General features: G+C 37.0%; 2 protein-coding genes and 2 pseudogenes across 11 annotated transcripts; 2 read left to right on the top strand and 2 right to left on the bottom strand.

Annotated features, from left to right (window-relative positions):
- Nucleotides 1-10,153: 10,153 nt before the first annotated feature.
- CENPQ (centromere protein Q) lies at nucleotides 10,154-48,848 on the bottom strand. 7 transcript variants are annotated; one of them, XM_077162024.1, is made up of 11 exons: nucleotides 48,710-48,847; nucleotides 48,339-48,461; nucleotides 47,354-47,443; nucleotides 46,838-46,980; nucleotides 44,724-44,778; nucleotides 43,578-43,698; nucleotides 42,831-42,899; nucleotides 28,412-28,541; nucleotides 23,212-23,331; nucleotides 11,301-11,378; nucleotides 10,154-10,358 (listed from the first exon to the last, which is right to left on the bottom strand). In XM_077162024.1, exons 4-11 carry the CDS (start codon nucleotides 46,937-46,939, stop codon nucleotides 10,227-10,229), a joined length of 807 nt encoding a protein of 268 aa, XP_077018139.1. In that variant the 5' UTR covers nucleotides 46,940-46,980; nucleotides 47,354-47,443; nucleotides 48,339-48,461; nucleotides 48,710-48,847; the 3' UTR covers nucleotides 10,154-10,226. The 7 variants fall into 7 exon arrangements, with proteins under 7 accessions (XP_077018139.1, XP_077018141.1, XP_077018142.1 ...); XM_077162026.1 differs by having other exon boundaries at nucleotides 48,606-48,712; XM_077162027.1 differs by having other exon boundaries at nucleotides 48,339-48,496; nucleotides 48,606-48,710.
- A 10-nt stretch (nucleotides 48,849-48,858) lies between these two features.
- Nucleotides 48,859-86,992, top strand: MMUT (methylmalonyl-CoA mutase). 4 transcript variants are annotated; one of them, XM_077162021.1, is made up of 14 exons: nucleotides 48,859-49,050; nucleotides 50,032-50,072; nucleotides 52,062-52,489; nucleotides 53,514-53,881; nucleotides 57,710-57,867; nucleotides 59,798-59,969; nucleotides 64,872-65,120; nucleotides 65,857-65,968; nucleotides 67,067-67,182; nucleotides 70,821-70,936; nucleotides 76,593-76,724; nucleotides 77,960-78,107; nucleotides 83,116-83,283; nucleotides 86,612-86,992. In XM_077162021.1, exons 3-14 carry the CDS (start codon nucleotides 52,102-52,104, stop codon nucleotides 86,738-86,740), a joined length of 2,256 nt encoding a protein of 751 aa, XP_077018136.1. In that variant the 5' UTR covers nucleotides 48,859-49,050; nucleotides 50,032-50,072; nucleotides 52,062-52,101; the 3' UTR covers nucleotides 86,741-86,992. The 4 variants fall into 4 exon arrangements, with proteins under 4 accessions (XP_077018136.1, XP_077018135.1, XP_077018134.1 ...); XM_077162020.1 differs by lacking the exon at nucleotides 50,032-50,072 and adding an exon at nucleotides 49,567-49,646; XM_077162019.1 differs by lacking the exon at nucleotides 50,032-50,072.
- A 7,425-nt stretch (nucleotides 86,993-94,417) lies between these two features.
- LOC143682672 (L-lactate dehydrogenase A chain pseudogene) lies at nucleotides 94,418-95,112 on the bottom strand (annotated as a pseudogene).
- Nucleotides 95,113-110,864: 15,752 nt separating this feature from the next.
- LOC143683272 (structural maintenance of chromosomes protein 6 pseudogene) lies at nucleotides 110,865-114,181 on the top strand (annotated as a pseudogene).
- Nucleotides 114,182-119,111: the final 4,930 nt, after the last annotated feature.

Raw genomic sequence — 119,111 nt, 5'->3', positions numbered from 1 at the left:
ACAAAAAAAACCCAGACAAACAAACAAACAAAAAACTATAGCTCAGATGCAGCTTCATTCAGTGTTTTAACATAATTACATTACAATTAGGTAGTATTGTGCTGTCCATTTTTGAGTTTTTGTATTCAGTCTTGTTGCACAGTATGTATCCCTTCAGCTCCAATTACCCATTATCTTACCCTGTTTCTAACTCCTGATGGTCTCTGTTACCAATGACATATTCCAAGTTTATTCACTAATGTCGGTTCACATCAGTGGGACCATACAGTATTTGTCCTTTAGTTTTTGGCTAGTCTCACTCAGCATAATGTTCTCTAGGTCCATCCATGTTATTACATGCTTCATAAGTTTATTCTGTCTTAAAGCTGCATAATATTCCATCGTATGTATATACCACAGTTTATTTAGCCACTTGTCTGTTGATGGACATTTTGGCTGTTTCCATCTCTTTGCAATTGTAAATAATGCTGCTATAAACATTGGTGTGCAAATGTCTGTTTGTGTCTTTGCCCTTAAGTCCTTTGAGTAGATACCTAGCAATGGTATTGCTGGGTCGTATGGCAATTCTATATTCAGTTTTTTGAGGAACCGCCAAACTGCCTTCCACAGTGGTTGCACCATTTGACATTCCCACCAACAGTGGATAAGTGTGCCTCTTTCTCCACATCCTCTCCAGCACTTGTCATTTTTTGTTTTGTTGATAATGGCCATTCTGGTGGGTGTGAGATGATATCTCATTGTGGTTTTGATTTGCATTTCTGTAATGGCCAGGGACATTGAGCATCTCTTCATGTGCCTTTTGGCCATTTGTATTTCCTCTTCTGAGAGGTGTCTGTTCAAGTCTTTTTCCCATTTTGTAATTGGGTTGGCTGTCTTTTTGTTGTTGAGTTGAACAATCTCTTTATAAATTCCGGATACTAGACCTTTATCTGATATGTCGTTTCCAAATATTGTCTCCCATTGTGTCGGCTGTCTTTCTACTTTCTTGATGAAGTTCTTTGATGCACAAAAGTGTTTAATTTTGAGGAGCTCCCATTTAATACTTTCTTTCTTCAGAGCTCTTGCTTTAGGTTTAAGGTCCATAAAACTGCCTCCAATTGTAAGTTTTATAAGATATCTCCCTACATTTTCCTCTAACTGTTTTATGGTCTTAGACCTAATGTTTAGATCTTTGATCCATTTTGAGTTAACTTTTGTATAGGGTGTGAGATACGGGTCTTCTTTCATTCTTTTGCATATGGATATCCAGCTCTCTAGGCACCATCTATTGAAGAGACTGTTCTGTCCCAGGTGAGTTGGCTTGACTGCCTTATCAAAGATCAAATGTCCATAGATGAGAGGGTCTATATCTGAGCACTCTATTCGATTCCATTGGTTGATATATGTATCTTTATGCCAGTACCATGCTGTTTTGACCACTGTGGCTTCATAATATGCCTTAAAGTCCAGCAGTGTGAGACCTCCAGCTTTGTTTTTTTTCCTCAAGATACTTTTAGCAATTCGGGGCACCCTGCCCTTCCAGATAAATTTGCTTATTGGTTTTTCTATTTCTGAAAAATAAGTTGTTGGGATTTTGATTGGTATTGCGTTGAATCTGTAGATCAATTTAGGTAGAATTGACATCTTAACTATATTTAGTCTTCCAATCCATGAACACAGTATGCCCTTCCATCTATTTAGGTCTTCTGTGATTTCTTTTAACAGTTTTTTGTAGTTTTCTTTGTGTAGGTCTTTTGTCTCTTTAGTTAAATTTATTCCTAGGTATTTTATTCTTTTAGTTGCAATTGTAAATGGAATTCGTTTCTTGATTTCCCCCTCAGCTTGTTCATTGCTAGTGTATAGAAACACTACAGATTTCTGAATGTTGATCTTATAACCTGCTACTTTGCTGTACTCATTTATTAGCTCTAGTAGTTTTGTTGTGGATTTTTCTGGGTTTTCAATGTATAGTATCATATCATCTGCAAACAGTGATAGTTTTACTTCTTCCTTTCCAATTTTGATGCCTTGTATTTCTTTTTCTTGTCTAATTGCTCTGGCTAGAACCTCCAACACGATGTTGAATAATAGTGGTGATAATGGACATCTTTGTCTTGTTCCTGATCTTAGGGGGAAAGTTTTCAATTTTTCCCCATTGAGGATGATATTAGCTGTGGGTTTTTCATATATTCCCCCTATCATTTTAAGAAAGTTCCCTTGTATTCCTATCCTTTGAAATGTTTTCAACAGGAAAGGATGTTGAATCTTGTCAAATGCCTTCTCTGCATCAATTGAGATGATCATGTGATTTTTCTGCTTTGATTTGTTGATATGGTGTATTACATTAATTGATTTTCTTATGTTGAACCATCCTTGCATACCTGAGATGAATCCTACTTGGTCATGATGTATAATTCTTTTAATGTGTTGCTGGATTTGATTTGCTAGAATTTTGTTGAGGATTTTTTGCATCTATGTTCATTAGAGAGATTGGTCTGTAGTTTTCTTTTTTTGCAATATCTTTGCCTGGTTTTGGTATGAGGGTGATGCTGGCTTCATAGAATGAATTAGGTAGCTTTCCCTCCACTTCGATTTTTTTGAAGAGTTTGAGCAGAGTTGGTACTAATTCTTTCTGGAATGTTTGGTAGAATTCACATGTGAAGCCGTTTGGTCCTGGATTTTTCTTTTTGGGAAGCTTTTGAATGACTGATTCAATTTCTTTACTTGTGATTGGTTGGTTGAGGTCATCTATTTCTCCTTGAGTCAAAGTTGGTTGTTCATGCCTTTCTAGGAACTTGTCCATTTCATCTACATTGTTGTATTTATTAGCATAAAGTTGTTCATAGTATCCTGTTATTACCTCCTTTATTTCTGTGAGGTCAGTGGTTATGTCTCCTCTTCCATTTCTGATCTTATTTATTTGCATCCTCTCTCTTCTTCTTTTTGTCAATCTTGCTAAGGGCCCATCAATCTTATTGATTTTCTCATAGAACCAACTTCTGGTCTTATTGATTTTCTCTATTGTTTTCATGTTCTCAATTTCATTTATTTCTGCTCTAATCTTTGTTATTTCTTTCCTTTTGCTTGCTTTGGAGTTACTTTGCTGTTCTTTCTCCAGTTCTTCCAAGTGGACAGTTGATTCCCGAAGTTTTGCCCTTTCTTCTTTTCTGATATAGGCATTTAGGGCAATAAGTTTTCCTCTTAGCACTGCCTTTGCTGCGTCCCATAGGTTTTGGTATGTTGTGTTTTCATTTTCATTCGCCTCGATATATCTACTAGTTTCTCTTGTAATTTCTTCCTTGGCCCACTGGTTGTTTACGAGTGTGTTGCTGAGCCTCCACGTATTTGTGAATTTTCTAGCACTCTGCCTATTATTGATTTCCAACTTCATTCCTTTATGATCCAAGAAAGTGTTGTGCATGATCTCAATCTTTTAAAATTTGTTGAGACTTGCTTTGTGTCCCAGCATATGGTCTATCTTTGAGAATGATCCATGAGCACTTGAGAAAAAGGTGTATTCTGCTGTTGTGGGATGTAATGTCCTATAAATGTCTGTTAAGTCTAGCTCATTTATTGTAATATTCAAATCTCTGTTTCTTTATTGATCCTCTGTCTAGATGTTCTGTCCATTGATGAGAGTGGGGAATTGAAGTCTCCAACTATTATGGTAGATGTGTCTATTTCCCTTTTCAGTAATTGCAGTGTATTCCTCATGTATTTTGGGGCATTCTGATTCAGTGCATAAATATTTATGATTGTTATGTCTTCTTGTTGAATTGTTCCTTTTATTAGTAGATAGTATCCTTCTTTGCCTCTTTTAACTGTTTTACATTTGAAGTCTAATTTGTTGGATATTAGTATAGCTACTCCTGCTCTTTTCTGGTTGTTATTTGCATGAAATATCTTTTCCCAACCTTTCACTTTCAACCTATGTTTATCTTTGGGTCTAAGATGTGTTTCCTGTAGACAACATATAGTAGGATCCTGTTTTTTAATCCATTCTGCCAGTCTATGTCTTTTGATTGGGGAATTCAGTCCATTAATATTTAGTGTTATTACTGTTTGTGTAATACTTTCCTCTACCATTTTGCCTTTTGCATTATATATATCATATCTGATTTTCCTTCTTTCTACACTCTTCTCCATACCTCTCTCTTCTGTCTTTTCTTATCTGACTCTAGTGCTCCCTTTAGTATTTCTTGCAGAGCTGGTCTCTTGGTCACAAATTCTCTCAGTGGCTTTTTGTCTGAGAATGTTTTAATTTCTCCCATGTTTTTGAAGGACAATTTTGCTGGATATAGAAGTCTTGGTTGGCTTTTAGTAATTTAAATATATCATCCCACTGTCTTCTAGCTTCCATGGTTTCTGCTGAGAAATCTACACATAGTCTTATTGGGTTTCCCTTGTATGTGATGGATTGTTTTTCTCTTGCTGCTTTCAAGATCCTCTCTTTCGCTTTGACCTCTGACATTCTAACTAGTAAGTGTCTTGGAGAATGCCTATTTGGATCTCTTCTCTTTGGGGTGCACAGCACTCCTTAGATCTGTAATTTTAGGTCTTTCATAAGAGTTGGGAAATTTTCAGTGATAATTTCTTCCATTAGTTTTTCTCCTCCTTTTCCCTTCTCTTCTCCTTCTGGGACACCCACAACACGTATATTTGTGCCCTTCACATTATCATTCAATTCCCTGAGCCCCTACTCAAATTTTTCCATTCTTTTCCCTATAGTTTCTGTTTCTTTTTAGATTTCAGATGTTCCATCCTCCAGTTCACTAATTCTAACCTCTGTCTCTTGAAATCTACCATTGTAGGTTTCCATTGTTTTTTTCATCTCTTCTACTGTATCTTTCATTCCCATAAGTTTTGTGATTTGTTTTTTCCGACTTTCCATTTCTTCTTTTTGTTCATCCCTTGCCTTTATTGATTTGGTTTTTGAAGAGGTTTTCTATTTCTGTTCGTATATTCAGAATTATTTGTCTCAGCTCCTGTATCTCATTTGAGCTATTGGTTTGTTCCTTTGACTGGGCCATATCTTCAATTTTCCTGGTGTGATTTGTTATTTTTTGCTGATGTCAGGGCATTTAATCAGATTTCCCTGAGTGTGGGACCCAGCAGATTGAAAGACTTTCCTGTGAAGTCTCTGGGCTCTGTTTTTCTTATCCTGCCCAGTATGTAGTGCTCGTCTGTCTGCGGGTTCTACCAGCAAAAGATGTTGTGGCTTCTTTAACTTTGGAAGACTCTCGCTGCTGGGTGTGTGGTGGAGACAGAGGAAAGGTTGTAGGTTGGTTTCAATGGCTTCAAATTGTGAAGTCCTGGGATCTGAATTCCTTGAGAGAGGGATTCCACCTGAGTTGCATTTCACCCCTCCCGCGGGGAAGGTTCAGGTGGTAGAGAGCCCTGAAAGCAGCCTGTTTCTGTGTTCGGGCAGCTGCAACCTGTGTAATCCCAGCGCTGAACCTAGAGGCAACCAAGCCTCTGTAGAAACAGCCGCAGAAGTCTCTGTTTCGCCCCCTTTCCTCTTTTCAGTTATCCCAATAGGCGACTTCTGCCTTGATCAGTTTCGCCTGAGCTGAGGGCCTATTTTTAGTAGTCAGAAGTTGTTCATTAATGCCACTATTGGTGTTAGGTTGGACTCAGTCTCTACTACTGTTGGACACTCTTTCCTTTCCCTTCAGGAAGTCGCCTGTGGGGGAGGGGTGTCGGCCACCGTGGCTTGGGGAACCGCTGATCCGAGGCTCCCAGCCAGCCCGGGAAGCCGTGTGTGTGGGAGGGGTGCCGGTCACAGGCCGCCACGGCTTGGGGAACCGCTGATCCGAGGCTCCAAGTCGGCCCGGGAAGCCGCCCGTGAGGGAGGGGCGCCAGCCGCCAGCTGCCGCAGCTTGGGGAACTCACCTCTCTGAGTCTCTCAGCCGGACTGGGAAGGAGGGAAGAAGGGGCGCCGGCTGCCAGCCGCTGTGGCCCGGGGACGTGCGTGCCGCTCGGGGACCTCACCGCAGCGGAGTCTCGTAGCTGGTCCAGCCAGTCCAGACTGGGGTACACTGTGTGTCTGGTCTCTGTCATGGCTCCGGGAGCTGTTCTGTACTGTTTCTAGTTATTTAGTAGTTGTTCTGGAGGAGGAACTAAGACGCGCGCACCTTACTAAGCTGCCATCTTCTCTGTAAGCCGACCCCTTTTTCAACTTTTTAAACAGTTCTTGTTTGGGGTAGTGTCTAATTCATAGCTTCAGAGCTCTAACTCGAGTCTTAGGCATCACATAAATACCCATAGTTTCTGGGAATGACCAGGTTATATACAAACAGCTCAGTATCTCAGAATTTAGAAATACCAGTGACTGAATATATGTGACTGCTGTAAGAGCTTACAATCTAGGATCCTTTACAATAGCCCCAACCTGATAAACCTATGCTCTTGACTTCAGTTCACTGAGTTTTTATATTATAGTTCATCCATATGAGTGAGGCACGATAATATTTGTCTTTTTGTTCCTGACATTTCATTCAACATACAGTCCTTAAAGTTCATTCACCTAGTTGCATTCCTCACGACTTCATTCCTTCCTGTGGCTGCTCAGTAGTCTATTGCATGTATACACCACAGTTTTCCCTTCCTTTCTCAGTCACTGTACCCTTAGGCCACCTCCATTCATTGTGAATCTTGAACACTGTTGCCATAAACACCAGTGTGCAAATGTCCATTCCTGTCCCCACTCAGTTCCTCCAGGTATATACTGAGCAACAGTGTTGCAGGATAATATGGAAACCCCACTCCTAGCCTGTGGAACCACCATACTGCCTTCCAAGGGCTTGCACTTTTCAGTATCTCTGCCAACAGTGAATAGGTACATTACTTTCTCCATGTTTACTCTAGCACTTGTTTCTTTCTTTTTTTATTTGGCATGGGCAGGCTCTGGGAGTCGAACCTGGGTGTCCGGCATGACAGGCAAGAATTGTGCCATTGAGCCATCACTGCACTGCCCCTTTATGTTCATTTTTAAACAATTTTGCTTGCATATCATACAATCCAACCTAAGTTAATAAACATGCTTCACCACCATAATCTACATGAAGACATTTTACTTTCTTCCATAAAGAATGCATACCCCTCCCCTATGCCTCCCGCCTGTTGACATTTAGTTTTGGCATAATGCCTTTGTTACATTCAGTGGAAGTGTAATACAGTGTTACTGCTGACTATAGATCTTAGCTTGCATTGATTGTACTTTTTCCTGTATACCATCCATTTTCAACACCTTGCAATGTTGACATTCATTTGTTATCCCTCATATCAAAACAATTTTTTATTTGTACATTTATTCACCATCATTGTCCACTCTAGGCATTCCTAAGTTATATTGTCTCAGACTTTATCCTTTATCTTTTCTTCTGGTTTCACACATGCCCCCTGCCCTTCTCCCTCAATCATACTCACATTCAACTTCATGATGAAAAGCAAACTCACCAGGAATAACATGAGACGAGGAGCTCAGGCAAAGGCTTTATTTTAGGGAGAAACAGAGCCGCCCGGGCAGCGTTTTAAGAGAGAAATGGCCATCCCCAGGTGGCAGGGGATAAGGTTTTTATGGCTTAAGGTTGGGTGGGGATTTTATGGCAAGGGTTAGGTAAGTCTATTGTCTAGCTTTCAGGATTAGGTTGGGGGGTTGGGGGCAAGAGTTAGGTAAGGTTCTATTACCTAGTTTTCAGAATTAGGGGGTTAGGTTAGGAGTCAGTGCTTCACTGGTAAAATTAAAATTTAACTGCTGCCTGAAGCATGCAGGGTTGTAATTGTCTTCTGCTGGAGGGTGGAGGTTAAGTAAGGGGGATTATTATAAGAGAGCAGTTGCTAAAGTGTGAAAAGGTGCAGGCCAGGGTGGGAGAGCTGTTTGAAATATTTGCCAGGTCACGTCATGGGGGGAAGCGGTCCTGTTCTCCAGGCTTAACACATTGAGTGTACTTATATTGGTGTGCTACAATCAGGTAGTATTGTGCTAACCATTTCTGAATTTTTACAATCAGTCTTGTTGCACAATCTGTATCCCTTCAGTGGCAAATGTCCAATCTCTACCCTATTATTACCTAATAATCTGTGTTCTTAACTCCAATGCTCCAAGTTCACTCATTAATGTTAGTTCATATTAGTGAGGCCACACAGTATTTTTCCTTTCATTTCTGGCTAATTTCACTCAGCATAATGTCCTCAAAGTTAATCCACGTTCATGGCTTTATTCTGTCTTACAGCTGCATAATATTCCATTGTATGTATACACTAGCTTGTTTAGCCACTTGTCCATTGATGGACATTTGGGCTGTTTCCATTTCCTGGCAATTGTAAATAATGCTGCTATAAACATCAGTGTGCAAATACCCGCTTGTGTCCTTGCCTTCAGTTCCTCTGAATATACACCCAGGAATATGGATCACAAGGCAATTTATACTTAGCTTCCTGAGGAACCACCAAACTGCCTTCCAGAGTGGTTATACCATTTTACATTCCCACCAACAGTGGATAAGTGAGGTTCTTTCTTCACATCCTCTGCAGCACTTGAGAGTTTTTTTTTTTTTTGACAATGGACATCCTAGCTGGTGTCAAAGATATCTCCTTGTGGTTTTGATTTGTATTTCCCTAATAGCCCATGAAGTTGAGCATCTTTTCATATGCCTTTTAGCCGTTTGTATTTCCTCTTCTGAGAAGTATCTGTTCATGTTTTGCCCATTTTATAATTAGGTTGTCTTTCTGTTTTTGAGTGGAAGAATCTCTTTATTTACTTTGGATCTGAAATCATCTGAAATGTGGTTTCCAAATATTGTCTCCCATTGTGTAGGCAGCCTTTTTACTTTCCTGACAAAGTTCTTTGATGCACAAAAGTGTTAAATTTTGAGGTGATCCCATTTATCTATTTCTTTTTTCAATGCTCGTGCTTTAGGTGTAAAGTCTAGGAAACTACCTCCTATTGCAAGGTTTGTAAGATATTTTCCCTACATTTTCTTCTAAAAGTTTTATGATCTTATCTCAAACGTCCAGGTCTTTGATTCACTTTGAGTTAATTTTTGTATAGGGTGTGAGATATGGATCCTCTTTCTTTCATGGTTCTTCAAACCATACACAATGTTGTCGTTTTTCTTTCTTTCTTTCTTTTGCTACATTATAGATTTGCTTTTCTGAAGACTTTCTTTCTCTCCCAAACCCTTTCCCATTATTTCCTAAAAGGACATTGCTTTCATCCTTTACTGATCCACCACATGGCCTGTGGTCTCTTTTGTGGCAATGAGCACTAAACACAACTTGCTTAGCTCAGGTGTGTTTCTATTTCTAGTGGTTTTTGCCTGGCGGGTATTGAAAGAATTATGTCATTTTCTAAATTAACTGACAAAATATTCTAGGTTAGACAGAAAAATAATGAAATGTAGTAATTTTATTTTACAAATAGATAAAAGTAACTCAGGCAATAGACTATAATTGGTTAGAATTAGTTTTTTTTTATATAGTTGAGTGATAATTTAGTTACACATATACAGATGCTTATCACAATGAGGAAAACATGGTTTAGAAAGAAGGGTTTTTTGCTTGATATTTGTTTAAAGGGGTCACTAAAGAGAATAAGCTTGCTTAGGAATTCCTTTTTAATAGTTTTCTGAAATAAAAGCATCCTTTGATCACAATGGAAAGTAAATTCAACATATATTCACTAATGCAATAAAAAAAATACAACGTTGATGCTACCATCACAGTGAAAGGCACCTCTCAAATATCAACTACTACAAAAAGATTAGGGAGTTCTGAAGAATATTAAAGGCATTTGGGGATTTCTCAACATCTAGATGACCAGACAACAAACTGTAAGATATCAGGTAAATGATACTAGTGAGAGCAAACTAGGTACCAGATATCATGCAAAGACTTTACGTATATTAACTCATAGTTTCACACCTTATCTACACTAAGCAATAAATGACTTTCAGTCAGCCATTATTAACTAACAGATTGTGGCAGTTCTTCTTTTCTGGTTCCAGGGAAATAACCAGAGATGCAGCAGTATAATAGATGTGATTTACCAGGCTTGCCAGTTGCTAAACTCCAGGACTACACAAGATGCTTATGGTATATCTGCACAGGCTAATTTTAAAGTGCATGTAATTAAGGGACAGTAATTCCCACAGAAGCCTGAGTCTCTGAAATATCATTTGCAGGGTAACAGTTTAATAAATTCATAAAGTTTAAATTAATATGAAACAATCTCATATAAAAACTTGTTAAGAGGCATCCAGTCGCTTATAGGCTTCTTCAATGAAAGTTAGTACGTCCTTCATCTGGGATGAATTATGAAGAACATCCAAGTCCTTCAGAAGAGCATTCTGGTTTGGAATTAGCATCAAAATTTCCTTCTGTGGGTAAAACAGTATAATTTATTTTTAAGCTTTTATTATGGAGAATGTAAAATGCATATAAATTAAGAGAGAATATAAAAAATCTCATGCACCCACCACTCAATTTCAATAATTATAAACTCATGACAAATCTTCTTTCAAATCTAATTTACCATACTTTCCCTCCATGCATTCCCACTTTTCTCACTCCTGGTGGATCACAGATAGGAAAATTTTAAACTATTTTTTGAGAAAACATGAACAGTTTCCACCACTATGACATTTATACTATATATCTATTGGGATCTTTTGAAGACAGATAATTATCAGTGTAGAGTCTATTATTATAAGACACAGTGCCATTTTATAAAATTATAAAGATTTATATACCATTGTTAGAATAAACAAAAGCAATTGTCAAAATTTACTTCCAGAAATGTATCCTACAGTTGCTACTACACAAAAGTATAGAGGGCAGGCCACAGTGGCTTGGCAGGCAAAACCTCTGCCTGCCATGGAGGAGACCGGGGTTCAATTCCCAGTGCCTGCCCATGCAAAAAAAAAAAGGTATAAAGATATATGTACAAGAGTATGCCCAGCAGAACTATCTGTAATACCAAAAATTATTTATCATCAGTAATTCACAAAAATTCACAAATTATATTATAGTATATTCATACAATGGAATATTATATAGCTACTAACAAGGACGTAACAGATCTACATAAATTGACAAGGAAGGTTGTTCACAATACACTGGTAAATGAGAAAAGGAATAAGGATATTATACAATATTTTTATAGAGAGACAATGTACACTTTTTTTTTTTCCCTTTTGCATGGGCAGGTACTGGGAATCGAACCTGGGTCTACGGCATGGCAGGTGAGAACTCTGCCTGCTGAGCCACATGCCCCACCCAGTATACTTTTGATATAGTTAATACAGTAAATGGGTACTTACCTGAAGTACTGGTGCTTTGAGACTGTTCTGAGAAAGTTCTGGAAGAGAGAGTACTTCACTACTATCCATCTGAAACATCTAAATCAGAAAAAGAAAGATATAGATTATTTTAAAAAGCTAATTTTATAATTTCATCAAGTTCAACAGTTGTTTTGGTAGGATTTATGCATTAAATATTATATTCAGAATTTAGCAGTACATTTAACTTTTATTTTTTTATTAAAGAAGTTGTGAGTGTACAGAAAAACCATGCAAAATACAGGGTCCTCATACCACCCTATTAACAACTTGCATTTGTGTTACATTTGTTATAATTGATGAAAGCATATTTTTATAATTATATGATTAACTATAGCCCATGGTTTACTTTGGGTTCACTGTGTTGCACCACCCCATGGATTTCTTTTTATTATTTTTATTCTTTTAACATGTACAATGTAGAATTTTCCCTGTTAACCACATTCAAATTTATAATTTGGCGCTGTTAATTATGGTCACACTGTTGAGCTACCACCACCACTACTTGTTAACAAAACTTTTCCATGATCCAGATAGAAATACTGTACAAGTTAAGCATTAACTTCCTATTTCCACTCCTACTTCATCCCCTAGCAACCTAGAGTCTAGATTCTGACTCTATGAATTTGCATACTCTATTTCATATTAGTGAGATCACACAAGATTTGTCCTACTGGGTATGGCTTATGTCATTCAACATGACTTCAAGGTTCCCCCATATTTTCACACATATCAAAACTTCATTCCTTCCTAAGGCTTATTAATATTCCACTGTACATATACATATATACACATTTTATTTATCTATCAGTTGATTAACACTTGGGTTGCCTCCATCATTTGGAAATTGTAAATAATGCTACTATGAACATTGGTGGGTGGTCTGTTCAAGCCCCTGCTTTCAATTTTTTTTTTAACATGGGCAGGCACTGGGAATCGAACCCGGGTCCTTGGGCATGGCAGGCAAGCACTCTTACCTGCTGAGCCACCGTGGCCCGCCCTGCTTTCAATTTTTTTGGGTATATACCAAGAGATGGGATTGCTTGGTCACATGTTAATTCTATATTTAACTTTGCACAGTGGCTGCATCACTTTACATTCCCATCAGCAATAAACGAGTGTTCATATTTTTCTAAATCCTCTTTGTTCTAGTTTCCCTGGGTGCTCAAGCAAATACCAAGAAATGGGTCAGGTTAAACAATGGGAATTTAATGGCTCATAGTTTCAAGGTTAGGAATAAAGTCCAAATCAAGGTGGTGATGCTTTTTCCCCAAAGACTATGGAAATTCTGGGGCTAGCTGTTGGCAATCCTTGGTCCTTAGCTTGTCACATGGTGTTCTAGTTTGCTAGCTGCGACAATGCAATATACCAGAAACAGAATGGCTTTTAAAATGGGAAATTGAATAAGATGCTAGTTTATAGTTCTAAGGCCGAGAAAGTGTCCCAAATAAAGCGAGTCTATAGAAATGTCCAATCCAAGGCATCCAGGGAGATATACCTTGGTTCAAGAAAGACGATGAAGTTCAGGGTTTCTCTTTCAAGTGAGATGGCACATGGCAAACAGAGTCAGGGTTTCTCTCTCATCTGGAAAGGCAGGTGGTGAACATGGCATCATCTGAGGAAAAGCCAGCTTTTTCTCCTGGCTTCCTGTTTCATGAAGCTCCCCAGGAGGCATTTTCCCTCTTCATCTCCAAAGGTCACTTGCTGGTGGACTCTGCTTCTCGTGGCTGCATTATTCTGCTCTCTTAGAATCTTCCTCTTTCTCCAAAACGTTTCTTCATTTTATAGGATTCGAGTAAAGTAATTAAGACCCACTTAGAATGGGAGGAGACACATCTCCACCTAATCCAGCTCAACAACCATTTTTTTTTATTAAAGAAAAAAAAAGAAATTAACCAAACATTTAGAAATCATTCCATTCTACATATGCAATCACTAATTCTTAACATCATCACATAGATGCATGATCATCTCTTCTTAGTACATTTACATCGATTTAGGAAAAGAGCTAGCAAAACAACAGAAAAAGATATAGAATGTTAATGTAGAGAAAAAAATAAAAATAATAATAGTAAAAAAAAAAGGAAAAAGAAAAAAAAAGACAAATAAACAGACAGACAAAAAAAAAACAAAACCTATAGCTCAGATGCAGCTTCATTCAGTGTTTTAACATGATTACTTTACAATTAGGTATTATTGTGTTGTGCATTTTTGAGTTTTTGTATCTAGTCCTGTTGCACAGTCTGTATCCCTTCAGCTCCAATTACCCATTATCTTACCCTGTTTCTAACTCCTGATGGTCTCTGTTACCAATGACATATTCCAAGTTTATTCACTAATGTCGGTTCACATCAGTGGGACCATACAGTATTTGTCCTTTAGTTTTTGGCTAGTCTCACTCAGCATAATGTTCTCTAGGTCCATGCATGTTATTACATGCTTCATAAGTTTCTTCTGTCTTAAGGCTGCATAATATTCCATCGTATGTATATACCACAGTTTGTTTAGGCACTCATCTGTTGATGGACATTTTGGCTGTTTCCATCTCTTGGCAATTGTAAATAACGCTGCTATAAACACTGGTGTGCAAATGTCCGTTTGTGTCTTTGCCCTTAAGTCTTTGAGTGGATACCTAGCAATGGTATTGCTGGGTCGTATGGCAATTCTATCTTCAGCTTTTTGAGGAACTGCCAAACTGCCTTCCACAGTGGTTGCACCATTTGACATTCCCACCAACAGTGGATAAGTGTGCCTCTTTCTCCGCATCCTCTCCAGCACTTGTCATTTTCTGTTTTGTTGATAATGGCCATTCTGGTGGGTGTGAGATGATATCTCATTGTGGTTTTGATTTGCATTTCTCTAATGGCCAGGGACATTGAGCATCTCTTCTGTGCCTTTTGGCCATTTGTATTTCCTCTTCTGAGAGGTGTCTGTTCAAGTTTTTTTCCCATTTTGTAACTGGATTGGCTGTCTTTTTGTTGTTGAGTTGGACAATCTCTTTATAAATTCTGGATACTAGATCTTTATCTGATATGTCATTTCCAAATATTGTCTCCCATTGTGTAGGCTGTCTTTCTACTTTCTTGATGAAGTTCTTTGATGCACAAAAGTGTTTAATTTTGAGGAGCTCCCATTTCTTTCTTTCTTTCTTCAGAGCTCTTGCTTTAGGTTTAAGGTCCATAAAACCGCCTCTAACTGTAAGTTTCATAAGATATCTCCCTAGATTTCCCTCTAAATGTGTTATGGTCTTAGACCTAATGTTTAGATCTTTGATCCATTTTGAGTTAACTTTTGTATAGGGTGTGAGATACGGGTCTTCTTTCATTCTTTTGCATATGGATATCCAGTTCTCTAGGCACCATTTATTGAAGAGACTGTTCTGTCCCAGGTGAGTTGGCTTGACTGCCTTATCAAAGATCAAATGTCCATAGATGAGAGGGTCTATATCTGAGCACTCTATTCAATTCCATTGGTCGATATATCTATCTTTATGCCAATACCATGCTGTTTTGACCACTGTGGCTTCATAATATGCCTTAAAGTCCAGCAGCGCGAGACCTCCAGCTTCGTTTTTTTTCCTCAAGATATTTTTACCAATTTGGGGCACCCTGCCCTTCCAGATAAATTTGCTTATTGGTTTTTCTATTTCTGAAAAATAAGCTGTTGGGATTTTGATTGGTATTGCATTGAATTTGTAAATCAATTTAGGTAGGATTGATATCTTAACTATATTCAGTCTTCCAATCCATGAACACGGTATGCCCTTCCATCTATTTAGGTCTTCTGTGATTTCTTTTAACAGTGTTTTGTAGTTTTCTTTGTGTAGGTCTTTTGTCTCTTTAGTTAAATTTATTCCTAGGTATTTTATTCTTTTAGTTGCAATTGTAAATGGAATTCGTCTCTTGATTTCCCCCTCAGCTTGTTCATTACTAATGTATAGAAATGCTACAGATTTTTGAATGTTGATCTTGTAACCTGCTACTTTGCTGTACTCATTTATTAGCTCTAGTAGTTTTGTTGTGGATTTTTCCGGGTTTTCGACGTATAGTATCATATCATCTGCAAACAGTGATAGTTTTACTTCTTCCTTTCCAATTTTGATGCCTTGTATTTCTTTTTCTTGTCTAATTGCTCTGGCTAGAACCTCCAACACGATGTTGAATAATAGTGGTGATAATGGACATCCTTATCTTGTTCCTGATCTTAGGGGGAAAGTTTTCAATTTTTCCCCATTGAGGATGATATTAACTGTGGGTTTTTCATATATTCCCCCTATCATTTTAAGGAAGTTCCCTTGTATTCCTATCCTTCGAAGTGTTTTCAACAGGAAAGGATGTTGAATCTTGTCAAATGCCTTCTCTGCATCAATTGAGATGATCATGTGATTTTTCTGCTTTGATTTGTTGATATGGTGTATTACATTAATTGATTTTATGTTGAACCATCCTTGTATACCTGGGATGAATCCTACTTGGTCATGATGTATAATTCTTTTAATGTGTTGTTGGATACGATTTGCTAGAATTTTATTGAGGATTTTTGCATCTATATTCATTAGAGATATTGGTCTGTAGTTTTCTGTTTTTGTAATATCTTTGCCTGGTTTTGGTATGAGGGTGATGTTGGCATCATAGAATGAATTAGGTAGTTTTCCCTCCACTTCAATTTTTTTGAAGAGTTTGAGCAGAGTTGGTACTAATTCTTTCTGGAATGTTTGATAGAATTCACATGTGAAGCCGTCTGGTCCTGGATTTTTCTTTTTGGAAGCTTTTGAATGACTAATTCAATTTCTTTACATGTGATTGGTTGTTGAGGTCATCTATTTCTTCTTGAGTCAAAGTTGGTTGTTCATGTCTTTCCAGGAACCCGTCCATTTCATCTAAATTGTTGTATTTATTAGCATAAAGTTGTTCATAGTATCCTGTTATTACCTCCTTTATTTCTGTGAGGTCAGCAGTTATGTCTCCTCTTCCATTTCTGATCTTATTTATTTGCATCCTCTCTCTTCTTCTTTTTGTCAATCTTGCTAAGGGCCCATCAATCTTATTGATTTTCTCAGAGAACCAACTTCTGGTCTTACTGATTTTCTCTATTGTTTTCATGTTTTCAATTTCATTTATTTCTGCTCTAATCTTTGTTATTTCTTTCCTTTTGCTTGCTTTGGGATTAGTTTGCTGTTCTTTCTCCAGTTCTTCCAAGTGGACAGTTAATTCCTGCATTTTTGCCTTTTCTTCTTTTCTGATATAGGCATATAGGGCAATAAATTTCCCTCTTAGCACTGCCCTTGCTGCGTCCCATAAGTTTTGATATGTTGTGTTTTCATTTTCATTCGCCTCGAGGTATTTACTAATTTCTCTTGCAATTTCTTCTTTGACCCACTCGTTGTTTAAGAGTGTGTTGTTGAGCCTCCACATATTTGTGAATTTTCTGGCACTCCGCCTATTATTGATTTCCAACTTCATTCCTTTATGATCCAAGAAGGTGTTGTGTATGATTTCAATCTTTTTAAATTTGTTAAGACTTGCTTTGTGACCCAGCATATGGTCTATCTTTGAGAATGATCCATGAGCACTTGAGAAAAAGGTGTATTCTGCTGTTGTGGGATGTAATGTCCTATAAATGTCTGTTAAGTCTAGCTCATTTATAGTAATATTCAGATTCTCTATTTCTTTATTGATCCTCTGTCTGGATGTTCTGTCCATTGATGAGAGTGGGGAATTGAAGTCTCCAACTATTATGGTAGATGTGTCTATTTCCCTTTTCAGTCTTTGCAGTGTATTCCTCACGTAATTAGGGGCATTCCGGTTCGGTGCATAAATATTTATGATTGTTATGTCTTCTTGTTGAATTGTTCCTTTTATTACTAGATAGTATCCTTCTTTGCCTCTTTTAACTGTTTTACATTTGAAGTCTAATTTGTTGGATATTAGTATAGCTACTCCTGCTCTTTTCTGGTTGTTATTTGCATGAAATATCTTTTTCGCAACCTTTCACTTTCAACCTATGTTTATCTTTGGGTCTAAGATGTGTTTCCTGTAGACAGCATATAGAAGGATCCTGTTTTTTAATCCATTCTGCCAGTCTATGTCTTTTGATTGGGGAATTCAGTCCATTGACATTTAGTGTTATTACTGTTTGGATAATATTTTCCTCTACCATTTTGCCTTTTGTATTATATACATCATATCTGATTTTCCTTCTTTCTACACTCTTCTCCATACCTCTCTCTTCTGTCTTTTCTTATCTGACTCTAGTGCTCCCTTTAGTATTTCTTGCAGAGCTGGTCTCTTGGTCACAAATTCTCTCAGTGACTTTTTGTCTGAGAATGTTTTAATTTCTCCCTCATTTTTGAAGGACAATTTTGCTGGATATAGAAGTCTTGGTTGGCAGTTTTTCTCTTTTAGTAATTAAAATATATCATCCCACTGTCCTCTAGCTTCCATGGTTTCTGCTGAGAAATCTACACATAGTCTTATTGGGTTTCCCTTTATGTGATGGATTGTTTTTCTCTTGCTGCTTTCAAGATCCTCTCTTTCTCTTTGACCTCTGACATTCTAACTAGTAAGTGTCTTGGAGAACACCTATTTGGGTCTATTCTCTTTGGAGTGCGCTGCACTCCTTGGATCTGTAATTTTAGGTCTTTCATAAGAGTTGGGAAGTTTTCAGTGATAATTTCTTCCATTAATTTTTCTCCTCCTTTTCCCTTCTCTTCTCCTTCTGGACACCCACAACACGTATATTTGTGCGCTGCATATTGTCCTTCAGTTCCCTGATCCCCTGTTCAAATTTTTCCATTCTTTTCCCTATAGTTTCTGTTTCTTTTTGGAATTCAGATGTTCCATCCTCCAAATCACTAATTCTATCTTGTCTCTTTAAATCTATCATTGTAAGTATCCATTGTTTTTTCCATCTTTTCTACTTTATCCTTCACTTCCATAAGTTCTGTGATTTGTTTTTTCAGTTTTTCTATTTCTTCTTTTTGTTCAGCCCATGTCTTCTTCATGTCCTCCCTCAGTTTATCGATTTTGTTTTTGAACAGGTTTTCCATTTCTGTTCGTATATTCAGCCTTAGTTGTCTCAGCTCCTGTATCTCATTTGAACTATTGGTTTGTTCCTTTGACTGGGCCATATTTTCAATTTTCTGAGTGTGATCCGTTATCTTCTGCTGGCGTGTGGGCATTTAGTCAGATTTCCATGGGTGTTGGACCCAAGAGGTTGAAAGATTTTTCTGTGAAATCTCTGGGTTCTGTTTTTCTTATCCTGCCCCATAGGTGTCGCTCGTGGCACTCATTTGTCTGCGGGTCCCACCAGTAAAAGGTGCTGTGGGTCCTTTAACTTTGGAAAACTTTCGCCGTGGGGGAGGTTCACCAGCCGAAGCAGCTTGGAAGAGTGCCAGTCGGCCCGGGGATCCAAACGCGGGTACGGTCGCCGGCCGCTGCAGCCTGGGAGAGCGCCCGTCCGAATCTCCTAGCCGGCCCGGGGCGCCAAGCGTGGCGGGAGGGCGCCAACTGCCGCGGCCCGGGAGAGTGCACCGTTCCCAGCTGGACCGGGAGGCCACGTGTTTGGAAGGGACCCCGTCACCATTCTCCACAGCCTGGGGATCTCTGATTCAATTCTCCCAGTTGGTCCGGGGGGCCGTGCGTGGGGGGGCGCCAGCCGCCGCAGCTTGAGGGGACCGCCTGTCCAATTCTCCCAGCTCGCCTGGGAGGGAGGAAGGGAGGGACTCCGGCCACTTGCCACCCCGGCCTGGGGAAGCCCACGCCTCTCGGCGATCTCACCGGAGCGGGTTCTCCCAGCCAGTCAGCTGTTCCAGAATGGGGTACGCTGTCTTCTTGATCTCTGTCGTGGCTCCGGGAGCTATTCTGTATCATTTCTACTCCTCTAGTAGCTGTTCTGGAGGAGGAACTAAGACCCGCGTGTCTTACTAAGCCGCCATCTTCTCCAGAAGTCCAAGAACCATTCTTGATCAAGTCACATCTCCAGGGAGATGATCTAATTAAAGTTTCAAACACCAAATATGGATTAGAAGAAACAGCTGCCTTTATAAAACGGGATCAGGATTAAAATATGGCTTTTCTAGGGTAATATACATCCTTCAAACCAGCACAAATGGCAAAGCACATGGAGGCATTTCCTGGTCTTTCTCTTCTTTCTGGGTTCCACTGATGTTCAGCCTCTTGCTGCTCCCTCTTTGGCTTTCTCTTTCTCTGTAGGAATTTCAATCCACTTATAAAGGACTCTGATAATAGGACTAAAACCCATCCCAGTTGGGCTGGGCCACACCTTTACTGAAGTAATGTCTTCAAAAGGTCCTACTCACAATGGGTTCACACCCACAGTCATGGATTAAGTCTGAGAACATGTTTTTCTGGGGTATATAAACTTCCACACAATGCTGAACAATAGTTGGTGATTGCAGGCATCCTTATCTTGTTTTTGATCTCATAGGGAAAGCTTTCAGTCTTTCACCATTAAGTATGATGTTTGGTCTGGATTTCTCATATATGTCCTTTATCATGTTGGCAAAGTTACCTTTTATTCCTCACTTTTTAAGTATTTTCTGTCAACAAGGTGTGCTGGATTTTGTCAAATGCCTTTCCTGCATCAACTAACATGATCATGTGGTTACTTTTCCTCATTTTCTTAATATGGTTCATTACATTTATTAATTTTCTCATGTTGAATCATACTTGCAAAGCTGAGATAAAACCCACTTGATCATGGTGTATAATTTTTTTATACACCTATTTTTTTTATACAGCTACTGGATTTGGTTTGCTCATAGTTTGAGGATTTTTGCATTTATATTCATAAGAGACATTGGAATTTTCTTTTCTTGTGGTATCATTGTCTGGCTTTGGTATGAGGGTGATGGTTGTCTCATACAATGAATATGGAAGGGTTTCATCCGCTTTAATTTTTTGGAAGAGTATGAACAGGAGTGGTGTTAATTCTTCTTAGATTGTTTGGTAATAATCACCTGTGAAGCCATCTGGTCCTGGGCCTTTTCTTTATGGGAGGTTATTACTGTTTCATTTTTTTTTTAGCAGTTTTTTTGTTTGTTGAGATCTAGTTCTTTTTGAGTCAGTGTAAATAGTTTGTTTCTAGGAATTGGTCCATTCCATCTATGGTTATCTAACTTGCTGGCATACATTTGTTCATAGTTACCTTCTTACAGTTCTTTTTGCTTCAGTGAGATTGGTAGTAATGTTCCCCTGTATTTCTGATTTTAATTATTTGTCTTCTCTCTTATTTTCTCCATTAGTCTAGCTAAAGGTTTGTCAATTTTATTGCTCTTTTCAAAGCAGTAACTTTTGGTTTTGTTGGTTCTCTCTATTGTTTCTTTATTCTCTTTCATTTATACCCACAAAAAATCTTTATTTCCTTTCTTCTGCTTGCTGTGGATTTAGTTTGTGCTGCTTTTTTTAGTTCTTCCAGTTTTGAGGTTAGGTTTCTGATTTGAAATCTTTCTTCTTTTTTAATCTAAACATTCAGAGCTATAAATTTCCCTACCAGCACTGGTTTTGTTGCATCCCGTAAGATTTCTCTTTTAACCCATGGATTGTTCAAAAGTACACTGTTTTAATTTCTCCATATTTAAAAATTTTCTTTTCCTCCCTCTATCATTGATTTCTAACTTCATTCTGTTGTGGAGAATATTCATGGTATGATTTCAATATTTTTGAACTTATTGATAATAATTTTGTGACCAAACATATGTTCTATCCTGGAGAATCATCCATGTGCACTTAAGAATGCGATTCTGCTGTGTGAAGTATTCTATGTATGTCTGTTAGGTCTTGATGGTTTAGAGTACTATTCAAATCCACCGTTTCCTTATTGAGCTTCTCCCTAGATGTGGTTTCCATTATTGAAGTGGTACATTAAAGTCTCCTATTAATGTAGAACTGCCTATTTCTCCCTTTATGCCTGTCAATATTTGCTTCATATATTTTGGGGCTCTGCTATCAGGGGTAAATATATATCTATAATTGTTACATTTTCTTGATGAATTGACCCCTCTGTCAGTATGACTGTTTTTGTACCTCCTAACAGTTTTTGACTTAAAGGCAATTTTATCTGCCATTAGTATAGTCACCCCAGCTCTCTTTTGGTTACTACTTAGGTATATTTTCACTTTCAACATACTTATGGTTTTGAATTTCAGATGAGTCTCTTGTAAGCAGCCTAGAGTTGGGTCATGCTGTTTCATTTATTCTACTAATCTGTCTTTTGACTACAGCATTTAATCCTTTCACATTTAAAGCCACTAGAGATAACAACAGACCCTCTTCTGGCCATTTGGCTACTTAGTCTTTGTAAGTCTTACACATTTTTTGTTCCTAAATTCTTCTGCTAATGCCTACTTTCATATTTATTTGGTTATTGGGTACTGTATCATTTTGAGTCCTTGCTCATTTCTTTCTGGATATATTTTTTGTATATTTTCTTTGTGGTTATCAAGAGGTTAAAATTCAACATCCTATATATGTATGTGTGTGTGTGCATATATATATATATATATATATATATATATAACAATCATATTTGATTAGATACTAACTTGACTTGAATAGCATACACATACACTGTGTCTACACCCCGCATCCCTCCACCATTTTTTTGTAATTGCTACAAATTAAATCTTTGCATATTGTACATCCAAAATCCATAATTATCATTACATTTTATGCATTTGCACTTAAGCACCTGTAAGAAGTAGAATTATATACCAAAATATATAATACTATATATAAATACTATATATAAATACTTGACAATTATATACCAAAATATATAATACTATATATAAATACTATATATAAATACTTGGCATTTATAATTACCTAAATGATTATCTTTACCAGAGATTCTTTACTTCTTTATGCCACTTTGAACAACTGTATAGTGTCCTTTCTTTTCATTTTAAACTCCCTTTAGCATACTAGCAATACGTTTTTTTTCTCCCTCATGCAAAAACATTTATTTATTTATTTTTTTGGCATGGGCAGGCTCTGGGAACCAAACCCGGGAAAAATGTTTTTTAATTTGTACATTCAATCACCATCATTGTACACTCTAGGCATTCCTAAATTATACCACCTCAGTCTTTATCCTCCATTTTTCCTATTGGTTTCATATGTACCCCCAGCTCTTCCCCCATCATACTCACATTAAGCTTCATTCAATGAACTTGTATTATTGTGCTACATTCAGGTAGTAATGTGCTATCCATTTCTGAATTTTCACAATCAGTCCTGTTGCACAATCTGTATTCCTTCAGCACCAACTGCCCAATCTATACTCTATTTCTATCTCCTGATAACCTGTGTTCTTAACTTCAATTCTGCAAGTTTAGTCATTAAGTTAGTTCATATTAGTGAGACCATACAGTATTTGTCCTTTTGTTTCTGGCTAATCTCATTCATTTGTCCTAAAGGTCCATTCACATTGTTACATGTTTCATGGCTTTATTCTGTCTTACAGCTGCATAATATTCCATTGTATGTGTATATCACAGCTTGTTTAACCACTCATCCATTGATGGACATTTGGGCTGTTTCCATCTTTCAGCAATTGTAAATAATCTTGCTATAAACAATGGCGTGCAAACGTCCATTTTTGTTCTTGCCCTCATGTCCTTTGAATACCTAGCAATGGTATTGCCAGATCATATGGCAATTCTATACTTAGCCTCTTGAGGCACCGCCAAACTGCCTTCCAGAGTGGTTATACCATTTTACATTCCTGCCAAAAGTGGATAAATGTGCCTCTTTCTCTACATCCTCTCCAGTACTTGTTGTTTTCTGTTTTTTTGATAATGGACATTCTAGTGGGTGTCAGAAGTATCTCATTATGCTTTTGTTTCAGCAATACATTTTTAAACAATTACCTGTTTTACCTTCTCCTCCTCTTCTTCCAATTCATTAGTCAGAATGTGAAGTTTGCTTTTGAGGCTTTGAATGTTCTCGGTCATTGACTCTGCGGTTGCCACTATTTTATCTATTTCTTCCTGAGTCAGAAAGAGAAAATAAAAATTTTAAATTAAATACTTCTAACCCTAAGGGCTATAATAAAATATACATATTTAAAAATGCTTTTCACATTATACAATTCTAGAAGATACCAATGAAGTTTCTTGTTCTTCCTTTAAAAAACAGATTTCCCAGGAAGCCAATTTCCCAATATAATAATGTATTTTAAAGAACATAGTTTCCCAGAACAATGATATAAACTCTATGTACACAAACATTTCTTAAAAAATTCACCAAAGCTGGTAGTCTTAGAGATCCTGAATGCTCTTATTGTGAATCTATCAGGGCCCAGAGATTCATTACAGAAAATGGAGCAGCCTTCCTTAAACTGTATATAACAGCTCATAGCAGAGAAACACTTGACTTTAATTTTTTTTTCCATTTATTTAGGAACATTTCAGAATCTGCTATTTTCATTTATCAGGATCACTGCTGGACATTAGGGCAGGATATATTAGTAAAAAAAGTGACAGTTTGCCCCACTAAAGCCATATATAAATGATAGGAAAAGACAACGAAAAAAAATAAGTGCATGAAATGAATATGGAGCAAAGAAGGATGGGCTAATACTTGGTCAATTATAGAATTAACCAGTTTCAGAAAGGCGTTAAGTACTATGGTGCTTTCAGATTCAAAGTTATCATTGTTTTTAGAGATCAGGAAACAAGTGAATAAGTCATACAGAAGAAATAACTCTTAAATACTGTCTCAGCAATGTTAATGACGTTATGTCAATCTCTAAATACTGCAAGCAGAATTGCTGCTGGCAACTACAGTAATCTTCTTCAAGAAATATAATATGGCTTCTAGAGATTCTTAAAAAAAAAAGTGCACATGGGTTGTCAGTCCATGGAATGTTTTTCTATCAGTGCAAGAGCTGTGACTGTTATATTTTTAAAGGATTTTTGAAGACCAAAACAAAGAGTATGTAACAGAGACCACTTGTGGCTTATAAAGCCTAAAATATTGTCTGGTCCTTTATAGGAAAAATTTGCTGATTCTTGTATTCCTAAGACTTTGTGACTGCGAATTCTTCACTAGAATGCAAATTTCATGAAAACAGACATTTTTAGATTCTATTGTGGAAAATTTTAAACACATGCACAATTAGAAAAATGGTATGATGAACCTTCACACACTTGTCATTTGCGTCCGTTTGAAAGGATTATGTGACCTAGAAAAGTCAAATTTTAATTCTGATCCAATCTTATGGGAGCTACCTTCTTTAATCCCTATTCAATAATGTATGCTGGAATCTTTTGATTAGATTATCTCCATGGAGCCGCGACTCACCCAATTGTGGGTATTTGCCTTGAATTAGAGGGAGATGTGACTCCACCTATTCCAGGTGGGTCTTGATTGGTTCACTGGAATCCTTTAAAAAAGAAAGCATTTTGAAAAAGCATGAGAAAGAAGAGAGCAATGAAGAGCGCCCATGCAGCAAGAGACTTTTGGAGATGAAGAAGGAATATGCTCTTGGGGGAACTTCATGAAAGAAGCCTGGAGAGAAAGTTAGCAGACATCACCATGTTCACTATGTATCTTTCCAAGTTGAGAGAGAAACCCTGAATTTCACAAGTCTTTCTTGAGTGAAGATAACTTCTTGTTGGGGCCTTAATTTGGACATTTTTAATAGACTTGCTTAAATTGGGACATTTTCTCAGCGTTAGAACTATAAATTTCAACTTAATAAATTCCCCCTTCTAAAAGCTGTTGTTTCTGGTATATTACATTTTGGCAGCTAGCAAACCAGAACATCAACTAATTTCAATGATCAACTTAAGACCATCTTGTATAATTTTTATCTCCACCCATCCTACTTCCCTGTATTATTTTGAAGCACATCTTGGACATCCATAGATACCATTTTTTCCATAAATATTTCTGAATATAAACTCTAAAGGACTTGAAAAAATATATATGACCACAATATCATTATCATACTTTAAAGTCCTTAGTATCCAATATAGTTACTGTTCATATTTCCAACATTCCGATAAACTGGAATATTGTTTTAATGGTTTGTGTAAATCAAATTCCACACTGGCTGTGCCTACTAGATCTGTCTGTAAAGTCTTTTTTCATCTACAGGTTTCCGCTTCAACTGCTTTTGTTTCTTGCAACTTATTTGTGGAAGAAAAGAATTCATTTGTTCTGTAAAACACCCCAGCCTGAATTTTGCAGACTGTATCCCCTGGTGAAGTTTATCCTGTTCCTCAGTTGTGCATTTCCTGTGAACTGGTTGTTGGATTTAGAGAGCACTGTTCAATGGAAATATAATGTAAATCACAGGTATTCATTTCCTTTGGTTGCTGCACAAATGACCACAAACTTGGAGACTTAAAGGTACAAACTTTATTCCCTCATAGTTTTGGAGGGCAGAATTCAGAAATCAAAGTAAGGGCAGAGCCATGCTCCCTCTGAAAGCCCTAGGTGGGGGGATCTTTCTGGCTTTTTCTAATGGCTGTTGGCATCCCTTGTGGCTACATCACTCCAATTGCTACTTGTCTTCAATGGCCTTTTTCTCTTTGTCTTTTCTTCTTCTGTTTCTTATAAGGACACCTCTCACTGGATTAATGGTCCACTATGAACAATACAGGATAATCTTACCTTGAGATCCTAAATAATAAGGTCACACTCACAGGTGTTGGGGGTTAGTACTTAGACTTACCTTTTTTGGGGGCAACTCAGCTAACCTGCTACAGAGGGAATGAATAACAATACTGGAAAGAAAAGTTAAATGTTAACAAGGATAACTATATTAATTTATGCTTTTTTCATATCTTCTATCATTTTCCAAATTTCATTCAAGTCATGTGAGAGTGGCTCAGTGGCAGAATTCTCACCTGCCATGTTGGAGATCGGGGTTTGATTCCTGGTGCCTGTTCATGATAAAAAAAAAAAAAACTACACTTCATCAATCCCAATGCCAACTTCCTAGTATCTCTCAGAGACTTTGTTTTTAAACTTACTGCCTTTTTCCTAGCATGACCATTGAGTGAGAGCTCAATGTGCTTGTTGCTGAAGGAAAAAAATTGTTGCTGATAGCTGATACAGGTCTTGAAAAGTCATTGCCAGAAACAACTCTAGGCTGCACTGGAAAAAATCAGTGGTTCTGGGTAAGGGACAAAGGAGAAAACTAATACATGTATAATATAGTCTATAAATTGCTACTTCAAATATCCTCTTATGGCAATGAAGAATCATCCTACCAGGAATGCCGACAGCGTTTACACCAAGAAACTGACTGCCAAGTAAACCACGGACTGTTTTTTTTTTTCTCATGGGCAGGCACCAGGAATCAAACACCTATCCCTCCAACTTTATTCTCTATCCTGTGGGACGACTGGAATGAATTCTTTGTGAATTCTGAATTATTAAAAATCCTCAGGGATACACTCCTTGCATAAACTACTACTATGCTTGTGCTGGTTTGAAAGGAAGTGTGCCCCCTAAGAAAAGCCATGTTTTAATATAAGTCCCATTTCATAAGGTAGAATAATCCCTATTCAATACTGTAGATTTGAAACTGTAATGAGATCATTTCCCTAGGTGATGTGATTTAGTCAAGAATGGTTGTTTAACTGGATTAGGGGATGACATGTCTCCACCCATTTGAGTGGGTCTTGATTGGTTTATTGGAGTCCTATAAAAGAGGGAATATTTTGGAGATTCAGAGAGATTCAGAGAGAGCAGAGAATGCTGCAGCACCATGAAGCAGAGAGTCCACCAGCCAGCGACCTTTGGAGATAAAGAAGGAAAACGCCTCCCGGGGAGCTTCATGAAACAGGAAGCCAGGAGACAAAGCTAGCAGATGACACCGTATTCGCCATGTGCCCTTCCAGCCGAGACAGAAGCCCTGACTGTGTTCGCCATGTGCCATCTCACTTGAGAGAGAGACCCTGAACTTCATCGGCCTTCTTGAACCAAGGTATCTTTCCCTAGATGCCTTTGATTGGACATTTCTATAGACTTGTTTTAACTGGGACATTTTCTCGCCCTTAGAACTGTAAACTAGCAACTCATTAAATTCCCCCCTTTTAAAAGCCATTCCATTTCTGGTATATTGCATTCTGACAGCTAGCAAACTAGAACAATGCTCTACTGTGTGTACCACATCTACAAACTACCTCAAATGTATAAGGGTCCAATCTATTTTAGTTTTTATAATTATTTAATAAGCCCCTGGAGGTTGCTTTTTCAATTGTTGAGATATACACTAATTAAAAGCCTGAAGTTAACCATGACAGCCAATGTTATATGCCATTATCTTCTATAGGATGTAATACAGCTAAATGATTTAGAATTAGGCTTAAGCTGTGTCTTTACTACAACTTTAAGTAGTTTGTCTAAGGCTACATAGCTAGAAAAAATACCAATATATCTCTTTTTCACATATGCAAAATGATAATTTAGTATAGACCTCTTTAAGGTGTTGTGAGAATTAAGGGATGTAACTGAAAAGTTCTTTGAACAGGGTCTGGAACATAGGACTAAATGTAGGTTAGCTATAGAGATAATAGCAACAATAACAATTAAGATTGTGTTATTCCTGTCAACAGAGTACCATATAGAGGACCGTAAAAATAAGAAACTTTGAAGTTCTATAGTACTTATTGATGGCTTCCCCTAATTCAGTTATCAAAAATATTAAAAGTTCAGTTACAGGCGGGCCACGGTGGCTGAGCAGGCAAGAACACTTGTCTGCCATGCCAGAGGACCCAGGTTCGATTCCTGGTGCCTGCCCATGTAAAAAAAAAAAAAGGAAAAAAAGTTCAGTTAAAGTAATCAGTCTGATATAGAAAAGAACTTTGACTTAATCACTAACATATTAGAAATAATATCCTCAACTTTGGAGGCTGTTCTGCTAAAGTTAGTGTTTTGACAAAAAAAGAAAAAGAATTTAATGAATAAAATCTGGTTCAAGATTCAGTTACTTGTTACTAGAAAAATATCATGATAATTTTATGATTATCTTCATAATCATATGAAGATTATGGGTGGTATCTTCTCTCTCCCTAACTCTCTCATTATATACTTCCTGTTCAAATTTCATACCTGCAATATTGCCAGACCTTCCTCATTAGCACTGTGCTGTGCCCTTTCCATTTTCAGCAGACTTGACACATTAGTTAAATTTTTCTGGTTTTTGGGAGGCACTTCCAGTGTTTCACACAGTTGTAGCAATCTTAAGGATAAAGTAAAAACATGATTATTTATTTCTGAGTACCATTAGTATTTATAGCTTTCGTTTGAAAAGATGTTCTCATCTTTTTTCTGCCTTCTTAAACCTAAGAACTAAACACTTTTCTGTTAACAAGGGCTAACTATGGGAGCAAGACTCAATAAAAGCCCTAACAAATAACTATTTAACTTTTCAATTTATTCAGTTTTACTTCAAATCATGGGGCACTTACTAAACAATTAAAAGAAAATTTTCTATTTTACATATTTGACAACTAATCTGCTTTATTTACAAACATTTTGAACTGAAAATTTCCTTACGTCTTAAAAAAGGCTTCCTAGAATATTACATACACTAGTCTATAATTTATTGTGAATTGTTGGGTGACAGATAGAGCACTAGCCTAGAAGTCTCAGTTTTGACTTAGAACTTGTGAACCCAGATTCTAAATCTCAGTTGTTTTAGAAAATGCAACCAATAAAAGGGAACTTCACTATCAGTTACTCTAAGTTAATCATATCAAAGAAAACTATAGGGTTTAAGGCAAACAAATGACTAAAATTAAAGTCTGTGATTCTAAGGTAATAATAGTATCAATGATATTCAATACTAAATTTAAAAAATTTTCCTTCAAATTTGGGTTCATTAGACCATTAGTAGAAACTAACCTTTTGTTTTTTTTTTTACTGTGAAAAATAACACATAAAAAAAGCAATAAATTTCCAAGAGGCACACTATAACAATTAGTTGTAAAACAGATTTCAGAGTTTCATATGGGTTACAATTCCACAATTTTAGGTTTTCTCTTCTAGCTACTCCAAGACACTGGAGACTAAAAGAAATATCATTATAATGATTCAGCAGCCACTCATTTGTTAAGTTCTATCACGACTCTGTTATAACTCCACCTTCTCCTTTAATCTTTTTCCCAATCTTTAGGGGCATTTGGTTTAAGTTCATTTTAATGTTTTCATGTTGGAAAGAACTGCTCATAATATGGGATAGATGGACAGAACTAGTTAATGTTCTTGGAGAGGCTGGCCCCTCTGGGTTTCAGGACTTACCTGGCCTAGGAATCCATCTGGAGGTTATAGTTTTCTGGAAAGTAATCATAGTAATCATAGTGCATGGAACCTTTGTAGAATCTCAGATAAAGCCCTAGGTGTTCCTTAAGGTTGGCAGGAATGGTTTTGGTTGGGGTTTGAAAAAACACAAAAAAAACAGTATCTAGCTGAAGCTTGTTAAGAGTAGCCTCCAGGGTAGACTTGCAACTTTATTTGAACTCTCTCAGCCACTGATAGCTTATTTGTTACAATTCTTTCCCCCTTTTTGTTTAGGAAGACATTATTGATTCCACTGTGCCAAGGCCAAGTTTATTCCTAGGAGTCATATCCCACATTATCAGGGAGACTTTTACCCCTGGATGTCATGTCCCACGTAGGGGTGAAGGTAATGATTTCTTTTCAGAGTTGGGCTTAGAGAGAAAAAAGCCACATATGAGCAACAAAAGAAGTCCTCTGGAAGTAACTCGTAGGCATAACTATCGATAGGCTAAGCTTTTCTACTACACAAATAAGCTTCACAAGAGTAAGTCCTGTGAGTGAAAAATGGGAGGAGGAGCCAAGATGGTGGCTTAGTGAGACGTGGGGTTTGGTTTGTCTTCCAGAGCAGCTAGTAAATAGCCAGGAACAGTATAGAACAAGGGCTGGGGCCACATCAGTGACTGGATACACAGTGTACCCCATTCTGGACAAGCTGGACCGACTGAAAGCCCACCCAGAACTGTGAGTTCCCCAAGCCATGGTGGCTGGTGCCCCTCCCCCACAGGCTGCTTCCCAGAGGGGAAAGGAGAGAGACTTTACTAGCAGCAAGGACTGAGCGCAACCAAGCTCCAATTGTGGAACAGACTAACAAACTCTGACTATTAAAATAGGCCACCAGCTCAAATGAACCTCGAGTAAAAGCTGAGGTTGCTGGCTTTTGCCCTGGTGCAGAGGGGGCAGGGCAGATGGAAAAAGAAAAAAAAAAAATGTGAAAGGAAACCCTGAAGGAAAGGAGGGGGCACACTGGACCTGGAAATACACAGAGCAACATATCAACTTAAGTTCTTGACTGGCAAACCCAAGGAATGGGGGTCCTGCTCTGAAAAGGATTTTTTTTTTCTTTTATTTTCTGTGGCTGTGTTTCTACAGCTTGACTGCTCTTTGGATTCAGCTGCAGGGCTTCTCAGGCTCCAATTGTTCCAGGCATGGACAGAACTAAGCTTGTTTGAGAGTCTGTCTGAAGGTTGTGCCTTCCCCACGAGAGGGGTGGGGCCCAGCTCGGGTGGAATCCCTCCTTCAAGGAATTCAGACACCAAGGTCTGGAAAACTGAAGTGATTAAAGCCAGCCTACAATCTCTCCTCTGTCTCAATCACGCCCCCAGCAGGGAGAGTCTACGGAAGTTATAAGTACCATATCACCTTATGCTGGTGGGACCCGCAGGCAGACAAGTGCCACATACTGGGCAGGATAGGAAATACGCAGAGTCCAGAGACTTCATAGGAAACTTTCAACTTGCTGGGTCTCACCCTCAGGGAAAACTGACATAGGTGACTCTTTCCTCCTGAGGAGAGGCCAGTTTGGGCTGGGAAAATCTGACTGGGGACTATAATACCTAAGTAGACCCTCCAAATTAAAAAAAAAAAAAAAAGGCACCATACAGGCCGGGCAAGAAACAGGAAAACAAGAACTGAAAAATTCTGATCTGTTAAACAAAACCTAATCTAGAGGTCTAGAATAAACTGAACTGAATGTCAGAGAAAAGACAGACAATAAAGTCATCCAGCAAGACAATCCTAGGTAAAAAAAGTGAAAACAATCTCTAAAATAAGTAAATTGAGGAAATTAAATAACTAGACACCAGCAAAAAAAATAACGAATCATACTAGGAAAATTGAAGATCTGGCCCAGTCAAAGGAACAAACCAACAATCCTAATGAGATACAGGAGTTGAAATAATTAATCAGAATGTTTGAACAGACATTAAAAACCTCATCAAAAATCAAATCAATGAGGGAAGATATAAAGAAGGCAAAGAATGAACAAAAAAGAAGAAACTGAAAGTCTGAAAAAACAAATCACAGAACTTATGGGAATGAAAGGCACAGCAGAACAGATGGAAAAAACAATGGAAACCTAAAATGCTAGATTTCAAAAGGTAGAAGACAGGATTAGTGAACTGGAGGATGGGTCATCTGAAATCTGACAAGCAAGGGAAAAGAATGGAAAAATATGACAGGGACTTGCGGAATTGAAAATATGACCAGGGATTCGCGGAATTGAAACCAACATGAAGTGCACGAATCTATGTGTTATGGGTGTCCCAGAAGGAGAAGAGAAGGGAGAAGGAGGAGAAAACCTAATGGAGGAAATTACCACTGAAAATTTCCCAACTCTTACGAAAGCCTTAAAATTACAGATCCAAGAAGTGCAGTGAACCCAAAACAGAAGAGATCCGAATAGATATACTCCAAGACACTTATGAATCAGAAAGTCAGATGTCAAAGACAGAGAGAATCTTGAAAACAGCAAGAGAAAAACAATCCATCACGTACAAGGGAAGCTCAATAAGACCACATGATTTTCTCAGCAGAAACCATGCAGGCGAGAAGACAGTGGTATGATATATTTAAGATACTAAAAGAGTAAAACTATCAACCAAGAATTCTACATCCAGCAAAACTGTCTTTCAGGAAAGAGGGGGAAGTTAAAACATTTTTAGACAAAAGATCACTGAGAGAATTTGTGACAAAGAGACAGGCTCTGCAATACTAAAGGGAGCATTAGAGACAATAGGAAAAGACAGGAGAGAGAGGTGTGGAGAAGAGTACAGAAATGAAGACTATTACTAAAGGTAAAAAGAAGAAAAATTAGATATACAAAATCCAAAAGGCAAAATGGTAGAAGAAAGTACTACTCTTACAGTAATAACACTAAATGTTAATGGATTAAACTCCCCAATCAAAAGACATCGACTGGTAGAATGGATTAAAAAACAGGACCCATCTATATGCTGTCTACAGGAAACACATCTTAGACCCAAGGATAAACATAGATTGAAAGTGAAAAGTTGGGAAAAGTTATTTCATGCAAACAACTATCAGAAAAGAGCAGGAGTACTATACTAATATCCAACAAATTAGACTTCAAATGTAAAACAACTAAAAGAGGAAAAGAAGGACACTACGTATTAATAAAAAGAACAATTCAACAAGAAGACATAACAATCATAAATATTTATACACTGAACCAGAGTGCTCCAAAATATATGAGGCAAACAGTGAAAAGAGAAATAGACACATCTACAATAATAGTTGGAGACTTTAATTCCCTACTCTCATCAATGGACAGAACATCCAGACAGAGAATCAATAAAGAAACAGAGAATTTGAATAATACAACAAATGAGTTAGACTTGACAGACATTTATAGACCATTATATCCCACAATAGCAGGATAAACCTTTTTCTCAAGTGCTCATGGATCATTCTCAAGGAGAGACTATATGCTGGGTCACAAAGCAAGTCTCAATAAATTTAAAAATATTGAAATCATACAAAACACTTTCTCAGATCATAAAGGAATGAAGTTGGAAATCAATAATAGGCAGAGGGTCAGAAAATTCACAACATAGTCTTAAACAACCAATGTGTCAAGGAAGAAATTACTAGAGAAATCATAAATATCCGGATGCAAATGCAAATGAAAACACAACATATCAAAATTTATGGAATGCAGCAAAGGCAGTGCTAAGAGGGAAATTTATTGCCCTAAATGCCTATATCGAAAAAAGAAGAAAGAGCAAAAATCGAGGAGTTAACTGTCCATTTGGAAGAACTAGAAAAAGAACAGCAAACTAATCCCAAAGGAAGCAAAAGAAATAATGAGGATTAGAGCAGAAAAAAATGAAACTGAGAACATGAAAACAAGTGAATCAACAAAATCAGAAGTTGGTTCTATCAGAAAATCAATAAGATTGATTGAAATCAATAAGATTGATGAGCCCTTAGTGAGGCTGACAAAAAGAAGAGAGAGGCTACAAATAAATAAAATCAGAAATGGAAGAGGAGACATAACTACTGACCCCACAGACGTAAAGGAGGTAATGAGAGGATACTCTGAACAACTTTATGGTGATAAACTAGACAACGTAGGTGAAACAGACTACTTCCTATAAAGGCATGAACAACCAACATTGACTCGAGAAGAAATAGAGGACCTCAACAAACCAATCACAAGAAACTGAATCAGTCATTAAGAAGCTCCCCAAAAAGCAAAATCCAGGACCAGATGGCTTCCCATGTGAATTCTAACAAACATTCAAGGAAGAATTAGTACCAATCCTGCTCAAACTCTTCAAAAAAATTCAAGAAGAGGGAAGGCTACCTAACTCATTCTATGAAGCCAACATTACCTTCATACCAAAGCCAGACAAAGATATTACAAGAAAAGAAAACTACAGACCAATCTCTCTAATGAATATAGATGCAAAAATCCTCAACAAAATTCTTGCAGAATCCAGCACCACATTAAAAGAATTATACAGTATGACTAAGTAGGATTCATCCCAGGTATGCAAGGATGGTTCAACATAAGAAAATCAATTAATGGAATACACTATATCAACAAATCAAAGCAGAAAAACCACATGATCATCTCGATTCATGCAGAAAAGGCACTTGAGGAAATTCAACATCCTTTCCTGCTGAAAACACTTCAAAGGATAGGAAAAGAAGGGAATTTCTTCAACATGATAAAGGGAATATATGAAAAACCCACAGCTAACATCATCCTCAATCGGGAAAAATTGAAAACTTTACCCCTAAGATCAGGAACAAGACAAGGATGTCCACTATCACCACTGGTATTTAACATTGTGTTGGAAGTTCTAGCCAGAGTAATTAGACAAGTAAAAGAAATATAAGGCATCAAACTGGAAAGGAAGAAGTAAAACTCTCACTGTTTGCAGATGATATGATACTATGTTGAAAAATTTGAAAAATCCACAGAAAAACTACTAGACCTAATAAATGAGTACAGCAAAGTGGCAGGTTACAAGATCAACACTCAAAAATCTATAGTGTCTCTATACACTAGTAATGAACAATCCGAGGGGGGAATCAAGAAAAAAAATTCCATTTACACTTGTAATCAAAAGAATAAAATATTTAGGAATAAATTTTAACCAAGGATTCAAAAGACCTATAAAAGAAAACTAAGAAAACTACAAAAAACTGCTAAATCACAGAAGACCTAAATAAATGGAGGGGCATACTGTGTTCATGGATTGGAAGACTAAATATAGTGAAGATGTCAATTCTACTGAAATTTATTTACAGATTCAATGCAATACAAATTAAAATCCCAAAAACTTACTTTGCAGAAATAGAAAGACCAATAACCAAATTTATCTGGAAGGGCAGGGTGCCCCGAACAGCTAAAATATTCTGAGAAAGAAAAATGAAGTTGGAGGTCTCACACTGCTTGACTTTAACGCATATTATGAAGCTACAGTGTTCAAAACAGCAAGGTACTGGCATAAAGATAGATATAGTGACCAATGGAATTGGATAGATTGTTTAGATGTAGACCCTCTCATATATGGACAACTGATTTTTGATAAGGTAGTCAAGGCAACTCACCTGGGACAGAATAGTCTTCTTCAATAAACGGTGCCTAGAGAACTGAATATCCACATGCAAAACAATGAAAGAGGATCCATATTTCAAACCCTATGCAAAAATTAAGTCAAAATGGATCAAAGACCTAAATATTAAATCTAAGACCATAAAACTGTTAGAAGAAAATGTAGGGAAATATCTTATAAATCTTATATAATAGGAAGCAGTTTCCTAGATCTTACACCCAAAGCACGAGCATTGAAGAAATAAATAAATAAATGGGAACGCCTCAAAATTAAAGAACTTTGTCAAGAAAGTAAAAAGACAGCCTACACAATGGGAGACAATATTTGGAAACAATATATCAGATAAAGGTCTAGAATCCAGAATATATAAAGAGATTGTTCAATTCAACAACAAAAAGAAAGACAACTCAATTACAAAATGGGCAAAAGACTTGAACAGACACTTCTCAGAAGAGGAAATACAAATGGACAAAAGGCACATGAAGAGATGCTCCACTTCCCTGGCTTTTAGGGAAATGCAAATCAAAACCACAATGAGATATCATCTCATACCTACCAGCATGGCCATTATCAATAAAATAGAAAACGACAAGTACTGGAGAGGATGTGGAGAAAGAGGCACACTTATCCACTATTGGTGGGAATGTCAAATGGTACAACTGCTGTGGAAGGCAGTTTGGCTGTTCCTCAGGAAGCTAAGAATAGAATTGCCATACGATCTGGCAACACCATTGCTAGGTATCTACTCAGAGGACATGAGGATGAAGGCACAAACGGACATTTGCACACCAATGTTTACAGCGGTCCAAATGTCCATCAACAGATGAGTGGCTAAACAAGCTGTGGTATATACATATGATGGAATATTATGCAGTTGTGAGAGAGAATAAAGTTATGAAGTATGTAACAATATGGATGGACAGTGAGGTCATTATGCTGAGTGAGATTAGCCAGAAACAAAAGGACAAATTCTGTATGCTCTCACTGACATGAACTAACATTGGTGAATGAATTTGGAGAATTTCAGTTAAGAACAGAGACTATCAGGAGATAGACATAAGGTAGATATTGGGTAATTGGAGCTGAAGGGATGCAGATTGTGCAACAGGACTGATTGTAAAAATTCAGAAATGGATAGCACAATACTACCTAACTGTAATACAATAATGTTAGTACACTGAATGAAGCTGAATGTGAGAATGATAGAAGAAGGAGGGCTGGGGGCACAAATGAAATCAGAAGGAAAGACAAATGATAAAGACTGAGGTGGTATAATCTAGGAATGTATAGACTGCAGAATGATAGTGATAAATGTAGAAATTAAAAAGTACCATTGTGTAATTAATATTTTAAAATTTCAACTTATGTGTGAGACTAAAGTAAAAAATGTTTATTTGGTACAAAATTTGTATTTTGAGTAGTGTATTTCCTAATATAATTTATGTAGATAGCTTGGTTGAACACCATAAGTACATGGAACCTTGGGTAGGACATGAGATTTTGTTGGTTCGTCCACAATGATGCTCTGTGGAATCCCAGAGTGATTTGATCAGTGAGTGGAAAAGTATTTGCAAAGTCCCCTTTGGGGAATGGTGAGAATGGGGGAAAATTCAACCTCCCCCAGCTGAATTCTTGATATTCTCACAAGCAGTGTGGACAACCAAAGCTATAGGCTGAGCCCCCAGTCTTGGGGTTTGTTCATATGAAACTTAACCCCACAAAGGATAGGCCAAGCCTACTTAAAATTAGGCGTAAGAGTCACCACCAAGAGAGCCTTTTTGTTGCTCAGATGTGGCCTCTCTCTCCAGCCAACACAACAAGCAAACTTGTTGGCAGAGAGATTCCAAACAGAGTTGAGAGGTTATCCTGGAGGTTATTCTTATGCATTACATAATATTACTTTGTTATTCAAGATGTAATGGAGAGGCTGGAGGGAACTGCCTGAAAATGTAGAGCTGTGTTCCAGGAGTCATGTTTCTTGAGGATGATTGTATAATGATATAGCTTTCATAATGTGACTGTGTGATTGTGAAAACCTTATGTGTGACGTTCCTTTTATCTACCTTGTCAATAGAGGAGTAGAACATATGGCATAAAAATAAATAATAAGGGGAACAAATGTTTAAAAAAAAAGGTGCCATTGCTTAAGGAAGAACAAAGGAACGTCAATATGGTATCATGTTGAAAATACATGGTCATTTATATTTTAAAACTTTTACTTGCGTGTAAGACTAAAGCAAAAAACGTTTATTTGGTACAAAATTTACAATTTGACTAGTGCAGTTCCTAATATAACTTATGTGGACAGCTTAATTGAACACCATAAGTACATGGAACCTTGGGTAGGGAATAGGATTTTGTAGATTTTGTCCAGAGTGATGCCCAGATAAATCCCAGTGATTTGAACAGTGAAAAAAAAAGTATTTGCAAAGTTCCCTTGGGGGAATGGTGAGAAATGGGGAAAATTCAACTTCCCCAAGTGGAGAATTCTTGATATTCTCACAAGCAGTGAGGACAACCAAAGCGAGAGGCTGAGCCTCTAATCTTGGGGTTTGTTCATACCAAGCTTAAACCCACAAAGGATAGGCCTACTTAAAATGAGGCCTAAGAGCCACCCCCAAAAGAACTCTTCAGTTGCTCAGATGTGGCCTCTCTCTCTCAGCCAACATGACAAGCAAACTCACTGCCCTCCCCTCTCTACGTGGGACGTGACCCCCAGGGGTGTGGACCTTCCTGGCAACGTGGGATAAAAATCCTAGAATGAGCTGGGACTCAGCACCAAGGGATTGAGAAAACCTAGACCAAAAGGGGGAAGAGAGAAATGAGACAAAATAAAGTGTCAATGGGTGAGAGATTTCAAACAGAGTTGAGAGGTTATCTTAAAGGTTATTCTTCTGTATTATATAGATATTACCTTTTTAGTTAAGGTATATTGAAGAGGTTGGAGGGAAGTGCCTGAAAATGTAGAGCTGTGTTCCAGTAGCCATGTTTCTTGAAGATGACAGTGTAAATGATACGCTTTTACAATGTGACTATGTGATTGTGAAAACCTTGTGTCTGTTGCTCTTTTATCTATGGTATGGACAAATGAGAAAAACGTAGGGATTAAAAGTAAATAAACAATAGGAGGAACAAATGTTAAATTTAGTAGACTGAAATGCTAGTGATCAATGGAAGGGAGTGATAAGGGGTATAGAAAAAAACAGGGGAAGCAAAGGCTAAAATATATTGGGTAGATGGCAATACTAGCAATCAATGAGAGGGAGAGGTAAGGAGTATGGTATGTATGAGTTTTTTTTCTTCTTATTTCTTTTCCTGAATTGATGCAAATGTTCTAAGAAATGATGATGGTGATGAATATACAACTATGTGATGATATTGTGAGTTACTGATTATATACCAAGAATGGAATGATCATATAGTAAGAATGTTCATTTTTGCATGTTCTTATGTTTAAAAAAACAAAAAAAAAATTTTTTTAAATTCAGTGAAAAACAAAAAAGAAGAAGTCTTGTGATCAAGCACTTGGCCTACTGACTTGTAGTCCCTAATATCTGAGACAGTATCAGGGATTTCTGCAGTTGTAAAGTTTAATAGTTCCATATTTTTTCTCCCATTCCTCAAGGGACTTTGCCAATACTTTTTACTTATCTGCTCAACATACTCTACGATGTATCTGGGCATTATATTAAGCTATACAGAATTACACACTTTGATTCCCATTCTGGCCTCCTGTGTTTAGGTTCTTTAAATGAACTATTCAGACAGGTTGAGTCAGAGTATATGTGTGGTAGTTAGATTCAGTTGTCAACTTGACCAGGTGAGCGTACCTAGTTTTGTTGCTACGGACATGAGCCAATGGTACATGAACCTCATCTGTTGCTGATTTACATCTGCAGTCGACTAGGAGGCGTGCCTGCTGCAATGAAGGACGTTTGACTTAATTGGCTGATGTTTAAATGAGAGACCGCAATGTAGCACAGCCAAGCAGCTCAGCATTCCTCATCTCAGCACTTGCAGCTCAGCCCAGGCCTTTGCAGATGCAGAAAGAAGTCATCCCAGGGAAAGTTACTGGAACCCAGGGGCCTGGAGAGAAGACCAGCAGAGACCATCCTGTGCCTTCCACATAAGAAGGAACCTCAGTGGAAAGTTAGCTGCCTTTCTTCTGAAGAACTAACAAAATAAATCCCCTTTTATTAAAAGCCAATCTGTCTCGGGTGTGTTGCATTCTGACAGCTAGCAAACTAGAACAATATGCTACAAAAAATTTAGGTTCTGGACAAAATAAACCTCTTTTCCTTTGGTCTCAGAGAGTAGGTGAAGTTTTAAAATAGACAATGTCCTCCTTACCCCTGTATTCTGATTTACCTTAGTCCCGATCCGATCAGCTTCATTCTCATCTAACTGAAGCCAGATATCTCTTTCAATTTCCTTATCAGTTGTATGTGGAAATGCTGACCTTCAGAACTGCAGAACCTTCCTCTGAATCTTAGGTATCATATAGGTACCCAAAGTTCCAGGGAAATACCAGGTGATATAGCACAGCCTCTCAAAATCTAGAAATAACAATTACTGCTCTGAACTAAATGTGACTGCTATAAGAACTTACAACCTAGGCCCCAATTTTCTTAAGTATTTTCTAAATGAGACCAAACAATATTTGCTCTTTTGTTTCTGGCTTATTTTGCATCAAATAATGTTCAGTAGGTTCATTCACAACACTGCATGCCTCAATACATCATTCCTTTCTGAAACCACAGAATATCTGATCATATGTATACACCACAGTTCACCATTCTAGTTCTCAGTCAGTGTATCCTTCAGCCATCTCCCTCAATTGGGCATCATGTATAATGTCCAAAGTCAACAAACAATGTCTCACATTATCCTCATTTAATGGTGTAATGATCAACGCTCTCAATTTTAGACAATTTTCATTGCTCCTAAGAGAAAAATACCTGATATACACACCTTTACCAAATGGAAGGTTCAAACCTTCCCTCAACCCTTGTCCCTTCCCTTCCATTATCTACCCCTTGCATTGCTGTGTTATTGTTGATGTCTTCTTGTTAAACCCAGCCCATAGCATGCAATAGGTATTTTCCCCTGAAACTAACCTTTTAAAAATAGCTTTCAAAGATTCTGCAAGGAAGAAATCAAGAAGAAAAAACTAATTTGGTTGCTTATACCTGATAACAGCAGCTTTAGATTCTAAAAAGTTCTATTAAAATTTACAGCTAATATTAACAATAGCAGAACTAAAGATTTCGTTTTCTGCAATCTTATTCAGTATTTTAATTTTTATAAAAAGAAAAAGTAGGCAAAACAAACCTCACAAATCACAATTCTCATCAAACCATTAATATAAACTTCATTTATCCAGAGTCATCATTAGGTTCACATTTAAGCATGAATAATCTAAGTCTTCCTAAGACGGGCAACTTTCGACTTAACTAAAATAAGTAATGATACTATTTATGAAAAGTTCCTTCTAAAGTAAATGAGTTCTGTTGAAGGGTCATTTCCTGTTTCAAATTGCTAAATAGTGGCTAGAGTTCTAGGAACCTTATAAAATCTTACTCAGAATGTAACCTGAATAATCCTACTGTACCAACAGCACCTAATCACCATTTATAACGTTGTTTCCATAGGGCAGATTTTCTCAAGGCATATTCCTCCAGAAACTATAGTAGGAAACAATTTTATCTGCATAGCCACCTTACTACCCTCCTGTTTATTCATGCAGATAGGCATATGATTAAATGTAAAACAATCATAGTAGCTCTTGCCACAAAATCAATTCTAGGATAAGTGTATCATCTGAGATGGGCCAATCAGAGTTCGTATCTTAGAATTTTTCTAACTGAAGCTGAGGGCATGAACATTTTCTTTTTTCCTCTTTCTTCACAAGATTGAAAAGATATAAATGTGGAACTGCCTATAATTACAGCTCTAAGCTAGTGAGGACAACTGATTTAAAAGAATAAAGCCAACATACAGACAGAAGTAGAGATGAGATCACTATATGAAAAAGAGATCCATGGTAAAAATCAATTTGAGATATGCTAGGCAAAATGAAATAGATTATTTACTGTAGGGCATTTAATATGTTAATGTACCCAAATATAACTCACTATGGGACATTTTTATTAATGGAGTATCTTTAAGAACAAGTGTTTCAAATGTATTTTTAGAAGTGCTGCTACAAAAATATGTTTACAATTAGGATCAATTTGCTAATGCTATACTCTGCTATCTCAGTAAAAGGGAAATTATCTATGGCATTGTTTCTTCAAGAACTAAAGAAAACTAGTTGGGAAAGTAAACAGGAGGATTCAACAGGCAGTCCTTAAAATAGATATCTCCATGGCTACATGTTAAGGAGACTGCCTACATACCTACATACTGCCTACATACCTACATACCTACATACTGGTAAAATTTACTATTTTCTTGATGACCTTGGGTGATCATTGTGAACAGCTGTTATATACTATAATACTCTCATCATACACTAAACATGACTGTTTGTCCTATATTAAAAGGACCTTAAATAGCTCTCTTTCTATGTTTGTATTAGTGTATTTATTAGATGTTAAAACCTCCTTTATTAATATCAGGGGTTGTTATTTCTTTAAATACTTTACAGCCTGTTTCTAAGTCTTTCTTCAATCTTTCTCAACAATCACTCACCCTTAACCAAATCTATTCCACCCTTTCTATTCTATGCATTGAAAATTTTGTTTAAGGAAACAATAAACAGAATATTTCTGAAAACTCAAGGGACTTCCCAAGAATAAAGTACTAGGTCATACAGTCATAGGCAAATCTCAAACTGAGATGCACAACATTCTTTTATAAAAAGAGAAAGTTGTATATTTATTAGAGAGACTTTATCACTCAAGATCATTTGGTAGTGGTGTTATTTTTTTCTTTTGGGAAGTGCATGGACCAGGAATTGGGTCTCCCGAATGGCAGGTGAGAATTCTACCAGTGAACTATCCTTGCACACCCACTTTTTAAAACACTTGAAAAGAAACTTCCATTTGATATTTTCCATAAGATAAGAGTAATAATATCTTAGAAAATTATTATTGTTGCTTGTGCAAATAATGTAATGCAATGTGAAATGACAGAAAAGCACCAAAACACATTGTATATTACATAGGTAATAGTGGTGACTTGTTAACTTCAAACTGTTCAAAATAAAGTTAAAGAGAATTAAAGCTGGTCAAGTATTTTTCAAATCCTGATATAGAAGAGTTAACAGTACAAGTAGGTGTTTTGTAATTTTCAAATTCTTTACAAATACTCTGAAACTTACTTCAGAAATGCACACAGGAACAGCTTAGAGTAGAACACATATACTCAAATTGTTCACCTTCTTTTAAAAAACAACATGAAAAAAATTGTTATAGGGTGGTGTGATGGTGGTTCAGTGGCAGAATTCTTGCCTGTCATGCCAGAGACCTGGGTTCAATTCCTGGTGTACGCCCATGAAAAAAAAAAATGATATTTTACAAATGTCAGTTTTGGCAACATAAGAACAGGTTAAATTTCTAAAAATTGTATTTTAACCAGTTTCAATTGCATAATTATATTACCTTTTCTTCAGACAGTTGAGATGATATTGGATTTGTTTGTTTTCTTTAACACTGTTACTCAAAATTGTTCTAGAAAAGGGGAAACAAAAAAGGATTGAATAAACATTAGTTTGAATCATAAACAGTATAATCTGTGTACTTTCTCTGATTTCCCTCACATGCCTCTTTCCTTACTAGCCAGGCAAAATCATCAATTTTCTTTTTAAGTTAAATACATTTTTAAAAGCAGTATAATAAAAGCTTTCACATATCATATCATAGTTATTACATGTATGACTCTTTTGGCAGATTTCAGTTTCTTCATGGAAAAATACTGTCTCCTTTTCTTTGTATTCCCTCTAGCATGGAGTTTCCATATAAACTGCCAGCTTAAACTCAGCTTCTTCCTAAAGCAAATTGAACTTTTACAGATAATAGAAGATTGGAACAGACTCAATTTGTAATTTACTGACAGAACACCAAGTTTCTCAAATGAATAAATTTTGTTTTTTGCTGAAATCTAATGCCATCATAAGACATTTTTTTTTTTTTTTTTACATGGGCAGGCACTGGGAATCAAGCTCGGGTCCTCCGGCATGGCAGGCAAACATTCTTGCCTGCTGAGCCACCTGGCCCGCCCCATCATAAGACATTTAATTATCTTATTAAATGCTCTAGTACCTTAAAATAAATAATACTTACAGAAATAATGCTTATAGGAAACACATCAGTAGAAACTAAAAGTGAAACAGAAAAACTTATACTCACATTATTACTGATTCCATCATAGATTGTAAATACTCTCTGCTACTCCTTGAAAGAGGTTGCCAGGTTTTTCTCTTGTTGGATGTTATCTTTATCTGTTTCAGATTAGTATGCTTTGTTTTTCCTGTCATGGTGATAGAAGCAACTCTGATCAACTTAAAAAGTGATTCAAGTATAAATTTATCTAAAGAAGCTTAAGGAATTATAAGCATCAAAATAGCATAGTTCTATAAACTGTTATATTTCCTTTTTATTACATAGCCAACATTCCAAGTATTGAATATGAATATGCTGTCCTTTGTTCACGTAAATACTATGGACTGATAATGCAGATACAAACCCAAAACAAATAATTCTACATGAAGAACCAAGCTACAATGATTAGGAATCATCAAACAATTTTGTTCTAGAAGGTAACGTGAATTCCTGAAAAAGTATCATTGAGAATACTAGAAAACTATTTCTACCATGTATTGGATGGCAATTGAAATAAAACAGACTAACCAAAGCACAAATACTGTGTTGTTGCTACTGTTGTATTATAAGGGAGACTTTGTTAAACAAAATAGATATATTATCAGTAATGTGAAGATTAGTCTTGGTGAGAAGATAGAATAAATTAGTTATAATTAAAGATATTCAAATCATTACAAAAGAAAATATAATGTGTACTTTGAAAGTATAAAACAAGAGAACCTAACCTAGTCTTGGATAAGGAAGGATAGAAAATCCTTCCATGAAGAAGTGATGTTTAAGAACTATTTCCAAATAATTTACTCTAACAAATTCAGATAGTAAGTACAACTAATCTATACAGTGGTGGCAGAATAGAAAACATTATTTGTCTTGGACCAGAAATCATTAGGTATGTCTTTTTATCACAATAGTTCAGATTGTGAGACAGTTTTATTTACTGTAGTTCCTGTCAACTTAGTGGCATAGAAATCTCTCACAGTATTTTGCTAGAGTAGTCAGTAAAATTTCAATTGACCAGAATAAGTAATTCAACACTAACAATTTTTGCTGCAAAAATGTTAGTGGAGCTCTTTATTACCATCTTTTGCTATTGTACAACTCATAAAATGTTGAGAATTTTTTCATGAATATACACAGTTTGAGAAACATTGCAGGTTGAAGACAGAAAAATACCTTCAGAAGAGAGATGATTTGGGTATTTTTTAATTTTTTCCATTGTGTCTCTAACCTAGAGGGAAAAAACAAAAGGACACACAAAGATTAAGCATCAGATAAAAAATATTTCTTTTCCAATAGCTTTGTCAAGCCTGTTGAAGGGTATTCACACATCTTCTCATTAGACAGAAAAAAAAGTAAATTGCCACTTCTACAGTAGATGGTATGTGTTTATCATATAAATATACACTAAAGCAATTCCTGGCAATACTGATGAAGTATAATAAAATTTTATAGTGTCAAAGAATGCTTCAAGTAAATCATTATTTACTTTGCCTGTGAAAGTAGTATTATATACTTTATGTGCAAAACAAGTATAGGCATTACCTTATAATAAGCAGGGTAAAACACAGAAAAAAGGTTTTGACTTCATTTTTCTTTTTCAAGAGGGAAAATTTTTTTTTCATGACAAAGATTGATTTTATACATGTCACAAAATACTAAAAGAAAACCACATCACTAGTCAGCTAACAATTGCACAAAAATAACAATAAAGAAATCCAAACTCTTCGCTATTAACACCACAAAATGATCTTATAATTGTTAACCACTGGAGATAGGGAGAGTATCATTCCAGCCCCATTTGTCCTGCGGAGTTATAATAATGATTGCTTAAGGGTTTAACTGCTGTATACGGACTTCATATGCTATTTTTTGTATTTTTGAATTGTGAAAAATAAAATATATACAAAAAATCAATAAATTTCAAAGCACACTGCAACAATTAGTTGTAGAACAGATTTCAGAGTTTGGTATGGGTAATAATTCCACAATTTTAGGTTTTTCCTTCTAGCTGCTCTAAGACACTGGAGACTAAAAGAAATATTGATGATTCAGTAGTTATACTCATCTGTTAAATCCTATCTTCTTTGTCATAACTCTACCTTCTCCTACGATCTTTCTCCCAATCTTTAGCAGTATTTGAGCTAAGCTCATTCTAACATTTTCATGTTGGAAAGGGCTGTTGATAATATGGGATAGGTGAATGGAGTTAGTTGATGTTCTGAAGAGGGTGGCTCCTTTGGGTTTCAGAACTTATCAGGCCTATGAACCCATCTGGAGGTTGTAGGTTTCTGGAAAGTAATCACAGTGGATGGAACCTTTATAGAATCTAAGATAAAGCCTAGGTGTTCTTTAAGATTGGCAGGAATGATTTTGGTTGGGGTTTGGGAAATCATGATAAGTAGCAATATCTAGCTGAAGCCTGCTTAACAGTAGTCTCCAGAGTAGCCGCCTGACTCTATTTGAACTCTCTCAGCCACTGATACTTTATTTGTTACAACACTTTTTCTTTTTTTGGTCAGGAAGACATTATTGATTCTACTGTGCCAGGGCCAAGCTCATCCCTGGGAGTCATATCCCACATTGTCAGGGAGACTTTCACTCCTGGACATCATGTTCCATGTAGAGGGGAGGGTAATTTCACTTGCAGAGTTGGGCTTGAGAGAGGCCACATCTGAGCAATAAAAGAGGTCCTTTGGAAGTAACATTAAGTATAACATTACCTTCTCTGCTACATAAATGAGCTTCACAAGAGCAAACCTCAGGGATTGACCTGGGAATCCCTAATGTTTGAGACAGTATTACGGGTTTCCCCAGTGGTAGTTTAATAGTTTCATATTTTTTCTCCCCTCAAAAGGGAAAAAAATTATAGTAGAAATAAGCTTATTTCTCCCAAACTATTTTTTCCCTATGTTAATAATAACCTCCTTCACTAATAGATGGATTTTTCTGTCTGCTAGCATCGGAATGCTGTAAAAATTTGTACATTTTATTCCTAGCCTTCCCACTTAAATACCTTAGCAGTGTGCCATGAATTCCTTCTACCCAAACAATGTGATGGTCAAAGCTTATTTTTAAAAATTTAAATAAACCAAAATTTTATTTGAGAGCTTTACAAATTATGGTGCAAAAACTCCCACACAATGGTATGAATTACTATAATTTTTGTTAAAATTAAAAATAGCTTTTATTTTTCAAGTTTTCTAGCAACTGTCCCTCTGATCCTTAGTCTTCAGACACCCCTCTTTACTTCTAATGAACTCTAAATGTAAACTTTGTAATTTTATTACCTCTTTCTCTGATAACTCCATTTCTTCATCGTCAATTTTTCTTTTCGGATTTCTTTTTAACTTTTGAGATTTTTTCTTGGACACATTTGCTTTGTCAGGCATCCTGATATAAGTGGGAACAATTAAAATCGTGCTTCAAAAATCTGTAGAGATGAAAAGGACATGGAACCTTGCAGAATATTTTATTAAAAAGACTACCTGTAAATGCACCAAATTCAGTTTTAATATAAAATTTATAATAAATGGTCTGGAATAGTACTGTGCTTTAAAAATTTTTATATACATATTTTAAACAAATAACTTAGGTTCTCATTTGAGTAAAGCCAATTATTAAAGTTCAGTTTCACACTTAAGGATTTCTTCTATCTGTATGACTAATTATAAGCATTACAAAAAACTGGCCTTGACTTTTGTCTTTTTAAATTTGATTTTTTTATTAATTCATTTTTTACTGTATTTTTACAATATCAATTGTGACTGAAAAGAAAAAAACAGCAACAACAACTGGGTACTTACCACAGTCTGAGAAGTGCTGATTCTACTTACATCTACGTGAGGCAGTATACGTTAGTGCAAGATTTCTCAACCTTGGCACAATTTCTCAACCTAGTACAAGATAGGATAAAAATCTTTGTTGTGAAGGGCTGTTCTGTGCATTTTAGGATGTTTAGTAACATTCCTAGTTTCATTCAATAGAAGATAGTAACCTCCACCCCCAGTCTGAGAAATAAAATGTCTCCTGAGACTGTCAAATGTCCCCTAAGGGCAAAATCGCCTCCAGTAGATAACCCCTATAGTGTGACTGTGCTTCAGACTAAGCCAAGGATGAGAACAAATTCCCAGCTTCAAATCCTGGCTCTGCTACTTACAGCCTTGGGCAAGAAAACTAACTCAGTTTTCCCATCTGTAAAATGGCATAATAATACTACCAACATTAAAGGCTTTTGTGAAGCTAAAACGATTTAGTACATAATGTATAAAATTCTTAGAACAGTGCTTGGAACATAGCAAGAACTCAATAAATAAAAGCTATCACTTCATTTGTTTATCGGGCTAGATGAAATGTATACAAAAACGACTAGAAATTTTTGCCCTGGTCATAGACACACAGCAAGACAGACATGAAAACGGGTACTACACACAATTATACACAATTTGATAAATGCTATGAGACAGATGCATGAATATCTCAGGTTGGTTTGTGTGTTATATAGTATATCCACCATACTCTCTCTCTCTCTCTCTCTACATATATAGTATTCAAAGGAAAAGTAAAATTTGAATTACGTTTTAAAATATTTTGTCAAAAGGAAGGGGAATGACATAGTCAAGAGAAAAGAGCAAGCCCAATAGCAGGACAGCTTGAAAGAAGCTGATGTGTTGAGAGACAAGAAAAAGTTCAGCAAGGCTCCTCCAGTGCGTGAGCGAAGTGGACAAAAATAAGGCTAGAAAGGTAATGTACAGCCAGACTATACGGTACGATAAAGAATTTGTCTTTCACCTTGTAGGAAACAGGCAAGTATCCTCGGTTGTTTGTCGTTTTCCCTAACGGCTTGCTGAAAGTCGCTGAAGTCAAATATCTCAATCTAAATACAAATCTCTAAGCATTTCGCCCCATTACTGGCTGCAGGAGAGTTTAAAGAAGAAGAATGAGGATAACTGGGGTAGTGAAGGAAGACGAAGGAAGAAGGTTAATTATGTGTGACGTTACTCCCTCCTCGCACCCCGAAGGCACAGCTGGTCGGATTTTCCTCCTCTTGGAAATCACCTCATAATCCTCAAGTATATAACCGCAGAGTTTGATCTCAACGTAATGGCCTCCAAAACCATCCCCAACCTGCACCTGGTGGGTTAAGCACTTTTACAACTCACCACTAACTCCTGAGGGTGTAACAGTCAGAGAAATTAGCGCCCAAACAATCGAAAGCCATGAAACCCGGAAGTGGTTGTGCAGAAAGCGGAAACGCCTGACGCCGGAGGCGGGACATGTGGCTATACTTTTTTGACGTCATTAGGAGCGCGCGGGCGAGAGCGCAATTATATTGTTCAGGTGGAGGGTGGTGTCAGCCTATGCCTTCTGATTCGCTCGTGGTCTGGCGCTTGTGCTTTCGCAGTGGGGTTCGAGTTCCGTCGGGGCGGAGTGATCCAAAATCGAGTCGCCTGTACAGTCCACTCGCCCTTGCATTTAGCAGAGGTCCAAGACAGGCAGTCCAGTGAGTAGAACTCTGTACAGTGGGGCACGTCACTCTTTCTCTTCCTTTTATCAGTATTATTTGAGCCTCTGCCCTTTTCCTCACCCCTAGCGTTCTCGTCAGCCTTCCTTCTGAGACCGGATCCCACTCTTCATTACCTTCAACTTGAGTTTAAATTCTCGCCCAGACCCACTCTCGGACTTTGGTCGAGAGCCTCGGGAGTTTTATTTTTGCTACTGTTGAATTTAATTTGCACGTCCTGTGTTGCCATGCCTAGCCCAAATTGGCTAAACACCGGAGGTGTCTAGCTTTTCTTGAAGTATTTTTGTGGAACCATATGCAAACAGTCCCATCTTGACAGGTATTTGGCTGAGAACTGTAGGTGTTTTCTGTTGGGGATACTTAAGGGGTGGAGAAGAGAAGGGGCTTCATCATTGTTCTTTAGCACATCCTACCCATCAGTAATTTATTATATTTGTTTTGTATGTTGCTTATTTGAATACTTATATTCCTCTCTTGATGGATCTGAAAAACCAGAAGTCCTGTTGCCACCAGTTGTGGTTTTATCTAAAAATGATGTCTATTTCCAGTCTTACCTATTTGCCGTGTGATTTTCAGTAAGTCACTCTTATAAAGGGCTCTTTCCTATCATTTGTTCAGATTTAGAAAAGCTCAATGAGTATTTTGTGTGAAATGGATGTGACATTTCCTGTCTGCAATCTAGTTTTCAAGTTGTAACTTCATTATTTTTCTCACTCATCTTTTAAGCTAGTAAATATAGTTTATGATTTGGCTTGTATATAGATGACAAAGACCCCATCGAACCAGTAGAAAAAATTATGATAGTTTAAAAAATATAATGGCAGTTGTTTTTGTTGTATTTCCTTTATATATATGGCGGGTTCATATTTTCATTATTTTTCCATATGAGTATCTCTTTTTTGCAGCAACATTTGTTGAATTTTTGTTTGTTTGTTTTTGCTTATTTGTTTTTTTGGAAAGTGCATGGACAGGGATTCGAATCTGGGTCTTCCACATGGCAGGCGAGAATTCTACCACTGAACTGTCCTTGCACCCCTGTATTTCTTTTTATACTTTGTTGTATGCACTTTTTACCTAGTTGAACATTTTTAGTTTACAATTTTGTGTCCTATTCTTTCACTTAACGCTTTTTGAGCCTTTCTCCCTTTTTAAATACTATCCATAACATATTTAAAATTTTTGTTTATGTGTAATACACTTACAAATAAGTACATATATCACAAGTGTGCAGTTTGATGAATTTTCACAAATTGCTTGCATTTGTGTAATCAGCATTCAGATGAAAACCATCACCCCAGAAGCCCCCTTCGTCTTTCCCCTCCAGAACTAGCCATCATAAATAGCCACTCTTCCAACTTCTAAAATTGAAGATTAATTTTTCCTATTTCTTAAACATTTTAGTAGCCACCTAATATACTAGCAATTGTATATGCTATAATCTGCGTATTCACTTTCATGCCGCTAGATGTTTATGATGTTTCTAATTATTTTCTTTTATAAATCTATAGAGAGCATTTTATTATTACAGTAACCCAGGAATAATGTTACTGAGTTGAATGGCATAAACATCTCTGAAACTCTTCATATATATTGCAATTTGCTTTCCTAAGTAGTTAAAACAGTTTATACTTCCACCATCGTTTGTATCTTTTGTATCACAGCATCTTAGATATTGGGTATTTTCTTTTATGCTTCACTAAATTCATAGAAGAGAAGTGGTATGGAAAACAGTTTCAACACACTTTGCTTGTTACCTTGTCCAATATAAAACAAATGGTATGATAATTATAAATAAATTTGCATCTAATGTTCCTTTAAAACCCAAGGTTCTTTATTTTGAGGCTGTATGCCTCTGATAAGTATTTAGTAATTCAGGTGAACAGTTTACTGCTTTGCTGTGTGAGGTTTTGATCAGACCACTTTATTTCTATGGACCTCAATTGCTATATCTGTAAAATGATGAAATTGTATTTGGTCACCTAGTATACAAGTCTTTGTGCTAATTATCAGGGATATATGGCTCTAATGTTGGAACTGAGTATAGGCTAGTTGAGAAGGCATATATATATCATATAAATATGACTTTATATGTGTAGTGTATAATGTAAATTTATATAAACTATATAAATATGATTTTATATGCATATTTTATAATGTAATTTTATGTGATATATTTATGCTATGTAAATATAAAAATAGGTTACTCTAGCATGTTGTAGAATGGGGAGTGATAGTTATATAAAAATAGAAATGGTTCTGTGGATTACTAAAGAGGCCATTTATCCCAATTTGTAGGTTTAGCTGGGAAGATTGCAAGGATTTTGGAACCAGGTTGCCTAGATTCAAATGCTGGCCTCTCCTACATATTGGAGATGATTCCTGTACTAAATTAGCTAAAGAAAGTTCTAGCTAGACAAAACAACAAGAATAAACCCACAGAATTTTGGCACATACAAGAAACTTGGCACATACAAGAAACTGTAGGTTATCTAGTATTTCTAGACCATAACGTGTAGTGGACAAAGGCAGAAATGAGTCTGAGAGGTAAGCACAGACTGGGTTATGGAGGTTTTGAATTCCTTTTTGTCTTGTTTACCACTTTTTCTCCAGCAGAGCATGGTGCCTTTCATAGATATTCAATAAAAAAATTAAGAGGCTATACTTTACCCTCTACATGTTACAGAGCCTTTGACAAATTTTAAGGAGGGGAGTATATGACATGTTCTGAATGGCATGGTAACAATGTGGAGAATGAATTTAAGGGGTGTAACACTATCATCATAAGGCCAGCTAAGATGAAGAGGATTAGAATAGAATAGTGATAGTAGATATGGAGAGGAGGGGCCAAAATTATAAAATATCGTATGTGGGAAGAAGAGAAGGAAAAAGATGGAATCAGACTGATAGACCCTTCTCCTTTTCTTTTCTCTTCTCAAAGGACCCCATTTTTTCTCCTTCTAAGTGTATATACACTGTGTTTGTTTTTCTAGGTGAATTTTTGTTCCTGTTAAGTGTTTTCCATGTTCCAGCATGTTGAGGGCAAAGACTTGGCTCTTTTCGCTTTCACCCTATCACCTGAAGGAGCAGCTAAAAGAACTGCCATGCCGCAGGCTAGTATGGCAGCGACTTCTACACCAGCAACCACCCCTTCATCCAGAATGGGCTGCTCTGGCTAAAAAGCAGCTGAAAGGCAAAAACCCAGAAGAACTAATATGGCACACCCCAGAAGGAATCTCCATAAAGCCCTTGTATTCCAGTAGGGATACCAAAGACTTACCTGAAGAACTTCCAGGAGTGAAGCCATTCACACGTGGACCATATCCCACCATGTACACCTTTAGGCCCTGGACCATCCGCCAGTATGCTGGTTTTAGTACTGTGGAAGAGAGCAATAAGTTCTATAAGGACAATATTAAGGGTGAGATTTTAATGTGAGACGTAGTGTTTAGTGCATGCCCCTTAATCTTGGCTGATTTAAAGGAGGCTAGTTATAGTTACTTTTTGTGAAGATAATATCCACTGTATAATTTTCAGTAGCTAAGACTTGACAAAAAAGAGGATGCTTTTCAATTTTGTTTTTGAAAACATTTGTTTTCAAAATTGATATAAAAAAGATAGGAGACCCAGAATAAATTGTTACATTCTTGAAAGTAAATAACTGTTTTATAAGCACATTGTATAAAAGGAATCAAGTGAGGTAAAGTTGCATGAAGAAAAAGAGACATTGGCTTTTCCTTTGAAAATCTTTTAAATAAAATTGTCATGATGTTAATTAGAGGTGAAAGTGGTTTAAATGATGCTCAAAGAAGGTATGAGGTTACATATATATTCAGTGCAGTCTGGCATTCAATCTTTGAAAATGATATTAATTACTATTTCTTCTTTCTTATTTATAATGCCTGAGGGCTAAACTTGAGGTTCTGCTAATTTGCATTGCCTACGGGAGGTTGAACTTATATTTAATTTACAATATTTTAGTTATTTCAAAATTTTGTGTAGGTTTCATAATTTTGTTTCTTGCTGTGTTTGGGGAGCCAAGACATCTTGTTATGACCATGTTAGGTAAAAGAACAAAAATAAGTGAATATTGTAAGATAACTATGTTTATTTTCTATAAACAGCCAGATGTTTTCGTGAGTTTTAGGAATATTTCCATAAATACTGTCAAGATAAAAAAGGAAGATATTTTTTGTTTTCTTCCTTCCATTCTTTCTAGTGTGTTCTGGAACTCAATTTGTATTTTAGAATGTTGGATATGGCTCCTTCTGTTAGAAAGTGAGGCATCTTTAAATTTGTTCTGACATACATGATCATAAAAATTATATTGGTTTAAAAAAGTGTACTATGATGAGATCAATCAATACTTTTAGTTGTGTAAAACAAATCGGTTTACTGTGATGACAAACTCTTTAATCCTACATTATTTTTCTTTGAATATTTAGCTGGCCAACAAGGATTATCAGTTGCTTTTGATCTGGCAACCCATCGTGGCTATGATTCAGACAACCCCCGAGTTCGTGGTGATGTCGGAATGGCTGGAGTTGCTATTGACACTGTGGAAGATACCAAAATTCTTTTTGATGGAATTCCTTTAGAAAAAATGTCAGTTTCCATGACCATGAATGGAGCAGTTATTCCAGTTCTTGCAACTTTCATAGTAACTGGTGAAGAGCAAGGTGTACCCAAAGAGAAGCTCACTGGTACAATCCAAAATGATATACTAAAGGAGTTCATGGTCAGAAATACTTATATTTTTCCACCAGAACCATCCATGAGAATTATTGCTGACATCTTCCAATACACAGCAAAGGTATCCTCTGTGGTTATTAGAGGTTCTGCTGTACTGTTTTGAATGTTGTAATCTTTACAAGATACTATAACCTAATTTGAATTTAGTAGGTGGGTCTGAATAATAGTATAAACTCAGGATTGTTTGTTTTTGTTTGTTTTATTATTTTTTAATGTACTACTTTTATGGTCTACCATTACCCATAGGAATCTGGACAATGGACATTCCCATATTTCTCTGTATTTTTAAGTTGGTGTTGTCTTATAATTGTTGGGATGGCAGAAGTCTCCTAATTAATATGCTATCTCCAGAATTCAGACCCAGTTCTGTAGTAGACACATGGAGGTCAGAATATTTTTTTTTTATTTGTTCTAAAGACTATTGGAGATGAACACTATCTGTAACTGCAGGGGCTCCCTGATATTTCATCCCTGAATTAGATTTAGCTTCCCTGATCAGAGTGATGGGAAAAGAAACTGAGTGTTCTTTAGTGACAGCTCTCCCTTCACAGGGAAACTCAAGGTTTCCTCATTTTCGTCTGAGCAATTTGTATCTTTCCCCCATTTTTTACATTCTGTTTCTTGCTGACAATGCTCTCCTCCTTCCCTCCCTTAAAGTTAGACCACTATTTCATGACAGATTAAATCTCTCCTCCATCAAACTTTTAAGATTTCTTTCACCTCTTGTGTTGATTGTCTTAAGTATTGCCTACACTGATTATTTGATATTTAGCCTTTGAACTTTGCGATTTTATTTCTTTTCATAGATTTATTCCATCTCCTCACCTCAAATAAATTGTAATCTCTAATAGGTAGTACATATTTTTATCAACATTACTTTTGTATTTCAGGAACACTTACATAGGAGGATTGCACTTAGTAGTGTCTGACTGAAAAAGAAACCCCCAAAATCAAAATAAAAAACAAATCAAAATCTCTTTCATCTAAAAGAAATTGGAAGGAAACTCTAAAGGGCTTGCTTCTGTGGCAGCTCTTTAGTAATCAGGGGACCAGGCTCCTTTTATCTTGCTTCTACATAATTGTTAGTGGGCTGTCTCAGGTTAAGAAGACGTGGTGGATATAAGGGGAAGGAGGATAGTCCCAGCTCCTCTGGTTTAAGGTGTACTTCTAGAAGGAAAACAGAACTGCTTCTTTCTCAGTGGCCACACACAATAGTAAGGGAAGATTGGAAATGTAGTCCTATTGTGCACTGGCATCCTGAATTTGGTTCCTACTTTTAGGAAATAGTGAATAGCAATCTGCTGCTATGTACTCAGGCATTTCACCTTGTGAAAGATCCTAATTTCATCCAGAAGATCAAAATTGCTTTACAGATTCCTTCTTATAAATGATGAAAATGCCAGTTTCACATACTATTCAAATAATATTTTATATAGAAGTACTTTATGAGGTGTAAAGAATTTCAGTTGAACTCTGTAGAGAAGCGCTTTTTTGTTTTCTTGCTTCCTATTTGTGAACTCCAGACATACTCAAGTGGTTTCCCAATTCCATATGATTCAAACTTTTGTCATAGAACATTGTTCAAGAGCTTTTGGTTAGATAATCTACATACTACATTAAAAAAAGCTAAAAATTTTTTGAGTACTTACTATAGATACAAAGCATTATATATTAAGTGGCTTAAATGAATCATTTCACATAATTCTACAACTATTCCATGAGGAAGGTACTATTATCTCTATTTCATGGTTTAGGAAGCCAAGCAATAGTAATGTTAAGTAGCTTACCTATGGGACATAGCTAGCTCTGATTCCAGTGCTCAGCTTCGTAACCATCACATTGAGTTCTGTTAACTTAGTTGTAATTATTTTGATGTTTGGTTAACTTTTTTTTTTTTAACTTTTTTTATGGCATAGCATAACATATATACAAAGCAAAGAAATACAGAAGCCATAGTTTTCAAAGCACTTTTCAGCAAGTGATTACAGAACAGATCTCATATCTGATTCCCTCATATTTTTTCTTCTAGCTGCTCCATAATATAGGAGGCTAGAGGGCTTAAATATTTTTTTATCATCATAATTGACTTTTTCCTTTTTTGTGTGCAAAATAACATATACAAAAAAGCTATGAATTTCAAAACACAGCACCACAATTAGTTGTAGACATATTTCAGAGTTTGACATGAGTTACAATTCCACAATTTTAGGTTTTACTTCTATGCTTTAAAATTGGACACTAAAAGAGATATCAATTTAATGATTCAGCATTCATATTTTTTTATTTTTATTAATAAAACCAATCAAATACAATATGAACATTTTTTTAAATCACATAGTTGTATATTCATCATCATGACCATTTCTTAGAACGTTTGTATCAATTCAGAAAAAGAAATAAAAAGAAAACAAAAAAATTCACACATACCATACCCCTTACCCTTCCCTTTCATTGATTACTAGCATTTCAATCTACTAAATTTATTTTAACATTTGTTCCCCCTATTATTTGTTTATTTTTAATCCATATGTTTTACTCATCTGTTGATAAGGTAGATAAAAGGAGCATCGGACACAAGGTTGTCACAATCACAGTCACATTGTGAAAGCTTATTCATTATACAGTCATCTTCAAGAAACATGGGCTAATGGAACATAGCTCTGCATTTTCAGGCAGTTCCCTCCAGCCTCTCCATTACGTCTTAACTAAACAGGTGATATCTATTTAATGCATCAGGATAACCTCTTGACTCTGCTTGAAATCTCTCAGCCATTGACACTTTATTTTGTCTCATTTACTCTTTCCCCTTTTGGTTGAGAAGGCTTTCTCAATCCCTTGATGCTGAGTTCCAGCTCGTTCTAGGATTTCTGTCCCATGTTGCCAGGAAGGTCCACACCCCTGGGAGTCATGTCCCACATAGAGAGGGGGAGGGCAGTGAGTTTTCTTGTCATGTTGGCTGAGAGAGAGAGGCCACATCTGAGCAACAGAAGAGGTTCTCTTGGGGGTGACTCTTAGGCCTAATTTTAAGTAGACTTAGTCTATCCTCTGCAGGGTTGAGTTTCCTATGAACAAACCCCAAGGTTGGAGGCTTGGCCTATTGCTTTGGTTGTCCCCACTGCTTGTGAGAATATCAAAAGTGGGGAAGTTTTTTAAATCCTATCTTCATTTTTTAAATCCTATATTCTCTGTATGACTCTACCATCATCTTTGCATCTTTGATGTTTCCATCCCTCTCTGTAGTGATGTTTGGGCTTTGGCCATTCTAAGTTTTTTATTTATTTATTTATTTTGTTTATTAAACATGCTAACATACAAACACAAGATATTTGGTTAACTCTTGGAAAGAATTATGACTCTCCACAAAAGTGAAGTCCTTTTTTTTTTTTTTTTTTCTTGGGCAGGCACTGGGACGCGAACCCAGGTCCCCAACTCTCCAACATGTCAGGCAAGAACTCTACCTGCTGAGTCACTGTGGCCCACACTGATCCTTGGTTTTTAAACCATGCATTTTCCTCTGTTTTTGTACATGCAACATTTATCTTTAGCAATGAAACCAAAGATAAGAGGTCATGATAATGAGATCAAAGTCATTGGTTTGGAATTAAAGATGTCTTTGTTCAGTTCTCAGGCCAGACTACACTCCTAACTTCAGCCAGCTAATTTCAGAGTTAACACTTTCAGTCCTAAAGGATGATTATTGCAAATTCTTTTCCACTAGAAAAACAAAAACAGGTACAATCTTGTTGGTGGGTCACTGAATGGCCATTTAAATTGGAATGTAAACTACTTAGCATTTCTGAGTTGAACATTTAAAAATAATATTTGATTTTAGAAATGGTTTTAATAGAACCTTTTAATATTCTTACTCACTTTTTTTTTTTATATATAGCACATGCCAAAGTTTAATTCCATTTCAATTAGTGGGTACCATATGCAGGAAGCAGGGGCTGATGCCATTCTAGAACTGGCCTATACTATAGCAGATGGATTGGAATACTGTAGAACTGGACTTCAAGCTGGCCTGACAATTGACGAATTTGCGCCAAGGTAAGTATATTAAATCAGATGTTGTCTCAACATTAAGAAAATGAAATAGGGATGTTTTATGAATATAAATCTAAATATATTGATAAAATATATTGGTAAATGTAAATGATATACTAGATTCTTTTACTTTTAATCTGAGTGATAATGAGAAACTAAGTCAATGTAGAATTACATTTGGCCCTACTCCTTGATGAATTAGAGAAATCTTGTCTTCAGCTATTCAGAGAACACGACTTGCACATTTTTTACAAATTATATTAAAATGCAAATATAATGTTTAAGACAGATTTAATTTTCTTTACTTTTTTTCCCCTTTAGTATGGAACTTGTCCATTATGTTTTATTATTATTTTTTATTTCAGTTACACCTCTTTAATGACAGTGTTTTGGAATGCACAATGCTATTAAAAACATTTTGCTTTAAAACAGCTTATTAGTAAAGTTGCATGAAAAATATGGAAAAAGTTAAATGAGGTTTATAAAATGTTTAGATTTGGGGCCAAAAATCAATTAATGGGGGCGCGCCATGGCAGCTCAGAGTTCTCTCCTGCCATGCCAGAGACCCAGGTTCAATTCCCGGTGCCTGCCCATGGAAAAAAAATCAATTAATGGTTAAATCAAAATTGGCAATCATTTATGCTTCTGTTCTGGGCTAAGCACAAGCCTATACTGGGAATACAGCATGAAAAACATGTCCTCTACCCTCAGAGAGTTCGTAGACTAGTGAATGCCAGGGATTGTTGCACACATATTAAGATAGTGGTTCACAAAGTATGGTCCAGGGACTCCTTGGGGTCCCTTGGATTCTTGGTGGGGTTTGTGAGGTCGAAACTATTTTCACTATTATATTAAGACATTATTTGCCTTTTTCACTCTCATTCTGTCAAAGATGTATGCAACACAAACTATATGATGCATGATATTGCAATATGTTGAATTCAGCGGTAGATATGAGGGTCCAGCTGTCTTCTCTTAAACCAAACATTAAAGAGATTTGCAAAAATGTAAAAAAGTGCCTCTTTTCTTCCCATTTTTTTAGAAAATATAATTGTTTTTCATAGAGCATGTTTCTTATACTAGCATGTAGTGGTTTTTTTGTGATTTTTTTAGATGAACTAATAATATATTGATAGATATAATCTATATAAATAAAAGTTCTTTGGGGTCTTCAGTAATTTTGAAAAAGAGGTCATGAGTCCTAAATGTTAGAAAACCTCTGTTTTAAGAATTTCTCCCAAGTGTATATCAAGGATTTTTGTTAAGATTCAGTTTTTATACTTTAAGATTCAACTTGTTTTATGTGAGGAATCAGAACCTTAATGCCCGTAGAGACAGGCGAGTGACCTAAACATGTTAGTCAGCTATAAGATATAAGGTAAAAGAAATAGTGGGACCAGGTACAAAATGGATAAATATATGCCTAGACTAAATGCACTGTCATTCTCAAAAAAAACTTCCTTGATTTCCAAACGAAGCAAGTTTGTGGTGTTTATTTTCTTCATGGGTGACTCTGTCTTAGATATTGGGTCTTACTAAACTATATTTTACAAAGTGAATCATTTTTTTTTTTTTAACATGGTCAGGCACCGGGAATCGAACCCAGGTCCTCGGGCATAGCAGGCAAGCATTCTTACCTGCTGAGCCACCGTGGCCCACCCTCATTTTTTAATTACAGAAACAAGAGTAGTTCCTAAAGAAAACCAATTGCAAAGTCAATAATTCTTAGCAGAGGCAAATAATCACAGCTATTTCTTCTGCATGCATAAAATTATACTTTCATTTGTTGAGTTTAAAGTTGAAGTAGATGTGTATTGATTTTAATTCAAATTAAGTTGTTTGAAATTAAAATCTGGGTATTGATTTTCTTGTGATAACCATTTGTTTCATTTTCCAGTTTATATCAAATTTTGGACTTATGTTAATATTTTAGGTTGTCTTTCTTCTGGGGAATTGGGATGAATTTTTATATGGAAATAGCAAAGATGAGAGCTGGGAGAAGACTCTGGGCTCATTTAGTAGAGCAAATGTTTCAGCCTAAAAGCTCTAAATCTCTTCTTCTGAGAGCACATTGTCAGACATCAGGATGGTCACTTACTGAACAGGTAGGTATGTAATTTGAAGTAGAGAATTTTAGTAAAGTAATTTTTTTCTGAGAAGCATGGTAGTCAGAAGATAGATTTAAGAATTTAAGAATGTCTTCAAATATTTGAAAATCATATGCAACTTAAGCATAATGCATATTTATATTATTGTATTTACATATCCTATAATAACATCAGAATTTAAAAAGAAAAACATTTTTCCACAATTTTATTTGTAGCTATCATTTTACTTATTTATGATCTCTCCCAATTTTTCTCAAAATATAAACATCATTTCTCATAGTTGTAAGCATGGGAAAATTTTATATTTTGTTTTTTCAAATAAAATATCACTTTTTTCATTTTGCTACGTAACTTTCATCATTTCCGGGTTTTTTGTAGGATATGGTATCAGATTAATGTAATAATTTAATTATTTTCCTTTATCAGACTTTTATTAAGCATTTACTGTGCTAGGTACTTTAAATATGGAATTTCAGTTAGGTTTTATCTGAATATTTGGCTTTAAATAAGAGAACTCCCAAGTAGATTTGACAAATAAGAGCCGATTATTATGCTTTTTTTAAAATCATTTAATATAAATTTGAGATAGGTTGATTCTGGCATTGTTTCAATGATATACTGATATCAACTGAAGTCACTGCTCTGCTTTTCACATTGGTTACAAGATAGATACCACAGCTGCTGCCATCAGGTTCAAAGCAGGAAGATGGGGGGAGATGTGACACCAGCTGTACCTTTTCATTTTACCAGAAAAAGTAAAGGTTTCTCAGAGCTCCCATTTCATTAGATGGCCACCTTAACTACCAGGGAGACTGGGAAAGTGAGTACCTCAGTGAAAGCTAGGCACATTGCCACTCCAAATGTAATCAGTGTTCTGTTAGGAAGGAAATGGGAGAAATGAGTATTGGGTAGTATATTTTTTGCAAATAAATTTGATATACATGTATCCAGAAATCTAACACTTTAGCTATTATAACATATCTTATTATAATTTAGAGATTTTTATTTGTAGAACAAATTAGTTAAAAGTAATTAAAACTTTGAAGTGATTCATGAGATAGGTTTGTCTTAATGTAATTATATTAATAATCACTAACATTTGGGAAATTTACAAGTATTATACTCATTATCGTATGTGATTCTCATGACTAACGTAAAGTTAATCTGTTTGTGTATTACTGTTCTCCGTGTCTAAAGGAAAGGAGCAAGTCAGAATACTTTGCTTGCCTAAAGTCATGTAGATGTGCTCTAGATTATAATATGTTTTGTTTGTTTGTTGTTTCTTAATTTTTAATTTTGAAATACTTTCAAACCTACAGAACAGTTATAAAGATAATATAAACTACATACAGAGAACTCCAGCACACCCCTACTGCACAGATGCTCTAATCCATCAAGCTTAACATTTTGCCACATTTGCCATATCATTCTGTCTATCCATCTGTCTGTCTATTTATCAATCCATTTTCTGAACACTTGAGTGGAGGTTATATATATTATGTTTCTTGAACACTTAATATTGCCATATACATTTCCTCAGAACAAAAATACTTATGTAACCACCTTAAGTGCAGTTATCAAGTTCAAAAAATTTAACATTGATATAAAGCTTGCAGTCTATATGTCTTTTTTTCATGTTCCCAGTAAAATCCTTTTGAGCCTTTTCTCCTTCTTGTTAGATTCTATCCAGGACCATACATTGCTTTTATATTCTATAGAATGCATAAGAATAACCTCCAGGAAAACCTCCTGACTCTGTTTGAAATCAGCAACTGAAACTTTATTTTTCTTCTTTTTTTTGGCATGGGAATCGAACTTGGGTTTCCAGCTTGCAGGTGAGAATTCTTGCCACTGAGCCATCGTTGCACCACCCCTGAAACTTTATTTTGTCTCATTTCTTTCTTCCCCCTTTTGGCCAAGAAGGCTTTATCATTCCCGTGATGCTAGGTCTCAGCTCATCCGAGGAATTCTGTTTCATATTGCTAGTGAGATTTACACCCCTGGGAGTCATGTTCCACATAGAGGAGAGGGCAGTGAGTTCACCTGCCGAGTGGTCTGCCTCATTACTGAAAGACAGTTTTTCCTGATGTAGAATTCTTGGTTGGAAATATTTTTCTTTTACTATATAAATGTGCCTTGTCCCTTCCTTCTTTCCTCCATAGTTTCCAGTGAGAAATCAACGCTTATTTTTAGGAAGTCTCCCTTGCATGCGACATGTTGCTTCTTTCTGTGGCTTGCAGAATTCTCTCTTTAACTTTGGAATTCAGTACTGTGATTATAATATGCTGTAGCCTGAGTCTAGTTGTGCTTATTCTTCATAAGAGTTGGGAAATTTTCAGTGATAATTTCTTCCATTAGTTTTTCTCCTCCTTTTCCCTTCTCTTCTCCTTCTGGGACACCCAAAGCACATTTATTTGTGCACTTCATATTATCATTCAATTCCCTGAGTCCCTGCTCATATTTTTCCATTTTTTTCCCTATAGTCTCTGTTTCTTGTCGGATTTCAGATGTTTCGTCCTCCAGTTCACTAATCCTAACCTCTGTCTCTTGAAATCTACCATTGTAGGTTTCCATTGTTTTTTTCATCTCTTCTACTGTGCCTTTCATTCCCATAAATTCTGTGATTTGTTTTTTCAGACTTTTGATTTCTTCTTTTTGTTCATTCCTTGCCTTCTTCATATCCTCCCTCAATTCGTTGACTTGGTTTTTGATGAGGTTTTCCATGTCTGTTCATATATTCTGAATTAATTGTTTCAGCTCTTGTATCTCATTTGAACTATTGGTTTCTTCCTTTGACTGGGCCATATCTTCAGTTTTCCTGGTGTGATTTATTATTTTTTGCTGGTGTCTAGACATTTAATTATCTTAATTAGTTTATTCTGGAGATTGCTTTCACTTCTCTTACCTAGGTTTTTCTTGCTGGATGACTTTGTTGTCTATCTGTTCTTTGACCTTCAGTTCAGCTTTTTCTGGACCTCTAGCTTAGGTTTTGTTTAACAGAGGAGAATTTTTCAGTTCTTGTTTTCTTGTTTCTTGCCCTGCTTGTATGGTGCCTTTTCCCTCCCCACCCTTAGGAGGGCCTTTGTAGGTATTATAGACTCTAGCCGGGTTTTCCTGGACTAAACTGGTCTCCTATCAGGGGGAAGGAGTCACCTGCGTCAGTTTTCCCTGAGGGTGAGACCCAGCAGGTTAAAAGACTTTACTGTGAAGTCTCTGGGCTGTGTTTTTCTTATCCTGCCCAGTATGTGGTGCTTGTCTGCCTGCAGGTCCCACCAGCAAAAGATGTTGTAGCACCTTTAATTTTGGAAGACCCTCCCTGCTGGGGGCATGGGGGAGATAGAGGAGAGAGTGTAGGCTGGTTTTAATGGCTTCAAATTGCCAAGCCCTGGGGTCTGAATTCCTTGAGGGAGGGATTCCACCTGAGTTGGGCTTCACCCCTCCCCTGGGAGAGAGCCCTGAAGGCAGTCCATTTCTGCCTATGCCTGGGGCAGTTGCAGCCCTAGAAGTCCTGCTGCTGAATGCAGAGACAGCCAAGCCTCCATAGAAACACAACCACAAAAACCTCTGTTTCCTCCCCTATCCTCTTTTTCCATTAGCCCAATGAGCGACCTCCGCCTTGACCAGGTTCACCTGAGCTGGGGACCTATTTTTAGTAGTCAGAATTTGTTCATTAATGCCACAATTGGTGTTTGGTTGGACTTAGCCACTGCTGCTGTTAAAGTCTCTTTCCTTTCCCCTCTGGGAAGCCACCTGTGGGGGAGGGGCACTGGCCTCCACAGCTTGGGGAACTCACGGTTCTGGGGAGGCTCGCAGCCAGTCCACTGGTTCAGATTGGGGTATGCTGTGTGTCTGGTCACTGACGTGGCTCCGGGAGCTGTTCTGTACTGTTTCTGGTTATTTAGTAGTTGTTCTGGAGGACAAACTAAAATGTGCACATTGCTAAGCTGCCATCTTGGCCCTCATTACTTGTGCTTATTCTATTTGGAGTTTATTGAGCATCTTGGATGTATATCTTCATATCTTCCATTAAATTTGGGAAGTTTTCAGCCATTATTTCTTTGAATATTCACTTTGCTCCTTTCTCTCTGTCTTTTCCTTCTGGGACTCTCACAGTGGGTATTTTAGTTTCCTTGATGGTGTTCCACAGATTCCTCAGGCTCTGTTTGCTTCTTCATTCTTTCTGCTTCTCAGACTAGATGATTCAGTTGTCTTAACCTCAAGGTCATTGATTCTACAAGCTCCAATCTTTTGTTGAATTGCTCAAGGGAATTTTACATTTCTGTTCCTGTGATCTTTAGCTGTTTGTTTCGTTTTCATAATTTTTCAACTCTCTTGATAGTCTCTTTGTCATGGGCTACCATTCCACCATCTCAGGTTTTTCCTTCTAACTGCTCCAGAACACTGGAGGCTAGAAGGAATATATATACATTTTTTATCATCACAATCAACTTTTTTTGTGAAGAATAACATATACAAAAAAAAGTAATAAATTTCAAAGCACATCACAACAATTAGTGGTAGAACAGATTTCAGAGTTTGGTGTGGTTACAGTTCCACAAGTTTAGGTTTTTACTTCTCGCTGCTTCTAAGATACTGGAGACTGAAAGAAATATCCATATAATGATTCAGCAATCATACTCATTGTTAAACCGTACCTTCTCTGCATGACTCCACCATCACCTGATTATTGCCCACTCTGAGGCATTATTTTAGTGCCTTCACACAGACTAGATCCTTAGTCTGACTCATTCACAAATATGTGTTTAGTTTAGTTTATATTCTGAAACCTGATGTGGACATTGATTAAAGAAGTATACTATAATCACTGCTTAATCATACAGTCTTTTATAGTTATAACATAATGTGTTTCCTCATTTTGTTTTTTAATAAATATGTTAGGATCCGTACAATAATATTATTCGTACTGCAATAGAAGCAATGGCAGCAGTATTTGGAGGGACTCAGTCTTTGCACACAAATTCTTTTGATGAAGCGTTGGGTTTGCCGACTGTGAAAAGTGCCCGAATTGCCAGAAACACCCAAATCATCATTCAGGAAGAATCTGGTATTCCCAAAGTGGCTGATCCATGGGGAGGTTCATATATGATGGAATCTCTCACAAATGATGTGTATGATGCTGCCTTGAAGGTCAGTTTTTCCTCCTTGAAACATTTTTTTTTTTAGTTTTTATTTTTTGAAACTTTGCTTTTAAGACATGCAAAAATATAAAATATTTGAAAAAAAGGGAATATACATTTGTTAAGTCCTGGCTTCTATGTATAATTCCACCATCACCTTTGATCTTTCCATACCTCTCTTTGGGGTTGTTTGGGCTATGGCAATTCTAAATTTTTGATATTGAAAGGGTCTGTCACTAATATGTGGTAGGGAGAGGCTGGGCTAGATTTCAGGACTTATCTGGACCAGGGACCCATCTGGAGGTTATAGGTTTCTGGAAAGTTCCTCTAGTGGAATCCTATATTGCCCTAGGTATTCTTTAGGATTGGCTGGAATGGTCCTGGTTGGGGATTGGCAGATTATGATAGGTAGCAAGGCCTACCTGAAGCTAGTGTAAGAGCAACCTCCAGAGTAGCCTTTCGACTCTATTTGAACTTTGTCACTGATACTTTATTAATTACACTTCTTTTCCCCCTTTTGGTCAGAATGGAATTGGTAATCCCTGATGTCTTTTTAATTTCTATATATACATTTTCTAATTAATGTTCTTGATGTTACTTTATTTTCATAGGGAGCATTAATTTTACTACTAAAATAATCTATGCTTTATTAATATTATTAATTATGTAATTCTCAGCAATTTTATATAGTTTGTATAAATTATTAATACTTTTTAAATAGTTTTATAATCTATATTTCTTACTAGCTTATTAATGAAATTGAAGAAATGGGTGGAATGGCCAAAGCTGTAGCTGAGGGAATACCTAAACTTCGAATTGAAGAATGTGCTGCCCGAAGGCAAGCTAGAATAGATTCTGGTAAGATAAAGCGAAAAAGTTTATATTATATATATACATGATATATAAATTTATATATCTATATTTTATGTATATTATGTGAAACTGATACTTAGCAAAGTTAGTGATTTCTGTATGAAGTTAATATACATATTTTATATGTATAAAATAAATAAGTATAACATAAAAAACATTGAACTAATGGAAAAATGAGACGTACGAAATTTCTCTCATTGGTATATAAATATGTGGGTTTGTGTTTTTCCATGCATGTGTCCATGTATATGAGCAAGCATGTATACACATTGTGTATATGTGCATGTATGTGGGGTAGTATCTCCAATATTTTGAAATTGACAATATTGATGGTCATTATGCTCTACATTAGAGTTATTATTCATTCCTTCAGTCAATCAGTTAATCCATTTCTTTTGGCTACAGTGTTTGAGGCATTGTGCTAGGTTCAGGTATTCATTCATGCCCACAGTTTTTACATTCTAGTAAGGGTGATAGAAAATGAAGAAATAACAATTAAGTGAACAAAATAATTACAAATTGTGGTAAGTGCTATGAAGGAAATAAGAAGAAGTATAGCTTGGGGAAGGGTTAGTGGTATTTCTTTAGATAGAGTAATAAACTATAAGTTTGAAGCAAAGTATATTCCTTATAACATTCAGGAATTATCTGTATGTTTTATCACTGATTTTAAAAAGTGTTTTTTTTATTTGAAAGAAATTGACTGTAAGAGAACTCAAGAACATAAATTAGGACAGTGAGTATTAATTCTATACCTTATAAGACCTAGATTTAGCTTCTATTATTGTCTTTATTTCGAACTGTTGAAATAGAGTTTACCAGAAACTGGGAAAATGTATAGTTTAGGAGGCTAATAAAAGTATCCTGATAAACAGATTCTGATAGATATTTTTCCTTTTCCCTTACACCCACCCCTTCCCAGATTGAGATTTGCTGATCTATACTGAATTTTCATTATGAAAGTTAAAAAAATTTTTGTAAATATTAAACTTGTAAGAGAGGTGCATGATATTCATTATATTACTGTTAGGCAATTATTTGTGAATATAATCTAAATATTATTTTCATCTGGGAAATTAACAGGGTCTGAAACAATTGTTGGAGTAAATAAGTACCAGTTAGAAAAAGAAGAATCTTTGGATGTTCTGGCAATTGATAATACTTCAGTGCGTAACAAGCAGATTGAAAAACTCAAGAAGGTATTACGAACTATAGTTGTTTTGTATGTTCTCTGTGTCTTAGACCCTGGATAAACCCTTGCGTGATCCTCTTTAATCCCTCAATAACCACACGATGTAGATATTATTTCCCATCATTTTAAAGATAAGGAAACTAAAGATAAGAGAGATTGAGAAATTTACCCAAGGTAAATAACTGGACAGCCAGTACCCAAATCTAGGTCTTTCAACATTGAAATCTCTTATTTTTAACCTTGATGTCTTCCTCCATGAAACTTATAGTTATTGTTAAAATCCATACTACAATAACAATACACTTCATATTTTACAAATTAGAGCTAAGTTTAGATGATTACATAACTCAAAGTGGAAAAAAAAAAAAGAAGAAAAAGTTCAGAGTTAGTATTTGAATCCTGGACTTCTTACTGTAATTTATATCAGTTAGAATACAGTTTCTGATACTATTATAAAAGAATCTGTTTGCTTTCTGATTTTTTTTAATTCAAAATATATTTGGTAGTGCTTTAGTAACTACACTTTGTAATGAAATTTATTTTTGTTGAAACTAGAGAACTATTTCCTTTTTATTTCCATATCCAAAGTATATAAAACACTAAAATATTAGATAAGACATTTTAATTCCTATATATTTCTGTTGCATTAGGCTACCTTGTTCTAATTTCTAGCTTTTGTAATTACTGCTATTCCAAGGCAGGAAACTTGAATTCCCTTATTGACTTTTCTTCTTCATTTTCCATGTGTTTGTTCAAAGTATGACATTTTCTCCCCTCAGATCAAATGTTCTTTAAGAATCTGAGTGACTTTGTTCAGTAGGATGGAATGCATAACTAGGATCTACGAGTTTTTTCCATTAGAATTAATGGCCAGATGTTTAATGGCATAATTTCTTCTTTCATCCTTATTCAAATCAGGAGATATTGACTCATTACATTTTTGTCCTTTTTTCTGGCCTATTTAGGGTGTCGCATTTATTTTCAGTGATTACAAAAGAATATTTTTTATATTTGGAAACTTGACTTGAGGCTCTTACTTTAGGTCCTTTAGCTCTATGCCCTCATAAGCCTTAGGGATTCTGCTTACAGTCAATAATGTAAACCTTAATTTGAGCAAGAGAGAGAAATATAATAATGTTAACATAGAAACAGTAATAGTTAATATTTATGGAGCACACACTATTCAAAATGCTTTTCTTGAATCGCTTTTGTGTATTATTTTATTTAAGAGGTAATGTTTTTATACCCATTAATAGATGAGGGAAGTGATGATTGGAGAGACTCAATTAGTTGTTCAGTGTTACACCGTAAGTGGGAGAGCTACCATTTAAATGCAAGTTTCCTTGAGTCTAGTGTCAGATTAGCAAAAATTGAGAGCCCACTGTAATTTTTCCCAAAATTGAATTTAGAATCTCTTCTTAGTTCTATTATCAAATCAGCTTTTCTGGTATAAAAATTAACTTTCACTGTAGATAAAACCAGAAGTGTTTTTGTAGTGTAAAATATTTCTGCTGAGTTACTCTGGATGTTTTTCAGAATAGGACTAAAGTTTATATTTTTTCAGTACTTCCCTTTTGTAATTGATTAAAATAGTATTTTACCTATAGTGTTAATACGACTTGTTATTGTTTTTATTTTTCCTAACAGAGCCATCTCAACGTTTTTACATTAAATTGTTTTTCTCCAACTCATAGACCCAGTTAATTTTAGCAGGTATTTCTTCTCCATGATTTTAATAATTTAATGTCCAGATAACCCTAAATAGTTTTTTGGTAAATCGGAAAAGGTATACTTTCCAGGTCTCTACTCAAATGTCACCTTATCTAAGAATCCAACAATAGTCTTTGTAATAGCACTGTACCTCACTATTCCGATCACTTACTTATTTACTCTGCTTTACTTTTCCAGCAGATTATTTAATTATGTGTTTATTGTGTGTGTTTCGCTTACCCTGATAAAATGTAAGGATCATGAGGACAGGGGCTTTGTTTTATTTATTCTTATATTCCCACAACCAGAACAATGCTGGCATTAATAGGTGCGTAATTAATATTTGTCATCCATGTTATTTTAACTAGATAGCATTTGTGAATGATACCTCTTATTTGAGTCAGATAGCCTAGAATTCTGTGTTTTATGTCTTATAACATTATGGCTAAAAATACACATTAAGGATTGAATTACTGAGGTGTATAAATGTTGTTCTGGTTGTAAATATACATAGAATTTGCAGAAGTTCTTGGTTTTTAAAACCATGATTTTCTACAGCCTTGTTATAACTATTAATGTATAAATTAAGATTTGTTGAGTACCTCTTCTAGGCCAGTTATGCTCAAGGCATGCGTTTTTACATTTAGTCCTTATAAGAATCTTATGCTTTTCATCATTCCCATTAGACAAATAAGGCAGTTGTTAATGGAGAGGTGTTAAATAATTTTCCTAGGCCATTCAGCTAGCAAATGTCAGAGCTGGAAATTGAACTCCAGCTTGACTCCTGGGCCCATACCAGTGGTGTTTCAACTTTCTTGACCATGACTGAAATAAGAAATGCATTTCTCATATCACCCATGGTAATTCACATACATGGTTACAAATAGAACTGAAATAAACGTTGCACAAAACAGTGCTTACCCGCACTATGTGCAGTGCAATTCGATATTTTCCATTCTAGTTCAGTTCTTTAAAAATACTGCATGTAATACACTAAATCAATGTGCTGTCCACTAATGAATTATGATTTATAATTCAAAAACACCAAACTATACTATATTGCCTCCCCTTACATTAAAATTTGTCACAAAAAAATGTAAGCAGCTGTATAAAATAAAGAAAAATAGGCCCTTCCGTGGGGAATTAGGAGTTGGATTTCCCTTGCCTTTACTATAAAATTTATGTCCCCCCTCTGCTTTTAAATGTCATATACTTTTAGTGTCTTTTTAACTGAAATTTTCTCTAAATTTTATTCATCTTTGTTTTCCTTCCTTATCACTATTAATTAATTTTTAGCATGTCTTCAAAATTCTTCTTATAGATTATCCACTTGTTTTCAATGTCTTGCTACATGAGAAAAGTCTAAAAAGCAAAAGCACACTACTTGGAGAGCCTCAGCCCTATTATTTATTATTGCCCTCCTTGTTTCTGATTTATCAGGATTATACAGTAATTTAATATTATTAGAAAATTCTTAGATGTTTATTGAATGAATGAATGAATGAATGAATCGATCAATCAAATGAATATCAGGCCTTTTATGAAGACTATTCTCTTCATTTTTTTCCCCTTATTTTTTTTTTTTTTTTTTTTTTTTTTTTTAAAGGAAAGACAGAGAGAAGGAAGGAAGAATAGAAGGAAGGAAGGAAGGAAGAAAGGGAAACATTTTCAAACATTTTCTTGTTTTATTGTATTCTGTTTCTCCGTTTTTGTTACATGGGCTGGGGCCGGGAATCGAACCGAGGTCCTCCGGCATAGCAGGCAAGCACTTTGCCCGCTGAGCCACCGCGGCCCGCCCTCCCCTTATTTTTGAGTTTAGGGTTATGGAATAACTGATATGCGTCAACAAGATGATGTGTATAGGGTCTAATCTACTGATTTCTGTTTTGTTCTATATTCATCTAAATTTTCCCTTTCCCTGATTTCTTCCACAAGGTCAAATCCAGCAGAGATCAAGTTTTGGCTGAACGGTGTCTTGATGCACTAACTGAATGTGCTGCCAGTGGAGATGGGAATATTTTGGCTCTTGCAGTGGATGCAGCCCGTGCAAGGTAAGGATCTGTTGTAAGTTTGGGGATTTCTAGATTCTAAAGTTGACTGATTTAATTTTTCCAAGTATGCTAATATAAAAGGTTGATCCCATAAACCATGTGAGCCTAAAGGAAAATAAATTTAATTTTTATTTTCCTTAAACATCTCTGTAATTAGAATATTCATGTATCTTGAAATTAATTTTATTGATACTGTCCTTTATGACATTTGAAGCTATTATAATAAATCCATTTCGTTGGTTCACGGGTTGAACTTTGATGTACTCTCGAGTATATTATTGAACTTCTGCCTATACTTGATATTTCTCCTTTTAAAATGGCCCTTTTTTTGGGGGGGGGCAGTTATCGGAGAGTTGATAGGAGAAATATGGTGGTGTTCCACTGATGCCAAGTTATTCTTAGGAAGCAAGCAGAAGAGCAAAGTCTACACCCTTCTTGTAATCCTCCTTCCTTCACTGTTAGACCTATCAGCTCTTGTAAGAGTAGAATACTTTTTTTATTGTCCTCAGTGTCTTACCTGATGTTCATATGTTGGCATTTTTTGCACTATATTCTTCTGGGTCTGGTTTTTACAGGAAGATGCAAAAAGGGCCAGATGAAAACTCACATAGAGTAAGTAGATTGGGTTGCTTCAGAAGCTTAGGGAACTTGAGTTTAGGGAACCAGCATCTTTTTTTTTTTTTTTTTAAATTGATAGATCTTCACACACATATATTCCATATATGATGTACATTCAATGGCTCACAGTATCATCACATAGTTATGTATTCATTACCATGATCATTTTTAGAACATTTACATCACTCCAGAAAAAGAAAGAAAACAAAAACAAAAACAAAAAACTCCTACTTACTGTATCCCTTACTCCTCCCTCTCATTGACCACTAATTTTCCATCTATCCAATTTGTTTTACCCTTTCTCCCACTATTATTTAATTTTTACCCGTATTTTTTTTTTTTTTTTTTTTAAGGAAAGACAGAGAGAAGGAAGGAAGGATAGAAGGAAGGAAGGAAGGAAGGAAGAAAGGGAAACATCTTTAAACATTTTCTTGTTTTATTGTATTTTGTTTTTCCGTTTTTTGTTACATGGGCTGGGGCCGGGAATCGAACCGAGGTCCTCCGGCATAGCAGGCAAGCACTTTGCCCGCTGAGCCACCGCGGCCCGCCCTTACCCGTATTTTTTTTTTACTCATCTGTCCATACCCTGGATGAAAGGAGCATCAGACACAAAGTTTTCACAATCATGCTGTTACATTGTAAAAGTTATATCTTTATACAGTTACATTGTAAAAGTTGTATCTTTATACAGTTACATTGTAAAAGTTATATCTTTATACAGCTTTCTTCAAGAATCAAGGCTGCTGGAACACAGCTCAACAGTTTCAGGTACTTCCCTCCAGCCACTCCAATGCACCATAAACTAAAAAGGGATATCTGTATAATGCATTAAGAATAGCCTCCAGAATAACTTCTTGACTCTGTTTGGGATCTCTTAGTCACTGAAATTTGATTTTGTCTCATTTCTTTCTTCCCCTATTTGGTGAAGAAAGCTTTCTCAATCCCTTGATGCCAGGGCCTGGCTCATCCTCGGCTTTCTGTCCCACATTGCCAGGGAGATTTACACCCCTGGGAGTCATGTCCCACATAGGGAAGAGGAAGTGAGTTCACCTGCCAAATTGGCTTAGAGAAAGAGGTCACATATGAGCAATAAAAGAGGTTCTCTGGGGGTGACTCTTACGCCTAATTTTAAGTAGGCTTAGTCTATCCTTTGCAGGAATAAGTTCCATAGGGTGTGCCCCAAGATTGAGGGCTCAACCTATTGAATTGATTGTCCCCACTGCTTGTGAGAATATCAGAAATTCTTCAAATGGGGAAGTCAAAATATTTCCTCCTTTTTCCCCAGTCCCTCAAGAGGACTTTGCAAATACTTCTTCATTCACTGCCCAAATTACTCTGGGATGTATCAGGGCATCACACTTATCTGGACAAACCAACAAAATCTCACACTCTATTCAAGATTACATGTACCTATGGCTTTCAACTAAACTGACCATACAAGTTAAACTAGGAAATTTACTGCCTAAAATATAAATGTTGCACCAAATAAACATCTGTCCCTTTGGTGTCACGTAGAAGTTGGAGTTTTAAAATATGGACGATATCATCCTTTATTTTATTTTCTGATTTACCATGGTCCTATCCAGATCAACTTTATTCATATATCTACTCAAAGTCTGATCACTTTCACCTTTTTAAACAGTTCCTGTGGTACTGCTGACCTCAATAGCTTCAGAGCTCTAACTCTGAGTCTCAGGTGTAACATACCCAAAGTTTCTGGGGACGACCAGGTTATATACAAATAGCTCAGTAGCTCATAATTTAGAAATAACGGTTATACCTCTTGTATATAACTTTTTAAATGGGCAGTGAGCATCTTTTGAAATGGGCAGTAAGCATGCTCACTTTTTGCTTTTGAGAGAGACATTATCTCTATTACATTGGACAGTAAGTTCTTCTTTACTCTGGAAGAAGACAATATATGTTATCTTCCAATGCTGTTCACTGTACAAACATACTTGAAAGGATAGTCTAGAATAAAGGACATTCAGTGCTTTGCTTCATAGGACCTGCAGAAATGTAAGTGATCCACGAAAAGTTATCTTCTAAGATATGGTAACAGCATTAAATTATTTTTGCTTTTTATGTGTTTATTGTTTAGCATGTTGTTTTAAGTGTTTAAGGGGTAGAGTAATAATATGTGATTTTTTCCAGTTTTTTTCTAATCATTTAGATGACTTTTATGTTCAAAATCCTGCAATGATCTCCCATTCCTTTTAGAATAAAATATAATCTCTTTACATGCCTGCAAGACTGTGCTTGATATAGCTCTTGTCTACTTCTCTGACCTTATATTATCCTTTTCTCCTTATTATGCTGTGTCCTCAGTAGTCCTTTCTATTTTTAAAACACAGTACATGTTTTCCTGCTTTTAATGTTTCCTTTCAAACACTTACCCCTGATATTCCCTTAGATTCCTCCTTCTCATCATTTAGATCTAAGTTCAAAAGTCGTATTTTCTTTGACCACCCTATTTAAAATTGTTCTTCCAGATACCACATTCCACATTTATTGTCTGTTCAGTACTAATTACCATATGAAATTATGTTATTAATTTATTTGTTTGCTTGTGTATTGTCTGTCTCCTCTGACTAGTTATTAAGTTCTATAAGGGCAGGCACTCTTTCTTTTTTTGTTTTTGGTCTTATTAATGCATCTCTAGTGTCTAGACCAATATCTGACCTATATTAGATGCTCAGTAAATATTAAATGAATTAAAAAACAACTGGATGAAATGTGCTAGAAGATTTGCTTTTCATCAAAAACTACCAGTTGCTAAGTGGTGAATTTTTAGTATAACCTCCAAATGCTTGTGTATTGATAGTTTTAAAGATACTCTGTTATTTTTTGTTGTTGAAAAGAGATTACTGCATGTAGAGCATCAAGAATCATTTGGTAGCATCCACTGGTGGTTCAGTTGTATTATGCTTGCCTGCCATGTGGTAGACCAGGGTTCAATTCCTGGCCCATACACCTCCCCCCCCCCAAAAAAAGTCAATTTTTGAGTGTATATTCTGAGGAAAGATGCTTTCAAGAGTGTGTTAAACTAACATTAGTGAATGAACTTGGAGCATTTCAGTTAAGAACAGTGACAAACAGGAGCTAGAAATAGGGTAGATATTTGGTAATTGGAACTGAAGGGATACAGGTTGTGCAGTGGGACTGATTATAAAAATTCAGAAATGGATAGCACAATACTACCTAACTGTAATGGAATAATGTTAGAATACTGAATGAAGCTGAATGTGAGAATGATAGAGGGAGGAGGCCTGGGGGCACAAAGGAAATCAGAAGGAAAGATATACGATAAAGACTGAGATGGTATAATCTAGGAATGCTAAAAGTGTGTAATGATAGTGACTAAATGTACAAATTTAATAAATGTTTCTGCCTGAGGGAGAACAAAGGACTGTCAATACTGCAGAGTGTTGAAAATAGATGGTAATTAATATTTTAAAATTTTAACTTATGTGTAAGACTAAAGCAAAAAATGCTTATTTGGTACAAAATTTATATTTTGACTAGTGCAGTTCCTAATATAACTTATGTGGACAGCTTAATTGAACACCATAAGTACATGGAACCTTGGATAGAGAATAAGATTTTGTAGATTTTGTCCAGAGTGATGCTGTGATAAATCCCAGAATGATTTGAACAGTGAATGAAAAAATATTTGCAAAGTTCCCTTGGGGGAATGGTGAGAAACAGGGAAAATTGAACTTCCAACTTCCCCAAGTGGAGAAATTTTGATATTCTCACAAGCAGTGGGGACAACCAGAGCAATAGGCTGAGCCCCTAATCTTGGGGTTTGTTCATATGAAACTTAACCCCACAAAGGATAGGCTAAGCCTACTTAAAATTAGGCCTAAGAGTCACCCCCAAGAGAATTCTTCTGTTGCTCAGATGTGGCCTCTCTCTCTCAGCCAACACTACAAGCAAACTCACTGCCCTCCCCCTCTCTATGTGGGACATGACCCCCAGCAGTGTGGACCTTCCTGGCAACATGGGACAGAAATCCTAGAATGAGCTGGGTCTCAGCATCAAGGGATTGAGAAAACCTTCTTGACAAAAGGGGAAAGAGTGAAATGAGACAAAGTGTCAATGGCTGAGAGGTTATCCTGGAGGTTATTCTTATGCTTTAAGTAGATATCACCTTGTTATTCAATATGTAATGGAGATGCTGGAGGGAACTGCCTGAAAATGTAGAGCTGTGTTCCAGTAGCCATGTTTCTTGAAGATGATTATATAATGATATAGCTTTCACAGTGTGACTGTGTATTGTGAAAACCTTGTGTCTGAGGTTCCTTTTATCTACCTTATCAACAAATGAGTAAAACATATGGCATAAAAATAAATAATAGGGAGAAAAAGTGTTAAAATAAATTTAGTAGATTGAAATGCCAGTGATCAATGAAAGGGAGGGGTAAGGAGTAGGCTATGCATGAATTTTTTTGTTTTATTTTTATTTCTTTTTCTGAATTGATGCAAATGTTCTAAGAAGTGATCATGATGATGAATATGCAACTATGTGATGATATTGTGAATTACTGATTATATATGTAGAACGGAATGATCATATGTTAAGAATGTTGGTGTTTTGTTATTTTTTTTAATTTTAAATTAATAAAAAAAGAACATGAAAAAATAAATAATGGAGGAACAAATGTTAAAATAAATTTAGTAAATTGAAATGCTAGTGATCAGTGAAAGGGAGGGGTAAGGGATATGATATCTATGAATTTTCTGTTTTCATTTCTTTTCTGAGTTGATACAAATGTTCTAAGAAATGATCATGTTGATAAATATACGACTGTGTGATATGGTAGAATTACTGATTGTCTATGTAGAATGGAATGATCATATGATAATGTTTGTTATGTTTAAAATTAAAAAAAGTATATTAAAAACATCTTTATGTAGATTTTTGATAGCCTATTTTTTACTTATTAATAAAATATGTATAATTTTATTGAATATTAAGATAAATGTTTTTATCTCAGAGTAGTGATATTAATAGTACTTTCATTAAAAATTTTAGATGTACAGTTGGAGAAATCACAGATGCCATGAAAAAGGTGTTTGGGGAACATAGGGCTAGTGATCGGATGGTGAGTGGAGCATATCGCCAGGAATTTGGAGAAAGTAAAGAGATATCCTCTGCTATCGATAGGTAATACATGAGATTTCTTACACCAGAATTTCATCTTTTCTGTTAACTTAATCCCCATGAATCTACAGGGGATGTGATTTTTTTATACTGCTTGGAAAATACTTGAATTGACTTTCCCGCTTGTCTATAGTTTTAACTAAAGCATTATTTTGAACTTCCACCATAGTCCCCTTTAGGAATTTATTTCAAATAGTTTTTTTTTCCTTTGCATGGGCAGGCACCAGGAATTGAACCTGGGTCTCTGCATGGCAGGTGAGAATTCTGCCTCCTGAGCCACCATGGCCTGCCCTCAAATAGGTTTTTATTTAGTCTTTCACATACTTTGTACCCTTCAGGGACTTAGATTTCAATTTGCTTACTATGATAGGCTTTACTATTATCTTAGGTTTATTTCTGTTGTTCATTTGCTCAAATAACTATAAAATCTTGGTTTTCCTATTTTAAATTAAACATTTGATTGCCATCTATGCATAAATTCAATTTCCTTGTACTGACAATAAATAACACTGCCACAGCATGATTTGGAAATGTAAATTAATGTGATCATGTTTGTCTGATATAAAAAGTGGATTCCTTGTGATTGTTTTTCTCACCCTTTGTAATAAACTTCCCACTAAAATTTTTATATCAGAACTTATGTACTAAATAAATATCAGATCAGCCAAGGTTAAAGTAATCAGAATTAATATTTTTTCTTTTACCAGTTAAAAGCCTTTAGTGCTTTTTATATTTTGGATGAAAATTTGTGATTTAAGCAAGCAAGCTTTGTGATTATATACCAGTATAAAATGACATTGATATCAACTTATAAGAGTTCACACTTGTGAAGTATGGTTGAGATAAGGACAGTCCCAAACAGCTAGTAAACCACATATATGTATGATTCTGAAAGACATTTTTAAATTAATTTATATTTAAGTATTTATGTGTATTGTATTCTGAAGACTGGCTCATGGAAAAGTTGTCATTTTCTCATCTTGTGTCCCTATAATATTATCAGTGGTATAGGCCACAGACTTTGCTTTCTTGCAAACTTTCCTTTAATGGGGAGATGATAAAAATGTTTAGGCTTTAATGGCATTCTCAATGTAAAATAAACATATTAACAGAATACAGGTAGATAGAGCATTTTAAAATAAATTTGAAATATTTTCTGTGAATAAATTTCAGTTTTTATATCCTGCCTATGGTCAATTAGTATTTATTTAGTTGTTGTATTTGAAAATGTTCTTTAGGGTTCATAAATTCTTGGAACGTGAAGGTCGCAGACCTCGTCTGCTTGTGGCAAAAATGGGACAAGATGGCCACGACAGAGGAGCAAAAGTTATTGCTACAGGATTTGCTGATCTTGGTTTTGATGTGGACATAGGTCCTCTTTTTCAGGTACTAAAAATTATTGAGAAGAGTTTAAAAAAATATTTTGTAAGTTACTCTGTGAATATTTCTCAATTACATTTTTTAAATAATGGTAAAATGATATGACCACAAAGATAGATGTTTTTATAGCTATAAACATACTCAACAAATCCCCTAATTTATTTTTGGATGCATATAATTCAGTTAGTTTGACAAAAATGAAAATAAAATATAATTCATGTTAATGTACTTCTTACAGTCAGAATATGACTTCAGAGTTAAAACTTATATTAGGCTTCTAAAATTGTGACAATTATTTTCAAGATCTTATTTTGCTGCTTACTGAGATTTCATGTGGGATAGCCTACGTGGGATTAGTGGAACACAATTTGAAAGGGAAATCAAACATCAGCGTATGCTCATTTCGTAAAAAGGTTTTTCTTCTTTTTGTACTCTCGCAGTATTTTATATAATCACAGAGTATTAGACTAAGATCAGAAAATAATTTGTTGGGGGTAAGTGAGGCCGAAATTCTTTATAGAGTAATTTACATTAATTATTCTGCTAAAAAAAAAAATCTTTGGCTGAAAAGTATATTTTAACAATTTTCATATTAAAAGCTTCGTTTATTCACTACATTTTTATTGATCATCTGTAAGATGCTGGACTCTGAGTTGAGTAATATAAAATTTTGTCCACAGGGAGTTACAGGCTCCTAACAGAGAAGAATTTTCCTATCACTAATCACGACAGAGTTTGTTATTGCTATATATAATTACTATAATTATAAGCAGAGTTTGCTATTACTATAATTATAAGCAGAGTTTGTTATTACTATGTATAATTACTATAATTAATGTCTGGACAAGGAGGGTACTTCACTTGTTTCCATGCTTCTAGGAACTGATATTTGAGCTGTACCTTTCAGGAGTCTGAGAACAAAGCAGAGAAGGGTATGCTAAAAAGAAGAGTTGGGGCGGTGCGAGAGTGGCTCAGCAGGCAGAATTCTTTCCTGCCATGCTGGAGACCTGGGTTCGATTCCTGGTGCCTGCCCATGCATAAAAAAAAAAAAAAAAGAGGAGAAGCCACGAGCAGAGGTACAGAGCTATGGGAGGGAATGATGTCTTAAAGTAAATGAAAGAGAATCAATAGAGTTAGAATATAGTGCTTGGGATGGGATGTAGATTATGAGTAGCCGTTCTATACCATTCTGAGGAGTTTGAACTTCATCCCAAAGGTGGTTAGGTTGAGTGGCAAAATGAAATTTATTCTTTAGAAAGCTTACTTTTTATATATATGTATATTTTTATTGACAAAACAACATACAAACACAAACATTCCTAACATACAAACATTCCATGTATGCATGGTGTACAATCAGTGGTTCACAATATCATCACATAGTAGTATATTCATCACCATGATCATTTTGTAGAACATTTGCATTACTCCAGAAAAAGAAATAAAAAGAAGAAAGAAAAAACTTATACATACCGTATCCCTTGCCCCTCCCTCTCATTGACCACTAATATTTCCATCTACCCAATATATTTTAACCTTTGTTCCCCCTATTATTTGTTTATTTTTTTATTCATATTTTTACTCATCTATCCATAACCTAGATATAGGGAACATTAGACACAAGGTTTTCATAATCACATAGTTATATTGTAAACGTTATAGCTTTTTTTGGTGGGGAGGGATGCATGGTTCGGGAATTGAACCTGGGTCTCCTGCATGAAAGGCAGACATTTTAAGCACTGAACTGCCTGTGCACCCTAAACGTTATGTCTTTATACAGTCATCTTCAGGAAACAAGGCTACTGAAGAACAGCTCTACAGTTTCAGGTACTTCCCTTTAGTCACTCCAATACAACATAAACTGAAAAGGGATATCTATGTAATGTGTAAGAATAATCTCCAGAATAACCTCTCAACTCTGTTTGAAATGTCTCAGCCACTGACACTTTATTTTGTCTCATTTCTCTCTTTCCTCTTTTGGTTGAGGTTTTCTCAATCCCTTGATGTTGAGTCCCAGCTCATTCTAGGAAGAAAGTTTACTTTTTGGTAAAATGATCATTTTCTAAAGTGGCTTGAGGAGAGCTGCAATTAGCTGCAAGGAATCCAGTTAAGGTGTCCAAATATCTGGGTGAGAAACAATGAAGGCCTTAACTAAGACAATTGACAGGGTCTTAGCAGAAACCAAAACTTAGTAGAATTGTGCAGAAAATTTATTATAATATATTTAGATAAATGTAGACAGGGTTAAAGAGAACCAGCAAAGAATGGTAAGACATCTAGGAATTTTTTAGGAATTACATCAGTTTTTAGACATTGCCGTATGAAAAATAAAGTTCAAAAACTTAGAAATAAGTAAATTATATTAAAAACAAAGGTGATAATGCTAAAACTTAACATTTCCTAATTATTTTACTGTATTTTAGTATTACATCGATTGTATCTATACATGGTGGAAATATTCTATAATTGTGTGCTAATGTGTACCTATTCCCTGCTTTGCATTCAGTGATGTCATGTTGATAGCTTAAAACTGGTCATGGCAGGAGTATTCACATCATAGAAATGAGCAGACTCTATAGATTAGACTTGTTTTATAGATTATCTAGATGTCTGAAAGTGATGGAGAAAATGTAAATTATGTAAGTTAAACTTAAAAGTGTTTCATATCTGTAGCCATTACATTATGAGTAACATAAAAATTTGAGGAACTATTTTTCCAGTATTTAAAAAGTATTTTCTAATTTTGCATAGAAAGTCACACCATTGATAAACAGGTGAAGTTCTGTGTTTTACTTTAACTTTACTCCTAAAACCATTAGTCAGTCCAAGTCAGATACATATTTATTCATCAATGATGTTAGGGACTTATTTGCTAAATCAGATAGCAATCAAATATTTATTCATAGTTAGATTTTATTTATTTATTTATTTTAACATGGGCAGGTACTGGGAATTGAACCCGGGTCTCCGACATGGCAGGTGAGAACTCTGCTTGCTGAGCCACCACGGCTCATCCCATAGTCAGATTTTATTAAATCGTGGTTGAATTGTAACCATGGTTTGGCTATAGATACAAGATTTTGGCAAACAATGAAGAAAAATTTTTTGAGAATCAATTGTTACTGTTATTTACAATGAAGAGTATTGGATATTTTATTATTGTAAATTTTTATACAAACTTTGTCAGTAAAATTTATAATTTTGATTGTGTGCATGTGTATTTTATGTATATGCATATATTTTTTTCCTAGAAAGCTGGTGTTAGACATTTACTAGCATACTACTAAGAGAGAATCAACTAATTTGCTGTTTTTTTTTTTTTTTTTTTTTTTTTTTTACATGGGCAGGCACTGGGAATCAAACCCGGGTCTTTGGGCATGGCAGGCAAGCACTCTTACCTGCTGAGCCACTGTGGCCCGCCCGGATCAACTAATTTAAGATTAGTCGTGGAGAGACACAGTCTGCCAGAACGCTGATGGCAAGACAAAGAGGAAACAGGGGAAGAATATACTGGCCTCTTTCTTTTCTATTGGGCAAATCCAACTAAAAGCCATATGGCAAGGAGTCTTAGGTAGAGGTGGGATCTCTGGGACACTAAGCAGAGCAGAGAATGAATCTTGGGATGGTGCTGGGGCAAATGAATTAAAAAGATACTTAGGAGATAACTTACAGCATTTGAAGAGCTGAATGAGAGGTCTGAGAGGGGAAAATGAATCTAATAATTTCCGTGTTTCTTGCTTGGAATGTTGGTGTCATTCATGAAGATAGTACTTGAGGAGGTGAAGACAGTTTTCTGTGGGAATATGCTGAGTTTGATTGTGGACATGTTGAATTTGTACTGCTTGTGGAACATGTAGATAAAGCTGGCCATAAATTGCATGTACACAACAGGAGCATAGTAAAGACAAGGCCTCTGAGATAACATTTTGAGATTTATCAAATATGTAAATGCTAATTAAGGCCATGAAAATGGATGTTATTTCCCACGAAGAATGTATACATTAAGGTGAGAAGAAAACCAAAACATTAAAGGGAAATCAAAGAGGAGGAAACTATAGAGGAGTAAAAAAAAATAGAAAGAGCAGTATGATAAAAAGTAAGGAAGAAGAAGAGTTCCAAAGAGAAGGAGATTCTTACATATTATAGATAGGTCACCTAAGATGAGGACAAAGAGTGTTTGTTGCATTTTCACCAGTAAAAAAGTAAACTTTGTCCTTAAAAGGCCCAGCCTTTGTAGGCTGATTTTCCCCTTTCGATTTCATTTTTAAAATTACTCTAAGAGAGTCTAGTGGAAACTGTTACAATAAAGAATTGGGCAAAACTTCTGAAAGTATGTCCTTGAGCTGTTTTGGTAGGTAAGTATGTAAATGCTTTTAAAGTCATGTGCATTTAAGGTAGGTTTTTGTGAAGAATCTCAAATTCTTGTATTCTTCCGAGTTAAATAATTTCTCATTCTGTTTTAAAACCAAATATTTATTTATTTTTTACATGGGCAGGCACTGGGAAACGAACCTGGGTTTCTGGCATAGCAAGCGAGAATTCTGCCAGTGAGCCACCGTTGCCCACCCAAGATTTACTTTTTATATTGGATTTTGTGTTTAGTCTTTTACTTCTTGATAAATACTTTAACATGTTCCCTTGTACTGTATCAGCATTCAATAAATAGTTGTTAATAATAAAGACAATAGATGCCAGTACTTTTAAAACATAATGAAGAGAATTTTAATATATATCGCCTTTATTATGTCATCTGAAGATTCTTTGGGTAAACTATTTATTGGTTCAACATTAATTGTAAACTAATGAATTCTAGTACTAGACGAAAATGTAGCTTTGTGTATTTATGACATCAGTAGTATGAATGATATTTATGATATTTATGATACTGAACTCTAAAGTGATATAATGTGGAAAATTTTAAGGTGTTGATAGACATAGTATAACACTTTAAAACCATTTTTTTATTTACCTGGGAATGAATGGTGATCTTTCTCTTTGCTCTGTGATTGTTTAGACACCCCGTGAAGTGGCCCAGCAGGCTGTGGATGCAGATGTACATGCTGTGGGTGTAAGCACACTAGCTGCTGGTCATAAAACCCTTGTTCCTGAGCTCATCAAGGAACTAAACTCCCTTGGTCGCCCAGATATTCTTGTCATGTGTGGAGGAGTGATACCACCACAGGTATTTTTATCTGTATTTTTCTAGTACTATGAAGTGGGAATCCTAAATAATGATAGCTCACATATAATTCTTTAATTTACTCTACACTTCTACTAAAGATAAACTTGTTGTTAATTTAGAACTAAATTTTTCTTCTGGTGATTTTAGTAAGTAAATTCTACAAAGGCCAAAAATGTTGTTAGTATTGCTGTTATTTTCTATTTCAAGCCATATTGTAATTTATTATGTCTAATTTAAGTTTCCAAAGCTTCTATTAGAGAACTACATCTTTGTAGACCAGTAACTTATGATAAATAAGTTATCTATCTTTTTCACATTCATTAATCAGTGATGGAGAAGGAAGAGGATAAAATAAAAACACACAATTAGAATAGAGAAGAATGGTAAATACATAGTAACAATTCAAATCCTGACTAGAAATATAGCAAGGACTCCTTGTCTTGGTGGTAGAATGCTTCTGTCAGCCAAAGAGCAGTGTTTGCTTCTGCTGTTTTAGAGCCACCTTGTCTATTTCTTCCATGTTCCCATCCCTAAATGTCATCCTACCTCAGAGCTGTATCAATTATGTTATCCATTATACCCATGTATTATTTAAAGTAGAAGTAAGTATACTTTTCTTGGAGCTAAAAATATCCTAAGTAGTTCAGACATAAATGGAATTGGCTTAAAAGTTATGGGCTGAACAGGAAAGTGGTAGGTGTTTATACAAAAATTTGGGCCCTTTTAGGAAAAGATAAATAGATATAGGATAAACTCATGTCCATTTATTCATGGGTAGAAGCACTTCTTCCACATTTGCTGTTTCTAGTTAATTAAAATAGCGAAGATATAAATAGTGTCTATTTCCAGTCCAGTTTTGAATTAAAGTTTTCCTTTTTAATAAGAATGAAAAAAAAACTGAATTAGAAGAGCTGTGTATCAGATTGTTCTAGGTACATGATTTATAGATGCTATAGGGCCCTATATATTTATATATCCACTTATATATAAATTTATAGATGCTAAAAGTGATTTGTAGATGCTCCAAGAGGAGGAATATACCAGTCAAATGTGACTTTGTTTCAAAGGTCTACAATTTCCCCCCATTACAATTCAGAATACATAATAGTGAATTTATATACTACTTATAAAATGAGAAAAAACATATGCATGAGTTTGTGAGATTGGTAGTACTGTGGGGATGGAGAACAAGCTACATATATTTACTTTCTCCCAGTGGAGTGGTTATGTGATACAGTTTACACAAAACTGCTTGTGTTCACAGACTTGCCTATTATGTTCATAAATATAGTTTAATATTTGGAAAAATGAAGGATTTTTATTCTTTATTGCAGTTTATCTATAGAATACTTCTATTTATATTGCAATTTTAGGGGTTATAATGCCTAAGCTCTTGAGCATGATCTTAAAATTTAAAAAGCAAAATTATTAGGCAGTACAAAATATTTTAATTAAAATATGAGACATTTTCAAGAAATATATTTCAAGCAGTTTCATTAACCCTCTCAATATTTGAATTACTTAGAACAACTGTAAGTGTTTTGCCATAGTTTTTTCCCCAAGATTTTAAACATTTTAAATACACTTGGATTATGAGTATCCTTTGTAATATGATTATAGTAATTAACACCAATGCATTTTCTCAATATTTGTCTTCACCGAAGACATTAACTCATGCTATTATTTAATAGAAAATCACTTAGTTTTTAAATTAGAAGGCATTAATATATGATGAGTAATCAAACATCTATAACTCCTGCCATTGGGGAGCTTACAATTTATGCAGTCCAATTAAAAAAGACCTATTCTCACTAGTACCTGTTAATACAATCAGAATCTTCTAACTCTTGTGGCAAAAGTGGCCTCCAAGTATTTTAGGAAAGTTGAGCAGCCTGTGATACCTGTATTTTTGTCATGAGGGAAGCAGGGTGATATCCCAAACCCAGCTCAATGGAGAACGTTTTCAAATAATAACTTTTTATTTGGAAATAATTTCAAACTTACAGTTAAGTTGCAAAGATAAAAATAGTACAAAGAATACCTATATACCTTTTACCCAGATGCACTTATTGCTAACATTTTACCTTTCACTGAGGTGCATTTTGTAAGGCTTAGGTATCAAGAACTCTTCCTTTAGTGATAACATTTCCCAGTCCTCTCCCTTCCCCAAATTTACAACGCAGGTGTCAGGGCAAATGGCACACAGCATTATTAGGAATGATAGAAGGCAGTAAGCTATCAATCTGACCATGCCCAATTAGGAGATTATTATTTTAGGTTTCATCCAGTCTTCTTATGGGTTCTTAAAATCTGTAGCACCTACCCAAGAACAGTGACATGTTTTGACTGCCTTTATGTGTCAAGTACTGGGAATACAAAGATAAATGGACATGTTCTCTGCCCTGAAGATTTTCACAGACTTCAAAACAAACAGAATAAGATGTATTAAGTACCATTGCAGAATTATCTTTTTAAAAGAATGAATTACAAGATATAATAAAGACAGAAAGAAGTAATTGGGGATAATTAGCATGACTGTATACTTTATCATCAAGTGTGATCATTTTGAGAATGAAAAAGAGTGCTGTTAAAAAGAATGTTGCAAAAACAAGTACAAACTAGATATGCTGGCATGTATGATCGCCTTAGTGGATGAGGATCAGAGCTTTAAAACATGTCCTAAAGTTGATATTATTGTTATAACAGGTTTGGGTGTTAAAACAACCTAAGGCCTGGAGCAGTATTTGTGCCCTGGGAATCCTTTCACTCAGACTTTGACCATGTATAAAATAAACTAACAAACAACAGCAGCAAGAAATGAGAAAGAAAAACTGAGCTAATTTTCATATATAGGAAATTTCATTCCATAATAAGGCCAAGTGAGTAACTCTGTACTACTATTCACTAGTTGCAGGCAAAATACCTAGAAGGAAACTCAAAGCTATAATGTGATAATAAATTTAACATAAATAATGACAGGTAGCAAAAATTAAGGTGAGAGAGAAAATTACAATTTAAGGCTCAGAAGTTCTCACTCACAGAATTATATAATTCCCCACAACGAAAACCACACTGGGGTATTTGGAAAGTGGTCAGAGTGTTTTTTTGCTCTGTTAGTAACTTGGGGTAATTGGAGGATGGTACTACTTACTCTTAGTAGCACTCTCAGTCAAGGAAGAATTTTTCAGCAGCAAATGCCAATAGTATACCAGTTGAAGTTTTGAGCACTGAGGACAAAGAAGGAAGGATAGGGTTTATTTTCTTTTGATTTATTTCCTTGAAATTGAAAATATTGTCTTTCTATTAACTAAACAAATTCTTTCAACAGGATTATGAATTTCTGTTTGAAGTTGGTGTTGCCAATATTTTTGGTCCTGGGACGCGAATTCCAAACGCTGCCATTCAAGTAATTGATGATATTGAGAAGTATTTGGAAAAGAAGCAGCAATCTATATAACATTTCACCTTTTTTTTTTCCTTCTGACATACTCTTTCAATTCTGATCAAAGAAGAGGGAAGTGACATTATCTTCAGTTTATTTTAACACCATTGTGTACTTTCATTGAAAGTTTTACACTAAAATACCTTACTTATAAGAGTGTTACCATACCGTAAGTTTGTATGCACAATTTAATTGTTGTTAAAAATCCTCTACAACACTTAATACTTTAACAGAAACTCTAGACAAATATATTATTTTAAAAAATCATCGTGATATTTGTTAGAAATATTTCTGAGTCCATTTACTTTCTATTTTAAGAACTAAACTTCATCTAAGAAAATCTTACTAGTCCCATTCTCAAATATTGTCTTGAGTACCAGAATATAAAATTTATATATGAATGAAGTGATCATACCCATCTTGGAAAAATTAGTGGTAGAATATTTATGTGGCAAAATAGATTTGTGGTTTTGTTTCTCAGACAAACTCTACCAGAATTACCTAGATAAGAGTATTAAGACGGATCCAGATATTGGAATGGGGTGGGGTAGGGTTAGAAAGCAGAATACTTCTTCCTCAGCATGAACATGTGATCTTGCTGTTGCTGGGTTTCTTTTTTTTTGAGACATATTTTATGATTTTACTTCTATGAAATATTTAAAATGATCAAATTGATAGAGACAGAAAGTAGATTAGAGGTTACCAGAGGCAGCAGGGAAAAGAAATAGGAAGTTACTGCTTAATAGGTACAAAGGTTTTATTTGCTGTTTGGCAATGGAAGATGGTGATAATAGCCCAACATTATCAGTGTAGTTAATGCCACTGAATTGTATACTTAAAAATGATAAATTTTATGTTATATATATGTTAACACAATTTTTAAAAAGTAAATTTTATAGTTGCTGCATGACCCAGCAATATCACTCCTAATATATACACAAGAGGAATAAAAACACACATCCACACAAAAGCTTGTACATGAATGTTCATAGCAGCATAATAGCCGAAAAGTGGTAACAATTCAAATGTCTATCAACTGAATAAATAAAGAAAATGTGATATATCATACAATGGAATATTATTTGACCATAAAAACGAACAAGGGGCTGATACATACCACAACACAGATGAACCTTAAGAAGCCATTCAGCAAAGACCACATATTCTGTAATTCCATTTTATGAAATGTACAGAATAGGCAAATCCGTAGAAACAAAGTAGATAAGTGGTTGCCAGGTTGGGGGAGGGGACAATGGAGAGTGACTAATGATGGGTGAGGATTTTTTTTTGGGGGGGGGGAGGGATGAAACTGTCATAAAATGCTACTGGGTTATATACTTTAAAAGGGTGAATTTCATGGTATATGAATTATGTCTCCATGAAGCTATTATTATAAAGAGTCAGCAGGGAAAAGTGCTAAAAGTGGGGCATCCTGGTTCCACCCCAGACCAAGTGAAAAAAAGATAATTAGCAGAGAAACAATAGGACCTAGTAATCTGTATATTAAAAAATAAAGTCCCCAGGGAATTTATAGACATGCTGAAGTTTAAGAGCTGTTGGTTTAGAGTTGAACCATGAATTTTATTCTTTTTTTGCACGGGCAGGCACTGGTAATCGAACCCGGGTCTCTGGCATGGCAGGCAAGAACTCTCCCTGCTGAGCCACTGTGGCTTGCCCATGAATTTTATTCTTATGTTACAGGCATCGTTAATCAACAACAGAAATAGCTATTTTATCTCTCCTTTGTAAGGCTGTATTTTATTTCAGTATGTCTGTTTTCTCCTATTTTAGAGCATCTTTAAAACCCAAGTGAGTTGTATCAGCACAAAGTGAGTTGCTGCTTTTTCTCAAATCCAGGTGTAAATGCTGTAAGATGCTGTTTCACAGATTTGTCCCTACACAAGCTTCAGTATTAAGGTTTGTTTAGAGACTGCAGGATCAAGACTACAATCCAAATAATTTTAAGATTTTCTATTTTTATGAGCACTCAGTTACTGACAATAATATTTTCTTTTAACAGCTTGATCAGTATTTTCCTGGCATAACAGCTGTCAGTGTGTCTGGTAAACAAAGCCCCTGGGAATCTGTGGCCAGAGCACACTGGGCCATACTTTGCAGTGCTCCTGGGACCACAGACACAGCTAATGATTTTATTTTATAGTTTTTCTCACTTTCATAAACCTAGAAAGGATTTTTTTTCACATCAGCAGAACATTCTTCCATATAGAGATCTATTTGCTCACATGAATGGGATAGAAACATGTTTTTCCTTTCACAGTAATTGCAAATCACATTTTTACCCCTCAATCATTTGCAATGTGGAAATACTTTATAATGCTTGACCTTTGATTCACCATTTTGTTGAGGATAAAAAGAGAAAAAATGCAATTTAATGGTCATCTTGAAGGATCAGCACAGGTGTTTCAATGGTTCTGAAGAGAATTTATACAGGGGTCAGTGGCTAACAGGGAAATATTCCCCAGTAATACCATATGGCACTTCTATACTTAGCTTGCTGAGGAACTGCCAAACTGCCTTCCACAACAGTTGAACCATTTGACATTCCCACCAACAGTGGATAAGTGTGCCTCTCCCCACATCCTCTCCAGCACTTGTCATTTTCTTTTTTGTTGATAATGGCCATTCTGGTGAGTGTGAGATGATATCTCATTGTGGTTTTGATTTGCATTTCTCTAATGGCCAGGGAAGTTGAGCATCTTTTCATGTGCTTTTTGGCCATTTGTATTTCTTCTTCTTGGAAGTGTCTGTTCAAGTCTTTTGCCCATTTTGTAATTGGGCTGTCTGTCTTTTTGTTGTTGAGTTGAACAATCTCTTTATATATTCTGGATACCAAACCTTTATCTGATATATCGTTTCCAAATATTGTCTCCCCTTGTGTAGGCTCTCTTTTTACTTTCTTGATGAAGTTCTTTGATGCACAAAAGTGTTTAATTTTGAGGAGTTCCCATTTCTTTCTTTCTTTCTTCAGTGCTTGTGCTTTGGGTGTAAGGTCTGGGAAACCACCTCCTATTATAAGATTTATAAGATGTTTCCCTACATTTTCTTCTGAAAATTTTATGGTCTTAGATCTAATGTTTAGGTCTTTGATCCATTTTGAGTTAATTTTTGTATAGAGTGTGAGATATGGACCCTCTTTCATTCTTTTGCATGTGAATATCCAGTTCTCTAGGCACCATTTATTGAAGAGACTGTTCTGTTCCAGGTGAGTTGGCTTGACTGCCTATCAAAGATCAATTGTCCATAGTTGAGAAGGTCTATATCTGAACACTCTATTTGATTCCGTTGGTCAGTATATCTATCTTTATGCCAGTACCATGCTGTTTTGACCACTGTAGCTTCATAATACACTTCAAAGTCAGATAGTGTGATACCTCCACTTCATTTTTCTTTCTCAGGATATATTTAGCTATTTGGGGCACCCTGCCCTTTTGGATGAATTTGGTTATTGGTTTTTCTCTTTCTGCAAAGTAAGTTTTGCAAAGCAAGCCCCAAGATTGATGGCCTGGCTCATCAAATTGGTAGTCCCCAATGCTTGAGAAAATATCAGGTCTGCCCCAGGTGGGAAGTTTAGTATTGCCACCTTTTCCCTCAGTCCATCAAGGGGACTTTTCAAATACTTTTTAAATTTCTGCACAGATTACTGTGGAATGTAATAGGGCATCACACCAACCTGAACAAACCAACAAGATCTCGCTATTCATGGTTCCATGTAATTATGGCATTCAAGTAAGCTGACCTACAAGTTAACTTAGATAGTGTGTTACTGAAACTATAAATTATGAACCAAATAAACGTCTCTTCTTTTGGTCTCACAACTGAGACTTTTAGTCTGGTTTACCTTAGTCCTACCTAGATCTGCTTCTTTCATAGTTCTAATTGAAGTCTGACTACTTTTTCAGTGTTTTTGACAGTTGTTGTGTGGGGCAATTCTGACTTATTTTTTTGCATGGGTAGGCACCAGGAATCGAACCTGGGTCTCCGGCATGGCAGGTGAGAACTCTGCCTACTGAGCCACCATGGCCTGCCCTAATGCTGACTTTTGTAGTTGTAGAACTCTAGCTCAGAGCTGAGGTGGCACACAAATACCTGAAGTTCCCAGGAATGACCAGATTATACACAAAGAGCTCAGTATCGCAAAATTTAAAAATAACAAGTTACAACTCTAGAATAGATGTGACTTCTGTAAGAATGTACAATCTAGGAACCTTTGCAGTAGGCCTTGCCCTGATAACCTGTGCTCTCAAATTCAATTTTCACATTTTGCACATTATAGTTCAAATTAGTGAGGTGTTATAATATTTGTCTTTTGTTTCTGGCTTAATTCACTCACTGTACTGTCCTTAAGGTTCATTCACATTGTTGCATGCCTCATAACTTTATTCCTTCTTGCAGCTGCTCAATAGTCCATTGTATGTATACACCACAGTTCTCCTTTCCATTCCTCAGTTAATGTATCCTTAGGCCACCTCTCTCCATTGCAAATCTCGAACACTGCTCTCATAAACACCAGTATGCAAATGTCCAATTATGTCCTTACGCTCATTTCTTCTAAGTATACACCTAAACACAGGGTTGCAGCATCATATTGCAACACCACCCCTAGCCTCCTGTGGAGCTGCTACACTGCCCTCCAGAGAGGCTGTACCATTCTACTTCCCTACCAACCGTGACTGGGCACATCTCTCCACATTTTCTTCAGCACTTGTATTTCTCTGTTCATATTTAAAGTTTTATTCATATACAATTCAAGCTAAGTAAAAAATTCAGTGGTTCCTGGTATAATCATATAGACATGCCTTCACCACCACAAAATATGAGAGCATTTCCATTTCTTCCATAAAGAATTACATATCCCACCCCCATATCCCTTGCTTATTGACATTTAGCTTTGGCATATTGACTTTCTTACATTCAATGGAAGCATATTACAATGTTGCTGTTAATTATGGACTCTAGTTTGCATTGATTGTATTTTCCCCCTGTAAACCATCCCATTTTCATCAGCTAGCAATGTTGACATTCATTTATTCTCCCTCATGCAAAAGTGTTCTTGTATTTGTTTATATTTAATCACCATCATTGTTCACTCTAGGCATCGCTAAGTCATTCCATCTCAGTCTTTATCCTCTATATTTTTTTGCTGGTGACATACATGCACTCAGCCCTCCTCCCTCAACCATACTCACAGTCCAGCTTTGTTTAGAGGAAGACAGTTCTTATCGCAGCACTCATTGACAGATGGAAGCAGAAATGTCAATAGTACATTTGGTGATTTGGAGCTAGGTACACCAGAAAAACGTGTTCTTAAATTTAATCTATTCCTGTGGGTGTGAACCCATTGTAAGTACAACCTTTTGATGAGGTGACATTGGTTAGGTTGTGGCACAACTCAATCAGGATGGGCTTAATCCTATAATTGGAGTCCTTTACAGGCATAATGAAATTGAGACACATGGAGAGAAAACCAGGGGAACCAAGAATTTGGAAGTCAATAGAACCTGGATGAGAACAACGAGGCCAGGAGAGGCTGCCATGTGCATTGCCATGTGACAGAGAAGCCAAGGACCAAGGATTACCAGTAGCCAGCCCCAGAAAATGTGTTTGGGAAGAAAGCGTTGCCTTGATGACAAAGTCTTGATTCAGACTTTCAGACTTCTAGCCTCAAAACCATGAGCCAATAAATTCCCATTGTTTAATCTGGCCCATTATTTGGTGTTTGCTTTAGCAACAAGGAAACTCAAACAAAGCCATTGACACTGGAGAAGAAGGCAAATATATGTCAGAACAGGCTCCTCTGAAAAAGAAAGAAATGATTTAGGCCATTTAAGTACAAGAATCTTTCCTATTCATCTCATTTTACTCTTTGGGCTAGCATGATTAAGAGGTGAAAATGTATGGAAATGTTTCTCCAAATTTCTCCTTTTGAGTCAGTTTTCCCTTTGAAATTTTAGGAGGAAAGGCTTAGGATCTCATTAACATAAATATCCAACTAAAAGGATTGTTTAAATGTATGAAAGCACATCCATACAAAGGAGAATTAGAATGGATGATAAGGCATGAAACTAGGAAAGTGGGCAGCCCAGTTCATGTAGACGCTTGTAGGGTTAGGGAGTTTGGATTTTATACTGAAGGTTACAGAGGCCCATATAAGGTGTTGCTTTTGTTTTTGTTTTTCTTAATGTTTTCACTGTTCATAGTTTATTTGGTGTTTTAGATAGCATGACACTTGGATAGTTGGTTCCACTGTTTATAGGAAGACTTTTTTTTTTTTTTTTTACATTACATGGCAGTGTACACTTCTGTGCTGGTTTGAAAGGATTTATGTATCCTAGAAAAGCCATGTTTTAATCCTAATCAATTTTGTGAGAGCAACGGTTTCTTCTAAATCCTATTTAGCACTATAGGTTGGAAACCTGATAAGATTATCTCCACGGAGATGTGATCTAATCATTGTGGACATTAAACTTGATTAGACCAAGACTTGGGTCTTGATTAGTTTACTAGAATCCTACAAAAGGAAGTATTTTGGAGAAAGCTTCAGAATGCCACAGAACCACAAAGCAAAGAGTCCACCAGCCAGCGACCTTTGGAACTAAAGAAGGAAAACACTTCCTGGGAGCTTCATGAAGCAAGATGCCTGGAGAGAGAGCTAACAGATGCCACCATGTTTGCCATGTGCCCTTCCAGCTGAGAGAGAAACACTGAACATAATCAGCCTTCTTGAACCTAAGTATCTTTCCTTGGATGCCTTAGATTGAACATTTCTATAGATTTGTTTTAATTTGGACAATTTCACAGCCTTAGAACTATAAACTAGCAACTTATTCAACTCCCCTTTTTAAAAGCCATTCTGTTTCTGGTTATCGCATTCCAGCAGCTAGTAGACTAGAACAACTACTTTGATACATTTGGTACAGAAAATAAGATCCTTTAGAACAGTTATGCATAACACATGCAATGTTGGATATACACATTGGAGTCCAGGTTGTAATCGATTGGGGGGATAGAAGTTGGACTAGGCATGTTGGATGAGGGAACCAGGAAGTTTATAACACACAGTAATCATGTATTCTTCTGGTTTGAAAGGCAACTGCAGCATGTGCAATGTTTGGCACCGGTGCCTCAGAGGTGAACTATTTTAAACTGACCAGTTTGGGACTACCCAAGATAGTATCATCTCCAACATCAGGATATATTATATAAAGCAGTAAGGTTTTATTAATCATTCTTAATTCTAACTTTAAGAAATTGCTGTTTTCCTCAAGTCATCTTAATAGCACTGCTTTAATCACAAATCAGATAAAAAGGACAACATACACAACCCCCAACTAAAATCCTGTTGTGACCTAGACAGTGAAGTAGTACAACATTACAAGACTTTAAAATTGCAGCTCTTTTTGGATCCCGCAAAGTGTGTCTGCACTCTTCTTCAAACAGGCCTCTTCTTCAGGAGTCAGAATTACCTTGACAATGTCTGAGATTCCATTCTGTCCCAAGATGCAAGGAACACTAAGGAAGACATCTTTTATTCCCAAGAGACCCTTAATCATTGTGAAAATCAGATGTACCCACCTAAGATTCTTTATTATACTTTCTGTCAAATATGCCGTAGACAGCCCAGTGGCCCAAGAAGGGACTGCAAACTTTCAGTTTGATCACCTCATAAGCACTCTATACCACTGGTTTGTTAACCTCTTTCCACTGTTCCTTATCAGCATCAGTGCCTGAATCAGGATGTAAATTTTTCAAGGAGACCCCAGTAATATTCACGCCACTCCATACAGGCACACTAGAGTCTCCATGCTCCCCCAGGACCCAGGTATGACAGCTTAATGGGTGAATTCCCAGCCTCTCTCCCATTAGGAGCAGAAACAGGCTGAATCCAGATTGTAAAACCACTTCCAATAACCCATTATTTTGGAAAGCCACTTATTTTCCAAGCCACATAGGTCAAGATATCCACTGCATTGGAAACAATGAGCAACTTGCAGTTGGGCTGTATTTTACAACATTAGGAATGATGAATTTAAAGATGTTCACATTACACTGTACTAAATTAAGACGGCTTTCTCCCTCTTACTGACATGCTCCAGCTGTGATGATAACCAGTTTGGAGTTTGTAGTCTGTCAGAGACAATTTTTGGTGTTATAAGGGAAAGACTACCATGTTGGAAATCCATCATCTCTCCTTTCAATTTGTCTTCTAAGATGTCAACAAGCACAAGTTCATCTGCCAGTTCCTTCATTAAGATACTGATGGTACAAGCCATACCAACAGCACCAACCCTAACAACTGTAATCTTATTCTGAGGGATCTGTTCTTCTTTAAGAAGATTCTGAATCAGCTGATCCTTGAGAGTTGCCATTTTAGACTTGAAATGTACAGGAACTGGGACTACATATCAAGCAGGTGTTGGCAGGGCACAGTGGCTAGGTCCAAACTCTGCCATATAAGATTTTAACCAGGAAAATATTCTGGTAAGTTTTATATTAGAAAACAATCCAGCAGCTGTGTGGGAGATGCCTTTTAACAGGGACAAGACTGGAAATGAGCAGAGTTAAGAGGCAGTTAGGGTAATGCAATAGAGAAATTCTTAATATCCAAGTTTATCTGCCTGCATGCTATTCAGAGATTGCTGTGATGAAGAGGATTCAGTCTTATTTTGGAAGATTGGATTAACAGAATCTGACCCTTAACTTTAAAAAATATATGTTATTTATCTTCGTGTATCTCTGTATGGAATCTGCTATGTCCCCTCGCTTAGTTTGGTGGGTCTTCTGTGGACCTTTATTGATGCTCATTGATTTTGTGTCTGGATATACATTAATGATTAATGTCTAAATCAGAAAAAGGTAGAATTATGAAATTTGTTTTCTAATGATCTTTTTTGTTAATTGTAGGGCTTTGTGAGCTTTTATGGCTTTGGAAACACACTAGAATTATGTCTTTAGGTGGTATTGAAGACATCAACATCCTTTCCCTGCAATTTAAGGGGAATGTATTTATAATGACTGTAGGAAATGGATGAGGGGCTTGGAGAGGTATCCCTTCTGAGCAAAACCTATGCGGAGGTAGGAGAGAAATTAAAGCATCAGAAAACAAAAGAAAATAGGGTGACCACTCTTCTAATTCCCACTTCAGGGAATAGGAATTAATGTAATGAGATCAAAAGAGCTCTGGCTCTGTTGATCCATGGACAAAATTGATTAGGCCATATGCCACCACCACCGTCCACTGGTATCTTTAAATTCCCATCCACTTTATACTAGTGAAAAACCTATCCTTGAAAAAAGGATTTGCTAAAACCATTTATGTTAAAGCAGAAATATCTGTTAATGTGGAATATGTTTATTCTTTCAGGAATATTTCCCTTTTAACTGAAGGAAAAACCTTATCAAAGGGAGGAATATATAAATATAATTGTTCTTGCTCGGTAGATGCTCAGTAATGCTATTCTTACAAACAGGAATAATGCTATTCCTACAAAAAGTCTTCTGACTATTACTGAAGAATTATAGGCCATGCTTAAGACAAAACTTGATTTTAGTTCAGAGATACAATTTTAAAGAAATCTATATTTCTATATATTTTTGGTTTTTAAGCTATTCTTGTCTTATTTGTGCTTATCATAATGAAGGATGCTCTTAGCTTTCAAAAATAGTTTCAGGAGAAAAAAAGTTGATTTTCCTGACTAAACAGGATAGTAATAGTGTCTATCCACTTAATCCCCCTTTCTTTTTTTACTGTACTTGTAGGGGTCTCCCTAAGTTTAGGATTTTTCTATTTTCTGAAACTATGTTAGAAATGATGCCCTGCTTAGAGAATGTATGTGCTATATGCACTCTCAGAATTAGAAATGATGCCCTGCTTAGAGACCTGTATATGCAGTCTCAGAAAAGGCGTGTCTGTTTAATAAACTGCTTATATGCTCAAAACATAATCCATTGTGATTTGTGATTATGATCGATGGTTAATAACACTAAATGTTGATAACTGTTCATGAACTGTGTTCCATGTTCATTAGCAGTGAAGCTAAAATATGACCTTGGATATGAGATTAATATTGAACTTTATTCAGTAAATCCATCCCTAATTCATATTGATTCACTTCAAATTATTAATTCTTCATGGCCTATTTCCTGCCTTTTCACCCAAACCTCTTATTGTTATAGTGGCCTCCGCTCATCATTTACTGTAAGATTTGGACATGACAGTAAGGGAATTTGCACATAGAAAACACAACACACATATTCCCCTCAGATCCTTAAAAAAAAAAAAAAGGAAATTCAGAATTAACTTTCCAGATTATTCTAATATCCTATTTTTTTTTAGCATGGGCAGACACCGGGAATCGAACCCAGGTCTCCGGCATGGCAGGTGAGAACTCTCCCACCTCACCACCATTGCCCACCCATTCTAATATACTTTTGATTCTGAAAATATTAATTCAGATAACTGACATGAATTCATGATAATACATGCTTTTATTGGTTGACTATTATTTGCAAAATACTAATATGCTATACTTTTGGAAAAGAAAAACAAAGATTTATTGTGTTTTCACAGAGCTATGCATGACCCATAAACACTACTTTTCTTGACAATAAAGAAAAAAGTATTTTCAATTATTTTTGTGAATGGAAAGCTTAAGGAAGTATAATAATGAATAAATGAACTTCTATAGAACAACAGAATAGTGATGGTATTTTTAAGTCTTCTGAATCATCTTTTACTTGACTTCAAACTTTTGTCCTGTTGTCCTAGTCTCTCCCTTACTTCTGTCATTCTCATCAGGCCATATGGTCAACAGAGCAATGTTAGTGATAATTTTCTGTCAGACAGAATATTGTGGTTAGCTAGGTAATAAGTTTTGAAGGGCATTGAGCAGATGGTTCTCTGACTCTAACATATTCTCTTTAGTTTAAGGCATCATTGTCTCTAGAAATATTCTTTGAAACTGCAAATACATCTGAGAAAGGCATAATATTAAGGGGAACATGTACATTTAATTATAAAAGCTTTGACCAAGAGGGCAATTGATAACTGCACTGGTTGTACACTACCAAATCCAGGGAGAGCCATTCACTAGGTAGTCATACAGAGTTGTAGCCCAGCGTACTTTGTACTGCAGTTTTCCATCTTAAAAGAAATATAGTCCAATTTGAATCTTTGTTGTTAGGATTAAATGACATAGTGCATATAAAGTGCTTACAACTGTGCAACACATACAATAATATAACAGTAAATGTTTGCTATAGTAATTATTATTATTGTACTTTATGCCAGCCTCACTTTTAGCCCTTGGAAATGAAAAAAAAATAAATAACATGCCTATGATATGGATCTTCTCCTTGAGGAGGTGGTAGCCAATTTGCAGGTGAACTCATCAGATGATTGTGACTACATGTCATAAAGAAGGTCTCCATACAATGCTATGAAAATGCAAAAGGAGTTGCTAATTTTCTTCTGTGGGAGAAATGAAAACTTCAAAGAGGAGACAACATCTGGATCCTAAGGAATGAGAGGGATTAAGTCTATAGACATATGGATGTATAACAGAATTACTAGGAAGCAGGACACGTTCAGGGAAGGAGGAGTGGTCGATATGGCTGAAGCGTAAAATACAAAATAGGAGATAAGGTTGAAAATGTAGGGTATTTTGTCTTTTATTAACATTTTACCAAGAATTCTTTTTTAAAAATTGATTTCCTCCAGACAACTAGCTGATTTTGAGTAGAAGATATGTGCATTATCATTTAAGTAGCCAAATAATTTTATATTCTTTTTTGTTTTTTTGTCTAGCTATCAGACTTTTTCTTTCATATCCTTTCTATAACTAAGGCATTTATGATGAATTATGGCTTTCTCAGATGCCAAAGAAGTAGTCGAGAGGCAGGCATTTTATAATTCCTTTTTTTTTAAACTTTTTTTTATTGTATAGTATAACATATATACAAAGCAAGGATTAAAAAGAAATAGTTTACAAAGCACTCTTCAACAAGTGGTGTCATGATCAGGTTGATGTGTCAGCTTGGCCAAGTGGTGGTACCTGTTTGTTGGTTGGGCAAATGCTGGATTGTCTGTTGCTATGAGGACATTTCACAGAATTAAATCATGAGCATGTTGGCTGCATCTACAGCTGATTCCATTTGTAATCAGCCAAGAGACATGTCTTCTGCAATGAGTGATGTTTAATCAATGGAAGGCTCTTAAGGAGGATTCAGAAGAGACAACCTCTCTTTCCTTCCTGCTTCGACTGGCAAGCCTCTTCTGTGGAGTTCATCCTCCCTCGGAGTCATCAGCTTCACAGCCTGCCCTATGGATTTAGGACTCTACATTCAAATGTTATGTGAGACACTTTTATAAATTTCATATTTATGCATATTTCCTGTTGATTCTGTTTCTCTAGAGAACCCTAACTAATACAAGTGGTTACAGGATAGATCCCAGAGTTTGCCATGAACTATCATATGATCCTCTCGTGTTTTCCTTCTAGCTGCTCAAGAATATCAGAGGCTAGAGGGCTTAAATACTTTTTATCATCAAAATCGACTTTTTTTTTCCTTCTTTTTTGTGAACAATAACATATATACAAAAAAGCAATAAATTTCAAAGTACAATACCACAATTTGTTGTAGAACATATTTCAGACTTTGACATGGGTTACAATTTCACAGTTTTAGGTTTTTACTTCTAGCTGCTCTAAAATACTGGAGACTAAGAGATATCGATTTATTGTTAAGCCCTATCTTCTATGTATAATTTCACCATCACCTTGGATCTTTCTATACCTCTGTTTGGGGTGGTTTGGGCTATGGCAATTCTTAATTTTTGATTTTGGAAGGGTCTGCCACTAATATGGGGTAGGGAGAGGCTGGGTAGGTTTCAGGACTTATCTGGACCAGAGATCCTCTAGAGGTTAAAGGTTTCTAGAAAGTTACTTTAGTGCCTGGAAACTGTTAGGTCGGGGGAATGGAGAAAGGCACTGCAGCTGGAGCTGCAGAGGCTGTGTCACCCTTCCCAACCTGACTTCCGGAACTAATGAACCGCCCCTTCCAGATGTTACCTGACCCCCATCCTTAAAAGCTGCCCGCACTGAAAGCCCACGTGTGGATGCACCTCTCTCCATCTTGGATGCGGTGAGCTCTACCTGGGAGCGCAGAAATAAACTCACTCACTTTAAATTTCCTGGTCTACTTTTCTTCTTTTTCACCCTTTTGCCTCCTAAACCTTTCATCTGGTGCCGAAACCTGGGAGAGGAGCACGGGTGCCGCTTGCCTGGCCAAGGGTGCCCCAGCTTCCTCTCTCCTCCTTCCTCCACATAGCCAGTGACAAGGGATCCTTTGGCCCACCACTGCATCCACCACGGATTGGGTAAGTCCCTTCCCTCCTAGTCCTGCTGCTGGGTCTCACAGTTTCGAGAGAGCCTGTCCATTAATTACTCTCTGAAAATTGTGAATTCACGTCAGGTTCTCTTCCGAGGGCTGAGGTGAACGGGGATGCTTGAAAGCCTCACACCCTTTTTCTGGGACTCGAAAAGCTGTGGGGATGCCCCGCTTCTCGTTTCCCTCCCAAATTCAGGTCCAGGACCTGAAAGGGCCTCAAACCAGGGTGAGACGTTCCCTGGGGAGACGAGCCCCTGCTCATAAGAGTCCCGAGGACTCTCTCAGGGCGTTGGGACGCCAACACCCCCTGGGCCAATCCTTTCTCTTTTGAGACCCATCAGTATGGGCAATAAATCCTCAAAAACCAAACCTTATACTCCTCTGGGTTGTCTCCTGACTAACCTATCCACACTGGATTTACTCCCAGACATCCGGCCAAAATGCCTCACTTACTTTTGTAAAAAGGCTTGGCCCCAATATCAGTTGGATAATGATTCTCATTGGCCTGAGGATGGGACTTTCGATTTTAATATCCTAACAAACCTCCACAACTTTTGCCAGAGGAACAACAAATGGGCTGAAATTCCTTATGTCCAGGCTTTTTTCCTTCTGCACTCCCGCCCTTCCCTTTGTACCTCCTGCTCTACAGCTCAGGTTCTTCTAGCCAAGGAAACTCCCAAATCCCCACTTCCCTCTGAAGAAACTTCCTCCTTTTCTGACCCCCTTGTTTCATCTTCCTTTAAAAGACCAGGGCCACCACCGCATCTTGTGAAACTAACCTCCTCTCCCTCACTCTACCCTCCCCTCCCTCCAGCAGTGCTCCAGTCGCCATCTTGCCTTTCCCTCCCCCCTTCTTCTTTGGCGACATCTCAGTCGCCATCTTCTTCTCTTCCTCCTTCTGTTCTGGTGACGTCCCAGCCGCCATCTTGCCCTCCTCTCTCCCCTTCCGCACCAGCGGCACTCCCGCTGCCATCTTGTCTTTGTCTTCCTCCTCCACCAGGGGCGCTCCAGCCACCATCTTACCCCCCCCTTCCTACCCCTGCTCCAGCAGCATTCCAACCACTATCCTATCCTTCCCTTCCTCTTTGTACTCCAAAGGCTCTCCCATTACCGGCGTGCCCCCCACCCCCTGCTTCGGCTCTTTGGCCACCAGCTAGTTCCTCTCTACCCTCACCCGTAAGCTCCCATACCCGCTCAAAAAGTACTTTACTCTGTCCCCTCTGAGAGGTTGCAGGACCTGAAGGATTAATTCGGGTACACACTCCCTTCTCTCTGGCCGATCTTTCACACATTGAAAAACGGTTGGGCTCCTTCTCCAACGATCCAACTACCTATACTAAAGAGTTCCAGTATCTAGCTAACGCTTATGACCTCACTTGGCATGACATTCACGTAATCTGCTCTTCTTCCCTCATTACAGATGAAATGGACCGCATTTTCAATGCAGCCAGGGCCCATGCTAACCAGGTGCATATAACCGACCACACCATGCCAGTAGGGGCCGAGGCTGTGCCAGACCAGGAGCCAGGGTGGGAATATCAGGTTGACACTCCAGCGGGGAGGAATGGGCGGACTAGATGGGACAAAAGGCTTACATGCCTCATAGCCGGCATACAGAAAGCTTCACATAAAGTAGTAAACTTCCATAAGCTAAGGGAAATTATCCAGGGTCCTGATGAAAACCTGGCCACTTTTCTACACCGGCTCACAGAAGCCCTCTCCCAATATACCCGCCTAGACCCCGACTCGGAGGCTGGTAAAACTGTTTTAGCCACACACTTTATATCCCAATCAGCTCCAGATATAAGACGTAAACTTAGAAAAATTGAAGAAGGCCCTCAGGCCCCTATCCGTGACCTGGTAAACACGGCCTTTAAAATTTTTAATACTCATGATGAACTGGAGAGGGAAGAAGAGGAATCCTGGGACCGCCGAAAGGCGAATTTACAAACCCAATCCCTGATTGCGGCTCTGTGGCCCACTTCAATGGAGAAGAAGCCGGCTATGACTAATCCACCACCAGGAAAGTGCTTCAAATGTGGCCTTAATGGACACTGGTCCCACCAGTGCCCCAATCCTCAACTGCCCAAGGGACCATGCCCTCTCTGTGGTACAAAGGGACATTGGAAAAGTGACTGCCCCTCGGTGCCACAGGAGGGGCCGTCCTTCCAACCCCTAACCCACCACTGGCAGTCCTGGGCCTGGCCACCGATGACTGATGACGCCCAGCCTCAGCGACCCCAATCACCCTCGTTGAGCCCAGGGTAACAATCAAGGTAGTGGGTAAGTCCACCTCCTTTTTAGTGGACACAGGGGCTACGTTTTCTGTCCTCCCCTCTTACTCAGGTCAACTCCTTCCTTCCCAGGTCACGGTTATGGGCATAGATGGCCGTCCTTCGTGCCCCTTAACTACTGGGCTGCTTACATGTTTAATAGAAGGGTACCCCATTACACACTCTTTCTTAGTAATGCCTTCTTGCCCTAGCCCACTAATGGGGCGAGATCTTCTTGCAAAATTAGGAGCCTCACTACACTGGATAAAAAATCCTCAAGCAAATTTACTATTACCCTTATGTGTGGCCTCCGCCTCCACTCAGGGTTCCACCCTTCCCACTCCTCCCCTACCACCTCACCTAGTAAACCCAGAAGTGTGGAATACCTCTACCCCTCTTATAGCTTCCCATCATAAACCAGTTCTCATACAATTAAAAGATCCATCCTCATTCCCACCTAGGCCACAATTTCCTATCTCCATAACCCATCGGAAAGGGCTACAGCCCATCATTAACCAGCTCAAGGGAAAAGGACTCCTCATACTCACTAACTCACCATGTAACACCCCTATTTTACCTGTCAGGAAACCTGATGGTTCTTACCGTTTAGTCCAAGACCTCAGCCTAATTAATGAGGCTGTCATCCCCATCCACCCAGTGGTTCCCAATCCATATACTCTTCTCTCACACATACCTCCTCACACTACTCATTATTCAGTTCTGGACCTCAAAGATGCCTTTTTTACCATCCCCCTAGACCCTGCCTGTTACAATTTATTTGCTTTTACCTGGGAAGATCCAGACTCTTCGGCTGCCCAGCAACTTACATGGACAGTATTATCTCAGGGGTTTCATGATAGCCCCCATATCTTTGGCCAAGCCCTAGCCAGGGACCTAATAGAGGGCAATCTAACTCCCAGTATTGTTCTCCAATATGTAGATGACTTATTAATTTGCAGCCCTTCTGAAAAGGCTTCTGCAGAGGCTACAGCCACCCTACTAAATTTTTTAGCTGATAAAGGATATCGAGCTTCACCAGCCAAAGCTCAACTTTCTTCCTCCACCGTCACTTATCTGGGTCTCCACCTCACTCCTACCTCCCGGCATCTCACAGTAGACAGACAACAAGCACTCCGTGAACTCCAACCTCCAGAAAATGCTGAACAAATTTTGTTCTTTCTAGGTTTTCTGGGGTTCTTCCGGCATTGGGTCCCTAATTTTTCTCTCCTAGCAAAGCCTCTCTATGAAGCAGCCAAGGCGATGCCCACAGGACCACCAGACGACCCCTCCACTATATCCAAAGATTTCTCGGTCCTCCATAATGCCTTACTTCAATCACCTCCTCTCGCTCTTCCAAATCCTAACAAACCCTTCTTCCTATTCACAGATGAAAAGCAAGGAATAGCGGTGGGAGTCTTAACCCAACCTCTGGGACCAACTTATAATCCAGTAGCCTATGTCTCTAAACAGATGGACCCCACCACCTGTGGATGGCTTCCCTGTCTCCGAGCACTGGCTGCAGCTGCTACCCTAACGCGTGAAGCTCTTAAACTTACTTTGGGTAGGCCTCTCCAAGTCCTGTCGACACATCGTCTACAAGACCTCTTGTCTCATAAGTCCCTCTCTCTGCTCACTCCTTCTCGTCTCCAGGAGTTTCATTTAACTCTTCCTAGAAAACCCGGATATCAACCTCTCTGTCTCGCCTAGGCTCAACCCTGCAACTCTTCTCCCTCAGGGTCCCTTATCAAACTTCTCTCCGCAGCCCACACATCTTTGCACTGAAATCATGGAGGAGCTTGCCTACCCGCGCCAGGGCCTCTCGGACACGCCACTGTTGCAGGCAGACCTTACCCTCTTTGTTGATGGTGGCTCAGTAATAGACCAACAGGGAAAGTGCAGGGCTTCATATGCTATAGTTTCATCCACCAAAATACTTGAGGCTGCACGGCTCCCAGAGGGAACCACCTCTCAAAAGGCTGAACTGATTGCTCTCACTAGGGCCTTACACCTAGCTGAAAATAAATCCGTTAATTTATACACGGACTCCAAATATGCTTTTCTGGTAGCCCACTGTCACTCAGCCATCTGGAAGGAGTGAGGATTCCTTACCACAAAAGGCTCACCTGTTATTAATGCTAAGCTCATTCAACACCTGCTCCAAGCACTTCCATTGCCCTCACAGGTGGTCATCATCCATTGCAAAGGGCACCAAACAGACAACTCCGACATCACCCACGGAAATAACTGGGCCGATGCTGTTGCACGAGAGCTGACTAAAGAGCCCTCTCCTTTAAACCCTCCAGCACCGGTTCTTTTCTTTACTCTTCCTTCCCTCCAACCTGCTTACTCTTCCAGGGAACGTGAAAACCTCCTTGCACAGGGAGGCTCAACTACACTGGAAGGCTGGATTTTCCTCAATAACAAGGTGGCGCTCCCAACCAAACAGGCCCCTGATATTCTTTCTCAGGTACATTCGTCACTCCATATCAGACCCAGGGCCCTCACAAGGTTCCTCCAGCCCTTATTTCATCACCCATCTCTAACTCACCTCATAACGTCAGTCTGCTCCTCCTGCCCTACTTGCCAGGTAACAAGCTCACAAGGAGGGTTGCACCCCACTTTCCCAACTCATCAACTGAGGGGCCACCTTCCAGGTCAGGCCTGGCAAATCGACTTTACACACATGCCCACCCACAAAAAATTGCATTACCTGCTAACTATAATTGACACCTTAACAGGCTGGATAGAAGCTTTCCCTACTACACGGGAAACTGCTGACGTGGTGGCTGACGTCCTCCTGAAGCAGGTCATTTCCCGCTTCGGACTACCTACCTCCATCCAATCCGATAATGGCCCAGCTTTTATTTCTCAGGTGGTCCAGCAAACCTCATCGGCCTTGGGAGTAGAATGGAAACTACATATTCCTTACCGACCCCAATCCTCTGGTAAAGTAGAATGAGCTAACGGTCTTATCAAGACACAACTGACCAAGTTAGCCATCGAACTACGACAATCCTGGGTCGACCTCCTTCCTCTAGCCCTTACCCGACTACATGCTGCCCCACTGACACCTACTTTATTAAGTCCTTTTGAGCTCATGTATGGCCGTCTGTTCCTACTTAATCACCACCTGCCAGTGCAGCCTCCTCCTTTGGGCTCTTACTTACCATATCGTTCCCTAATCAGGCATCTGCTGTGGGAACACGCCGATTGATTCCTGCCACAGCCCGGAGAAACTGATCCTGCTGATCCTCCCCATGGTCTCCAGCCAGGAGACGAAGTAATCCTTAAACAGCTTCAGCCGGGACCACTCCAACCACGGTGGACTGGTCCACACATAGTGATTCTCACCACTCCTATGGCGGTAAAATTATTGGGTGGCTCCTCTTAGCATCACCTATCACGGGTCAAACTATACAAACGAGATGAGGACCGCTACACTTGTCACCCCCTGGGGCCCACTTGGGTCCACCTCACTTGTACTACTCATTCTCCTAACCCCCATTGAGGGTGCATCCTATGTATGGAAGTTCAAAATCAGGGAAACCTTTAGCCAAAATGATAGATTGACTACTCATATGATTGGCACAGGAGACTGCCCCCTAACAGGTTGTAGTCAGCCTATAACCATCCCCATAAATCCTAAATCAGTTGAAAAGGGCCTGAGGCCATATGCCTGCTTTCCATATGCCCAAACTGAAAGCTATTGTAACCAAAACAACTATGACAATATATATGGGGGATGCCCCTATTGGTCATGCAGAATACATGATTATGTGGAGGCAGCTCATAAAGGTACCTTCTACATTAGCTCCCAGCAATTTTACATAAATATTGCAGATCCCTGGGACACAAGATGGGTAGCAGGAATCCAAGGCAAGCTATACTATAGTGGCTGGTTCCAATACCCTGTAAGCACCATTGAAATACACCGCGAATATGTCCTCATTAATACTACTTTTACCCGGGTAGCCACGGACATTTCGCAGGCTGAGCAAAGCCTCTCCAGCCAACTTGACCAAAGCTCTGCCTCCACAACCCCTCATATATGGCCCCAAATCCTCCAACAAACCTTGCAATTCCTCAACCAAATGCAAATACTCCCTAAATTATCCCGCTGTTTCCTCTGTGCATCATTAAATAGGCCACTATTGGCAGCTGTCCCTATAAATCTCACTCAAATACACAATCATAGCCCTGATTCCTGCCATACCACTCTAAAAAATATCCCCCTATGGGAACCAGAGCCTGATAACCTTCCCTACCTCCTGAAAACCTGCTACCTCACACATATAACCATAGATCAAACAAAACATCATAGCAAGTGCCAGACTAATGTCACTATCCATAACACCACCCATGCCCCCAAAGGACAATATTTCTGGTGTAATGGAACTCTTACCAAGTACCTTAACTCCACTGCCCCGGGATCATGCTTCCTGGTAACTATTGTTTCTCAATTGACCCTCTATGGGGAGTCCAAACTAACCTGGCTACTGCCCTCTCCTCACTCAAAAAGGGCTGCCTTTCTTCCTATCCTAGTAGGCATCAGCCTAACCGCTTCAGTCGCAGCCTCAGCCACAGCAGGAGGGGTGCTGGGACACAATATTTTGACCTCTCAAAACTTTGAGACTTGACTACAGGTAGCCCTGGAATCAACAGCAGAATCCCTCTCCTCTCTACAATGCCAACTCACCTCACTAGCCCAGGTAACTCTTCAAAATTGACGGGCCTTAGACCTGCTGACAGCCGAAAAAGGAGGAACATGTATATTCCTCCAAGAGGAATGCTGCTATTACGTCAACAAGTCGGGTCTGGTGGAACAAAATATTCAAACCGTAAACAAACTAAGAGACGATCTCTATCACAGAAAACAAGGAACCAACTCTGCCTTAAGCTTGTTTTCTTCTCCCCTGGTGACATGGCTCCTCCCACTACTAGGACCAGTTATCTTAATCTGTCTCTTTTTCCTCCTAGCTCCCTGCCTCCTCAACTTCCTTCAGGGATGCATGAAGGAACTACCCCGGGTAGCAGTCAACCAAATGCTCCTGCTTCATTATCATCACCTGCCTTCCTCACCAGATTCCTACAGCCAGCCTTCCCACTCCCTTGGCCATGACGGTTCCGGCCTATAACCCCACGCCACCCCATTACAGCAGGAAGTAGCCAGAAAGATCTCGGCGCCCTATTATCACAAAAAGGCTGGAATGTTAGGTCGGGGGAATGGGGAAAGGCACTGCAGCTGGAGCTGCAGAAGCTGTGTTACCCTTCCCAACCTGACTTCCAGAACTAATGAACCACCCCTTCCGGATGTTACCTGACCCCCAAAGCTGCCCACACTGAAACTCATGTGTGGATTCACCTCTCTCCATCTTGGATATGGTGAGCTCTACCCAGGAGCGCAGAAATAAACTCGCTCACTTTAAATTTCCTGGTCTACTTTTCTTCTTTTTCACCCTTTTGCCTCCTAAACCTTTCAGAACCCTTATGGATCTTATATATTGCCTTAAAGGTGTTCTTTAGTACTGGCTGGAATGGTCCTGGTTAGGAGTTGGCAGGTTATGATAGGTAGCAGGGCCTACCTGAAACTTGCATAAGAGCAACCTCCAGAGTAGCCTCTTGACTATTTGAACTCTCTCTGCCACTGATACTTTATTAATTACACTTCTTTTCCCCTGTTGGTCTGGATGAAATTGTTGATCCCACAGTGCCAGGTCTGGATTCATCCCTGGGAATCCTCTCCCATGTCTTCAGGGAGACTTTTGTCCCAGGATGTCATGTCCCACACAGGGGGAGGGCAATGATTTCACTTGCAGAGTTTGGCTTAGAGAGTCTGAGGCCACATCTGAGCAACAACAGAGGTCTTCCAGAAGTAACTCTAATCATGCCTATAGGTAGTCTAAGCTTCTACGCTACCTACACAGACTTCACAAGAGTAAGCCTCATGATTGAGAGCATGGCCTATTGATTTGGACGTCCCTAAAATTTGGCCCAATATCAGGGGATTCCCTGATGGTAAGGTTTAATAGTTCGATATTCTTTCTCCCCTCCCTCAGGGGACTGTGCCAATACTTTTTGATTATCTGGTTAATATACTCTAGGATGTTTCCAGGCATTACAATAGTCTATACAGGATTAAAAGACCTCTTTCTCATTTTGTGCTCTCTGTGTTTCAGTTGTTCAAATGAACTATTCAGATAGATTGAATTAGATTATGCACTACAGAAAATTTCAGTTCCAGATCAAATAAACCTTTCTTCCATTGGTCCCCAACAGTATGTGTGGTTCTAAAATATAGACAATGTCTTCCTTACCCTTGTGTTCTGAATTACTTTAACCCCAACCTGTTTGACTTTGTTCTTATCTCCAAATATCAGGTTATATATATATAAAACAGCCTCTCAAAATCCAGAAATAATAATCACCACTCCAGACTTAATGTGTCTATGTCTAAAAGCTTACAATCTAGGACCCTGTTTCTGGCTTATTTGGTCTCACCAAATGTGCCACATGTTCATTCACATTGTTGCATGCCTCATGACATTGTTCCTTTTTGTAGCAGCACAACCATTGTTCATAAGTATACACTATTGTTCTCTAATCCACTTCTCCATCAGTGCATTGTTCAGCCATCTGCATTCATCAGGCATCGTGTAGAGGGCCCAAAGTCCACAGTCCATCAATATTCTCAATTTTAGATAGTTTCATTGTTCCCAGGAGACAGAAAACTAATAAACACCCTCATAAAATAGGAAATCTACACCTTCTCTTAACTCTTGTCCCTTACCCCATTATTTACTCTGCTGTTGCTGTGGCAGTGCTGATGGTTTCCTTTTGAACATAGCTCATAGCATGCAATAGCAGTTTTCTCCCTGTACCCTGGACTTAAACACTCTTTATATAAGAATCATATCTTTGAAGTAATTCTTACGAGAACTTATTCATATTTCTAGTGTTAATCAGTGGGACACATAGGTCTATCCAACCCCTTTCAATCTTGTTCATCTTCAATATGGTAATATTACTTCTAGACCCACTAGTGAACCACCTTCACTCCTATCTGTTCCCTTACATTGGAATTCAACCTCATTAGCTAACGGTTCACCCATCTCTAACTTCTATGTATCTCTAAGTCACCTATATTCTCTATTATAAGCCTCTGGATATAACTTTATGCTGGCCATAAAAATGGAATCATAAAGTGTCTGTCCTTTTGTGTCTGGCTAATTTCGCTCAGCATTATGTCCTCAAGGCTCATCCATCTTGTCAGGTACTTCAGGACGTCATTTAGTCTCACTGCTGCATAATATTCCATCATGTGTATATACTACATTTTGTTGATCCACTTATCTGTTGATCGGCATTTGGTTTGTTTCCATCTTTTGATCATCATGAATAATATTGCTATGAACATGCCTGTTCATGTCGTCGTTTTCAGCTCTTCTAGGTATATACCAAGTAGTGCTATTGCTGGGTCATCAGGCAACTTGTTATTTAGTTTCCTAAGGAACCACCAGTCTTCCATAGTGGCTGTACCATTTTATGTTCCCACCAGCAGTGCATAAGTTTCCCAGTTTCTCCACATTCTCTCCAACATTTATAGTTTCCTGTTTGTTTAATAGCAGCCATTTTTATAGGTATGAGGTGGTATCTCATTGTAGTCTCGATCTGCATTTCCCGTATAGCCAGTGAAAATGAGCATCTTTTTGTGTGCTTTTGAGCCATCTGTTTTTGCTCTTCAGAAAAATGACTATTTATATATTTAGTCATTTTATAATTGTATTGTTTGTTCTTTTGTTGTGAAGTTGTATGATTTCTTTGCATATACAGGAAATCAAACCTTTGTCTGATATATGATTTCCAAATATTTTCTCCCATTGAGTTGGCTGCCTCTTCACCTTTTTGCCTAGGACTGGCCAAGACTCTGCTTAGGGAGATACTTCTCAGATTTTGGCATATGATCCACCTACTTTGAAATAATTTATGAATTCTTATTTAAAATGCGTTTAGTTTGGTATAGACTCCTTAGTTTCAACCCAATATTTTTCCCCACATTCAAAACCAGCTTTATTGTATTGAATGTGTGTTATTGGGAGTCCTGGGGGCGGCACAGTAGGGGAAGTGAGAAGGGGAGGTGGGGTACAGGTGCCAAGTGTCGCGGGGTGGACACCCGGGTGGCCCAGCTCCTGCATTCCCCTGCTGAGGGCATGCACCTGTGCCAGGTCAACAGTAGTTGCCAATGCCCTGGGGCGGCCCTAATGCCGCGCTGCTACAGCCCCACGGACTGGGCTCCTACAGGAGATCACGATAGAGTCGAGGTAGGGCAAGGTCACATGTTGTTTCTTTTTGCTTCGGGCTCCCCTGGCCAGCTGTCCCCTGAGCTGGCATCAGCCTGCCATCCCTGACAGCTGAGGGTCTCTGAGGCTGCGGAGCTGCTCAGGGTTGCCCCCTCAGCTCGAATGGGAACCACCAGCTCTCTCAGGCCGGAATCTCGGCGTCCTCTCAGTGGGCAGCAGGTCTCAGCCACGGGAAATGACCTGAAGGCCAAAAGAAAGGAAGAAAATTTCTTGTCTCTTGAAAAACCGAAAAGACCAAGAGAGGAAGAAATGGAAGATTTTGATAAAGATGGTGATGAAGATGAATGTACAGTTTCTTCTACTAATTAATAGAGAGCATTCAGCTAAGAAACTTTGTGTCATTTGATGCTTGGGCCCTTTAAATTTGGTTCTAATGTCAACTTTGTTCTTGGAAACAACGAAGGGGGAAAAGTGCAGTACTCACAGTTTTCATAATTGATCTTGTTGGAAAAGCAGTCACTTCTAATAGAGGATCTTCTTTAAAGGGGTTTGTGAAAGATGGACAAAACTCAACAGATACCTTTGTAACTCTAAGGAACAGAGAAAATGATGCATGTAGAACAAATGTGCATGGTGACTATAATTGTGCAGCAGCACATCAGCATGAATGGAGCTTACAAACTAATAAAGTAAGGCAGGGGCTGTGGTTTTTACAAGGAAAGAAGAGCTAATAGCATTTTAACATACACATAGATAATTCCATTTCTGTTTTAAAATGCAAGAGATGAGCAAGCATTTCTTGCAGTCTAAAAATGAAGGTGACAAATATAAGTTCATTATGAAAGCAACCCAACTTGAATAGATGAAGGAAGATTATTCATACATTATAGAAACAAACAAACAAAAAGAACAAAGAAGTGGATAAATCAAGGAGAAGAGCAACTTACTGAACTAAAACCTCAATGTTTGGAGAAAGATGAACATTTTCAAAGTATTGGTGGTGTAAATACAATGAAGACTAATTTAGAATATTTGAAACATGAAGTGGCTTGGGCAGTGGTCAATGAAATTGAAAAATAGTTGAATGCAATCAGAGATAGTATTGGAATTAGAGAATATTGTGCTGCTAGACTTGAGAGGTAAATGGAAGAATAGCAGGTTTGGCTTAATGAAGCAGAAAAAGAAATACAAGGATATTCAAGATAAACTAGAAAAGATTAGTCAAGAAACAATGCACATGTTCCAGAATGTATGGTATTAAAAACTGATGTTACTGCTAAGAAAAGGGTCTATAATGAAGCTGAGGTTTTATGTAACCATTCACTAAATGAATATAAAACATTAAAGAAAGACGATGAACAGTTTCAATTCAAAAGAACTGAAGACCTAAAAAAAAAAAGTACTGATCAACCTTTGAAACTTGAGTGATTAGAAAGTAAAAAAAAAAAGGATTGATTAAAAGAGAGAATAAAGACCTTACAGGATCAAGAAAGTTCAGTTAAGAGATTGTTCAGTTTCAGCAAGCCATAGAAAAGATAAAGAAGAGCATAACAATTAGAAGAATTAGATGTGAAGCATACACTGAGCTATAATCAGAGTCAACTGAAAGAATTGAAAGATAGTAAAACTGGGCGACTAAAAAGATTTGGCCTTCATGTTGGAGTTCTTCTTGAAGCAACAGATGATGCTTATAGACAAGGACAGTTCACCTACAAACCAGTAGGCCCTTTAGGAACTTGCATTCATCTTTGGGACCCTGAGCTTGCTTTGGCTATTTGATCTTGCTTAAAAGGACTTCTGCAAGCCTATTGCTGCCATAATCATACTAATGAAAGAGTATTTCAGTCACTAATGGAAAGGTCTTATTCACCAGGGACTTCTGGACCACAGATAATAGTTTCTGAGTTTTAGAATGAGATGTATGATGTAAGACAAAGAACTGCTTACCATCCAGAGTTTCCAACAGTTCTGACAGCTTTAAAAAGAGATAATGCAGTTGTTGCCAATAGCCTAATTGACATGAGAGCAATAGAAAAGGTGCTGTTAATAAAAAATAATTCTGTAGCTCCTGCAGTAATGTAGTCCCAAGAATTGTAGAGAAGCTTTTACTGCTGATCATGATCAAGTTTTTGTAGGATGTTATTATTTATCTGAAAATACAAGACCCAAGTTCCTAACTAGAGATGTGGATTCTGAAATAAGCCACTTGAAGAATAAAGTTGAAAATAAAAGCCCCAGATAGTAAATCTTTATCAACATTTGTCTGCCCTTGAAAAGGATATTAAATGCAATGAAGAATTTCTTAAAAGGTGCCAACCACATTGTAAAGAGCTAAAGATAAAGACAAGAAAAAGTCTTTCTGAAATTTGGGAACTTGAGAATATATAAGAACACCAGTCTGTAGATATTGCAATCTTGGAAGATGAGGCTCAAGAAAACAAAAACAAATGCAACTGGTTGAGAAAAGTATAGAGCAACAGAATGAAAATATGGAGACTCTTTAAAGTTTGAAAATAGAAGCAGAAAATAAGTATGATGCTATTAAATTGAAAATTAATCAGCTATCAGAGCTAGCAGATCCACTTAAGGATGAATTAAATCCTGCTGATTCTGAAGTTGATAACCAAAAATGAGGAAGGTGGCATTATGAAGATAAATAGAAAGAACATTATATACTTTAAATAAAAATAAATGAGAACTAGATATGAAAGAGAGCTAAAGGAGAAAATGTCATAACCAAGACAAATCTGCCCAGAGTGGATAGAAATAAAAAAAAAACCTGCATCAATTCTAGACAAAGAAATTAATAGATTTAAGACAGAAGATATAGGCAGAATGTGCTAGTCATGGAGATCTAGAGGAAATAATGAGGCAGTTTCAAGAAGCAAGAGAGACCTATCTTGATCTAGATAATAAAGAACTCTAAAAAAGTTTATTAAATTACTGGAAGAAATAATGACCCATAGATAAAAAACATACCAACAGTTTAGAAGACGTTTGATCTTAAGATAGTCAAATTATACTTCAAGATGCAAATTATAACTCAAAAATTTATTATCTCAGTGGGCCTATTGTGTAAAATGAATTTTGACCACAAAAATGAAACTCTTAATATGTCAGTTCAACCTGGACAGGGAAATAAAACTGTTTTCAATGACATGAGACTCTTATCTGGGGATGAACATTCTTTTTCCATGGTTTGCTTCATTGTTTTCTCTCTGATCCATTGCTAAATTCCCTTTCATATGCCTGGATGAGTTTAATGTCTACATGGATATGGGAGAATTGCAATTGACATGGTCCTCAAAATGGCAGATTCCTAGCATTTTAGACAATATATCTTGCTTACTCCTCAGAGTATGAACTCACTTCTTTCAAGTAAACTGATTAGAATTCTTCAGATGTCTGATCCTGAAAAAGGACATACTACTTTGTTTTTCTGACCTGTGACCCAAGAGGAAGAAGATTATCAAAGTTGATTTTGTAATTTAGTATGCTGTGTCCTCATGTTGAAAGATTTTTAAAAGAGAATAAAAATTCTGGACTATTTGATGAAATTGAAGATATTCTAAAAATAAAAAAAATGAGTTATTGATCACAAAGAAATCTGAAACTGGATCACCAGCAAACTGCTCCATTTTGGGGGAATGTGCTGGTTTGAAAGGAAGTATGCCCTCTAGAAAAGCCATGTTTTAATCAAAATCCCATTTTATAAAGGTAGAATCATCACTATTCAATACTGTATGTTTGAAACTGTAATCAGATCATCTCCCTGGATGTTAAACTGGATTAGGTGACAACATGTCTCCACCCATTAGGATGGGCCTTGATTGGTTTACTGGAGTCCTATAAAAGAGGAAACATTTTGGAGAATGGGAGAATCAGAGAGAGCAGAGAATGCTACAGCATCACGAAGCATAGAGTCCACCAGCCAGCGAACTTTGGAGATGAAGAAGGAAAATGCCTCCTGGAGAGCTTCATGAAACCAGAAGCCAGGAGAGAAAGCTAGCAGATGATGCCATGTTTGCAATGTACTCTTACAGCCAAGAGAGAAGCCCTTACTGTGTTCAGCATGTGCCCTTCTCACTTGAGAGAGTGTGGAGGGCCGGGAGCAATCAGTCAGGCCCACGCAGGGAAAGTCCCCACAACATTGGGGTGGAATGTCTCCAAGAGTTAAACAACGACCAATGTTAGGAAACTGAGGGAATGGGATGTGTTTTGGCAATAACTAACAGCATTTTTCTGCTTCTATGATTATACCTGCTTGCTAGCAACTGCAAACCACAACATGACTTTAGCCTTTATAAGCACACTTTAAAAACCTCGGGGGGGGGGGGTTGCTCTCTGAATCTTCCTTCTTGGAGGTTTCTGAGGCAGTCACTGACCAACTAATAAAGACTTCCAATTGGCTTGCAGTATTGAATTGTGTGGTCTCTCTTTCAGTGTGCCCCACAACAACAGAAACCCTGAACTTCATCGGCCTTCTTGAACCAAGGTATCTTTCCCTGGATGGATGCCTTAGATTGGACATTTCTATAGACTTGTTTTAATTGGGACATTTTCTCATCCTTAGAACTATAAACTAGCAACTCATTAAATTCCCCCTTTTAAAAGCCATTCCGTTTCTGGTATATTGCATTCCAGCAGCTAGAGAACTAGCACAGGGGAGAAAACAAAAATTGTCATGTGTGTGCTTTAAATATACTTGGGATGGCATCATTATTCATATAAAATAGTCCAGGGGGATGGTGTCTGCAAAAGACCAAAGAATTAAAACAACCTGTGTTCACTTCCTTTTCTGGCCAGGGAATTTAATCACTTTCTGTTTTGGTTTATCTGAATGGAAAGACATTCCTCCCCCTTCCTCCAACCCCTAAACTAGGCTTTTTAACTAGAGGATTTATTTGGATCATCAAGTGAAGATCTTGGACCAGAAAAGGATTTCATTTTTGACCTAAGATTCAAGGCATCCATTTTGTCCTCTAGTATTGTCAGAACTTGTTATAGCAAACGTTGAGATCATTCTAGACTTCCATTTGCTTAGTTGAGTTCTGAAGTGGCTGTTTAAATCATCTACTTGTCAGCCAAACTGTACATATGAACGAATCTCTTGTCAGTGAAACTATTTCTTTTCATCATTCTTCTGAGGATGCAGCTAATCAGGATTATCACAATTTATCTTGATAGAAAATTATACCTTTACTCAAATTCAAAATGTCTCACCATCATCAAAGGCTTTATTCAGTTGGACAATAAATTTGTAGAGCAAGAAAGGAAATAATCAACTAGTATAATTTCAGAAATGTTGTATAAAAATACACTTCCCTACCTGCTAAATTGTGCTGGATTCCCTTAATGGTAGGCCTCATTTTAAATTCGTTGGAACAGAGAGTAAACTGTAAACACCTCTGAGAGAGGTTACACGTTGACTTAATTGAATCAGTCAATTCTAGGGTATTGGCAATTCATATTAGATCCATTTGTGATCATGCATTTGATCTAAAAGAGATTATAAAGTTGCTAAGAATGTGAAAAGGGGGGTAGGAATGGAATTGTGGAATGGGGAGTTAATGCTTAAATTTTGGAAAACTGTTCAGATTGAGGGAAAGGTTTTGATGATGGATGGTGGTGATAGTAGTACAATGTTGTGAATGTAATTAACAGTACTGAATTGCATATTTGAAAGTAGTTATAAGGGGAAGTTTTAGGTTATACAGTAGGCTCTCATTTACATGAACTCAACAAATATGGATTCAGGTGTACTCAATTGACAATTAAAAAAATAAAGTCAGAGAGAGAATTAAGATAAAAAATTATTTCTATGATTAATTTTGCTTACTTATTGTTAATAGAGTGTTCATCTGCCTTATTTATAAAAAACGTGTGAGAGGTGTGTTTCTATAAAAACTACTTATTAAATAATGGGGTTTGCTATTATACAATTTTCAATTTACACGAAGGGTCTTGAATCATACTGGTCATGTAAAATGTGGTCCTATGGTATATATGTTACTAGAATAGAAATTTAAAAACATTGGACTTCATGACACAGTGATGGAAATAATAGACTACAGTTAATTATAAAAACTCTCTTTCATGAATTGTAACAAAGCAAGGTGTTAATAATAAGGTGGTATACTGATTTCCATTAGTATTTTATGAATGATTTTTCTACAAACCTTCAATTTCTCTAATAAAAATAGATAAAAGGTAGAGTTTGTGAATAATAAATTGAGAGAAGGGACAGAGAAGAAGGGAAGATTGAGGCATTTTCTTGTAACACTTTTTTCTGAAGAAGGGGAAATTGGCAGCAGTGATATTTTTGAGTCACTTGTGTACACCTTTAATGAATATTCAAACAATAATTTATTTTTTCCTTCTTAAAAATCTTCTGATAAATGTTCCCCTCAATAGAACTTTCATAAGCTTAGTCAAAAGCAAACAGGTATTCACTGACATTGATGAACCCTCAAATAAACAGAATATATTGTCTGATCTTCAAGTAAATGTAGTAAACTTGAATTTATGGACATGTGAACTCTGTCATACTGTGGAATTTCCAAAAATATTTCAGGAACCAGTCCTCCAATTATTATTTAGTATCTCACCCAACAATGTTATCTTATTGCATAGAAAGGCAAAAATTATTGCTGCAGTATGTGCAACTGATGGAGAGTAGAAGCAGCCTCCTCAGAAGGTAATAATAGGCTATTTGATCCAGGGATGAAAGTCTCCCTGGCAACATAAGATATGACTCCCAGGGATGCGCCTGGCCCTGGCATCGTGGGATCAATAACACCTTCCTGACCAAAAGAGGGAAAAGAAATGTAACAAAATAAGGTATCAGTGGCTGAGAGAATTCAAATAGAGTTGAAAGGTTACTCTGGAGGCCACTCTTTTGCAAGCTTCAGCTAGATATTGCTTTTCATCATAGTTTGCCAAAACCTAACCAAAACCCTTCATGTCAACCATAAAAAACAGCTAGGCTCTATCTGAGACTGCAAAAGTTTTCATGCACTATGATTACTTTCCAGAAACCTACAACCACCAGATAGGTTCCTAGGCCAGATAAGTCCTGAAACCCAGAGAGGCCAGCCTCTCCTAGAACAGCAACTAGTTCCATCCCCTTATTCCATATTATCAACAACCCTTTCTAACATAAAAAAGTTAGAATGGGCATTGCCCAAATACCCCTAAAGAGTGGAACAAGGCTCAAAGGAGAAGGTGGAGTTATAACAGAGAAGATAGGATCTAACAAATGAGCATGGCTGCTGACTCACTATATTGTTATTTCTTTTAGTTTCCATTGTCTTGGAGCAGCTAGAAGGAAAAACCTAAAATTGTGGAGCTGTAACCTATACCAAACTCTGAAATCTGTTTTATAACTACTAGTCACGATGTACTTTGAAATGCATTGCCTTTAGAGGCAAGAAGAGAATCAAGCATTTGTTCACTGACTCAGTTGCTTAAAGTGAATTGGAATTTGTCCATTAGGAGTCAGGGGAAGGGGATAGTTTAGAGACAGAAGGAACCAACTGTAACACATTGAAGAAGGCCCAGGATACTCTGAATGTACTTAGGAAATAAGAAGTACTAGTTGTTCATTCAAAGAGGTGTGGATTGGGTGGAGCCAGGGAGTTTAAATGGAGCTAATAGAGCTCTTCTAGACTCAACTTTAATTGGGTATGTGACATTTTCCCAACTCCTCTAAGAGATGGGAAAACTGACACTTAGAAGGGTGAAGTAACTCTCAGAAAGTTGCAAAGCTAAGCTGTGGCAAACAATGATTGCCTTAACTTCCTGTAGTAAGCTAATAATGTAAAACAGGGCAAAGGGTCACCAGACTGCACTGGAGCTAGAACTCACCTCAGTGTCCTCTGTCCAACCTGTAAACTCTCCCTTGCTTCCTTGCATCTTTTAAATCTTTTAGTTCTGATTCTCCTGAGTTCTGTCGAGCCAGATTCCTAGACATGATCCTTCTGGATCAGTTCTGTCTTGTCACCACTTATGTTCATATACAAGAACATTTCTCTCAAATTATATATGTGACACATGATTACATGCTTTATAAAAATCTAAACAATTTAGAAGTGTATAGAGAAAATGTGAAGTCTTCATTCCAGTCCTTATATATACATTATATATAATGTATAATGGATACATTATAACATGATATAGGTGTATTATTTATGCATTTTTAAATGCTTTGATATTGCTTTTATGTAAATGGGATGAGTCTACACATAGGGTTCTATGAGTGCTTTTAAAAAAACTTTGTATGTCTTGTCTTATTAAGTTAGTGCAAGCAGATAAACACCATTTTCAAATATTCTCCATGGTATTTCAGAACTATATTATGCAATGATTCATCTGTTGATGAATATTTGGATTGTTTCAATGTGTGCACCT

Source organism: Tamandua tetradactyla, chromosome 5 (genome assembly GCF_023851605.1).
Source record: "Tamandua tetradactyla isolate mTamTet1 chromosome 5, mTamTet1.pri, whole genome shotgun sequence".
Taxonomy (NCBI): domain Eukaryota; kingdom Metazoa; phylum Chordata; class Mammalia; order Pilosa; family Myrmecophagidae; genus Tamandua; species Tamandua tetradactyla.
This window is presented reverse-complemented; position numbering and strand designations above follow the sequence as displayed.

Excerpts from the sequence above, each read along its gene's own strand:
- CENPQ (XM_077162024.1), bottom strand. The coding sequence starts at position 46,939 with ATGCCTGACAAAGCAAATGTGTCCAAGAAAAAATCTCAAAAGTTAAAA. Across the intron at positions 43,699-44,723 it reads AAATCATCTCTCTTCTGAAG|GAAAAACAAAGCATACTAAT; the intron begins GTATTTTTCTGT and ends TCACCATGACAG. Across the intron at positions 11,379-23,211 it reads AGGAGGAGAAGGTAAAACAG|ATGTTTCAGATGGATAGTAG; the intron begins GTAATTGTTTAA and ends TTTCTGATTTAG.
- MMUT (XM_077162019.1), top strand. The coding sequence starts at position 52,102 with ATGTTGAGGGCAAAGACTTGGCTCTTTTCGCTTTCACCCTATCACCTG. Across the intron at positions 59,970-64,871 it reads GATGGTCACTTACTGAACAG|GATCCGTACAATAATATTAT; the intron begins GTAGGTATGTAA and ends TAAATATGTTAG. Across the intron at positions 65,121-65,856 it reads TGTATGATGCTGCCTTGAAG|CTTATTAATGAAATTGAAGA; the intron begins GTCAGTTTTTCC and ends ATTTCTTACTAG.